General features: G+C 37.5%; 1 protein-coding gene across 8 annotated transcripts; it reads right to left on the bottom strand.

Moving 5' to 3' along the window:
• Window positions 1-46,092: 46,092 nt before the first annotated feature.
• On the bottom strand, window positions 46,093-106,011 carry LOC121317511 (CYFIP-related Rac1 interactor A). 8 transcript variants are annotated; one of them, XM_041253525.1, is made up of 13 exons: window positions 105,858-106,011; window positions 78,421-78,477; window positions 58,083-58,153; window positions 57,400-57,479; window positions 54,035-54,156; window positions 51,964-52,069; window positions 51,621-51,757; window positions 51,178-51,255; window positions 50,972-51,088; window positions 50,804-50,883; window positions 49,976-50,102; window positions 48,816-48,886; window positions 46,093-48,203 (listed from the first exon to the last, which is right to left on the bottom strand). In XM_041253525.1, exons 4-13 carry the CDS (start codon window positions 57,467-57,469, stop codon window positions 48,140-48,142), a joined length of 972 nt encoding a protein of 323 aa, XP_041109459.1. In that variant the 5' UTR covers window positions 57,470-57,479; window positions 58,083-58,153; window positions 78,421-78,477; window positions 105,858-106,011; the 3' UTR covers window positions 46,093-48,139. The 8 variants fall into 8 exon arrangements, with proteins under 8 accessions (XP_041109459.1, XP_041109454.1, XP_041109457.1 ...); XM_041253520.1 differs by lacking the exon at window positions 57,400-57,479 and adding an exon at window positions 57,123-57,202; XM_041253523.1 differs by lacking the exons at window positions 57,400-57,479; window positions 105,858-106,011 and adding exons at window positions 57,123-57,202; window positions 80,288-80,408.
• Window positions 106,012-144,179: the final 38,168 nt, after the last annotated feature.

Genomic DNA, 144,179 nt, shown 5'->3' with positions numbered 1-144,179 from the left:
CGTCTTGGCATGCTCTCTACCAGTCTTTCACATTGACGTTGGGTGACTTTATGCCACTCCTACCGCAAAAATTCAAGCAGCTCGGCTTTGTTTGATGGCTTGTGACCATCCATCTTCCTCTTGATCACGTTCCAGAGGTTTTCAATGGGGTTCAGGTCTGGAGATTGGGCTGGCCATGACAGGGTCTTGATCTGGTGGTCCTCCATCCACACCTTGATTGACCTGGCTGTGTGGCATGGAGCATTGTCCTGCTGGAAAAACCAATCCTCAGAGTTGGGGAACATTGTCAGAGCAGAAGGAAGCAAGTTTTCTTCCAGGACAACCTTGTACTTGGCTTGATTCATGCATCCTTCACAAAGACAAATCTGCCCGATTCCAGCCTTGCTGAAGCACCACCAGATCATCACCGATCCTCCACCACATTTCACAGTGGATGCGAGACATTGTGGCTTGTAGGCCTCTCCAGGTCTCCTTCTAACTATTAGACGACCAGGTGTTGAACAAAGCTGAAAATTGAACTCATCAGAGAAGATGACCTTACTCCAGTCCTCTACAGTCCAATCCTTACGGTCTTTTGCAAACCTCAGCCTGGCTCTTCTTTGCTTCTCATTGATGAAGGGCTTTTTTCTAGCTTTGCACGACTTCAGCCCTGCCCCTAGGAGACTGTTTCGAACCGTCCTCGCCGTGCACTTCACCCCAGCTGCCGTTTGCCATTCTTTTTGTGGGTCACTTGATGTCATCCTACGGTTGCTGAGTGACATTCAAATGAGTTGGCGGTGATCCCGGTCAGTGGAGAGTCATTTACGCCCTCTGCCGGTCTGTAGCTTTGTTGTCCCCAATGTGTGCTGCTTGACCTTGTTCTTATGAATCGCCGTGCTCCTTAGCAAAAAAAAAGAAGAAGAAAAAAAAACATTTTTAAAGACTTTTTCCAGCCTAAAGTTTTAATAAAGAAGTAAATAAATCATCATGTGCACAAGTGTACACTTTGTATAAAAATCTACGTCACTAAGATGGGGGTGGGGGTTTGCAACAGTTCTTAAGATTAAATGAAAATATTATTTTGAGAATGCACTTATATTTTGATCAAAAAACTTACAAAGTTAAAGTACACCCAGATTATAACCGCAACTAAACATCGTTTTCTATAAAAGTGCCTTTTTTCCCACTGTCCACTTTTTTGTGTGGCCTCTACTCTTAAAAGTGTATGTAGGGGGGCATGGCCTCTACTCTTAAAAGTGTGTGGGGGGGGGCATGGCCTCGACTCTTATAAATGTGTGTGTGGGGGAGCATGGCCCTCCTGTGTCTCCCGTCTCCAGCGACCCTGGCCGCTAAAAATACAGTAGTGTAGCAAAGTGGCTGGTGGCGGGGAATAGGTGTAGCGGTGATGCAATGCAGGAGTGACAGGCAGACAACGATATCCAGTGGAAAAGTGCTTTTATTTGTAATCCAGGTCTGGTGACCGTTAAATAATAAATCCCTGCCTATACACAACAATGTGTAAAGCACGGGGATAACAACAACTGGGCACAGTCCCGAACAAAAACCAAACACACGGTCGCCAGTCCTGGGTGAGTGCAGTCGTGCTGGTGCTGAGTGAAAACAACGGTACTTCGTGACGATAGTGCAGTGGTGCTCCGGACAGTGCTGACCCTACTCGACAGCTCCGGAGGTGTGCTTTAATTGTCTACAAGTGAAGAACAGACAATTAACAGGACAAACACAATAACACACAACACGAATTATTTTCTACACAGTGAGAGCTCCTCTCTCAATCCATCTCTCTCTCCGATCGTTTTACCCAAACGAAGGAAAAGATCAGCATTACCCTGCCCCCTATATGTAATCCCGCATGATATCTAGGTAAACGGTTGCAGCTGCCTTATTACTTGCAGCTGCCTCTCGTTTACCTTTCAAATCAATATGGTCTTACAACAGAGTCTCGCTTCTTTCCAGGCTGACCCACTTCCCTGACCCGGAAACGAACTGTCAGGCCAGCCCTTCCAGATACTTCTCCTCTCGTTCTTTAGCGCCCTCACAGGTCGGGAGGAAGATTCATCACCAGAACTCATATCTCCGTCACAAGTAGTCATGGGTAAAGAGACACAGTACAGTAGTTAAGGTTCTGGTTAAGACACAATCATTGTAACACTGACTCCTACAAATCAGCTTCACATACTTTGCTAGATACTTTGTTACATATTACCTTTGCACGTGTTCAATTCAACATCTGGTTTGTAAAACAGTGATCACCATGCCTTGGCACTGACTTCTTGCATGCACCATTCTTGCATGCAGCTACCATCTACAGTCAGCACTCACATATCCAGTCTATAAAATGTTAACTTCAGTGACAGTTAAATGCATGTAATGCATATTTGATTTTTTCATTTTGGCCCTTTCCTACCCTGATTTTTAGGGAACACATAAAAGATACAATATCAAAAATACATAATTGAAAGGACTGTGTTTTAAAATAAGTAGGCTTCCATTTAGATGTACTGTATTGGTTTTGTTGGTACAGTACTATATTTTCAACAGAAGAAGTATTTTAATTCAGAACGATTTGATTCTGAAAATATCACTTGCCAAAAGAGATGACATATGGGCTATAATACAGTACATACTTTTAAATCTGGTATGTATTGTAAAATGTTACCCACGCACAGAACTGTGTGCAATGTAAAAGTTAATGCAATTTAAAAAAAAAAAAAGATTTAAAAAAACAACAACACAGTTTCCAGAATAAAACATTATATTTGTTTATTTAGCAGACACCTTAGTGAGGATGTGTGAACTATGCATCAGTTGCAGGGTCACTTACAACAACATCTCACCCAAAAGACAAGGAGGTTAAGTGATCTCCTCAGGGTCACACAGTGAGTGAGTTGGGATTTGAACTGCAGACCTTCTGGTTACACTCCCTTTTCTTTAACCACTGGACCACGCAGCCTCTTATTATCTGAAGTCAGTATTCAAAACTGCAGAATATAGTGCTCGATAAAGCCCTAATGATTAGCATTACCCTAGCTTGTCCCTTCGCTTTGTTTTGGCTGCATTTTCGTCAGGTGAAACTGGAGGAAGAGCTGTTTTTTGTAACTGCACAATAAAAACAGACTGATTTAGCATGCAGAGAGAAAAAAAAAAAGGTGCTGTGACAGATATTCAAATGAATTGTGACATGAAGAGATGGCTTTGTATCAGAAAACTGGTGACGGAGTTGGAAATTGTGTGCAATGGGTAAGTGCGTTAATTTGTTACATATATATGATGGGGATTGATTTTTTTCGTAATACAAGAGCTGTAAAATGTGACTGATATGTATCTGGGTAACGGATATCTGAGTGTTGACTGTCTAGCTCAGTTAATAACCAAACATGCTGTGAAATGTTGATTTCCTGACAGCCAGCTCTTACACTTGCTGTACATAAGGAAAGACAGGTTATTTGACTGGCTGTGATTTTTGTGTTGTAACTGTAAGGATTTGTTACGGTCATTTAAAGTTTTGTGTTCTTCCAGGTCTCATTCATACAGGCTTTATAAAAAAAAAAAACAGGCAGTCCTCAGATAATGTCAGGTGGCTTTTTAACATCATACACCTGGCTACAAAAAGTAACAATCCTACTGTGGTAGTTTCCCTGGATGCAGAGAAGGCTTTTGGCAGGGTCAATTGGTCTTATTTATTTATTGTTCTAGAAAAATTTAGTTTTGGAAAATACATTCTTGGCTGGATCAGGATTCTAGACAGCTCATCCCATGCCTCAGTTATCACAGATTGAATAATTTCACAACCTTTTAAACTATTTGGTGGTACTAGACAGGGCTGTCCACTTTCTTCCCTGTTATTTGCTAATTTCATTTAACCCTTTGCTATTGCTGTACGTCAAAATACCTTAATTTCAGGTGTATCTTCTCTAAATAAAAAACATAAAATAAGTCTGTATGCTGACGATATCTTACTGTTCATCTAGCATGCTGATACATCTCTACCACCTGTGCTAGAACTTATTAATAATTACGGGTCGATCTCAGGATATAAAATCAATTGGGGTAAATCTGAAGTGCTGCCTTTAAATCGGTTTATGTGGGATGCTTTAGCTTTAAATCTCCCCTTCAGATGGTCAACAAATGGCATTAAATACCTTAGAATTCAAATCTCTGCTACATTTGATTAACTTTTTGAACAAAATTATGTCTCCCTACTTGAAGTTATCATAGAAGATCTTGAAAGATGGAATTCCCTTCCTCTCTCGCTAATAGGGCGGGTAGCTGCAGTTCAGGTGAATATATTGCCCAAACTTAATTATTTATTCTTCATTGTTCCTATCTACCCCAAAACCCAGTGGATTAACACTCTTAACCAGGCTAAATGTTATAGGAAACTTAAATATTTAGCAAAATGGCTAGACATTCAAGAAGCAACCTCCCCATCCTGGATAGACCTAGAGGATTCAGATTTAGAATATTTACATATTAAGGAACTTCCATTTGTAGAGATTCGGAAGCACTCCTGCCTTAGTCATCCATGTATCTCTGTTAAAGTCAAAGCCTAGTTAAGAGCTCACAAACTCACTGGGACCAATCTGCATCCATCTCAATATTCTCCCGTTGCACACAATCCAGACTTCCTCATAGCAGGGAAACCATTTGAGTTTATTTCTTGGAGTCAAAAGGGTATCATCCATTTACACCACCTCTGAGAGACTGAGATTGAGAGATTGAGTGAAAAATGTAACCTCCATAAAAAACACCTACTTTCAGTATCTACAATTACGACATTCCCTAAAAATAAAATTGTCCTCTGAACTAAAACTCTTGCCCCCCTCTAAAACTCTTGCCCCCCTCTAAAAAACATAGAGTAGCGGATCGGCTCATTTCTAATATATGCCATTTCCTGATATCTAATGAAGGGAAGATTATTGCCCCAACTGATAAATGGGTCAGGGATCTTAATCTGCCAAATGACTCGTCTTTTAGGGAAAAATATGTAATACTACCCTTTCAGTTTCTAAGAATGCAAAAATCAACCTCATTCAATATAAAATTCTTCACAGAATGCATCTTTCCAATAGAAGGCTGTTTTTAATGGAACTCTTAACTACCCAATCATGTCAATATTGTCAAGGAGATGAAAGACAATTATATCCATGCACTATGCCACTGCCCAATAATAGAGAACTATTGGAAAAAAGTGAGCTCTCTGTCCTGTATCCTTGGCTATGATATTAATTTCTCTCTTGCTCTGTGCATTGTGAACAGGCTGGCTGTAGGGGTGACGTCAGGCTAGAAAGCAGTACACGGACAGGCAGTACTGGCAGGTGAAAACTGAGACTCTGTGGCACTTTATTAAACAAACAAAAGAGTTTAAACAAAAAACAGCACATGGCACTTTGGGCCAAAATAAATAGACAAACAAAACATACAGCCAAAGCCTGTTCGTCATGGGGAGTCTATTTGTCAGTCGGTTCTCCCACATACTTTTCTATACTTTTCCAATTGCACGGAGCCCAAAGGAAGTTGTGGACTTATATGTATACTATATATATATATATATATATATATATATATATATATATATATATATATATATATATATATATATATGGTGATCTGCAATACTTGTTGGTCAGTTTCATTTTATACCTCTGAGTTAGTTTTTAATTGATAAATTAGTTTAAACAGTGTTCCTTACTAACCAAATGACACCCCACTAATGACATTTAAAAAACAATTTGGGCAAGAGCAGTAAAACACATCATTAAACAACCAGGCACAAGGTATTTTGCTTTATTATGGCAGCTTAGATCCACTTGTGTACCAGTTCTCTGTCCATGGAAACCACATTTCACTAGCAATCTTCAAAAACAGCACAAGTAATTTACACATAGCTAATTTACATATCAAATCCCACCTTTCCTATTTGCATGACGTCGGGTGAAATGCCCGGTTTACTCGAGTAAAATAAACTGAGCGAACAGAAACCCCAAAAACCATTTTACACGAGACATTTCTCGTGGAAATGTCTCGAGTTAAAAATAGAAAACTTGCATGGAAACTCCATGATTGAGTTTTCAAAATAAGGTTTATAAACAGAAATATTAGTGGCCTGAATTGAAGTGAATGCCTACATAAGACACAGATATACTGTTCTACTATATTGCTTCCTTCTAATTGTTTTTAAAAAGCAAAAACAACCATGCCATGCTTCACAATCCAATTTGCTCCACCCCTGTGGTTTTTATTGTGCTGTAGTTGTAGGTGGCTAGGTTGGCAGCAGCCAATACAGTAAACATGTCCAGGTGGTGTTGTTACTTTCATCACACAACAAAGCTAAAGGCTGAGTTTGTTTAAATTTAATAAGTCCATCATAAAAATATATGTATAAAGTAGCCAAAATACACAACAATGTGGTATTGCAACGTAATTCATTACACTGCACATATGTGGCAGATCAATAATACTACTGTCAGTAACACTGTCTTCTGTTTTAAATGAACACACTGTTGCTGTATATAAACACATATTATTATTATCAACAATCTGAATTTCTAAAGCAATGTTTATGCTGAAATTGTAATAGAAACACTTATTTTTCAGTATTTGTGTGACTTTTAGACTTTCCTGCAGAATACTGTGTAATTTGTGAGTCTGGGAACATGTCTACTACAGAGTTGCTGAACTATTCACAGCATGCAAAGGTCTCTGCATATGTAACTTTCTTGAGCTCTATTTTTTCTTTGGTTTTGAAAAATGGCAATGCTGGTTTTCTGAGCATCACTGGCTTTTTGGTGTTTTCGTGATCTCATCTGCTTACCACACAGTTCATCATTCTTGCTCCCATGTCCCAAAAATCAGTCCTGCATAGTTTACAGAAATTATGTTTTTTTTTACCTGACGAGGATGGCTTATTGCATGCACAGCCATTGTGCTGACTGCATCAATCAATATTTATTTTATATAGCACCTTTCGTAGTGGACCACCACCACAAAGCGCTTTACAAGATAGTGAGGAACAATGCATAATACATTAAATACAATGAAATACAGGGCATAGTATATTAAATACAAACAGTAAAAAATATATGCAAATACAGGCCTAGTATATTAGGTACGAGGCTAGGATGCAAATTCGAAATACAGAATCATATGAATAAGATAGCGTGAAAACCCTGAAATAGCAGTTTAGCCAGCAGCTAGTAACAGATATAAGCTAAAGAGCATTGAAAGCAAAAAAGAACAAGTGGGTCTTGAGAGTTGATTTGAAGTGAGTGGCTGTGGGAGCTGCACGCACTGAGCTGGGAGAGAGTTCCTGAGAGTCGGGGCCATGAAGCTAAAAGAGCGCTCCCTGAGTGGGTTGCATTTTTCCTTGGGTATGACAATCAAGCCAGAGTCAGAGGACCTCAGCTTATGTGCAGGGACATAACGGATCAGCAGGTTGGAGAGATACTCTGGACCTGTGTGAAGAAGGGCTTTGGAATTTTGAAAGTAATCCTAAACTTTATAGGTAGCCAGTGCAACTGGGCAAGACAGGGGGTAATGTGATCATATTTTTTTCCATCTGGTAAGGATCCTAGCAGCGGCATTCTGAGCCACTGCAAACTGTTTATGGAGTGTGATGGAAGCACCGTAGAGAGAGTTGCAGTAGTCGAGTCGAGAGGAGATGAATACATGACAATCTCTGCATCTGGGAGGGAAAGATAGGGAAGGACCTTTTAGATGTTTCAGAGGTGGTAGAAAGAGAATTTGACTACAGAGGAGATTTGGACATCAAAGGAGAGGTTACTATCCAGAAGTACACCAAGGCTTCATACAGTAGGGGAAGGTGGCACCAGACAGTTTCTGAGGTTCAAGGCAGCAATAATGAGATTATTGATTTGAGTTTTCGATCCTACTAAAAGAAGTTCACATTTGTTAGTGTTGAGCTGAAGAAAACTGGTCCAGGAATGTGACAAAGTCGGTCACTACAGGGGAAGAAGAAGGCAGGTCTCCACTGGGTCCTAAACCCTAATATATACAGATGGGAATTGCAGTAACTTCAGACCTGCCTTTTGCAGAAATTAAAGGTTTGCTGACAAAGGGGTTTAACTGTAGAGTTTTGAGCAAACTACAAGGTTATATAGATTTGCCTTCTATATACACTAAATGCCTACATTCATGTATAGCATTTAGAGAAAATGTACACACAAATGTATGTAAAAGGTCCATGTTATCTCTACAATATGAATGTAGTAAACTCCTGTATCTTCATTTGGGATATAACATAAAAATATGGCCTATTTTCTTCTTCCTAAAAAATAGAGTAAAAGCACTGTTGGTGTACAAGCACTCATTAAGTTAAAAAGTTGATCTTTCACAGTATGCTAATCACGCATGACATCCTCTTGAATTTACATTCACTACTGATGTGGGGAAAAGGGTTTCTAGTTTTAATTTCCTATTTAATTAGGCAAATTACTGCCTGTGATATCAACCAATTTAATTTAATCAGCGCTCGGGTCATGTTTCAGTTAAAATTAGTTCAGTGGTTATTTGAGTATCAGCTAAACCAGCTGAAAAGGAAAAATGTCATGAATGTTGTTTTTCATCTAAATTATTTAAGAAATTCTAGAATGAGAAAAGGCCATTCAGCCCACCTATGCCAGCTCGCTTTGATGCAGACGTGGTCCGTTGGCACTTGGGAGAGGAAAAACAAACAAAAAAACGCTAATCATTTAGTTAGTTGGGGAAATGAAACCTCTGGGAATCCATGACTAAACAGACCACCCTTCCTCCAGACGGCTAGCTAAAGGTCTTATTATAGTCACAGAGAAGGTTATACAGTATTGTTCTTGACAGCATCCAGTCTATTCTTGAAGGATCCGATAGTCTCTTCTTCAACAACTCTATCCGGCAGCCTGTTCCAATGGTTCACCACCCTTTCTGTGAAAAAGGTCCTTCTTCCCTCGGTTCTGAACATGCCCTTCTTCAGCTTCCACCCGTGGACCCTGGTTCTGTTCTCTGCAACCTGTGAAAAATAATTATAAGCAGTTCCTTTGTTAAACCCCTTGACAATTTAAAATACCTCTATTAAGTCACCTCTGGTTCTCTTTTCTGAGCTATACAGATTCAGCTCTTTCAGTCTGTCTTCATATGACATACCCTTCCATCCTGGAATTAATCGCACATTGCTCTCCTTTGTACTCTCTGTAATGCCTCAATGTCTTTCTTATGATAGGGGAACCAGAACTGGACACAATATTCTAGGTTTAGGCATACCAGTGTATTGTATAATTTCAATATTTAAATTCAGCTGTCTTGGCTATATAATCCAACATTCTATTTGCCTTTTTTTATAGCTTCTCCCCTTCTCTAGTTGGCTTTTCATACATTGCTTTCTCTAATTACTATTCATGCTGTACTTGCCTCTCCTGGTGTGGCTCAAGATTGTGACTCTTGTTCTAACCAGGTCTACTATTTAATTGAATAAATAAGTTAATGGTTTGAACAAGGTCTTTTGGTAGAAGGATACTAAACATATTCCCTAGTATTGGTAATGTAAATAGTAATGTATATATTTATATATAGTAATAATAATGTCTGTACCTACAGGACAGTAGGCCCTTGGTAGGAGTCTATTGTTCCATACATCCTGACACCATTTTTTAAAATCACATTAGCAGAAGACAAATGTGGTGAGCTATTTCTCTGACATGCGTTTTTTTCTTTCTACTTAATAAGGTGTATGTCCAAACCCCAAATCTAATTATCAGATAGAGTTTTTCACATTAGTGTCATTGAAATGAAACTAGTTCCTTCCTGGAGTGTGTACATTCCAGAGGAGCTGTGTCTTACTGATTCCAACGCAGGGTCTTGTGCTCGTCACTCACACACAGAACAATTTTCTTGTAGTCGTCTCGCCCCTTAATTCCAGGGCTCTCCTACATCTGCTATTACTTAAAGCAAAGTAGGGAGATCCAAATTTTAAAATGGCAGATCCAAATTTAAAGATCAACTTTTTTGAAAGAAATGTTCTCAAGAGATAAAGCCCTGGGAGATTTGCTGAAGTGTTTTACTGTTAACGGGTTTGTGTTTTTAATCAGTGCTATTGCCTGAAGCTGCTGTTCCAAGATATAATTAGCACTGAAAATCGTCTAAAGGATTGAGTGTATCTAACTAATAATTACATGTGGGAGTTTGACAAATTCATAATTGTTTCTAATCTGATTATTTGATCTGAATACCTCATTTTAATTTCATTACAAATAAAACCTCATACATCGTTTTAACTAAAGGTCATTATATGTTGTTTTATTATTATTATTATTATTATTATTATTATTATTATTATTATTATTATTATTATTATTATTATTATTATTATTATTATTATTATCATGTAAAAAGTAATTGGTTGTAATGCCATACAGCATATATTGTGGAAAATATAACATTCATGCATCAGGTTTCATTAAAATCATTACAATTAATATGCCTATTGCTTTTTTTTTTTTTTTTTTTTTTTAATTTTTTTATAAATACATTTTTGGTTAACAAAAACATATCAGTCATGAATAAATAAAAAATTTAACGTCAATTTATATAATTTTGTTTATATTATTATTGCATACCGGTATTTAATTCCTAATTTTCTGTTTGTTAATTGTATTGCTCTATGCAAGCTGTATTTCCAGTAGTAAGTTAGATTAGTATCTACAACATGCTTTTTGCAACCTGTTTTTCACTAGTACATAAAGGAATATACTCCACCATAAACACAGTATACATCATAACTATCAACCAGCCTGTCATTGATAAGTACAAATTATTAAACAAACACACCCCACCACCTTCCAAAAATAATTAATCAGAATACTTTGCATATTCCATTATTGTGCAGTTTCAGACCTGCAAAGAAAGGTAAAGTCATTAAAAAAAACTGAAAAACAGCAAAATCAGTGAAATAACTACTAAGCTTTGCTAGTTGGAATGGCTGAAATATACTGTAACACTGTACTCTTCAAAATATATAGCCTGTATTTTTTTTTTTTTTTTGGGGGGGGGGGGGGGGGGTACTGTACCTTGGAACTTTAATATTTGAAAATATTCAAAGCGTTTAACCTTTTGACTTGATTAGAAATCTGGATGCTCTGCTAAATTTATTTTGCAGCTGGACAGAAAGAGCTTTAGTTTCCTGTTCCTGATGATGAGAAAAGTCCTAATTTGTAGTGAATGAACTACTGTATATAGATAAATACTTAAATAAACAAATATGCAAATAAATAAACAAACACAAATAACAGCTGGCCCAGAGTGCATAACAAGGCAACAACTTAATCAAAAGGATTGGATGATGTCATAATGGAGAGAGAGTTTAAGGTCATCTAGAGGCCTAATGGTATTACTGTCATGAGGCTCGCAGTCAAGACAGCTGTCCTTGTTGTTTACATCGTGCACATGGCTTGAGCTTGTGATCAAAAACAATCTCTAAGTAGACAGAGAAGTTTTTAGAAGTAATTAATTAGTGACATTGTTTTAGTTTCACACCAAAAGTGCATTGTTGAGTAAGTGCAAAATGACTACGATTACAGTTTTTCAGTTGTTGTTGAAAAACAGGTATATAATGGTCCCATGCAATAAAAAATGTGATGTCTTGAAAAGCTAAATTGTGATATTAATGGTTACACTTGTTTTTTTTGTTTTTTGTTTTTTTTTTTTTTGGGGGGGGGGGGGGGTTGCTGTTACAAAAACAATTAATAAGAAACTTAAGTCTAACTTCAGCCTCCTGCTTAGATATACTGTACAAACATTGTATATTTGATCAATTTTATCTGTGATTTTACATGTTTCTGCTATATTTGTGCTTACTACACTTTGCTGTGGTTTTACCATGGTATAGTATACTGTACTAAAGTTGTAAACATGTCCCTACAGCTATTATTATCAATTTCTTTTGAACATATTTCATTTGTATTTACTGAATCAGCAGGACAGTTTTTCAGTTTGAATAAAGCATTTAATACAATAATACATTTTTGAGGTTTTTATCAGCAGGTTTTATTATTTAAACTGTCCGCTTCTGTTATTCCCTCCAAAACATGCTTGCAAAACCAATTATTGCAGTCTGATGTAGTGATAATAGTGCCCCGTCATATCTTTCACAAAACACATCCATTCAGTTGCTTTTATTGTTATATTCAAACTGGATTAGGGAATTAATCTTTTGACATTGTAAATACATCTCTGTGAAACAAATTACTGTGTGCTAATTAGCTCAAATCAATGTTGAATTAATGCATTTAGAATGTAAAGTTAATAATTCAGTTTACTAAACAGAAATGAAAAATTATTTGTTTTACATCAAAAACTAATTTTACTAAATGAAAGTTGCAAAATATCCCAGTTTGAATCTAAAATGAAACAAAATATAATAAAGAACAAAACTTTTATATTTTATATATTTATGTATTTATGTATTTCTTCTTCTTCTTCTTCTTCTTCTTCTTCTTCTTCTTCTTCTTCTTCTTCTTCTTCTTCTTCTTCTAGTTGTGTGTATTTATTCATATTATGTATTATTATTATTTAGAATTAGGTATTGTGGCAAGGATGGTGTTAATTCCCCATCCATAAAAACTTTGAGAAGAATGTGGCTGGAGTCTTAATGAGGTACTTGCTTGATTGCTGGGTAGTTAAGGCTCCAGCCACAGTATAAAAGGACCTACTCTGGGCTTATTAAGGGGTTGGTTGGAGAAGGAGAGAGATTTATAGTGCCAAACAGATGATTGCTACTAAGTTTGTGAAGTGGTTACGAAGGTATTCATTTGTTCATTTTGTATTTAGCATTTGTGAACCTTTTGTTTTGGCCTGTGTGCCCTTTTGTTTGTGTTTTTTATAAAGTCTTTTTATTTAATAATATATACAGCTGTGGCCGTTTCAACCCTGGATCCCTGGCTGTTTGTGTGCTCCTTCCTGGATGCTGACATCCCCACCCACGCCACTGAAAGCCATCTTGACCACACGAAGGCTTTATAAATCATAGCACAATATTTGCTGCAGGCACTCCTCCAGTGCACCTTTTTGTTTAGTTTGATATTTCAACTTCACAATGCACTGGCTTTCACTGCAATCCTAACTTTATACCATTAATTACAAGCCCTTGTTCTACAGGATTGATTAACCCTTTTGTCATCTTTAACCTTTTCTTCTTTGAATGCCCCTTTTATAGAACAAATCTGCAACCCTGTGCAATAGCTTCAAACCATGCATTGTCTTTTTTTTTTTTTTTCCAGCTCCACTTGTGTTGCTTTCCATCAATTTTCCAGGAATTAATTGATGCGTTTTTTGTGACAAGCAGATAGTGTCTAATTAAATACAAATAAATGACATTTAAAATGTATTATTACCAACTTGTGTTTAACCACTAATCTTGAAACAAGCACAGGTGTTTGCTTTTTAATGGGGCATTGTAGTTGCAAGCCAGGCTACACCTTTTTCTATTTTGTTTTTGAGTAATGTGTTGGTTAATGTATAATTCTTGATGTCTGTGTATTCAAATGGTTTTGTATCAGGTTAGTTCAAGAATGAAAATGTTGCTGAGTTAAAATATATTGTGCCTGCCATAGTGTGTTTAACACATCCAAACCAGTGGATTACCTCCTATTATTTGTTCACCTGATCCCAGGTTAATTCTTGTTTTGTCAAAAAGATTATTAAACATAATCTGCATGGCTACTGTGGCCTTACTTTACCCAGCTGTCTTTTACTCTTGGGCCTGGGCATATTCAGTGGATTATTTGCACAATCTTAACCAATTCATCAGGCATCTATGTATAATCCTGTTGCCATTTTGTCAGTTTTTACATAAATAAAAAGACAAATTAGCTGTGTAAATATAATGCACAAAACTGGTTAAGATACAGTTGTTGTTTTTTTGCTAAAAAAAAAACAAAACCCTGAAATGTTTCTAAAATGTCCTTCTTACAACGTATTTTATAGGTTTTTCATTCAAAGACATAGACACTTTATCCATAAGCATCTAACACATTTGAGGAAGCAAATTATTTTTCTTTCAAAAAGCTTTGACGTCTTTAACACGTTCCAAGTTCTGCAACACCATCTTACATTTCACAGCGCAATGGTTCAATTAACACATTCATAGAATCAGAAAAATGCGTGCTGTTTTCTTTCCTTCAGAGTTGCAACTGCTTTTATTTCAATAAAAGTGTGTCTGGTTGGTGAAAATCATTGCCTCACATCTCTATTTTCCTGCTTGATCTCCCCCTTCTAATTTTGTTGTGTCTTTATTTTTAGGAATTGTTACAAAAATCACATACTGGAAAAGTGTACAGCACTTATTGAACTTTTGAAGCCTCCACTCACCCTTTCAGTCTTTGCTTAGGTAACACTGTTCTAACAAGGCTTTCACTCACTGTCTATTCACTGTGCTTTTTTTTAGGCCATTTGCTAAGTCTGTGTAACTATATCCTCCTTCACAGTGGACTGGAATCAGCAAATTGTTTCAATAGTAGAAAGTACATGCATGTTGTGTGTGTGTGTGTGTGTGTGTGTGTGTGTGTATATATATATATATATATATATATATATATAACATACAGGGCAAAGGCTTTGCTTGGAATATCTTGACCATCCCACCAATGATAAATGTTCCTGCTGGAGAGCTGAGAGATCAGTTACAGTAATCCACCAGCATTAGAATAGAGCCATATTTGAAAATACACTCCGATTGTAATGGTTAACAGCTTCTACTAGGAAAAATATTACAATCCTGACTGGGACTTAACAGGAAATCAAAAAAGTTATCATGACTCAGGGTTTAAACTGTATGAATAACGTCTCACTTTGTTGCTCTAATTTACATAGGAAATATATGCATTTCTTTGAAAACCACTATTAAAAAAGACATACAAAAATGACCATATTTGTAAACTCGCCCTCACCACCATACTGTATGTAATAATGTATGTGGGGAAACATATCCAGATTTACCAGCAATGTGGGCAACAAGGAACAATGCTACATTTTTTGCAGGAGTCTGCAGGGGCTACCTCCCGACAGGTGCTGACTTAGAGAGAAATACAACTTCTGTCATTCTTCATAGAGTTTTATGTCTTATTTGGACACACAGCAGCCATTATATTCCATCCTCATTTCTAGCTCCCCCTAATCCTACTTTTCTCCTCTTGCTGCTGATGCCTCCTGTCCATTTGTCCCGCCTCCTAAACCCTCCAGAATCCCCCTAATCAGCGTGGAGCCGGCTGCTGTCACAGCAGGAAAATTGATAGGATCTGCAATGCAGATGAATCACTAGAGCCAGATTAGCTGCTGATGCTGATGATGAGCTGTTCCCCCAGGGCGGCTGCTCTCTGCAGTTTCTTTTGTCTGCACTGTCTGTGTTTGTGGCAGTGGCTTCAGCTGGTGCCTGTCAGTTCCATTCAACTCATAGATGTGATACTATAGCACCACCCAGAGGCAGGCTGTGGGATAGCATTGCCTGAGGTGTTAAAACAAGCGGATGGAACAATGGGAACATTGTTGGAAGAAACAACCAACCCACTGGATGGAATACATCATTATGGCACCCATAGCAGGGAGTATAAGAAAACATCCAGTGGTTTGACAAGGGCCACAAATATATGTATTTTGTTCATACTGCATGGGATAATCCTGAGGGTATCAAAAAAAAAAAACAGTATGATGGAAAACAATCTGATTATATTACTGACACTAGTCATATCGCCATTGATAATTACCCACCACTCATCCCCCAAGTAACACGAGCAACCCAACTAACATACATTTTCTAAGATGGACTGGGAGTTTATTTCATTTCTAACAACTAATAAAGCGTGTTCATGGCAGATGAGATTGAGGATTTTAGAGATTTTTTTAGTATACATAATCTGGAATTTAGACCAATGCTGAAGAGTTGACTACAGGAGGATTAGGAGAATATCCTGTCTAGAAAAACTAGGTTTATCTTTGTTTCTGTCTTTGGGAGCAACACAGGTATGAAGATTAAAGACATTACTGTATTTGTAGTCATACTTAGTGCTAACAATCAGTAACAGTGCTTTTAGAAGTTGTTAAAGACCCAGGGCCCATTTCACAGGAGTCCTGCGATTGCGATGTGCTTGCAAGGAGGTTGCGAGGATGCAGAGGTTGGCGCTGCATGCGTTTCATAAAGCATTTCGCAAGTAATGTTGCTTGCGCTCACTCTTTTGCGATCTTCAATGAGTGAAATCACTAACTCGGTAATCCATTTTAAGGCACAGTGACCGATTAGGTAAATACACAATGTTGTATAGGAAAGCGTTTTTTTTTTTTTAAGAAAGTTTGGCAAGTTTTCTGGAAGTTTTAGTCCCGAAAAAAAAAAAAAAGTTGCATATGATCACTGATGCAGTAAACACTGTTGGGGAGGAGCAAAAAACAACTGCCAAACGAGAAATAAATGAATAGATCTAGCGAGCAGAACTAAATTAAAAGGACAAAGAAGGGAGATGAAAAGGCTTTAAAGTTGATTGAGGAAAGCCTAAATACCTCGCTGTCGACAGAGGTTTGGAGCGGCATAGAAGACAGGCTGTACTTCGAAGTATACATGTAGCCAGCACGGGGGAAGGCAGCTACATATGTGTAGAAGTTGTGATGCTCTAGTGTGAAAGGTCCCGGGTTCGCGCCCGCTCTCCACCTGTGTGTGTGTGGATTACCTCGCCCTGTGTGATGTGTCTGTCTGCGGGAACTGAGATCGCTACACATACACAAGGAAAGCCCTTCTTCAAGCTGTGTTGAAAAAAAGTTAAAAAAATCAACGCTATGCAGCAAACGTATTTCTGGAAAAAGTATACTGATCTGTATTTACTTTTCTTTCTCCACTGCTGAAAATTGACTTTTGGGAGACATGTATTGTAACGATCTCGGTTAACACAGGCAGGCGCGCATCACACAAGCAGAGCGGGCAAGAACTCTGGACCTTTCGCACTAAAGTACAGTGCCGATACCGCTGTACAAAAAAGCCGCTTCCTTTGCGAGGAGCAAATATCGGGCTTATGTCTTCGTGTGTGATTACGTCACCTACCAGCCATGCTGCTGCCTTCCCCGTTGCAAGCTACGGTGTAGCGAACTTAGCACACTTGCTAACTTGACACTTTTATTAGTCTTTACTAGGGGGCATGCCTAATAATCAAGCTGCATTTAACCTAATTATTTAAATGCGTGAGACAGGTAAGAACATGCAAGTGACTGCTGCAACAGAGCTTTGTTACTGCTGTGGTGAACTGTAGCTGAGACGATTTAAGGCAAAGGAGGCGCTTGTTGCTATTTTTGTCACTTGTGTTTGGTCCATTTTATTTATTTGTATCACGTTTGTGTGTTATTTAACTTATTTATTGTACACATTTAATTCTGTTTATTATTATTATTATTATTATTATTATTATTATTATTATTATTATTATTATTATTATTATTATTATTTACGTAATTTCTGCACTGGATTGTCACCCGTTAAAACAAGGCAATATGCCCAGTAATGTTATTATCATACTGAATAAATATGTACTTTTAGTATATGCTTATATTTGATAAATACATTTTTGGGTTACATGTCATTAAATTAAAAAAAAAAAAAAAAGTTTTGTAATTATTTAAACCTTTGGTATATATCCAAAAAAAAAAAAGATACAGAGGCGCGTTCATATTGTCATCAGATTGTGAGTTCGTTGTCATCAGAAAGTGAGTTCCACAGCAAGCTAGTACTTAATGTGAGCGCCATGGTATGTCCTAAAACACGAACTGTGATGAAAATTGCTACTTGCGGCTGCTGTCTGGCAGTCGCAGGTTTCTGGTGAAAATCAGCGATGTTTTGAAACCCATTTTTTTTATTTGCGAGGTGCTTGCGATTGCCAATCATCGCTAATCGCATTTATGAAACGGGCCCCAGAACATGGAAAGGTAGTTTCCATTAAGTTTACTGCACATTATGAATTTGTAGAACCTTTGTCTATTTTGAGGGGCTGGAGCCAGGACTCCTCCCCTGACACATCCCGCTAAAATATACCTTTAATTACCTGTCAGTCACACTATTTAAATTTAGCCAGCTTCTTGATTCTCATCTTGCTTTCAGTTTCCTCCTTCACTTTGCTGCCTCACTTCTGCAACATTCCCCTCAGGGGCAAGTGAAGCTAACTTCCCGACCTTTGAGGCTGACTACGTTGTGATGCCCTCCGAGAGAAGGTTCCCGCTGGCCAGAGGGGACCCCCGGCCAAATAACTTTAACTATATTTTGTTTTCTATTCTGCTAATCTATCCAATTGTACCCGTGCCAGTCCCCCTTCGGAGAGCAATCTGCTCCCAACTTTCGAGCTAGTTATTAGACTCAACTTATCGAAGGCGGCTCTTACAGGGGTGACACCCCTGGCCCTCTTTATGTGTTTATTTCTTATTCTCTTTTCTAGCACTTTTGTTCTCCCTAAGTATATCGCAAGGCTCTCCATTCGGATTCGAAGTGTCAGCCGAGTCTGACCTTGGTCTGTTCTCCTATCCTTCCTTAGTTTCCCCTTGGAGGAAGTCCTCGCTTCCGAGCCTTGGAGGTCAATTGGTTCAGCCTCAACTCAGCGAAGGCGGTTCTCCGAGTAGTGAAGGGGAAACCCCTATTCTGTTACTAAGTCACAAGCACTTTGTCCTTATTCAGTAGTCCCTTACACCGGCCAGGCTCCTGCCTCATGAAGTTTTACTCTCTGAATATTGAACATAATGCAATAGAAATGGAGTGCCTTTTGAAGACTCTTTCTTGATTAGTTACCCTGAGAGCTCTTAGCTGTTTTTTTTTTTTTAACGCGTTGGCTTAGTCTTAGTTTGCTGTTTTTTTTTTTTTAATATATATAATATATATATATATATATATATATATATATATATATATATATATATATATATATATATATATATATATATATATATAATATCCCGACGGGTCACTATACTAGTGCACACTACTGTGCATTTAGGATATATAGGGCTGAAAAAATGATGATATGATAAATCTGGAAATATGTTGGGCTAGCTGGAAGGATTAAATTATTTTAATATTTGACAAAACAGCATATATATGCCCATGGAGAATTATTACCTCTACTGACCAATAAACTGTTCCCTTCTTGCATGTGATAATGAGCTGCACTTCCCGACGGGTCTGTACTTTCTTGCATGTGATAATGAGCTGCACTCCTCGACGGGTCTGTACTTTCTTGCATGTGATAATGAGCTGCACTCCTCGACGGGTCTGTACTTTCTTGCATGTGATAATGACTTGCGTTCCTCGACGGGTCTGTACGTTCTTGCATGTGATAATGACTTGCACTCCTCGACGGTTCTGTACTTTCTTGTTTGGGTCAAGTATTTGTAAGTACTATTATGGTACAAATGTTGTAACTTGCATAAGTGCCACACACACACTCCAAACATGTTGTTTCCAATGGGTTTTGTAGCCCTCCAGAAAGATCAACAACAAAATGAGTTCCAATATAAAATACTTGCATGTTTATCTGTTCTAAGTACATTGCAGTTTCTTGTAACATTTTGCATGATATACTGTATTTTCATATTATCATTCATTTAGGTTATTATGGCACATAATGAGTACAAGCCAAACACAATTTAAGTGCAAGGAAAAGGTAAATTTACTGAAAGGAATTCAACTATTGTAACAATATAACAGCAAGAAACAGCTCTGATTCTATCTTCGTTATTCTATCTTCAAATAACGAAGATAGAATAACTAAAACAGAGGTCAGAGAACCACTGGCAAACTCAGACCACAACATGGTCTCATTTGAAGTGTTTTTTAAATCCTCAAAAGTAAAGACTAAAGCTAAGGTTTACAATTTTAGAAAAGCAAACTATGAAGGCATGAAACAGAGACTAACAGAAGTAGATTGGAGTAAAATAGAGAAAACACCCACAGAAGAAGGATGGTTGTTCTTCAAAAACGTAGTACTAGAGGCGCAAAACAATTATATCCCTAAAGTAGACAAATCTAAATGTAAAACTAAATTGCCAAAATGGTTTAATAGATCAATTAAAAAAAATATTCAGCGAAAAAAGGCACTTTACAGAGCATTAAAAAAGGACCAAAAAGAAAGTACACAGAAAGAGTACACAGAACTGCAAATGCAAGTCAAAAAGGAAGTTAGAAAGGCCAAGAGAGAAATAGAAATGAACATTGCTAAGGGAGCTAAAACCAATTCCAAAATGTTTTTCCAATATTACAACAGCAAGAGAACATTCAAAGAGGAGATTAAATGTTTAAGAGATACAAATGGCAAAATCGTAGAGGAAGAAAAAAAAAATAGCAAATATGTTAAATGATTACTTTTCACAAGTTTTTACAAAGGAAGATACTGACAACATGCCCCACATGTCATCCAGTTCCTATCCAGTTTTAAATAACTTTAGCATAACTGAGGCAGAAGTGTTAAAGGGACTAGGAGCTCTTAAAATAAACAAATCCCCTGGGCCGGATGAGATCCTCCCAGTAGTACTCAAAGAAATGAAAGAAGTAATTTACAAACCGCTAACCAAGATCATGCAGCAGTCTCTTGACACAGGGGTGGTACCGACAGACTGGAAAATTGCAAACGTAATACCGATCCACAAAAAGGGAAACAAAACTGAACCAGGTAACTACAGACCAGTAAGCCTGACTTCTATTATATGCAAACTTATGGAAACTATAATAAGATCCAAAATGGAAAATTACCTATATGGTAACAGGGTACTGGGAGACAGTCAACATGGTTTTAGGAAAGGGAGATCGTGCCTAACTAACTTGCTTGATTTTTTTGAGGATGCAACATCGATAATGGATAATTGCAAAGCATATGATATGGTTTATTTAGATTTCCAGAAAGCTTTTGACAAAGTCCCGCACAAAAGATTAATTCTCAAACTGAACGCAGTTGGGATTCAAGGAAACACATGTACATGGATTAGGGAGTGGTTAACATGTAGAAAACAGAAAGTACTGATTAGAGGAAAAACCTCAGAATGGAGTGTGGTAACCAGCGGTGTACCACAGGGATCAGTATTAGGTCCTCTGCTATTCCTAATCTACATTAATGATTTAGATTCTGGTATAGTAAGCAAACTTGTTAAATTTGCAGACGACACAAAAGTAGGAGGAGTGGCAAACACTGTTGCAGCAGCAAAGGTCATTCAAAATGATCTAGACAAGATTCAGAACTGGGCAGACACATGGCAAATGACATTTAATAGAGAAAAGTGTAAGGTACTGCACGCAGGAAATAAAAATGTACATTATAAATATCATATGGGAGATATTGAAATTGGAGAAGGAATCTATGAAAAAGACCTAGGAGTTTTTGTTGACTCAGAAATGTCTTCATCTAGGCAATGTGGGGAAGCTATAAAAAAGGCTAACAAGATACTCGGATACATTGTGAAAAGTGTTGAATTTAAATCAAGGGAAGTAATGTTAAAACTGTACAATGCACTTGTAAGACCTCATCTTGAATATTGTGTTCAGTTCTGGTCACCTCGCTATAAAAAAGATATTGCTGCTCTAGAAAGAGTGCAAAGAAGAGCGACCAGAATTATTCCGGGCTTAAAAGGCATGTCATATGCAGACAGGCTAAAAGAATTGAATCTGTTCAGTCTTGAACAAAGAAGACTACGTGGCGACCTAATTCAAGCATTCAAAATTCTAAAAGGTATTGACAGTGTGGACGCAAGGGACTTTTTCAGCCTGAAAAAAGAAACAAGGACCAGGGGTCACAAATGGAGTTTAGAAAAAGGGGCATTCAGAACAGAAAATAGGAGACACTTTTTTACACAGAGAATTGTGAGGGTCTGGAATCAACTCCCCAGTAATGTTGTTGAAGCTGACACCCTGGGATCCTTCAAGAAGCTGCTTGATGAGATTTTGGGATCAATAAGCTACTAACAACCAAACGAGCAAGATGGGCCGAATGGCCTCCTCTCGTTTGTAAACTTTCTTATGTTCTTATGTTCTTATTTAGTTACAGGTACATTATTGTTATCAGCCATTCCATTCCATACTAATTTGCATTTGTATTTTAGTTATTTAAATGAATTAGTACTTTTAGATTTTCAAATGTAAAGGTTTTCAAATAACTGACAGGGTTGTAATAGAGATATTTTTCTTAAACTGATAATGCTGTTTTGCAGAGGTATCGGGAAACACAAATACAACTTTCCTGTCTAGATTATCTCACTTGCCGGCACTCATCCACCTGTAAGGTTTATTACACACTTACACAATCACCACACCTAATCATGAAAGGATTTCTTAAAAGTATATTATCTCTGTGTCTCAAAAGTAAACACGACATTGTAGACACTAGAGACAGGTGCATTGATTAAAAAAGTAAAACAATCCTTTTCAGCTTTGTAATCGACTGACCTTCATGTTGAGAAATTGTTCTTTTGGGAAAGATTAACCAAAGAAAGGGAAACATGACATAGTGGATGCATATAATAGGTGCAAAGCATGGCATGTCAGGTCTATTACACTGAACAAGGGTTTGTGAAATAGATGGCTGTATAAAGAACATTAAATAGATGGCTGTCTAAAGAACACTATATAAAAAAAGATATGTACCATAAAACTTAAATTAAATTCATCCAGCGTTTATTTACAATATTTGCCAGCAGACTCGGCATGTATTGGAGAGAGGCGATTATTTTAAGTTTTACAGTATCCATATTTGCAGTACAACTTAGAATCTGAAATAACCTTGAACTACGATATTGTACATGGCACAGTTCAGGAGTAAAGCTTCATGTTCTGACTTTTAAATGATTTTATGTAGTTGGGGAAAAAAACTATGAGAGTTAATTAAGTTGATTAAACATATACAATTGAAATACATACACATTATGTAGTACTGAATCTGTTATTTAATAATATAAGCTCTGTTTTTATTAATGTTTTACCAGTGAGGATAAGCAATTCATTCTGCCTCTCAAGGCAAACCACTAACCTATATATAGAACAACAATGTATTTTCAGATTCAGCCTAATATCATCACTGAATATTAGCAAAGTGCCTGTATCCATTCTTATCGTTTTTTTAACATACAAAAACAAATACTAGAAATTGACATTTATTACATATAGTACTATATATTGTGCCCTGGTTGGCAGTTTATTTTAGAGGTATTGATATGTACGTATAAATGTGTTTAAATGTGTCTGTCCTCTTGTTAACAAGAACTGAAATTGACAGACACAGCTTGGTTGCCAAAATAAGCTTGGTTTCTAAAATAGCTGCAAAAGAAATGTATGGGACCTCATAGTACATTTATTAACACATAGGACTAATGGATATTTTTCCCCATGGACAAATCATAGACAAATTTCTCCTTCTATAATAAATGTATTACATGGGAAATTTGCCCACAGCAGTATTCGTGACCCTGGTGCAGCAGCAAATGTCCACTCACATACTTCCAGAGGGAACACCCAAACACAAACCCCCATAACCACAAGAAGGTGGTATGCTGCAATATCAAACCATGTACAAGAGGAACTGCTGATATCTTTTTTATTTATTTTTTTCGCACACACCCACATTACTTTTTAAATACTGATCTCCAAGACTGTAATCTAGCATCATCATCATCATCATCATCATCATCATCATCATCATATCATAATCATAATCATAATAATAATAATAATAATAATAATAATAATAATAATAATAATAATAATAATAAAGAGATAACTGCACACATTGTTATCTGGCATAACATTGTTATCTTCATCACCTTTACAGGAAATTACCTTAAAATGGCTCTACTGTGTTGTTTGTAAATGACTTTATAGCAAAAATGGTGCTGTATATACAATTTTAATCTGTTTCATATGATTTTATTTGGTTTAAACAGTGTGACATCTGGTCTAAAGGTTTAACAAATCACAGACAGCTTAGCTGTTTTAGGAATAAGCAAACCCATACAAACACTGTTAGAATAACATTATTATTATTATTATTATTATTATTATTATTATTATTATTATTATTATATTATTATTATTATTATTATTAGTAGTAGTAGTAGTAGTAGTAGTAGTAGTAGTAGTAGTAGTATTTTACAGGTAAAGATTATCTCTTACATTATTTAGTGTATATTATATTCATGATATGGCTGTAGTGTTGCTTCCTGTACCATCAACATGGTCTATCACTGCAGTGTAAAGACTCAAACTACCATTGTTTATTTGTTTGTTTGTTTGTTTGTTTCTTGAGGGTGGTGACCTGCGGGTTTAAACAGACAAAAACAATTCTATCCACTTACTTATTCATTGTGTTGTTGATTTACATAGCTTTAGACTACTTTCAGCAGCTACCACAACAAACACAATGCATTAGGTGGTCTGTAAGCAGTGGGATTTATATGATTCTTAATGAGGATTTTATTACATGGATCAGACACACAGGATGCAGTGAACAAAATTGGATAAGCTTTTATAAATATTTTTCTTTCCCATTTTTCTGTGTTTCCCTTTTTTGTGTGCTTTCTTGTATCCAACAAAAAATGAAACTATAATTTGGATTCCTCATTACTAGCACAGCTGTTAGTCCTGGCATTACACTGCTTGATGTCAGCTCACTGTTTGGGAAATTTAGAAACTATCTGGATACAATAGGGGTTCTGGCACATTTCTGTTCCCAGGGCAGTAATCCATAGGCTAAATGAGGCTGCAGCTTGGTTCTACTGTATCAGCAGCTGTGGTAGGCCAGCTACTGTCACAACGTATCACGTCTGATCTTCCAGTAGACCGTAGACTTGGTTGACGCTGTCTTCAATTCAAGGTTTTTGCTCTGAATAAATTTATGTTTCACTAACGAGAAGTACTGCATAGTACAAGAAAAAAAGAAAATGATCTTACTCTCTTTACATTATTATGTTATCTACAAAATTAACAAGAGCTTGGTAATTGTTTGAAATTAAGATGTGGACCTGTTCTTATCTGTAGAGATACCAGTCCCAGCAGTATCTTGAATCTAATGTAATAGATTATTTGGGAAAGTGCTTACAGTAGTAGTTTCTTATTAGTTAAGAAGTAACTCTGGTTAGAAAGTGGGCCTCTTCGAGTCGTTATCCAAGGTTTGCTGAGGAAGGGTTTTTAGGAAGGGAGGAGCCAAGTCTTCTGGACACACACTTGAAAATGAAAAGAAACACATTTCCTAAAACACACTGTATGCAATGTTAAGAAGGTAATATATGTTAGAACGAGGTTGGAATAATTAAACAGGGCTGGTGTTCATATTAAAAACATTTCTCTCTCTCTCTCTCTCTCTCTCTCTCTCTCTCTCTCTCTCTCTCTCTCTCTCTCTCTCTCTCTCTCTCTCTCTCTCTCTCTCTCTCTCTCTCTCTCTCTATATATATATATATACCCCTTCAGACCTGAATTATGTTCCAAGGTTGTGAAAAATATAATAATGCCTTTTTCCCATCCTTAATGCAACCAGAAATGAGACCGAATCAATTTAAAAAAAAAAAAAAAAAAATAAAAACTTTTAATTGTTACATTTTTTGTCCATTTGAATGGGTATCAGGTCCAAACAGTTATAAAATACCAATAAAATACCAACATGATATGAGAGCATCATATATATTTTTGGTCTATTAATTGCAACGTTGACATCACATGGAATATGAACTTGAACAATTTAACAGTTTTTTTTTTTTTTTTTCAATTGTAAGGTATAACATCATCGATTTTTTTTTGTATTTGTTTTAAAAAAACTGTTACAATTTACCAACAAAAAAACTTGAGAATCTCACAATTCTGTCACTTTAGCTTAATTTTCTGTGGGCATCTTTGAAGCAGTTTCTCTGTGACGCAAAGCAGAAACGCACCTTGCACTTGTCACAGTAGATATGCGTTTTTCCAGAAAAGCCTGGCAATTTGCACCTTGTTGCTTCTTTTTTTCCATGATAATTTGGCATGTGGTCCAGCATGTCGGTCTGCACCTCTTGGATGGGCCGTCGTTCCATGGCTCCTCTCTTTTTTGCTGGATCATCATGGGTAGTTGGACTCGTACATGGACTGGATGTGTTGGACCTGCTCTACCTCCCTTGTTTTCTTAATGCGTGGGGCTTCCCCATGTTTTTGATTTGCTGTGGCCGAGTGCCCTGGCATTCTTTGTCTCTGCGATACTCAAGCCAGCTGTTCACTACAGCAACATCAAAGGCATTAGTAGTCATGCGCAGTGGCCATTTGTGGGACCGGATGTCAATCCTGTAAAGGCTGATGAGTTGCTCAAGCTTGTCTACCCCTCCTATGGCCTTGTTGTATTTCTTCACCACCTCTGGACGCTTGACCTTCATAAACTGCCTCTCTTTCTGCTCCCACCTCTCAACTTCGTCTTCATCTCCTACAACAAAGTTGGAAGCCAGCACAAAAGAACGGTTATCAAACCACTTCACTAGAACTACCTTTCCATCCCTACTCCTCACTTCATCATGGTTCCCCCGCCCTTTATTTGACATTCCCTTGTCTATCTTCAGTGGGGGCTTCGCAAAGCAGCAAACTCTAGCTGTTCCAGCAGCACAGATTTTCTTTTTTGATAGCACTTTAAGGACATTGTAGGTGGTGAAAAAGTTGTCAAAAAAAAACTTGTGGTTAGGAGTCTGGATTCTCTGGCACAGGTGGGTGACCACAGCTGCTCCATGTCATAAAACCATCTTGCTCTGCTCAGAGAGCTCTGTTGTGGCACCTTGATAGATGAGGAAATCATAAGCAAGTCCACTTTTGCCACAGAGTAAATATACCTTGACTCCCCATGGTTCTGGTTTTCCTTTGACATACTGAAGCACAGAAAGTTTCCCCCTGAAAGGCACAATCTGCTCATCAATAGAGAAATCTTCCTCCAATTGCAGCTCTAGACAGAGTTTCCTTATGGAGTCATAGAGTGGTCTTACCTTGTAGAACACATCAATGTCTGCAGGTTGGAGCGAAGCTGGAAAAATCGGTCATGAGACAGGGTATCCCGGGAAAGGCCGATATTGATACTGGAGGACCAGTACATTGGCACTCTTGGTAAACCCAGTACCCCCATTGCCATATGTAGACCGACAAGGACTTCAATCTCAGAAACTGATGCATGTTTATTCCCATTGATTGCATTTTGTTCTGCATACATGTTATGGAGCGCTTATGTCAACAACTGCAGGTTGACATAGAGTGAGCTACTGCTGTTGAACCCTTACATGTGGCATTTAATATTATTTTATTTATCTTATATGTGATATTATCTGATGTTTATACTAAAACATGACTTATTCAAGGTGACATTTCTTCCTAACTGACTTTCTACACTCACCAAGTCTTACAATTCTAGCAGCATCTCCATCTCCTTCCTCATCGCTCCCCAAAATGTCAACATCAGAGATATTTCCATTCTCGATTAGTTCAAGAAGTTCAAGGGTTGTATATTCTGCATAAGGAATATTTTCAACTTATTATCAACTCATTCTCTTGTTCTGATGTACTGTTTTTATAGTAGTAAGGTCATTCATCAGTACTGGAGTATTGAGTTCAATAACATGGTTTCTGACCCACTGTCCATTGTAATTGACAGCAATATTTGAAAAAATCCTGTGTAAAAACTTGCCCTCAAACATTTGATATTAAACTTTAATTAATAAGTTCCATCTTTCAATATAATATCAAATATATGAAATCTTGACACAAATATCTATAAATGTGAATAAAACTGTTGAGAATGTTGCTTACTTCAGCATGTGGGGTGAAGTCCTGACATGCCTCTTTTCAATGTGGTGGATTTTTTTCAAATGACAACAAGAAGAGCTATACCTCCATTTGTTTGGTTGTTAAACATCCAATCAAATGGATTTGAGGGTTAAAGTGGTGAATTGTTCCATTGTAATGGATGCAGGGTCTGAAGAGGTTAATAAGTAATTAGGATTTTATGGTACTGGAAAATGTGTGAAGGTTATTTAAAAACAGTTGTTGTTTTTTTAACAATGAAAACAAAAATGCTGTTGATAACACTAATAACAATCAGTAAACAGCAATTATAAAGTAAAAACCAAACAACATGAAAACATGTGCCATTATCGACTTGCTCTGTGCCATTTATTGAAATGTTCACTGCCTTCGCAACCACTGCACATTTTTCTTGTGTCTTTTCTTTTGTTTTCATTTTTGTGGCAGACCCTGCACCTTTTTTGCGGTCCCTGCTTCCCTTGTGCTCTAGGGATAGTCACAAATGTGTGTACACAGCTACTTTGCGCAGGCATTGTGATGGATCTGGCTGCCGCAGAGGTCTGCTTTATTGCCTTGTACCCAGTGTTGTGTTTTGATAGTATTTTGTCACAGCACTGCCATTTCAAACCAAACAGCTTCCCATTTGCAGCTGGCTTACCTGTAAAGTAGCTGCATGCTCTTTTGTTTGTGCAGTTTGTACTGTTCTTGGCTCCAGATCCTCTTCATCATCATCGCTGAGTGATAAGTCAGCATCACTGTTGCTGTTATCGAAATCCTCCGATAAACTATATAAACTACAACTAAACAAGTAAAACTAATAATAAAACAAAAAATAATAATTTCAAAACACTATATATATATATACTTGTAAAAGTTGAATGGCTTCCCACAATCTATCTCAGTATTCTATAAGCCCACAGGTAGATTGGAATCGCTACATGACACACAATTGGATACAAATGTCACCTGACCTTCCCCCAACTTTCATTGCACATTTCACAGTACTAGCACTGCTTTAGAGAATGAAACCTGAAACTTTGACTGAGAAACACTTCCATATATTGGAAGGTAATCATAATCTTGAATTTATATCTCACATTGCTATAGGTATAGGAATTATATTTTAGCTTTAGAGAGTGGCATATTAGATGCTTTAGGATTTTTAGCAGTGACCGTTTATTAGCATTTCGCATTTCTAGCCAAAGGGCAAAATATGTTATAACCATAATTGTTTGAAGTATTAACACTTTTAAGCTTGTACAAGGTATAGGACCTCACAGATTATTGATTACCTGGGATCCAACATGGTCTGTAACCATTCAATCCATTTTTAAGCATTTAATAAACCGTAGGAGTATTAATACTGCTCTGATTCATTAACACTAGAATCGCCATGTCGGTCAATTTGACCTATTTTGGATTCAAAATCTTAATTAATGTTCTGTTGTAAATCATATGTGTATGTCCGTATATATTATCCAAAATATATTAATTAAATATCATGACAGTGTTTGATAGCCAGAATCGCAAAAATTATAAAGTTATAAACAATTCTACTTAGAACCGCCACGTGGGTCAATTTGACCCACGCATTACAATAGTTTTTTTTAACCCTTTGCAGTCCATTTATTCAGCGCGTGTCAGGCTCATCAGGTCCAATTTATTTTCATACGCGCTGTTTATTTTACATGCGCTGTTTACATTTTTTTTTTCCAGAGTAAAACAGGTTTAAAAGGTGCTGAATTGCAAAAATATCTAACATACAGACCTATTTGTACTGTATCTCCAGTCAAGACCCACCCCTTGTTCACTGTATTTTTCACATACCTCTTTATAGATGAGCATACTGATAAATCCTCGCCTGATTACTCGTTTTATCACCAAACTCCTCAATAATGCGATCCAAGTCATTATTTTATTACTGTAACATCTCAAAAAGCTCTGCAAACGTCTGTGATATTTTTTAAGCGCTGGATGCAGAAGCAGCTGTCTCCTCTGTTTGTGTCCATGTTATCTCTATGGTGCATGGGGCTATCAGATATGCCCTTTTATGGCTTCATTCAGCCATTGAAAGGTTTTCTCTGCTTTTTTAAAAATAAACAACTAGAGACCTGTGCTTCACATCTTTTTGATGATGTCCGACAGGGTCTAACATCAGACTGGAAAGGAAAAATTGTAATGTGAGACCTGGGCCGACATAGGATCGCAAAGGGTTAGTATAACGTAAGATAATTATTATTATTATTATTTTTTTTTTTTTTTTAATAAATGCAGCAAACAAGACATGCCCCCTCTGCATAATACGTGTTTTTTTTTTTTATTTCAATCTTTTCTTTGTTTGTAGACTGACTTTGAGAGAGATTGCTATGATTTTGGATTTGTAGAATTGCAACAAGATTCCAGCTCGGTGAAAGCCTAGTTGCTTTAATTCTTATTGTACCTGGGAGACATCAAGCCTTTGTTTTATTCCAGAAATGCAACTGGGAACATATCAGAAGGAAATTTAATCTTGAATGTGGCATTTTGGAATAAGTCAAGCTGCAATCAGATGCACACAGCAAACTGAAATGACAGGTAGGATAACAACTTATGTGCCTGTGACAGGGTACTTAAAAGTTGTCTGGATATATTGTAAGTCAGTGCATGAACAATCCACTTACAGGATTCCAAAACATCTCTGTGTCCTCCTTAAACGTCTCCCCTGACTTTGAGTGTCTCAGATCATAAAAGAAGTATGTGGAATCTGACAATGTGATGAGTGAACTGTCTGCAGAGAGAATTCATGAGATTATTAGAGTGAATAATTAACCATTACACATGCAGAGAGAGAGAGAGAGAGAGAGAGAGAGAGAGAGAGAGAGAGAGAGAGAGAGAGAGAGAGAGAGAGAGAATAATTGGAGGTAAGCTGTGCATTACACATCTTGCATTGTTTACTGTGAAAGCTTCACAGTAAACAGCTTTAGGTTCAGACTCTGAATAATTCAGAGAAACTGGATTAGTATAAAACAATGAATTACATGCAGCATTTGTTTTTTATATCTTCATCCATTGCTACTGTATGTGAACTGATAAACAGACTATGTTCAAAATGGCAAGAACAGAGGGAGTAAACTCACTGACAAATAAGTGTTCCAAGCTGTGCAAATATGTCACCATACCAGCAGAGCTGGGAAGCATTGTTCCTGATTTAACAAAACCCTTAGGCTTGAGGATAGGGGACCATCTTTCAACACTCTGTGGTACGTTCTACTGTTCAGACTAATGTACTGACCCAGTTTCAACAACTAAAAATACAACTGTTTAAAAATGTCCAACTGTTTTAAAAGTAATTTTTTGTTTGGTTTGTAATGACACCTTTTATATGCAAAATTCAATGTATTTATTGCCAACTTAAAAGCAATGAGAAGGTAAGCAAAAGACACCACAAAATTACAGATGCAGACCTAAGTAAATGAAGATGCATTGAACCCAAACACAGCTGTAGGCTTGGTAAACAAAGAGTGGTTTGATTGTTTGACACGCCTATGGTGTCATGTCACATAACACCCACACTTCTTGCAATATTTCAGCATGTCACAACACCCCGTCATACCATAACTTCTAACTATAATATGGTTTTCTATGACATTCTGTAAATTTTAGAGTATATTTGTTTAGAGTATACTTAAAATCTTTAAAATCTCTGCACTTCATGCATGATGACACGTGAAGACAATAAACAGCTGAGAGGGTCTCATAGAAACAAAAAAAACAGGTCTGTATGTTAGGTATTCAGTTAACCCTCATTCTGTCATGAACAGCTTTTTTTGCAGCACAGGTGTGTGTGTGTGTGGGGGGGGGGGCGTTGTTAATGGTCTTAAAATCACAATTTCCCTTCAGACTGGAATTCCCCTCAATTCAATTCGATGTACATAAGCGGTGGCTTACTGTTAGTCTGTGTCAGACTCTCACTTTGTTAAAAACCATGTGGTCTTCCATTTGGTGCTCTGTTGAACTTGCAAATATTCTACAATGTCATAATGCAGTGATCTTGCTTGAACAATTCAGGTTTTAATAATAAGAGACACAAAGGGTGATCAAATAAATGATCTAATCAGACTTAGGACTGAGACATAATTAAAAAAAAAAATCATCTAAATAATATTTAGAAATTTTATTTAATATAATGTATTCAAAGAAAATACAAGATGATATTACACAAGTACCAGAAGCCATAACAGTACACTGAACAAAAATATTAGTGCAACATGCAACAATTTCAAAAATTTTACTGAGTTACAGTTCATATAAGGAAATAAGACAATTGAAATAAATTAATTAGGCCCTAATCTATGGATTTCACATGACTGGGAATACAGATATGCATCTGTTGGTCACAGATACCTTAAAAAAAAAAGGTAGGGGCGTGGATCAGAAAATCAGTCAGTGTCTGGTGTGACCACCATTTGCCTCATGCAGTGCGACACATCTCCTTCGCATAGAGTTGATCAGGCTGTTGATTGTGGCCTGTGGAATGTTGTCCCGCTCCTCTTCAGTGACTGTGAGAAGTTGCTGGATATTGGCAGGAACTGGAACACGCTGTCGTACACGTCGATCCAGAGCATCCCAAACATGCTCAATGGGTGACATGTCTGGTGAGTATGCAGGCTATGGAAGAACTGGGACATTTTCAGCTTCCAGGAATTGTGTACAGATCGTTGCGCCATGCTTATCATGCTGATTTGGTGATAGTGGTGGATAATGGCATGACAATGGATCTCGTCACAGTATCTCTGTGCATTCAAATTGCCATCGATAAAATGCAGTTGTGTTCATTGTCCGTAGCTTAGAGAAATGAACATTCAGTTCTCTGGCAACAGCTCTAGCGGACATTCCTGCAGTCAGCATGCCAATTGTATGCTCCCTCAAAGGTTGAGACATCTGTGCCATTGTGTTGTGTGACAAAACTGCACATTTTAGAGTGGCCTTTTATTGTCCCCAGCACAAGGTGCACCATTACACAGATCATGCTGTTTAATCAGCTTCTTGATATTCCTGTCAGGTGGATGGATTATCTTGGCAAAGGAGAAATGCTCACTAACAGGGATGTAAACAAATTTGTGCACAAAATTTGAGAGAAATAAGCTTTTTGTGTGTATGGAAAATTTCTGGGATCTTTTATTTCAGCTCATGAAATATGGGATCAACACTTTATATGTTGTGTTTATATTTTTGTTCAGTGTAGTATAGTATTTAATGTTAGATTTTGAAATGTCACATTTTTTAAAATTATCAGTTTTACATTAAGTACAGCAGATGGAAAACTACAAAGCGATATTTGATTCAATATGTTAACGTAACATTATTCAGCAGGTTTCATTTGACTTTATGAAGTACAATTTTATAGGGTAATGCAAAGCGTGTCCATAGCTGTAGAGGAAGCTATTCATGAAGCAGGTGTTCATGTCATAGACTGGAGATAGTTTTAATGATATGTATTTTGGACAATGTCACATACGCTTAAGCACCTATGTTACTACCGTTTATAAACACAAGAACTTAAGAAATTCCAGAATGAGGAAAGGCCATTCGGCCCACCTATGCTCACACAATTTGGTGCCAGCGTGGTCAGTTAGGATCGGGAGAGGAAGAACAAAAAACCCTAACCAGATTAGTAAGTGAAATGAAACCTCTGGGTAACCATAGCTAGACGGACCGTCCTTCTTAAAGGCAGCTAGCTAAAGTTTTTGTTATGGTCACATGAGGGTTATAAAATATTGTTCATGACAGCATCTAGTCTATTCTGGAAGGATCCGATAGTCTCTGCTTCTGCGTCTGGCAGCCTGCTCCAATCGTTCAGCACCCTTTCTGTGAAGCTCCTCCTCCCCTCGGTTCTGAATATGCCCTTCTTCAGCTTCCATCCGTGGACCCTGGTTCTGTTCTCTGTGACCTGTGAAAAATACTCATAGCAGTTCCTTTGTTAAACCACTTGACCATTTTAAATAGCTCTATTAAGTCACCTCTGACTCTCCTTCTTCAGTGTAGTCTATCTTCATATGGCATGCTTTTTGTCCTGGAATTGATCGTGTTACTCGCCCCTGTATTCTTTCCAATGCAACTATGTTTTTCTTATGATATGGGGACCAGAACAATCTGTATAATTAACATGATGTTTACACTTAGCTAAAACATACTACTACTTGTGTTTGATAGCACTACAGTCTATTATTTTGTTATGAATGTAGTGGAACTCATTTGTATTTCCACATTGCATATATCATGTGGCCCGCACAGCAACATGTGTTTTTCATGTTCTTTTAAATCTTTATTCTAGTGGGAGTAAAGATGTACCTAATTATCTTGAGGTTTTATTAATGGCCACCATGCAGCTGAGGCAGCAGCTAAGGGGAGAATAGTATGTTCTTAATACAACCCAATATCCATATTCATATTCACCCCATAACAAGCATCTTTAACTGTCTTCGTTATGAAGTCACAACAATAGCACCTTCCCATGGTGGCTCAGGCAATTACACAAGTATAGTTTATTTAGTTGTGTAAAATTTTTTAATGAAGATTACATCTGTGGCCTAATCTGTTGCTATAATGTCAGCAAACAAAGGGAAATGCTGATCAAGTAAACAGATGAAATGTCTGGTTCTTCTACTTTAAAGAAGGGCACCTTATGATAGCAAAGCATTTTTCCACATTTAAATTGGTTGAAAAGAATTGAATAAAAAGCCAACATTTTGTAAATTATTTTAAATATGATTTTTAATTCATAATAATACTTGCATCAATATACCTCACTGTAGTGAAAAGAATACCTCACTATAATACTGGGCACTCCTGCTTCAGCTCGATCTGGTCATAAATGTTTTATCTGGAGGAGAATGGTGATATCTTTGCTTCTTCTCTTTGTTATTCTGTGCCATTGATTGTAGTTTGTCACCTTTACCTACAACAATATATCTTCAATAGTTGCAGTTTATTGATTGTACTCTTCTATTTCTGTGGAAACACGTGTTTTCTTTAGCTAAATGTGGGTCTAAATTTGAAATACAAATAATGAGAACCAGAGCATCTGTGGAAGGGCATTTCATTAACATTAATGTAAAGGAACGGAATTAAAATATGCATTCCACTTAGCAGTTTCAGTGCTCCACATTTAGGAAATGTATTTCAACAACAACCTTAAGCTTGCTAACTGGAGAGAAAAATCATTAGGCTATTGTCATAACCCTGGTTCCCTGAAATTGAAATGTAACCATTACTGAATGGGTATTTACTTCCTAAAGACCTGAATCCTGAAAATTGTGTAACAGCCTGTTATGCTGTCATGAAGGACTGCGCTCACAGATCTCAGCGACATTTTTTCTTCAAGCCTGCTGCAATCATTGACGGTTAACACCATACGGACCAGAGATATACTCATACCTAGAAGCCCCGCAGCAGTCTTTCTGACAGTGACATTTTTCTCAAATGAGTTGTAAAGAGTGTCAACAAAAAAGTGACAGTTATTTTTTTTTTTTTTTTTTGAGTATGCCCACACACTCTAACAACCGTATTATGCTATATATATATATATATATATATATATATATATATATATATATATATATATATATATATATATATATATACATACACACACACACACACACAGTGCCTTGCAAAAGTATTCAGACCCCTGATCAATTTTCTCATATTATTGAATTACAAATGGTACATTGAAATTTCGTTCTGTTCGATATTTTATTTTAAAACACTTAAACTCAAAATCAATTATTGTAAGGTGACATTGGTTTTATGTCGGGAAATATTTTTAAGAAAAATAAAAAACTGAAATATCTTGCTTGCATAAGTATTCAACCCCCCCACACATTAATATTTGGTAGAGCTACCTTTCGCTGCAATAACAGCTTTAAGTCTTTTGGGGTAATTATGTACCAGCTTTGAACACAGTGTCTTCTTGGCAGATTTGCTCCAGGTTGCTCAGGTTGGTTGGACGACGCTTGTGGACTGCAGTTTTCAAATAGTGCCACAGATTCTCAATGGGATTGAGATCAGGACTTTAACTGGGCCACTGTAGGAAATTCAACTTTTTGTTCTTGAGCCACTCCAATGTTGCTTTGGCCTTGTGCTTGGGATCATTGTCCTGCTGAAAGGTGAATTTCCTCCCAAGCTTCAGCTTTTTAGCGGACTGAAGCAGATTCTCTTGCAGATTTTTCCTGTATTTTGCTCCATCCATTCTTCCTTCAATTGTAACAAGATGCCCAGTCCCTGCTGATGAGATGCATCCCCACAGCATGATGCTGCCACCACCATACTTCATTGTAGGGATGGTGTGTCTTGAGGCATGGGCAGTGTTAGGTTTGCGCCACACATAGCTCTATCTTGGTCTCATCTGACCACAAAACCTTTTCCCACATCGCAGCTGGGTCACTCTCATGCTTTCTGGCAAACTTCAGACGTGCTTTCAGATGGTACTTTTTGAGTAACGGCTTCTTTCTTGCCACCCTCCCATACAGGCCAGTGTTATGCAGAGCTCTTGATATGGTTGACTGGTGCACCATTATTCCACTCCCAGCCACTGAACTCTGCAGCTCCTTCAAAGTGATTGTTGGCCTCTCTGTGGCTTCTCTCACAAGTCTCCTTCTTGTTTGAGTGCTGAGTTTTGAGGGACAGCCTTTTCTTGGCAGTGCCTGGGTGGTGTGATGCAGCTTCCACTTCCTGATTATTGATCCAACTGTGCTCACTGGGATTTCCAAACACTTGGATATTATTTTGTACCCTTTCCCTAATCTATGCATTTGTATTACTTAATCTCTAACTTCTGTAGAATGCTCTTCGGTCTTTATTAAAAGACAAGACCAAAATTGTGGTATTTTCTGGGATACTGCCAGCACCTTGCAAAGGACCATATGGACAGCTGGAAATAATTAATCTAAACTCATGGCTGAAGACGTGGTGCACACAGGAAGGCTTCATCTATCTTGATCATTGGACCACATTCTACAAAAAGGACTATCTGTATAGATGGGACGGACTGCACTTAAATAAAAAGGGAACCAATCTACTTGGAGAAAAGATCATTGAGCAGGTTCAGAAGCATTTAAACTAGAAAGGAAGGGGGGAGAAATCAACAAAAAAACAGAATGGAAACCGCATCAAAACAAGGACAACAACTCAGGTAAGACAACCATAAAATGTATTCATCTAAATGCTAGAAGTATTAGAAACAACATTTTAGAACTTGAAGCTACTGCACTAATAAGTAACTATGATGTGATAGGTGTTACAGAAACTGGGTTGTCTGAGAGTAATGGGGAATATAATATTTGTGGGTATACACTGTATAGGAAAGACAGGCAGGACAGAAAAAGTGGAGGGGTAGCGCTATACATAAGAAACAGTCTTGAAGCCCAGGTGTTAAACCTGGACAAAGAAAATAAAGCCAAATATGGGTCAGAATAACAGACAAAAATTCAAAGGGCATAACAATAGGAGCATGCTATAGACCGCCAGGTTCAGACGGCAAGCAAAATAATCTGTTATACAATGATATTAGAAATGCTTGTAGCAAAGGATGCCATACTAATGGGGGAGTTCATTTTCTCCCATATAAAATGGGAAACCCGGTGGGGAGCACGACGGATAAAATTGAAATGGTGGAAATGACAAATGACTGCTTCTTAACACAATTTGTCAAGGTACCGACTAGAGGGGAGGTATGCCTTGATTTAGTCTTTTCAAATAACAAAGACAGAATAACTAAAACAGAGGTCAGAGAACCACTGGCAAACTCAGACCACAACATGGTCTCATTTGAAGTGTTTTTTAAAACCCCAAAAGTAATGACTAAAGCTAAGGTTTAAAATTTTAGAAAATCAAACTATGAAGGTATGAAACAGAGACTAACAGAAGCAGATTGGAGTAAAATAAAGAAAACACCCACAGAAAAAGAATGGCTGCTCTTCAAAAATGTAGTATTAGAGGCACAAAACAATTACATCCCTAAAGTAAACAAATCTAAATATAAAACAAAATTCCCAAAATGGTTTAATAGATCAATTAAAAAAATATTCAGCCAATTCCAAAATGTTTTCCAATATTACAACAGCAAGAGAATATTCAAAGAGGAGGTTAAATGTCTAAGAGATACAAATGGCAAAATCATAGATGAAGAAATAAAAATAGCAAATATATTAAATGATTACTTTTCACAAGTTTTTACAAAGGAGGATACGGACAACAAGCTCCACATGTCAACCTGTTCCTATCCATTTTTAAATAACTTTAGCATAACCAAGGCATAAGTGTTGAAGGGACTAGCTCTTAAAATAAACAAATCCCCTGGGCCGGATGAGATCCTCCCAATAGTACTCAAAGAAATGAAAGAAGTTATTTACAAACTGCTAACCAAGATCATGCAACAGTCTCTTGACACAGGGGTTGTACCGACAGACTGGAAAATTGCAAATGTAATACCGATCCACAAAAAGGGAAACAAAACTGAACCGGATAACTACAGACCAATAAGCCTGACTTATATGCAAACTTATGGACTCTATAATAAGATCCAAAATAGAAAAGGACCTTGTGGCAGAGCAAACCTCTGCCCTTTTTAAATTGGCAGGGATGGGGTTAATTTCCCCTACCTGCCTGGGTTTATTATGTTCAGGTGGCTGGGGTTGATTAGTTGGTTAGGTTAATTAACGATCAATCAGCGCCCAGCCACCTGACATAAAAGGAGGCCTCTGCTTCTCATTTGGAAAGAGGGAGCTGAGGAAGCAGGTTGGTGTTTGTGGTTTTTTGTATTTGTGAATCCAGTGAAGGCATTGCCCAGCCTGGAAACCTTAATTTTGCAAGTTTTGTTTTTGTATTGCTTTATTTGTGTTTAAATCCCTTTATTTTGTGTTTATTTATAATAAAAGTATATTTGTTTGAACTGCAGTCTGTCTCTGGGCCTCTATCCACTCACCAGCCTGCCGCAGACCTATATGGGAACAGTATCCTGGGAGACAGTCAACATGGTTTTAGGAAAGGGAGATCATGTCTAACTAATATGCTCGATTTTTTTTGAGGATGCCACATCGATAACGCTATGTAACACAATTTTTGTTCCTGGGTAGTAAGTGTTATTTCCTAATTGCTTATGCCTGTATAGAAAATGGCTATTCCCCACAAACTTTGCTTTTGTGACCAGGACAAAAGATTTAGAAGTGAGTAGTTTTTCAGAGATTTACGATTATACTGTATTTACGGTATAATCATAAATCTCGAAAAACTACTCTCTTCTAAATCTTTTGTAGTCATGTTGGTATTACTTTAGTATAAATACATGTTAATTTGGATTCATATGTTTTTTTTTTCTGACTTTATGTGAACGAAAAGACACACATTTGCCCGTTTTCCCATTGGAAATAGTGATATTTTGAAATATCACTGTCCTGGTCACAAAAGCAAAGTTTGTGGGGAATAATAGCCATTTTCTATACTTTTGAGGCATAAGCAATTAGGAAATAACACTTACTACCCAGGAACAAAAAAAAAAAAAATTTGTTACACGGTGTAATGGTAATGGCAAAGCATATGACATGGCTTATTTAGATTTCCAGAAAGCTTTTGACAAAGTCCTGCATAAAAGATTAATTCTCAAACTGAACGCAATTGGGATTCAAGGAAACACATGTACATGGATTAGGGAGTGGTTAACATGTAAAAAACAGAAAGTACTGATTAGAAGAGAAACCTCGAAATTGAGTGAGGTAACCAGTGGAGTACTGCAGGGATCAGTATTAGGTCCTCTGCTATTCCTAATCTACATTAATGATTTAGATTCTGGTATAGTAAGCAAACTTGTTAAATTTGCAGATGACACAAAAATAGGAGTGGCAAACACTGCTGCTGCAGCAGCAAAGGTCATTCAAAATCATCTAGACAAGATTCAGAACTGGCCAGACACATGGCAAATGACATTTACTAGAGAAAAGTGTAAGGTACTGCACACAGGAAATAAAAATGTGCATTAAATATCATATGGGAAATACTGAAATTGAAGAAGGAATCTATGAAAAAGACCTAGGAGTTTTTGTTGACTCAGAATTGTCTTCATCTAGACAATGTGGGGAAGCTATAAAAAAAGGTCAACAAGTTGCTCGGATATATTGTGAAAAGTGTTGAATTTTAATCAAGGGAAGTAATGTTAAAACAGTAGAATGCATTAGTAAGACCTCATCTTGAATATTGTGTTCAGTTCTGGTCACCTCACTACAAAAAGGATATTGCTGCTCTAGAAAGAGTGCAAAGAAGAGCGACCAGAATTATTCCGAGTTTAAAAGGCATGTCATATGCAGACAGGCTAAAACAACTGAATCTATTCAGTCTTGAACAAAGAAGACTACGCGGCGACCTAATTCAAGCATTCAAAATTCTAAAAGGTATTGACAATTGGCACTTTTCTACACAGAGAATTGTGAGGATCTGGAACCAACTCCCTAGTAATGTTGTTGAAGCTGACACCCTGGGATCCTTCAAGAAGCTACTTGATGAGATTCTGGGATCAATAAGATTCTAACAACCAAACAAGCAAGATGGGCCGAATGGCCTCTTCTTCTTTGTAAACTTTATTATGTTCTTATGTTACCATTTGGAACCAAATAACAAGTAGCTATACTGAACAAATTGAGGAAATTTCATGTCTATGCCTGTGTTGATAGGACAGACTGGGAAGCTGCTCTTAACATTCTAGTTCCAAAACTAGAGTTCTGAGGAGCCAGGACATTCAGTCTGTAGAACCTAATTAAGTTATGGGGAGTAGCCCACAATGCTGCATTGCATATGTTTTTGACAGATGCACCCTGGAATAAAGCCCACAAAGTTGCAAGGCCCCTGGTGGAATGGGCAGTGAGCTTTTCTGGAGCAAGTTGGCCAGCTCATAGACAGTCCTGACCCTGTCTGTTATCCCCTTGGGCATCCACTGGTTATACAGGGCTTGGCCATGGGACTTCGCCCCATAGTAGACAAAAAATTGTTTGGACTGCCCCCAACTTTTCTTCCTATCAACATAGTATGCCAGGGCCCGAACTGGGCAGAGCACATAGACCTGTCACTCCCTGGCAGACTGGAAATTAGGTGGATGGAAAGTCTCCAATTTGACAGACTGGTTGACATGGAACGCTGAGATAGTCTTCTGCAAGGCGACAGGACAAGTGTAGAGTATAGAATAGAGTATGTCTGTATCTCACTCACCCGATTTATGGAGATTGATAGCAAGCAAGAAAGCAGTTTTAAATGATACACATTTCAGCTGAGCTGAATGCAGGAATTCAAATGGAGGCTTCATGAGTGCATTAAGCACCAAATTTAACCTCCAGTGAGGAACAATGCCCTTCATATACTGCCAAGCCACCGAAACCCTTTCAAAAATTGACCCACCAGTAAGTGAGCTCCTGGGGAGACAGAGTCAATTGTGACATGGCAAGCTAAAATAGCTCCCAGATAGACCTTTAATGTGGAGGGGGCTTTCCCCTCATTAATTAGGTGCTGCAAAAATTGCAGTATTTCTGCTGTGGGACAAGTCGTGGGGTCGAACCTACAAGGCAGAGTCCCATGCCTGGAAGACACCCCACTTCTTCCTGTCCTGGGAATGCATTGATGCTGCCCTGGCATTCTGCAGGGTGTCAATAACCCTGTTGGAAAGTCCCAGACGGCTCAAACGTAGCAGTTCAGGGGCCAGACCGAGAGCTGCTGTAAGGTTACTGTACCTTATAAATCCAAATTTAAGTCAATCATATTAAAATGATAATAAACAAAAAGGAACACTTCCTGAAGGTCACAAGAGAAATTAGTTTTACATGGATTTATTTACCCTTCATTATTATTATTATTATTATTAGATCATCAATGTGTGTCATGGCGTCAGATACATTATTTTTTTAAAGTCTCGTCTACAACCCTGTGATTGATTCGGGGCTATTAGGATTCTGTAACCTAGAGGAAAGTGATGCCATTGATCTGAAAAGTGAGAAGGGTCATCTTTCTCGTGATCAGCATTTGGTATGAAAGGTAATGAATCTGAGAAAGCACTGCCTACTGGAAGTGAATCAATGGCAGAGCACTTTTGTTACCATTAGAAATTAGTCAATGCTTTTTAGCTTTAACAAAGTAATTTTTTTATCATCAAAATATGGTTGAAAGATTGGGACAATGAATGTACAGTTTGCACTGAATAATAGTAGCTATATTTAACTATTTATTCTAACACTAGAAACATTATTGTCTTATATTTGAGATGCTGTTTTATCAATGAACATTAAGTATGTTTTAAATATGACACTAATTTGCTCATGCACTGTTAGTCTTGGTGGACACCATATTGGTTTAGATATGTTATATCTAGTTCATAAAGTCATACCCATGAAGTTTTCTGATAATTTGTAATAGTCAATTATATGTATTTGATATAAAAATTGGACTGTTACCAAGCAAACTAAAAAATAAACCTCCAATAAACACTATGCTCACAGTACATAAGTGGAATAATATCTAATAATGCCAGGCTTTTTCAAATTACAGACTACACTGACTCAGCCAAACAGATGCCAGTAGCTTAAAGAAGGCTGCCTTCACTAACATTAACAGTACGTTGTTATAAAACATTTTGTAACACATATCTTTGCAAATGTTCTAATTTTGGTATTAAATTCCTCAAAAGTAGTATGTTTACCGAGGATTTTCATACTCTCAAGCACTATTTAATGTTAATACCAAGTTTAATCAAACATACAGGAAGATGTTAAAACCTTACAACACCTTTAAGGTTCAGTATGCATTTAGAATACAACTTTTGGAATGTTTTTCAAATCGGATAGATACAGATAACGATAGATACACATACATACATACACATATATACCTACATACAATAAAGTGAACAAAATGCACAATTGCCCACGTGAAATACTAACGTTTCAAAGCATTCTGAAACGTATATGTGTCAAATTATACCAAAGATGTGGATATTCCAATAACCGTTGGCCAGAAAGTCATATCTAGCTATCAATATCATTCGCTGGCCTTGTGATCTCACTGCCTGGCAGTAAATATAGCAGCCGCCCCCAGAGGCCTCTGAGTGCGTGGACCATTTATTTCCGAAAGGTCACATGGGCGACAGTCATTCTCTGCTGCTGTTGGTCTTTTCATAAAACAGGCCGGGTTGGAAGAACAGCTCAACACTTTTTGTGATGTACAGTATGCAGGAAAAAAAAAAAAAAAACAACTAAGCCTCGTGAAAGGACAGCACACCCTTGAAGGTGACCTTCTGGTTATTTAGTGAAAAAGATGACTTAGACAGTATTCTACAGAGGATATAAATGACTGCTTCCACATGTCCAATGCCTACCGATGTTTCCATGAAGGTGCATTAAATAGAAAATCAAAAATTATCTCATAAAGAAATCTACAGCACTTCAGATTATGAGAAAACTACTAGCACGCATAATAGTTAAAGTTAACTGCATTTTGCACTAATTTCACCTTGGTGCCAGTTCAGTACAAATGCTTGTGTGCAGTATAATAAAAGAAGACAGACAACGTAATTGATACACTCAGTGCCAAGACACATTGTTATAATTTACCATTGCTCCACTGGCTAAATACAGTAGCAGCAGAACAGCAAAAAGTAATTTAACAGTACACACAAGTACTGCAAATATGAATGGACTTCAAAAGAACATCACAGAATCAAAGTTGAGCAACAATTACATATTCAAATACAGAGTCCAATCATTTACAGCCAAGTACATGCTCTAAAAATCCTAAGAGATATCACGATTTCCTGAGAAACATCTGTGACACTGTACTTCAATTTACATTTTTAAATAATGACTTATTTTATTTGACAAACATTTTACTCACGATCAAATTAAATTGCATCACCTATAATAATGGCATGCTGTTTTCTGAAAAAAAGTCCAATACATATTAAATGTTAAAGAAAAAATTAATAGTTTATACAAATAAGAAAATATATTATATTTTATATATATATATAATTTTATATATATATATATATATATATATATATATATATATATATATATATATATATACATATATACACACACACACACACATTAAGCAACTACTGTGAGTACCATGAGATGCTCTTTAATTGTAAATAAAATAATAAAAACATTGCGACAGCTATGTTTATCTTTAAATACACTGACGTTAGAACTAATTTCTGGTTGATTTCTGTTTAGTTTAATAATGTACGCTGCACAGGAGATGAAGAGGATTATTGTGCTGAATAATTTCCTTGAAAACGTTCATGACTTGAATACCAGAGCCATTTGCTACATGTCTCCTTTAATTAGGGTTTGAAAAGTCCCCATTTGCACAAAACTATGCTTTTTAACATTGGTACTCAATAGTACTACAGTGCATACACCAGAAAGGCTCATGCATATTTATAGGGAGCTGTTTAGCTTTAATGAGCTGTTGTTTGATGAGAATATATGGCACAGCCAGCCCCAAATTAGCCTTAAAACACTGAGTGAACCCTTCAGTTCTACTCAGATCATCACTGTTTACCATGCACACTGTGCAGTTTTCAATCTGCTGGGGGTTGGGACTACACAGAAAAATATTTCATTTTTGCATAACACTTCTAACCCTTACCCTAATATGAACACCCACGTATTTCAGCATCCTATTAATTACTGTAGCTCTGCCACTGTTCTACATAACGTGTTTTAAATGAAAAAAAACAAGGAGTATGTTTCTAAATCGCTGTTACTTTGACACGAATATACACACACAGACACACACACACACACACATATATAGCTTTCTGTTCTGCTTTGATTGAAAAAAATATATATTTAGAAAACATTTGGCATTCGGGGTGGTCTCATCATTTGGGTGTTTAAACAATGTGAATTCAGTTGCTTTTGTTTTTTGTTTATTATTCTTGTTTTCAGGATTGTATTGTTTTAATTCACTGCTTCTGCTGTCAACAAAGACTTTTTTAAGTGCATTGCTTAATGTAAATGAGACATTCGTTACAACTCAAAGGGGGGTGGGGGTTATTCTGCATGTTTCTCATCTCTGTTATATACAAGATTCAGATCAGCAATATATAGTGCTGCTATCATTTCCATCACACTGCTTTAGCAAACTTTCATTATACTTTCACAATGCATTGCTACAGTATGTTTTTACCATGTTACATAACCTATTGTACTTTCTGTTGATCTTAAAAATGCAGCACATCAATGGATTCATTTAAAAGCTCATACACAGGATCTATGCCACCCCATAGAAAATCTTCCAAATGAAAACAATTTCTAGTGCCTTCATCAGTGATTAATAACAAGAATTACTGGTCACCACTTAAAATCATGTTTAACAATCTGAAAAAAACCCCAAACAAACCCAACTGTCATAGACTGAAGATCTGAGATACTCAAGCCAAAAACCCTCTGAGAGAAAGCAAGCACGAGCTGTCTTCATACAGTTTAAAATCCTACTCTAAAAATGGGTTATAAACATGTAGTATACCCTTTCCAATGACTTCTTTATTCACTCTGAAAGCTGGTCTATTCACATTAGAAAAGGCTGGTAGTAGAAGCAATTAGGCCACATTGCCCAGCACTGTGCTCATTGATTAACATGAATAGTTCCACCAGCTGTGGGACAAAGACTTGTGTTCAAGTACAGTACAAATCTGTACTTAAAAGGGGAAATTATACACAACATCAACTATGTATAACACTTGAAAAATGTACAAACACTCACCAAGGTAGACAAATCTACCTGCACAGCAGGGAATGGCAGTGGTTCCTTTTTATATTTTCCAAAAAAGCAGTGTATTATGAATAGTTTACACAACTTAAGACTGTGATCAAGACAGATCAATCAGATGCATTTAAACGCATAATTCAACCATACATATTCATTAGCGAATAAAACCACCTCTTGAGTAACATCTCCATTAAACTGCATCTCGGAGAACCTTAGATCCATGTCTGATTTAGCAAAACAGCTCCATGCCTGCCTCATACAGTACTTCCATGCCTCCTAAATACGTGCCTAGTTAGAACAGCAGATTCTGTCATGTTTCTCAGTATACCTGTACTTGATGTGCTTCATTTAATGTGCTGTACTTGATTCTACTTTCCACTAAGTATTTAATATTAAGGGAATCACAAAAGGCAATGACACTTCATCACGACTTTCTGTTGCTTATGTGCTTAATTTTGCTTGGTTAGATTTTCTTATACATGTAACAACTCAATGGTTACTGCATACCAAACAGATCCAAATCTTCATCAAGGAAATGTACCAGTTTTTATTTTCACTTCAAACATACATATAAATGTACAATACAAAGCAGATCCAGTAAAGCAGCCAGTAACAGCTTTTTCCAAACTATACAAGACACATTTAAAACAATCCTGTCAGTTAAAAATATTTTTATGAATGTTTATTAGAGCTGGCAGTTAGCATTTGTTTTGCACACTAGGCTTTTAAAAGGCATCACTCAGATATTTAAGACTCATGGAATACTGACATTGGAAGAACATTTCGTTTTTGCTTCAATTTTGCACTTTATTTTCATGCTCATCAAAACGGACTTACTCTTAAAAATAGGTAATCTTAAGAAATCAAACATTGAACTTCAAGGATGTATTTTAGCCTTTACAATCACTATATAATATGCCAGAAAACTGTTCAGTTTAAACACTTAAAAAAAAAAATGTTGATTTCTGAAGCTTAAAAAAGGAAAATGCTTGAAAACATTTGCTGAAAATGCTTATCACAATTTTGTGAATGTGTAATACTGATGTTACTAACTGTACCATGCAACAGTCTTTTGCGCTTACACACACACAAGTAAAATCAACTCACAATAAAAATCTCTAATGCCCCTTTGGTCAAACATTATCAACAGTAACAATGTTGCAAGAAAACATAATGCATAAAATGAACAGAATCAGGCTGAAATCATTACCAGAAAAAGTCTCGTTTGAAAGTAAATTCAACAGACTTTATTCACATTTTAATGTGTGCTCTAACCACCAAATGTATTAACTCAGTATAAGTGAATACTATTTTATTTATTAATACAATTGGAAACAACAACAAGAAGGAAGGACATTTAATGTGTTTTGTAATTTGTTGGTGCAAGGTTTCATTGGCAATAATGAGAGGCTTAACCTTTAACAGTATTTCCATCTGAACATGTAAGAAATGCGTTCCTCTCGTCATGTCTCCAGATAATAATTTGTCTTAATTTATGCAGCCATATATTTAAAGTCTTTGTATAAAGTTTGTTGAGCATTTATTAAATAAAGTGATTTTAATAATTTCCACTCATTTAAAGTGATAGCGGGTTTTTTTGTTTGTTTATCTACTGGTATTTATTTATTTATTTTACTGCTACTTCATTGTACAGTCTATTTTATTTTTGAAGTTTTGTTTTACCATAAAACAATAGATGTACGTGTTGCTGTCCTGGAGTAAAAGCCAGGGCTGTTGGCTTAGGATGTCTTCAGGCTGCTGATAATAGCACAGGGCACACATTAATGCATCTTAGCCTGCACTTTTGAAAGTGTACACCTTGATCTGAAAGTCCTGGCTTCTATGAGTTGTGCTCTTGGCTGTTGCCACTTAAGCACCACAACATACATAATTCATCAATTGCAATTTATTTTAAAAAGGTACGACAAAGATAAAATACATCACAAAAGAAAGTACTTTTTTAAAGGCCACTCTTCACATTGCCAATTTAAAGCTACCAACATCTGTATTACGAATGCATTTGAAGTGCCTTTCAGTCACAACAAAAGATAGTGAGTTCTAGAATCACTTTTGGTTAAGATTTTGAGAGTTATAAAATTATTATATTTTCATATCAGTTTAAGCCTACTGCTCCCTCAGGGTAACCATTCAGACATCCAAACTTACCATCAAAACACCAACATACAAAACATTACAAATCTGTGCTACCTTTACCATGCTTCCCCCGAGCAGGGGCACACGAGGCAGGCCTGCCTAAGTCTAAACCTAGGAGATCAGTGGCCTTCTGGTTTAAACTGTAATAAAATGGTTACGATAAAACAAACAAAAAATATATACTGTGCCAAACAGTTTTGCTTGTCTCAATTTATAAGGCTGTAAGGTATAATTAAGTTGTGCTTTATGAAAGAATAGCATTGGCAATTACATTTAGAATAAGGATAGTTTTATATAAGTTTCAATAACCGGGTGGGAATGGCTATGTAAATACACACAAGTATGAACATCAAGTTGTATTAAATTATGTAAACATATACATCTTCTGAGGTCAGAACATAGATCCTCTTCTTATAAAAATATTTACTGGAGCATAGCCCGGACAGCTTTTGGAGTGGTCTCATCATTCAGGTGTTTTGTGGTGAACCTGGAAAAAAATGAATGAGTAACAATTATTTTATTGCATACAATAATAATAATAATAATAATAATAATAATAATAATAATATCTTCCTAGAATATGAAAACACCCATTACATTTCAGCCATTTGGAGGTAACTAGACTTTATTGAATTTCAACAATGCTTTTGGCAGAGGATTCCGATTCAATGAAAGCATGTATTTTGGTAAATTTCCTAGTGTTAACATGCAGAATACATGTACATGTGTGTAAAGTGGCTGTTCAACATGTGAATGTAAAGTATACAAACTCATAGCAGTGGCTTGGTTTTCATGTGCACTATACAAGACTGCACATATTATACATGTTTTATGTAAAAGAGTCACAAAATGTATTGATCTGAAGGAATTCAAATAGCTAATGATTGAGCAATGGTACCTTTTTTCTACTGAACAACTGAAACACCTTTTCAGTCACAATACAGTCAACGATGTCCTGTCTGCCTTTAGTGTTCATACACGTTATTGACCATGTTAATATAGTATTACCTACTAAATCATATTTATTTATTAACCTCTTATGTGTTCATGTTCCAAAGTAATATTTATATGTCAGCTGGCATAACATAATAAAACCTACTTGAGGGCATTCACAAGACCTTCCACGTTGTCTGCAGGTTGTTCTTTCAGAACTTTAATGCATCCCTTCATCTGTAAGAAAAATATTCAACTATCAAGCAAAGAATATCACAATATCAATATCGTGTCACCTGAAAGACTGACTTGGTACAACGGTAACGCTTTATTGTCAAGGTTATTTTCTTTTACATACGTCTGAAAATAGAAACAAGTTTCTAAAAATGTCTGTCAATTCACAGGTCTAAAGGGGGCACCACTACTGCAAGATGAATTTAAAAAAAAAAGTACAGCATATTAAAAACAAAACATGAAAATGGTATCAAGCTACAAATCACAATTCACTGTTAGCGTATTAATAGTTACACAAACCTGACTGGTAAAATAATTTTTTACATTTAATTAACTGCCAAATGTGTGTTCTATCGGTTAAAATAGAAAATCAAAAGCCCTAATCTAAGTTATGTCAGTATTTTTTGTGATCACACAACCCTCTTTTAGTTGGGACCCCCAGTTTGAGAAACTCTGACATAGAGTGAGAAAGCAAAATAGCACTCCAATTATAGTAGTAATACAAAGTATGTGTCAAAATTAACGGTACAGAAGTGGTAGGGAAGAGCTTACACGTGACACTGTAGAATATAATGGGAACATAACTTGCATGAATAACACCCAGTCCACTGAAGGATAAGGACAGCATGAAAGTGACCGACACATTTAAAAAGACAGGGATGTAGACAAATGTAAATCAACTTTTCCCGACTCTAAACAGTTGATAAAAGTTCCTTTAAATGATTCTTAAAGTTTTCTGAAGAGGGCCTACTGTATCATCTCTAGTCTATTCCGATGATGAGATTCACTACTATAGTGGGTACTTTAGTAATTTACTTTAGTAATTTTTTTTTTTTTCCTAGAATAGGCAATGCAAAATCCAAGTGACTTCCAACTCCAATCATTCTACAACCTAATGTAACCACTGCTCCACAACAGTAGATAGCTTTCCTATGTGTTCTGGATTTAAGTTATGTTAGCATCTGTTAAATAATAATACAGTGCACTCTGTTTATAAGAATTACCGATATAAGAATCAAAGAATCAAAATTCTAAAGTAGCATACCTACTTTACCCGGTCACCCTATTTTACAAACCAAAAGTTGTTCTTACGTCAATTTTCGATGCTTTTGTGAAGGCACCAGCAGGATGCACGTGATCATACAGGATAATGACTCCCACCATGACCCTCATACAGAACAGCTGGGTGTCTTCACTATTGAATCTACTTGTGTAATCCCTAAGCAAAGAAAGGGAAAATATGCCATTATTCTATATCTTTTCTATACTGTATATATGCTTTCGTAGAATCACTGTTAAACTATCAAAGCTCTTTGATCAAAATTATCATTCTCATTTGTTTTTCTGCAAAGGGAAACGTAAATAAAGTAACATTTAATTTAAAAGCTTACAAACACACATTCAGGTTCTTTCTTATTTATTTTTTATTGTAATTTCCTTTCAGAAAAAAAAAAAAAAAATCTATTAATTTGGAGTAAATAGCTTAGGGAATATATCCCTAAGTGTTCAAATAGCACACCAATTATACTAGTATTACAATATACATGCCAAAATTGTCAACAGTACAGAAGTAGTAGGGAAGAGCTTACACATTACACTGTATAATATAACAGGGCAACATAAAGCAAACCCAAAAACTTGAGGGACAAAGTAGCTCATGGCTCCATACTTAAGTATTGTGGGTTCAAGTGTCACCATTAAATCCGATATTTCCAGACTGCCCCGTGTTACAGACTAAATACATTGAAAAATAAAACCATCTTGCTAATACTGATCTTGCTAATATTGAGGAAGTGGTTTTAACAGTGCTTTTTTGGCACTGGCTGGAGCTAATTTAGAATACTCTGGTAATTACTGTCAGCGTTTAATTGAATGCGTTGTGTATTACTGCTATCTATTAGTCTTGGACTCAATACTTACGGTGTTTCCAACATAACTTTACAGACACTGGCCATAGTGCTCAAGCAATCTGTTGTGTTCTCCAAAGGCAATGTTTTGTTCTAAAAAATATAATACGTGTATTATTTATTTTTTTCTTTAACTTTTAACAAATGCTGAAAACAAAAAACACAAGGAAGAGGGAATTACCTCATAGACAAAATTTGTTGTGGCGTTGCTCAGAGTCTTTAGCATTGGTGTGGCTTCAGCGTAGAATAGGGACATTCTGTTGGCCATTTCATTGTTCACTTCACTTTCAATTTCTATCTGTGAAAACAAAACCCAGTCTCATTACGATTATGGAACTGGACCACAACAATAACTTTGCTCTATTTTGAACGTATTTAAAAACTTACATTCATGTTGTTTATCCTGTTGCGACTTATTGTCCGCCTGTAATAACTGAAATCATTTTGAATGGCTGGATTTCTCATCTGTGAAAACAAAAAGAAGAATACGAATTACTTTATGAATTGATAGAAATGACTCAGCATTTTGAGAAAAGGAAGAGGAGATAGGTAGTTTAGTAGATTAAAACTGGAGAATACTCATCTTACTACAACTTCCAGTCCAGTTGCTAAGTGATGCGCTGAAAGTTGAAATTTCCAGACATAACTTTTCAAATGGAGTGGATGGGGGCACATTTGAAAGCCAGTGTGAACAGAGGCAGCCTGTGCCATATGTGACAAAACGCAATACAATACATTCAACAAGCATGTTAAAGACATCACAAAATAACAACAACAACAACAATAATAATAATAATAATCATAATAATAATAATAGCAGAATTATTAACCTTGAGCTCATCAAATCGAAGTGTGAAGTGGAGAATCTCTGCAAACTGCTTGGCCAGGGCTTGCTCTCTCTCCAAGTGCTGGGTTGGAGTGTAGGGTGGACATGTCAGGGACTCCAAGAGACTCTGCAAGGCCTTCTCTGTATGACAGACACATTGAATAGCACACAGATACATCTCTTACATTTTTAAATGATAGAAATATTAGAATAGGTTATACGAGTTGACTTACATTTATCATCCAGACACACATTCTTTAATTCAAACAAACATTTCAAAAGCATTCTCTTTACAATCTGTTGCAAAGTCCTTAACCTTCCCGTACTTTAACCCAATTAAAGCTTACCCAGTCTTAACGAGAATTCATAGAAACTCTTCAGTTTGATGACTAATGGACAAACAGCATTCCATGCTCGTTCTTGGAGTTGGAAGTCACTTGGATTTTGTATTCCCTATAATAGAAAGAAGAAAAAAAAAAAGAGATTAATTCTTGATGACTAAAAAATATCCACTACAGTAGTGAACCTTGGGATCGGAATAGACTCGAGATATTATAGTAGGCCCTCTGAAGAAATCTTTAAGAACGGCATAAAATGAACTTTTATCAATTGTTTAGAGTCGGAAAAGTTGATTCACATTTGTCTACATCCCTTAAAAACATGAATTAAAAAAATGATTTCCAGTTTCATAAATAGAGCCACTATCATAACTGCAGAACCATTTGATATTTGCTTTTACAATAAAATATTGCTGGAAATGATTTTATTTTTTGTCTTTTGTTGTCATAACCTAACCATAGGCCTAACCCCCAGAATAACCAGAGGAGAAGGAGGTAGGGCTCGGATCAAAATTAAAAGGACACACATAATCAATCTTTAAGTCAAAGGGGGCAAATTGTTTACTTACTGCTAGCCAATGACATTTTTTAATTAAAAAAATTATCATCTTTGAAGCGACAGACTGCAAGACTGCTGTGATGTTCCTCTGCTGCACACTTCACTCACATCTGTAACTTATCTGCATATTTACTAATGCACAGAAACAACCTGCAAACTGTTGACAGTTAGTTTCAGGCCCACTTAAATGTTCTCCTGGCAGGTGGAAGTTACAGACGGATGCTTTTGCAACTTAAGTACTAAGAGTTGGGCTACCCTTTAAAAGGAAAATATAACCTACATCTTGGCTACCTGCCCTACCAAATGTTCAGAAGCCTTTTTTTTTTTTTTTTTTTTTTTTTTAATTTAGTCGTTGCCAATTTTTTTTCTTTTTTTTTCTCCCAATTTGAAATGTCCAATTATTATTTAGGCTCAGCTCACCGCTACCACCCCTGCGCTGACTCGGGAGCAGCGAAGACGGACACACACTGTCCTCCGAAGCGTGTGCCGTCAGCCGACCGCTTCGTTACACACTGCGGATTCACCATGCGCCACCCAGGAGCTACAGCGTGGGAGGACAACGCAGCTCTCGGGCAGCTAACAGGCAAGCCCGCAGGCGCCCGGCCAGACTACAAGGGTCGCTGGTGCCACCGGCGACGCAGAAGCAATTGAGCGCTGCCTCCCGGGAACTCCCGCCCACGGTCGGCGGTGGAATAGTCCAGACTCAAACCAGCGACGTCCAGGCTATAGGGCGCATCCTGCACGCACACAGAGCGCTTTTACTGGATATGCCACTCAGGAGCCCCTAAAATGTTCAGAAGCTTTTGATAGCATCACAGCCACATGAATGATAACCCATTGCAACCAAGTGACTGACATGACAACTGTTAAACAAAATACTAAATGCACTTTACTGAAAACGGTAAACCTTAAAAGTATACATTCTGATGGGTGTTACAGGCCAGACTGGAACTGGCACGCAACACATTGTCACCAGGGTGTAAAAGTGATTTATAAAAAGCTCTACTAAATATAGTGCTGCTAAGTTTATACCCATAAACAGTGTGACTCTAGTGCCATGTGAGTCCAGCAGCAACAGTGTCAGCATAATATTCCATTAACAGAATCATAAAAGCACTTCTTTCTACCACTAACACATATGTAATTTCTATTGATTAAAATGTACTTTTTAGAATAAACACCTGACAATACAGTTACTATATTTAACAAGAAGGGACGGAATTCTACAACACAAACCAACACACGATGTAGCTCAGCATGAGAGGACTGACCAGCAGGGGATGGGGGGGGTTCACGTCAGGATTAGTGTGAGCTCTCAAATCTGTGAGGGGATGCTACTAGAAACAACTAGTCCAGGAAATGACAGTTTATCCAGCCTAAGGCTTCCATTACATATCTCAGCAGCTGGGCTGTCTGTATATGCAAGGTTATGCAAAGAATGCCCGTGACTGAGATTCCTCTACTGAACAATACTCCAGTGATAAAGAGGATTGGCTAGTATTGGAACAGTAGGTGACATACTTCTCTTATCTCCTGACCGGCTCCCTTGTAAGCCTGAAGACCTAAAAGAATGCTTTCCGAATCCTGCAGCACTGCATTGACCTGGTTCCACACATCTCTCTCACAATCTGTAGGCTGTGCATCTAAGAGACAAATGAGATTTAAGGGTCTGCTTAACCTGTAAAATGAAATGGTTAGATTGCTTCATGGTAAACTGTACAATCAAATGGATGTGCTCCTGTTTAAAAACCCTGTCCTCATGAGCCACAGTTAAGAGACTGTGCTATTAATAATGAGATTACAAGTGGTGATGGAATGGCATGGCCTAAATCAAAGCCATGCCCTTATAAAGGCAGCATTTTATTGACAGAAACAGTAACCCTTTATTTGAATTACGCAAGACCGTAATACTGTACAGCAATTCTTTTTTATAGTACATATTCACAGTATAGTACTATGTTCCTGTCATAATACATTTATGCCTTAACACCAGGTGTTAATAACACTCATGTGTATGCTTAAATCAAGTGTATTAATAACACTCATGTGTATGTATTCTTTATTGTCTATTTTGTTGACCACCTGACTATTTGAAACACAGTGTGTGTCTGTTTTTTTTTTGTTTTTTTTAAATCCATAACAGAATAAATCTATACAGCTTTCGACCTCACTGATTTATTTAAAGATTTTACTGCAGGCCCACAAAACGTGATGTGCTGACATGTCTGGAATAAAAAAAGAGCACCCTGTAATACAGAAGGCTCTGTTTAAACCCTAACCAGCTATCCCCCCTTCAATCCACTAATATTTTAACAGCACATGGTAGATATTTAACAAAACACACAACCTACATGTTCACAATACTAGTATTTATTGAAAAGTGATATCTTTAAGAGCTTATTCATTCAACTTCTCAATGTTGTAAATTTAATAATGCAAGTCATTGGCGGCTGGATTTTTTTTGGCTCCAGGATTTTTTTTAATAGACCTAGGAGGAACTTAAACAGTGTTGGCTTGTTTTTAGTTGACATTTTTGTTCTGGATTCAGTTCAGCAGCAGTTTAAAGTTTTTTGATTCCTAACACAGTAGATTCCGACATACCGACATTTATTTCAGGGTCTGCGATTATACAGCAGACCTATTAGACTTGATGTATGTATATTTATTCAAGGGGGTAGAACTGTTTTAGGCAGCCAGCACAGCAAGGTCACGGAAGCATATACTTTTTGGTTTATTAAACTTTAAGTTCTATACAGAAACATTTCAAGCTCAATTACAGTCTATGCTTGTCATTCTGAAAAAAAAAAAAGTTGCCAATTAGGTAGAATGAAACTTCACAAAAAATAACCAATATCTATATCTATTTGTTTAACTTAACAGGGACTACTCAAGACCAATAAAATGGATTATGTTGTGAGTATGTAGTTGGAGCTGGAACCTGTTAAGCAATATAGCCATTAAAAACACATAATACACTTTGAATGTACAATATAGACTCAGACAACAGCACGATACACAATGCATGCAACAATTCATAGGCAGAAATACAACACAGAGACATTTTCCTCAAACCAGAAAAAAATCAAGTAAAAAAACCACACTGATCAGATGATTACATTTAAAAGACCAAGTAGCTTCAAATTTGTTTATCTTTTCTCTTTTTCTAATGTTTGCATTCTTTCTGAGAGGTTCTTGTTGCAGCTGCTCAAACATTTTGTTTAACACAGTGATGTATTCGCAGAAAAACTAAAGGAAAGTTTGATTCTAAGTGGCAGATCACTTGATGGTGTGGACTTCTATAGACACTTTGGATCAATCTAGTTTATGTAATTTATAACCATGGAAAGCAACTAGAACCAAGGACCAGCTCATGAACTCAGATGAAACCCGAACACAGACTGATCAAAAAACAAACCGGAATGGAGTAAATGCAAGACAATGATTTTAAACAAGGTTTGATTTAAATACTTTGATTTAAATACTTACTTTAAGAAATTAAACTTTTAGCCATAGTGCTACAATACCTACAATACATATTAATAATAAAACATTGGTATTTGACACTGACTATGGTATGAGGCTCTACCATGGCAATGCCAGTTAAAGTTAATTACCAATTTTTTGAAATTACACTTTTTGTTGGGATTAAACATTGACCAGTTTGTTACAATACAGAGCAAACCTTTGTGTTTGTGTTCTGGTCAGGCCTTCCTTTCTTTTTGGAACCGTTAGTCAAAAATGTTATAATAAGTTGCAGTAAAAGAAAGTTGTATTTATATATACTGTAATGCATTTGAGAGTCATTTAGTCCAGATTAGGCTGAGCCAAAGCTGCATAATTAATTGGGCTACTCTATAACAGCTAGCAATATTTACTGTATTAGTAACATACACAGTGAACAGCGGTACCAGAAAATAATGTTTACACATGGAAAAGAACATGAAGCTGCAGTATGTTAACAAAAAGGCATGCAAATTAAGAAAGTGGGGTATGCAAACAGCAAAAAAGATTACATTATAATGTCTTGGGGAAAAAATCTTTCTTCAAGAACAAGCATCTTTACTGAACCCTGTAATAACCCTTCGGTTCCTCTGAATTGCAACAGACAAGGTACCCTGAACATATGATATATCTTGTTTATTAAATGAAATCCTGTTTCTTTTTTCTTTTTTAATGTTATGCTTTAGAATGACTTGCATACCATTTGCTGACTAATACCGGGCAATATACTGCTGTTTTTTTGTTTTTGTTTGTTTGTTTGTTTTCTTGCCTCCTCTTAATACGATAACGCTTTGGCAAATAAACCTCTCCAATACAATGCTCTTCATGTTTAAAGCCTAAGCCTTACTCTGCTGGGGTAGAGGACATTGCTCTGTGATCAAATGTACCTGTTTCAAATAATATATTAACATTATATGGAGAAAAAAGCAACATAAAAATAGTGTGGTGTAATAAATTTAAAGTAGGCTACAGTCAGAATCTGTCTTTTATAAAATTTGTACTGTAATGAAAATTTGTAAAGCTGTTTGCAACCCCCATTCATCTTCTGACACAGACACATGCACTTGGTTAGTAAAAGCAATCCAAGCCAGGCAAAAGCTCTGCTCACTTTCAAAGTCAAGGAAAAAGTTTGGCCCCTGATCAAGCTCAGTGCAAGTGAGAACTTTTAACAGATTCCCCATTTGGTTCCTGAAAGAGAAAAAGCAAGAAGAAAGGTGTCTTGTGTTGTGAACAATAAATCAAAAGCTTCCACTGATCTCTGCAACCACTGGTGTACTAGGAAGGAGAGGAGGAGCGTGCCCAGCATTCAGTTGTTTAAACCAGGTGTCAAGTTTATTAAACTAATTCAGTGACCACCCCACCCCCAATCCTTCCTTAAAACTTACTTTCAAAGTCGAGGAAAAAATGTGGATAGTTTTCTATATCCCTTGTAAGGACTTTAAGAAGATTACCCATCCCAGCAAACCTAATTAAAAATATAACAAAAAAAATGAAATAAAAGAATGAGTAAAAAAATAAATGGTCACACATTATAAAAATAAAAAAAAGTGCTACCTTTTACCTGGAAATACGCACCTTTCCCTAACCCACTTGCCCAATGTGATTTATGAGCTCATTAGGGTGGGTAACAATACACAGGCCTTTACTGGACTAATTTCTAATGAACTCACTCCTGCTATCTGATCTTTAATTGGGGACCAATCAGATATTTCAAGATTTACATTATAGTAGTTAACATTTTAGATAAAAATGAACACTGCTGAAATAATTTCATAACTAAATAATGTTCTTGGAATATTTTACATTATTATAAATGAAGCACTGTTTTTACACTGCAAAGCAGTATTACACCACTGACATAAATCCATAAATTACAAACCACAAGTTTTCATAGTAATTTAATACATGTCTTTCAGATACATGGAGCAAAGTAATTTTAGGTGGTTGAACCATTTTCTTTCATTCTTCTATTAAAGCTTTTGCATCTTTTTTGGAACTCAGCCATTTAATGAATCACCTTGTGGTAGCAATGGAAAATGCCTGAAAGTATAGACTATGATCCACTTACCTTTGTATGGAACCAACAAATCAGAGTGCAGGTTTTCACTCCCCTTGCTCTACTTATTTGTGTATATCACCCTGAGAAGAAGTGGTTTTAAAAGATTACTTTATAGAATTAGTCATGTTTACACTGCAACATACCAGGAATATTCATCACTTTATAAATTAATACCACATGCATCTGTGTATAAGACTATGTGTATAGCATTTATTTGTACAGTATATGTAAGGCCCTTTGTTTTCAGTTTTTATTTTTCTTTACATTTCCCAGGAATTTATCAGTGTTTATTACAAAAAATAAAAAAAAATTAAAAACCGATGCAAAAATGTAAACCACATTTTTCTGGGTAAATATCGGGGTTAATTCTGGCAGATGGGAGGACAGCAAAAAAAATAACAAAATTGTGAAAAGCTTTGAAAGTAAAAGCAGAAAAATCCACTTGCCCTTCTTAAATCTACTTACCCCCTCACTGTCCCACAAAACACACACACAAACTGAATAACTTTAGAAATGTTGCTTTTATTAAACAAAAAACAATCAATTGGTGGTTAATAGTAATTTAATAACCACCCAATTAATTAGCTTCTTAAATAAATAAATCGTTACATATAAAATAGTTTATACATTTTTATAATTTCACTGGGTCAAATATTCTTCTAGAGCTGGTGGTCAAACTTTACTGGGGTCCTACTGGAGACAGAAACGTATGCAACAGTACTGTTGCATTAATTTAAATGTTTCTTGCTGTGTGTGAATTAAAAGGATATGTGTATTTGTGTACTCTGTATATAATTTTGCTTTGAGGTTTAGAGTTATGCATTTTCTTTTCATTTGTGTGTGAGACTTGTGCAGGACCTCGTGTGACTCCCTAGAAATCTGCGGGAGTTTTTCTAGCAACAGAAAGTGACAAAAGAAGAAAAAAAGCACTTGTAAGTAAGTAAGACTCGTTGACCCTCACACAGATCCTGTTGTCCCGGCATCGGGTTATATGAAATGCAGACCCCTGACATAAACACATATCTAATGTAATGTATTGTATTTTCTTAATATAATCATCTATTTTTATGCACTTGAGTGGTCCAAAATTCAGGTGAAAAATCGGTTTAAAAAAAAAAAAAAAAAAAAAAAAAAAAAGAAAAAAAGGTTTTGTAAAACCCGGGAATTTTTCAGTAAAAATCAGTATAAACCGAAAACGAAGGGGCCTAAGTACACATAAAATCTATTCTGAATATGAAACTCATTTGCCTACACAGTACACTAAGGCTACCAACTATCTGTTGCATCCCTATTAATAACCATATTAGGATTCCCTATTGGTTTGCTGCATTCCTAAAGATGGGTGCTAAATTATTTCCTGTTTACACAGCTTTTAAAATGCCTTGTACTACAGCATGAATCTGTTTCACAATTGCTGTTCCGATTCAGGACAAGCGATTTGATCCAAAATACAACTTTGCCAAAGAATACACAACCACACTGGCTATGCTTACACACTAACTACCTCCTACTGTGCACTGTGCATACTCTCTGTGTGATGGGGAGCATTGGGTTGTGAAGCTAAAAGATTAGCCTTATAGTTTACAGTATACATTGTATGGCAATATTTTTGTATAATTAATTGTATTGGGTAACAGGTGTCCTAATCAACACTTAACTTCTAAACAAAGATTTTTCAAAGCCTCCTGTTTTGTGACTGAGGTGAAAAAAAGATTTCTACACAATTTCAGACACAACTCAATTTGCTTCATTTTACCACACACAAATATTTTCTGGAAAATTAAAGAGAAGAACAAAACTAAAACATGTGGTAGATAACGCAGCTTTCTGTTTTGGCTCACATTTCCCCAATCAATAAAATTTCACTTGTGGTCATCATTCAAAGGTGAAGGTAAGTTTCCAAATGTTAAGTAAAAAATACACCAAACATTTTACACAACAGGAAGCCCCAGCTGTAAACAGTAAAAATAAATAAATAAATCATAATTTGTAACATACGGCTAAAAGATGTTAAGCCAGCAACATTGAAAGCTGACTGCCAACACTGCTTCCTTGCAATATCAGAGGAGTTAAGCAGATAATTTCAATGAGTCATTGGGCCATACAGTAAATCTGTCTCCATTGTGTCAGCTGGCACAATTCCAGGAGCACAAAAAGGGTCTGGGCTACAGTCAATCTATTCAAAGAGCAATGCACATACACTTACTTGCATTAACTGTCTCAAATCAAGATGAAACAGGATCTGGCTCTTTACCCAAAAGCCTACCCAGAGCCGTACTGATCACTGATGGCGCCCTGTGCGAGATGGAAATCCCCCCCACACACCTTTGTAAAGGTCTCATGCAATGCACCAATAGAAACGAAACCTAGAGCCTACAAATGTACTTGTCTTGCCTTTAGTGATGCAAAGTCAGTGATAACATGGTCATAGTTCAGAGAGTTGGTCAGTGAAAATTCAATGGATATAATGACTAGATTGGGCAAGCGTTCTTGGACCACGAAGGTTCGGAGATAACTTTGAATCAATTTCAGCTTTCTGATAATACGTTGGACTGTAGGGAGCTTTCAAATAAATTATCTACCTGCTTGAAAAAATCATAGTGTTGTGATTAAGGAACTTAAGTTTTCGGTACCAATAATCAGTATAATAATTACAATTAATAGTAGAAGATGCTGAACTGGAAAATGCTGCCAATCTTTTTGCTGGGTAGATTGTCTATGGAAGGTTCCCAGCCCAGAATAAAGAAGACTCTCACTCTCTAAACTAAGAGGGCTATCCTTGCCTGTTCTTCAGAAATATTATCTGGCTGCAAGCCTATATTCGGTGCAATACTAGATTTTCAAAAATGTTAAATACTGGATGTACCCACATTAAACCATTTGGAAAAACAATCTGACTATTCACTCCTAACTGCCCCCCCCCTCCAAAAAAAAGTTTAAGCATTTCAAAAAAAAAAAAAGCTACTTTACATACACTAAAACTGTCTGGTTTAAAAATGGTTTAGGATTAGACAATGATTATTTAAAACTGGAGGACATTCCGCCCACAAAATAGAAAAAGCTTGATATCAGCACTACAGGAGAGCTCTCAAAATGACACACGATCCTTCCACACAGCACAGTCAGTCATAATGCAATATAGCAAAGAAACTCTTTCAGTTCTTTCAAGACAGACAAGTCCTCAAAATGACCACAAAATAGACTACACATGTCCAATCAGGCAAATATAATTGCTGCATGTTAAGACGTGAAAAAAAAAAAAAAAAAAGACCATGAAACTGCAGGGCGCAAATAAAAAAACAAATGCATGAAAAAGGACAATATTAGCTTAACATTTGTGCCCTTTTTATATACAATATAGTATCCCAAAGCTTGTTTCCAATAAAACATATAAATACCATATAGACATCAGAGATCACAGAAATAAGAAACAAGCAATAAAAATCATATAATTAAAAAAGAACGACAAAGACAACACTAAAATCAGACATAGCAGGTCACAAATAAAAAACTTAACATGACAAAACGTATGCAATAAAATAAAGAACATAAGGCTTTATATTATAGCCTAATAAAAGCAGGTGTGGTTGTATTTGTAAACACTGACATGATACCAAACAACTTTCGCTTTGTACTATAAGCTTTCACAATTATTTTCAGCAAAGCGAGAAGTCTTGCTAGGAACGCTGGATCATGAGGGAGGCAGTGCCTGTTGTGTGCTGTTTTTCATCGAGTTGTGGGATTGTGTTTAGTTTGTCAGTTTGGGAAGGACAGCTATTGTACTAATGTTTACTTAGTTTATTTTACAAATGTCATAACCGAATCAACACATGTTATGTGATAACATTCTTTAAAAAATTTAAATGCAACTGCCCTTTAAAAAGCAGTTGCCCTGTCAAATTCAGCTCCCAATGCAGTTTGGATAAACAGTAGCCTACTGAAACTGACAGAGAGCACACGTAGACACAGTACAAGGAAAACATGCAAAGGGAACATTAAACATTAAAAGTATTGGTGAGAAATAAAATTCAAGAAAAATAACAATGAAGACAGAGTGTGAAAAATGGTGTTTGACCCTGAGTCTGACCCTAATTTTTACTGGTATGTGGTCGCATTTTTCAAACAATAGTGCCAAACAACTACTTGGTGATATGCTGCAGCCGTGATGGTCAGACTCCAACATTTTATATGAAGTGAAGATCTTGTTTGCTATGCATTTTCCAGAAAATCGCATGAGCGAAAATCGCATGAGCGAAAATCGCATGAGCGAAAACGTGGCCGCGCACAGTGGTCAGTTTTTCAGACTGATAGCGAAAAGTGTAGCCCGTTATCAGTAAAAAAATATTTAGGGTCGGTGGAAAAATAGGGTCGGTCGAGTAACCCAAACCACACGTGTTTTTTTTTTGGCCTTATTGTTCTTCAGTCAATTGGTTGATGAATAATAAAGTGCTTTCCTTTCTTTCATCGTGTTATTTTGGTTTTGAATCATTATTGCATGCATTTGTTTTATTTATTATTCGTCAGCCAATCGACGCCCAGATCAGGTCAGCGCCCTGTACAGCCACACTGCTTGCACACCCCTTGGTACGGCCCTGGGCCTACCTACATAGGTTTTCAATGGGATCTGTTTGTTTAATGACATGACCAAACATGTTTAGTATTCTGGTCTCTCTCAAAACATTTTTTAGCATGAAGAAACTTGGGTCTCTTTTAATGACCGCAGATTTGAATACTGGTTTACAGGGATATATATTAAATATTGACTGTATGACGACAACTGTATGCTCATTAAATGGACCCCACAAAATGCTGCATGATATAACCTAATATAAAGAAATTCTGCTTCAATATTAACCATATTATGAGGTGTAAAGCATGTCATTCTAGTTCACAGAAATACCCACTCTGACAATTGTTTGCACTGTACAGTATATTACATAAAAACTGAAGCAGGTACAGAATCACAAACCCACCTAAAATTCGATGCTCCTAAGCGCCACAGGAAGTGAATCAGTGTGAAACTTCTGAGAGTCCCAAAGAAAAAAAAAAAAAAAAAAAAAAATGTTAAGGGACAAACCGTAACCCTAAAAATGTTTTGCTTTCAACTTAAATTCCTCTCATCAATTGTGGTACATTTCTTTTACGCAAACTCTATACCAGGTTGTTACGGTTATTTTGATTTTTTTTTTTTAAACACTATTTTTAGTGTGGACCTATACCATGTTTTCTTCTGTGTGGGTTGGCCAATGCCTTTAGCATCCCCTATTACTGCAAGTGCTTACTATGCACATCTCAGAAGAAAATTAAAGACCTTGTTTTAATATTTAATAGCCCGCATGACGCAGAAAAACCAAAAAAAAAAAAATTGCTGTAGACTTCTTCAGTAGTTTAATTCTAAACACATGGCAACTGCCTCTTTTCCAGTCTTTCATTAGCAAGAAAAACAATTCACTGCATCACAGCACCAGGACTCAGGTTAGCAGTAGCACAAAAAGTTTTAATTGGAACCACACCAGCCCTTTCCACATTGCACATATTAAATCTACATGGTAATTAATCATACAAGAAATCATACAAGGAGCACACTGTGTTAAACACATGCCATTGCCTTTATATGCAAGAAGCACCTCGCCACAAAAGATGCATTGTGCAAAGAACACAGGTTATTGTCCAGTAATACGACGGAGGCCAAATACCTACATGAAAGTGGACATTGTGCAGTTGTTTTGACAACCTCACATGGCAACTTGTGGATTTCCTGTGCTGTGGACATTTTACACCAGCCTTGGGCATGATCTTTTGCAGTACACTGATACCACAGAGAATAGAAAGCTGATTTAACAGTGATACAAAGTCAAACACTGCCCTCTGGAGGGTCTTTGCTGGTATGACATGTGGTGAATTTATAGGCTGGCACTCAAATGCTACGTCCCTGCAATATAACTACTGTGCCTGAAACACGACAAAAAATTGAAACTTAGGGCCCTTTCATACCTGGTTCATTTGGGGAGGATAATTTGCACTGGAGTTCAGTTCTCCCCAAGTTCAGCTTGGCAGTTTTTCTGTGTTTTTTTTAATTCACTGTATTGAACAGCTGTCTGGGAATCAATAGCCATACAGCATTTTGTTCAGCTGCACATATCCAGATGATCAGGTTTGAACCGATAAAGATTTTCTTGGCCGATACCGACAGTCAATGGTTATCTACCCATATCGCCCGATACAGATAATAACAGACAGTGCAGGTAAGCTATTGTACACTACTAGAACAAGGCATTGGGCCTTCATTTAAACTGTTTTATAATGACAAGTGTTAAAAAATGAACAGATATCATTGACTTGTTGTACAATATTTATGACAAACATTAACAGGTATTGTTTACTTGTTGCATTTACTTCAGAAAATGAATACAAAAGAATAACGTAGTATTATATTGTGCGCTCGACAGCAATTTATACATTCGTTTTACAACCGTCACACAAACATAACATTTTGCACACTTATGTAGAAAAAAATGTGACACTTTTATAGCCTCTTGCTGTCAAACTTTATAAGTTCTACCTATACTGTACAGTAGAAAATAAACTTAGCATATGTAATGTCAACTACAACAAAGTTAGCTAAATTCTTATTTTAAGCATACGAGGATTAAAAATGCAACTTAAATTGTTCAATTAAATATATATATATATATATATATATATATATATATATATATATATATATATATATATATATATATATATATATATATATATATATATATATATATATTTTTTTTTTTTTTTTAAGTTAAAAAATAAAAATAAAAATTTCCAGTTACAAAATTCAGTCAAACTTGAATTTGTTACTTAACTAATGGTGACAAGTACTCCATTTCTGCTTCAACATGCTGCTGAATACACACACAACCAATGCAGATTAAGCAAGATAAACACAAATTACAAAAGGCCATTCTGAAGTACATTGTGCAATAATAACAATAACAATAATAATAACAATAATAATATAACGACCCGACAGTCTGCTCTAACTAAGAGGACTTGTTTTGCTGTTCGGATGCGGAGAGAGAATGTTGAGCGGCACGGGACAGGCAAACATTCCAGAGTCTTAAATATTAAAAGAAGAGAGCCTTATTAATAAAGCACCAGAATTTCATTCTACGCACAGTTCATCATCAGATTTAATGTGGCATTAAGTCTGTTTTCTGCACACAAGCCGGTAACCCTACTGGTCTTCAGATATTTAAAAAGAAAAATTCAAACACCGCTCTTTTGAAAGATGTATTTACTGCAGGTTAATTGTACATTACACAGCACTGGGAAAATGACTGGTCTCAATGTTCAAGAGTCACAGTAAGTGTGCCTGACCACATTTTACATTCTGTGCTGGAAGAAACTCAAGCATGAATATTGGTGTACATTATCAGCTAAAATAACAAAAACTGCTGATAGCTGATTGTGTTTTCTTTGCTTACATTGGAGCCCTGCTGTCGATTATCGTTGCATCCCTAGTGCAATTACAGTGGTGAAGGAAGGACTCAGTGAAGCGAACTGGAATGAACTTGACAGGAAAACTGCAATTTGTTTGAAATGTTCTGCTGTGAAATCAATCAAAGCAAATTGGCAACATTTTAGTTTGTTCTTAAGTGAATTTGAAAATCAGATTTTCGTGGATTAACTAATTTTGAAAGGGCCCTTAGTGTTGCAGAGAAGTAACATCTGTCCTGCACACATAGCTTTAACATTTGCAAGATCATACCAATACGAAATGGTAAAGGATTGAGCTACAGTACTGCTCCAAAACACAGCCAGCAGGGTCATTTACAATAGGATGAGTGATTTCAAGTACAGACCGTTCTCACTCTCATTAGATAAATTTCCTGATACTATGAATAGTCTACATGGTTCCGGACAAATTTTGCAGTTGCTTATTGTAAATTACTTCTTATAATACCAATGAACTTAAAACACATTTTCTGTTGGGGGGGCTGGGGGGAGCTCTCCCAGGGAAGAAAGATTTTAATAAAATTAGAATCGCCCCAGTTCAACCAGATGATTGTACATGATATTGGGAATGTATTAACTTCCATCCAGATTAGCACTTCTCTCCTGTATTTTAGTGCGGTTATGGGACTACTGATCCTATGACGCATTTTGAATTGTCATAGGGCTCCAGCACCAATGCCATTTCCACAAAGCAGAGCAAAAATGGGCATTATCTTTCCCAACAAAAGTGGAGGTTTTGAAAGCGGTGGAGATTTCATCATTCACGCAAACAATTTGTCAACTATTCTGAAAAAAAAAAAAACAATAATACAGGCCTATAAAAGTTTGTCAGCATTTCCAGTGTGCTAAATACCCTTGCATCACCTTGCTGCAGCGGTTTAAAAATGCCTGTGATCATAATGGGCCTACAGGTTTCAAGTGCAGTTAATTTGCAATGTATAATTTTTAAAAGTTCACTTACAACTGTATTTTCAATAGAACGCCACAGGACATTTATAATACTTTTCATTGTTTTGTAATTGAAATTTCAATTCAGTGTTACTGTAACTCCTGATGACACAATACTAATAAAACGCATTTGTTTGCTGGTCAGACAGCCTCCATATACTCTCGATTATGACATACTCAATAAGTCAACCTGTTAAAGAAGGCCCTTAGCAATTTTCATCACTTGAGAACAAGCAGTCTTGCTTGGGAGAAGACCAGGGTGAATGACTAGGGGTGGTTGTAAGACTAAGTGCTCACAGAGTTATCTTCCAGAACCTGCCTGAAGCTTTGCTGTCGCTCAAGATTGGAAGTACTTTCAGTTATTCTTCTATGGCTGTAAAGGCTGTATACTGAAGGATGAAGCAATGACAGATTTTAGCAGCCTTGTGGCTGGAGGTAAACGTAAGTTCACATTATTAATATTTTTAGCAGTCGTAGTAGTAATGTGACTGATAACCTACTTGGAACAGTGACTGTTAAATAAAGCTTTATTTTGCCTAAGTCCACTGCAATTGTTGCTGCTGCAGTGCAACCTTTCTATATATCGCAAGCAGGCTCAACTACGCGTAAATAAACAATGTGCATTTTTAGTTAAATTATAAAAACAGGATTACCGTTCTATATAAAACATATTTTTAAACTACATGTGACTTTTTTATTCCATTTACAGAGATTACCTCTAAAACAAGTAGCTACGCTGATGTCACCAGTAAATTAAGCAAATTAGTACCAGTCAAGATGTAGCCTTCGTTGCAGCCCAATTTTAAATGTAGTATTCTATACTTAATTTTCTGAACCTGAGGGAAGAAAATAAATGGGAGGGATGTGCAACTTAAGTTTACACTAAAAATGCTGCCTCTGGAGGTCTGGTCCAGAAGAATGGTCTGGGTTATTCAGTTTTAAAATTGTTTAGCAGCGCACTGGAAGTCAAACAGGAGTTTGATTCTGCGTCATTAAAATTACAACTTAATATAAACCATGGTCAGCACCTGAAAGTTAATTTTGTTATTTTTTTTCTTTGCCAAAATCAAATACTGTATATGTATTTAGCTGTTCTACACTGTGGAAACTGAGAATTTAGTTTCTTCAATCCTGCGCTTTCGTGACCAGATCTTGTTTGTTATGACTGAAAACGCCATGCACATTAATTAATATTGTACATGTACATAAGAACATAAGAAAGTTTACAAACGAGAGGAGGCCATTCAGCCCATCTTGCTCGTTTGGTTGTTAGTAGCTTATTGATCCCAAAATCTCATCAAGCAGCTTCTTGAAGGATCCCAGGGTGTCAGCTTCAACAACATTACTGGGGAGTTGATTCCAGACTCTCACAATTCTCTGTGTAAAAAAGTGCCTCCTATTTTCTGTTCTGAATGCCCCTTTGTCTAATCTCCATTTGTGACCCCTGGTCCTTGTTTCTTTTTTCAGGCTGAAAAAGTCCCTTGGGTCGACACTGTCAATACCTTTTAGAATTTTGAATGCTTGAATTAGGTCGCCACGTAGTCTTCTTTGTTCAAGACTGAACAGATTCAATTCTTTTAGCCTGTCTGCATATGACATGCCTTTTAAGCCCGGGATAATTCTGATCCCTCTTCTTTGCACTTTTTCTAAAGCAGCAATATCTTTTTTATAGCGAGGTGACCAGAACTGCACACAATATTCAAGATGAGGTCTTACTAGTGCATTGTACAGTTTTAACATTACTTCCCTTGATTTAAATTCAACACTTTTCACAATGTATCCGAGCATCTTGTTAGCCTTTTTTATAGCTTCCCCACATTGTCTAGATGAAGACATTTCTGAGTCAACAAAAACTCCTAGGTCTTTTTCATAGATTCCTTCTTCAATTTCAGTATCTCCCATATGATATTTATAATGTACATTTTTATTTCCTGCGTGCAGTACCTTACACTTTTCTCTATTAAATGTCATTTGCCATGTGTCTGCCCAGTTCTGAATCTTGTCTAGATCATTTTGAATGACCTTTGCTGCTGCAACAGTGTTTGCCACTCCTCCTACTTTTGTGTCGTCTGCAAATTTAACAAGTTTGCTTACTATACCAGAATCTAAATCATTAATGTAGATTAGGAATAGCAGAGGACCTAATACTGATCCCTGTGGTACACCACTGGTTACCACACTCCATTCTGAGGTTTTTCCTCTAATCAGTACTTTCTGTTTTCTACATGTTAACCACTCCCTAATCCATGTACATGTGTTTCCTTGAATCCCTACTGCGTTCAGTTTGAGAATTAATCTTTTGTGCGGGACTTTGTCAAAAGCTTTCTGGAAATCCAAATAAACCATGTCATATGCTTTGCAATTATCCATTATCGATGTTGCATCCTCAAAAAAATCAAGCAAGTTAGTTAGACACGATCTCCCTTTCCTAAAACCATGTTGACTGTCTCCCAGGACCCTGTTACCATATAGGTAATTTTCCATTTTGGATCTTATTATAGTTTCCATAAGTTTGCATATAATAGAAGTCAGGCTTACTGGTCTGTAGTTACCTGGTTCAGTTTTGTTTCCCTTTTTGTGGATCGGTATTACGTTTGCAATTTTCCAGTCTGTCGGTACCACCCCTGTGTCAAGAGACTGCTGCATGATCTTGGTTAGCGGTTTGTAAATTACTTCTTTCATTTCTTTGAGTACTATTGGGAGGATCTCATCCGGCCCAGGGGATTTGTTTATTTTAAGAGCTCCTAGTCCCTTTAACACTTCTGCCTCAGTTATGCTAAAGTTATTTAAAACTGGATAGGAACTGGATGACATGTGGGGCATGTTGTCAGTATCTTCCTTTGTAAAAACTTGTGAAAAGTAATCATTTAATATATTTGCTATTTTTTTTTTCTTCATCTACGATTTTGCCATTTGTATCTCTTAAACATTTAATCTCCTCTTTGAATGTTCTCTTGCTGTTGTAATATTGGAAAAACATTTTGGAATTGGTTTTAGCTCCCTTAGCAATGTTCATTTCTATTTCTCTCTTGGCCTTTCTAACTTCCTTTTTGACTTGCGTTTGCAGTTCTGTGTACTCTTTCTGCATACTTTCTTTTTGGTCCTTTTTTAATGCTCTGTAAAGTGCCTTTTTTCGCTGAATATTTTTTTTAATTGATCTATTAAACCATTTTGGCAATTTAGTTTTACATTTAGATTTGTCTACTTTAGGGATGTAATTGTTTTGCGCCTCTAGTACTACATTTTTGAAGAACAACCATCCTTCTTCTGTGGGTGTTTTCTCTATTTTACTCCAATCTACTTCTGTTAGTCTCTGTTTCATACCTTCATAGTTTGCTTTTCTAAAATTGTAAACCTTAGCTTTAGTCATTACTTTTGGGGTTTTAAAAAACACTTCAAATGAGACCATGTTGTGGTCTGAGTTTGCCAGTGGTTCTCTGACCTCTGTTTTAGTTATTCTATCTTCGTTATTTGAAAAGACTAAATCAAGGCATGCCTCCCCTCTAGTCGGTGCCTTGACAAATTGTGTTAGGAAGCAGTCATTTGTCATTTCCACCATTTCTATTTCATCCTTCGTGCTACCCACCGGGTTTTCCCATTTTATTTGGGGGAAGTTGAAATCCCCCATTAGTATGGCTTCTCCTTTGCTACACGCATTTCTAATGTCATTGTATAACAGATTATTTTGCTCACCGTCTGAATCTGGCGGTCTATAGCATGCTCCTATTATTATGCCCTTTGAATTTTTGTCCGTTATTCTGACCCATATTGATTCGGTTTTATTTTCTTTGTCCAGGTTTAACACCTGGGCTTCAAGACTGTTTCTTATGTATAGCGCTACCCCTCCTCCTCTTCTGTCCTGCCTGTCTTTCCTATACAGTGTATACCCACAAATATTATATTCGTCCCCATCACTCTCAGACAACCACGTTTCAGTAACACCTATCACATCATAGTTACCTGTTAGTGCAGTAGCTTCAAGTTCTAGAATTTTGTTTCTGATACTTCTAGCATTTAGATAAATACATTTAATGGTTGTCTTACCTGAGTTGTTGTTCTTGTTTTGATGCGGTCTCCCTTCTGTTTTTTTGTTGATTTCTCCCCCCTTCCTTTCTAGTTTAAATGCTTCTGAACCTGCTCGAGGATCTTTTCTCCAAGTAGACTGGTTCCCTTGTTATTTAAGTGCAGTCCATCCCGTCTATACAGATAGTCCTCGTTGTAGAATGTGGTCCAATGATCAAGATAGGTGAAGCCTTCCCGTGTGCACCACATCTTCAGCCATGCGTTTTGATTAATTATTTCCAGCTGTCCATATGGTCCTTTGCAAGGTGCCGGAAGTATACCAGAAAATACCACAGTTTTGGTTTTCTCTTTTAATTTCCTTCTTAGCTCTCTGAATTTGTTTTGCAGGGATTTTGGTCTGTCTCTTCCAATGTTGTTTGTACCGATGTGGACGACTACTACCGGGTCGTCTCCTGTTCGTTCTAGGAGCCTGTCCACGTTCTCAGTGATGCGCTTGACCGAGGCTCCCGGAAGGCAGCACACTGTTGTAGTAAGGGGGTCCAAACTGCGAATTGAACTTGCTGTGTTTCTCAATATGGAGTCCCCAACAATCATGACCTCCCTTCTTTTTGCTGTCTGGTCACCACTGTCAATAGGGTCCTGGATGTTGTTCCTTTCATTCTCTTGTTGTTGGTTCTGCTCATCAAAATTCTGAAGTGACTCAAATTTGTTGGTTGTTTTGATTTCTGGTGTTTCTTTTTTTGTGTTTGACGAAGTTTCTTTTTTTCCTGGTGGCTTTGCTTCTGCCTACCTGAACCCAGCTGTTCTGACCTTCTATCTCCCTGGTGGCTTTCAGTCTGTTAGGGGTGATGCAGACTTCCATGACTTGTGGGTGTGCCAGTTCCTCAAGATCCTGTTGCTGTCTGGCTTGAAGACCATGTTGAGGGTTTTTTTTTTAAGTTTAGTTTCTTCTGCAGCCGTCAACCTGCTTTCAAACTGCTTCTAAACTGCTCTGTACTTTTCCACCCCTGTACTTCTCCCACTCGCTGTCGCTTCCACTCGCTGACGCTGGAAAGACTGCCTCGTTTACTGCGTTGTTCTGCTGTGCTGTTGGCTCCTCCCCTCGCCCGTGTCTCAGAACGGCGCTGAATTTGAATCAGCTGCTCCGAGTTTCAGCTTGTTTGTTATCAGAAAAACACACGTGGCTGTTTGACTTTGCGCTGCTGCTGTGTTTCCCCAATGTCCTCTGTTTTCTGATTAAAGCAATTCAAGATGCAATTTCTCCTTACTGCTTCTAAACGGCTCTGTACTTTTCCACGCCTGTACTTCTCCCACTCGCTGTCGCTTCCACTCGCTGTCGCTGGGAAGACTGCCTCGTTTAACTGCGTTGTTCTGCTGTGGTATGTAGCTTTGAAATGATTATTGGAATGATGTGTGGGCTTAATCACAACTGTTTTGTGATTTTGGTTTTACAGATTTTATTTTTCAAGTGAAGTTAATCCTACCACCTTCCTCTGTGGGAGGGCGTTAACTTAACCCTTCCGGACTGTGTTTACAAAGCACTTTCCCCTAAATTAGTACAAATATTAAATTAAATTAAAAAAAAAAAAAATCACTCAAAACGCGACATATATAACTTTTTTCCAATAAACAAATAAAGGAAAGACATTTTTGTTTTAAAACAGTGCTGATATGACCCCTCCCAGAGCCAATGTGACACTCCCTTTGGTGTACCCACCGAAGATCGGCCTACTTCACACAGCCAGGAAATGAACCTGCACTGTATGACCATCTCTGCGTACCTTATGGCTGTGCTTCTACCAGGTGAGCCAATAAGGGAATAATAATAATAATAATAATAATAATAATAATAATAATAATAATAATAATAATAATAATAATAATCTATTAAAAAGCCTAGTTGTCCCCTCCTTATTCGGTCAAGCACACTAAACTCTAAATGTCAAATCTATCTGTCAGCATTGTAGTCAAAAGGTAAAGTTGGGTCAAAACACTTCAGTGGTAGAGTCCTAAAACATTAGCATACAGTAAATGGCTTTTAACCTGACATTGGATAGAATAGGGTAGTTAGAACCACAATTCACATTATTTAAAAGCAGGCACATTTTAGGAGAGGAATATATTATTCTAATAGTTTTAAAAAAGGAAACAATAAATGAATTATTTGTAGTTACATGTTAGTATGAAGTAGTTTCTTCCACGTTTTACACCAATAAAATGCTGTTTTCTACTAAAAAAAATGCCTTTGCACTCTCTTCTCCTAGGAAGTACCCAACATACAATAGTGAGGCAGCAAGAAAAATAAAGTACAATGACAAGTACAGAGGTAAACAGGATGCAATAGACTGAACCCAACAGGAAACTGAATCATAGACAGGAAGCTTTACATAGACTTCCTGTGGAGCGGAGTCCCACTGCCCCAGACACCTCCCTCTTAGTTAATGCAAAAACAAACCACTACGCTTGCTGCCTGGCTTTTACATGGTATCCCTACAACTATTTCAAACCATTCTCAAGACTTGTGCCTGATGTCAAGTTGATTCCACTTCCCTGTATATAAACATCACGGTGAAAATCTGCAAAGTCAGTTCTTCAATTCAATTTTGGCCCATTCCCTCTAATATTCTCCCAATACAAAAGCCTTTGCTTCATTGAAATCAACCATGACCATGCTATTAAAATGAAGGTATACTGTACAAACACTATCACATTAAGAGGTTTATACTTTAATTACTGTAATATTTTAATATCCCACCAGAGGGTGCTACTGGTTTGCAAAAATAAATGCACAGTCAATTCCGTCCACTGCAGTTTTTTTTTTTTTTTTTTTTTTTTTTTTTTTTTTTTTTAACAAGGTATTGAAGCATACATAAACAAATAAACCGACTACAGTGCATTCCCCCAAATTCTGTCATGTGGAACGCCATTCGCTTTCACTGGAATTCCAAATCCTGCTTTCCTGTGATAACAAAATACAGTGCAGTTTGGGTTTATAGAAGTCACAGTGGATCCAAAGATCTATTGAGTTTAGACTCAAAGTGGAAGCAGCACATAACTGCCTTTTTTCCTAAAAGCCAGGACCTTAACATAGCCATATGTGACAGCTAAAACTACACTGTATTAGTGTTCTGCGATATCTCATTGAGGGAGTATCTATACGACACCATGCACAGTATCATGACATTCTACACTATTGCGATACTTTTGGATCTTATGTCCATTACATGTTAAATGGCTGCCAATTTTTTTTTTTTTTTTTTGCAAGTGTAAAGGAGGCTAATACACAATTAATAATGCTACATCATGATGGAATGCATGCTGTTATATTTCAATATATTCAAAAGGTCATTGCCATCGACTATAAAATTCAAATTGTCACAACCAATCACAACTGGTAAGAAAGAGTAACACTTTTTTCTTTATTTTGTACATATAAAAACAAAATATTAAGCAATCTCTTAATTCTTACATATATATATATATATATAACAAAACACAGATATTTTTCCTTGAAACAGACATTTTATAACCGGGCCAGATGTTTTACATACAGGGTATCTTAGAAGTGCCCTAAAAATGTGAGCAAGGAATGAAATAATGAAGCACTGTACAACACTGAAATAACCAAATTAGCAAGATGGGCCAAATGGACCTCCTTGTTTGTAACATTTCTTGTGTTCTTAAAGTTGCATACAAAATAATACCTCCATGAATCTATACTGTTCAAATACTTTTGAAAGTAAAACAAGTACACAGAGTATAATGCTAAACTAGACTAGCCTGATTGATTCATATACCCTGTAAAACATGTATTTTTAAACATTGTAGTAATGTGTTACATTAGGGAATACACAAATGTTGTATTCCTTACTTTTACACAGTATGCATTCATTTTACAATTTTATTAGTGTTAGATTATTTTGAAAATCATCACTTCGAAAATAATTTAATTAGTTCAGCAGATAAAATAAATAAATAAATACAATTAAAAAAGTATTTCTGGCAAAGAACTGCTTACTAAAAATGCTGTAGGCAATTCAATAGTGAAAAATTCAGAAGTTAAGCATTATATGTAATGCTACATTTCTAAAACAAAACAGGCCACTACTGTAGATACCTTCCCCATATGTGCTATTAGAACAGAATTCTGTTTAAGCGTATTCAGGCCAAATGTTTGTCAAAATTTTACTAGCGAGAGAAGTCCATTCGCCTATCATGCTCGTTTTGTTGTTAAAAATCTTGCAAAGAAAGTAAAATTACACAAAAAAAGACAACCACTCTAGCTACTATAATAAACTGTAGGGGTGCAACAATTAACCGATGCATCGATTATTGATCGTCTGTCCCTAAATATCCTGAGCTTCAATTACATATTGGTTAATTGATGCATCAAATTAGAACCCAGCTTGAAGTCTCCTGTTGTCGGTTTGCATTAAAACTTGAGTATGTGCGTTTCTTTTAGTGCTAGTACGGTAGATTAGCGCGTTGCAGTCATCCTCCAAGCAAAAGTGCACCACACTTGGACAATGCTTTAGCTTCATGGCTCCGACACTTTGGAACTCTCTCCCAGCTTTAGTGCGAGATCCTCCCACTGTCGCTCGCTTTAAATCAACTCTCAAGACCCACTTGTTCTCTCTTGCTTTCCCTGCTCTTTAAGCCTGATACCTACTATTTCACGTATTATGTTACTATCATGTATTATGCACTTTCCACTGTATTTAATGTACTAGTTCATGTATTATGCTACTATCATGTATTATGTACTTTCAACTGTATTTAATGTATTATGGATTTTGGTGTTACTGCATCTTGTAAAGCGCTTTGTGATGGTGGTCCACTATGAAAGGCGCTATATAAAATAAAGATTGATTGATTGATTGATTGGTTGCTAGGATACACACTTTAGGCCTCTAAATTCATGTTGGACAAAGTCAAATTGGAAGCAGGCCTATTATATTCACGTTTTCTTGATTTAAAAATTAAGGCAATATTACTTACTTTTGTTTCAAAGTATGCAGATTATTGCATTATTAGTGATAAATGCCAATACGATAATCAAACACGAAATTGCCGATTGCACCACTAATAAACTAAAGTACTTCGTACTGTGTTCATGCTGAACCTGTAGCTGTCTGCATTGGCAGACTTCTGCAGTGTGACTTGGAAGCTTTATAGGTCCTGTGCTTTCCACTGCAGGTGAAGCGTCACATTTACCCTGTTGGGGAAACTGATCCCCAACAGGTTAAATGAAACATGCTGGCAATGAAGTCTGTATTAATTCTGGTCTACCCACCACTCATGCATGCAATTCAAAACACAGGAGTTTCACAACTAACACAAATACAGAGTTGGTTTTACTCAACATTAGGTATTAATATACCACGGAACACTACACAGCATATCTAGTGTACTTTGAGAAATCAGTCTCCCTCGCTATATTGCTGTACTGTACATAGGATTACTCTCACATGACATTGCTGTACTGTAAACAGAATTACTCTCAAATGACACTGCTGTACTGTATATATGATTACTCTCAAATGACACTGCTGTACTGTATATATGATTACTCTCACATGACATTGCTGTTACTAAACTGTTTCATATTTTGTTATTGTAATTGTAATGCCAGCAATAAGCTAAACAAGTCTTTTAAAACCATCTTTATTTGTAGACTGAACTACACTGTTAGTGGAACACTGTAACTATGATTCTCTCATAACAGTGCAGGACATTTGTTTTCTGAACTGTGGTAACCTAATTAATTACAGTGCCTATAGGAAGTCTACACCCCCTTGAACTTTTCTGACATTTTGTTGTGTCAGTGCCTCAGGAGTTTCATGCATTTGAATGAGGATTTGTTTTCCACTTATCTACACAACATACTCCATACTGTTAAAGGGAAAAAAAAAAGTTTGTTATTGAGAAAAAATTAAATATATATATATATATATATAATATATATATATATATATATATATATATATATATATATATATATATATATATATATATATATTATATATTAAAAATACAAAACTGAAAGAGCACACTTGGATAAGTCTCCACCCCCCTGAGTTAATACTTGGTGGAAGCACCTTTGGCAGCAATTACAGCTGTGAGTCTGTTGGGATAGGTCTCTACTAAGTTTGCACACCTAGATTTGTCAATATTTGACCATTCTTCTTTATAAAACTGTTAAAGCTCTGTCAAGTTCCTTGGGGAGCATTGATGGACAGTATCAAAAAGTCATATCACAAATTTTCGACTGGATTTAGTTCAGGGCTGTGACTGGGCCACTCAAGGACATGTACCTTTTTGTTCCTTAGACACCCCAGTGTAGCTTTGGCTGTGTGCTTTGGGTCATTTTCATGCTGAAAGGTGAACTTCCAGGGCAGCAGGTTTTCCTCAAGGACTACTCTATACTTTGCTCCATTCATTTTCCCTTCTATGCTGAGTGCCCCAATCCCTGCTGATGAGAAACATCCCCATAACATGACACTGCCACCACCACGCTTAAAAGTAGGGATGGTGTTCTTTGGATGATGCGCTGTGCTGGGTTTGTGCCAAACATAATGCTTTGCATTTAGGCCAAAAAGTTCCAGTTTAGTTTCGTCACACCACAAAAAATTTTGCCACATGGCTACAGAATCCCCCAAGTGTTTTTTTTTGCATACTTCTAACAGGATTCAAGGTGGGCTTTCTTGAGTAAGGGCTTCCTTCTTGCCACTCTACCATACAGGCCAGATTTGTGGAGTCTTGGGATATTGTTGTCACATGCACAGTTTGACCAATCTTGGCCATAAAAACCTGTAACTCTTGCAAAGATGCCACTGGCCTCTTGATAGCCTCTTTGATCAGTCTCCTTCTTGTTCGGTCTTCCAGTTTGGAGGGACGGCCAGATCTAGGTGCCATACATCTTTCACTTCTTAATAATTGTCTTGACTGTGCTCCAAGGGATATTTTTTTATGCACTACCCAGCAGAGGGAACCTATAGGAACTGCTGAATTTATCCTGAAATCATGTGAATCACTACAATTTAACGCAGGTGGAGGCCACTTAACTTGGTTTGTGATTTTGAAGGCGACTGGTTACACCTGAGCTAATTTAGGATTGCTATTACAAGGGGGGTGGACACTTATCCAACCAAGCTATTTCAGTTTTTATTTTTAAATAATTTTCTACAAATTTCTAGAATATTTCTTTCACTTGAAAGTTGTGGGGTAGGACGTGTATATGATAAAAAAAAAAAACAACAAACATTAATTCCAGGCTATAAGGCAACAAAAGGTGAACATTTTGAAAGGGGGTGTAGACTTTCTATAAGCACTATAAGTTTCCCCGCTTATTTTAATGCCAGCAATGGGCCGAATTATGTTCATAAACATTATGACATGCAATGGTGTCAAGGTTATTTACTTACTATTACAGCAATAAGAGTCTGACTGAAAATCTTTGCTTTAATAATAAAAATAAATAATTGTGGAAATATTTATTAAATTTACTTATTTTAACTATCAACATTCTTATCAGTTATCAATAAATTGGTCCTTTTTAAAAAACAGAATTTGCTATTCCCAGAATAGAAAATCTGTAGCCATAGTAATGTGAGACTGTATTTGCATACGCACTCTAATGCAAATGGGACCTATATGGCGTTACATTACTTTGACCTTTCAAAAGGCAGCAGTATTGCTAGGTTTGGTATAAAAGCTGAAACGTGTCCTACTGATAAATTACTAGTGTATTTTACTACAGGCATATTGCTACCACAGGTGTTTTCATTTGTTTATGGCTGAGGTGTTACTGACATTTATAAAAAGGTACATGAAAAAACTACACCATAAAGAGAGTGGAAAGGGTTACCTTTTTTACTTGCTGGAGAAGGACTTGCTTTTTATATCATCAGCGTATCCTTGTTTTCTACAAGAAACAAACAAGACAAGAATTCAGCTGATTTTTTTCTGTGTTATTATTATTATTAGTTTTTAACATCAGTTAGGGGTGTTGTCCTGCAACAATGGAGCAGACAACAACAATCCTGACAACATTCTGTTCTGTTAAAAAAAAAAAAAAAAAAAAAACAATAATAAATTGATCATTCTTCATTAACAAACATTCACCAACTGTAATTAAGTGTAGTCAGGTGCTGCCAAAAAAAAAGGGGGGGGGGCTGAATAACTATGGCTGATTTTTGTAACTTATCTGCAGATGACGAGACACAAGCAGGCCAAATGGTTTCTTAATTTAATAAACAGCACTTGGGAATATCCAAAAGACAGTCAGGAAATAAACCAGACCTTGTTTATAAACCAATAACCACAGCAAAAAAAAATAAAAAATGGCCAGACTTGGTTTGATGAACATCTCAGCCAACAGATTGCACTTTGCTGTCCTTGTAATGCTTTCTTTTCTGATGCCACATCTATGCTCTACTGTATCTTGCAACTACATCTAAAAACTAAACAATATACGAACAGCTAAGATATTCAGTTCAGAATACAATCTTACCAAAACAAAAGATAGCAACGGTACTGTAGTTTAAAAAAAAACAAAACAAAACAAAAAAAAAAAAAACTCCATTTACAGTACATTCCTAGCATATACAAAAAACAAGCCACAATGTGTGTGTCAGCAGCTTTGCTGCGTTATAGTTTCTGATGCAATGGTGCTTGTTATCACTCACTTCTGGCCCAGCAATTGCATACAGCACATGCATTCTACATTACCCAAGAATTTCCCCTCCATTCTGCATTGTTCAGCACTAACTCTGATTACACTGAAAATAAAAAAAAAAAAAAAAACAAAAAAAAAACAAAACCTGCTCCGACCAAATATCAACCCATTTGTTTCCTTCTGCCAAAATAAATACACCCAACTGATCCCCCCACCCACCCATACAACATGCATTAAAAACCCTGCTATAGGGTTAGCAACAAAAGATGGTCTGGTGACAAGAATACTGCCCCCCCTGGAACGCCCACAATGAATGGACTTGCCTTATATGGACATTAACTCTCTCCAATAAGCAATGTGGATGGCCTTTCCTTGTGTTGTCAGCGGACCAATTATATCTTTTCACTAAGGCATCCTGGAGAGGTTTGCACAGTAACCTCCAGTTTCTGAAGCGCTGGAAATATGACACTCCCCATATACATTCAAATGTTGCCCTGGAGATGAACCCACAAATAGGTATAAATTCCAAATAAAACTAATTGTGAATTAGGTTCAGTAGCATAGCCTGTGTGGGTTTACGGTGTATTCAGAATAGAACAGTGACTGAATAATATTTTGAGCGCTCTTCCAATTTAAGATCAATTCACATGAATGTACTATAACACTAAACATTTCTTGCTACACAGTAAAACCCCTTTAAACAAAATGGTAAAATTGCCACTTTTTGCACAGAACAAAAGGGGTTGACCATGCCTTTCTCAACTGAAAATCATAGAGCATCAACACCATGTTCATTACACACATTACAAGAAAATGCTTTCAACAGTGTCACAAGAAACAGCTCTAGATTCAAATCCTTGTGAGATCGAGGACATAGAAATCCAAGGATCAATTTGTAGCTAAATAATGTAACAGTTCAATTACTAGAGCAAACAATACTACACTGCTGGCACAGAACTGACACACAATTGTGACCATTAAGTCTGAATGTAACCCTCCTTGTGGACTGCCTTGGCCCCAGGATTATCCACGCTTTCCTGATTCAGTAGTACAGTACCTTGGGATTGTCCACCTTCTGCTCACTTCTCCTTGCTTACTGTAGTTTGCCCAGTACTCCTCCCCCACCTAAACCTTTTATATTGTGTCCTTTTCAGTTTCTCATTCCTCTGCTCATGCCGATAGCTCTCTCGTCTGCCTGCAATTCTCTTGTCAGCCCCACTCACACACACACACTCCAGCAGCCAATAGGACAAGGGGAGCTGCTTCAGCCAGCCACCGAGCCGCTGTCGTGGTTTCTGTGGTAACTAAAAAGCTAGGTCCCTGCAGACATTGTAAAATGTGATTGTACAGTATACAAGGTTGGTCAATAATTATACAACCATTTCTGTTATATTAACAGACACCAAAGCTTTACACTGCTTCCTATAAGAAAACAAACAAATCAGTTGGTGATAGAGAGACAGACAGACAGATAAATAGATAGTCTTAGATAGATATGTGGTAAACCTTCAATCAAATCTTACTACCATATTAAAATGGATACCAACAGTAAAGCATGTTAAAAGAACACTGTTCACAGAGGTTTCCTGCAATACCGTAAAGCATGTCTCTAGTCTTCAGAGCTCAAATTGCTCAGCACAGCCACCATTTACATTGTGACAAAGCAGCTATGGAAGCACTGACACAATAGAAATTAAGGGATAACCAAGACTTTAAATGAATTATATTTATGTCCTCCTGCTATCATTACAGTAGCAATAGTAGTACGCCTGGCCCGATAGTGAAGAATTTTTTTATTTTATTTTGTTTTTATTTTTTTTAATTACTGTACGCTATAGCTTTAAACAGCTGCTTTGGTACTGTGACTTATTTCCTGCCAACGAGCATGTACGGAATGAAAACACTTTTGAAAACAATAATTAAAAACTGAAATTGGCATGAACAAAAACGGTAATTTGAGACACTTTTCTGAATCTTCTGGTTTTGAACAATAATGTGAAAACTGCTGTAATTTTTTTTTTTTTTTTTTAAACCTACAAAATAACCTATAAAAAAAAAAGACCATTCTCTGGAGGCCAAACATTATAGATCCTTTCACTGTCTCCTTGTCTTACGGTGTTTGCAATTAAGGGTGGGTGGGGGTTGTGCATCTGTGTGAAGAAACTTCCACCGGAGTTTTACAGCTGCTCTTTGTTCTACAACACGTCATGGCATGACACACATGAATAACATGGACAAGGCTTTAATGATAATATGCTTAGTTACACCTTTACAGCATACAAGAGAGAACATGTTCATCATCCTTTGGTCTGCTGCAGAAATTCAATTTACTAGACATACATTCTTTATATCAGTGCTGTTGGAACGAAGGACTAACATGAGCCAGCACCACCAAATCAAGACACCCCTCTTACACCAAGGCAAAAGAGCTTAGTTCTTCCACCAGGGGGCAGCAATCTCCCTGCTAGTGTTGGTTGGTGGACAAGACAGCCTAAACTCAAGTGTTCCCTTAAGTGTGTAAAATAAACCAAAACAGATTTACACTTCTTGCTTTTTTGTCAGATTTGTGTGGGATTGCATATGTATTCTAATAAGAAAAAGACTGTCAAGAGAATGTTACAAGTTCCATTTAAGGAATGTTCGTAGGCAAAATACACATTTCAAATCTGCGCAGCAACTTAGTAATTCAACACAAACAGATGTCAGCATTAAGAAAAAAATTTCCTTAAAATTATCTGTTTAAAACGCATCACTATAACACCAAACATTTGTGTTTAGTACTGTAGGCCTAAATCTTAACAACACAAAGGGGTAGGAGGATCTGTTTTTAGTGCCAGAGGACATTTTACAACTACAGTACAGCAGATGTGATCCACCATAAAGCATTCTTCAGTCACAAAGCTCTTTGAAAAGGTACTAACATTCCGACAACAAAAACCTGCTCAGTATGATCCACACCGTACCCCAGCATGTGCTGCAGCTTTCTTGCTTAATTGATCGAAAGGCAATCTCACCATTACATTTTCTCACTGTGGTCTTTCCAACCAAAACGCCTGCTAGTTCAAGTTTCCTTTATAAATCAGCTGCAAACAAGCACACCCATTTGGATAAATTATTCTGCTGCTTATTATCCAACATCAAGACTCTCCATGTGCTGCATTCCCCTCAACCTATTCCCAGGATAGTAACAGCAGGGTAAACACAGTCTCCAGGTTGTTTGCCAACATGTACTGTAGGCTTATTAACTACCATGCTGTTTTTAAACCTGCAAGGTCATAAACAGTTTAAAATATGTAAGTGTCACCCTGCCCACCACCTGCCACACACTCACTTTAATTGCACAGATCTGCCTGATTACTGCAGGCTTGCAGACCACACAGTTAATGCACATTATATACAGTAATACCCTCTAAGCCATTTCCATTAGGAGTTAATTTGGCTTTCATGAGCTACTGTAACATCTGCCAGATGCTCAGATACCATCAACAAAGTGAGTAGTTTAATGAGGTGAAAGTCCTTTAAAATCCTGTAGTCAGCACACCACTTTGTAATACAAATGATCGCAACAGAAAGCCTGCCAAGGGAAAAGTGTGTTTTTTTCCCCACAGGGATCTTTTATCTCATCTTCCACCTCCACCTTGCACGGAGCAATAAAGTTTTATGAGTTAACCAAGTCATTAACTTATTTATTATTAATGCATTATCTGTATGGTTTAACATTGAAGTATTAACATGTTCAACAAGTTCAAGAATTTAATGTTAAAATTATAAAACGTTATAAATACGTTATAAATACGTTATAAGTAACAATTATTTTGCAGAGTCAGTGTGATACCTTTAAAAAAATTGCTGAGCCACTAAAGAACCTTGTAGCACAGACGCATGGTTGTACAGTAGTTCAAAATGGAAGGCTCTTTCTTTAATGCCTACCCCACTACCATTAAATACTGTAGTATTTATCGAGATTACTCATGACTTCAAGGTAATGTTGCATCTTACCCACTGAAAATATATTTTACTCTCTCAGTTTTAAAAGTAGACGGTAACGTTACTCCCAGACAGAAAACTATCTGGTGCGCTGGTTACACCTCAGTCCTGACCAGAACCCAGTTCTGTGCCACACTTATGCAGACTGAAAAATGCTGGTACTGTTAGACAACCTTAACTGTGATATCCTGTGCACACACACACACACAGCCTTTTGAGGGTACAGTACTTTACAGACTGAAATGATTAGCAGTAGCAAAATCAAACTATAATTCTGAAGTGGTGATAATTCTGGGATGACGACACATACTGATTTTCATAAGACTTTTGGTTTTCTGCATCCATCTACAGTATAATTGATTGCTAAACTTGCACATTTTTAAATACTTTCCATTGATTACTTATAGTAGTATTGGGTGGGGTGTAGAAGTACCATAGTTTCTGTATTGATTACAATAGTGTAATCAAACTCAGAGTATTGTTGTACACCAAATGTCATTGCAAAGATGAAACTGATCAGATATGATCAGCAGACGTAATGTACTGCCAGTCATATTTGATCACAGCACCATCTTTTTGTTATGTCGAAACCTCAACCAAGCTAGGTACAGTACATTAACATACTGTAGGCTAATTTTGTCCGACTCTTAAGGTTACAGTGTGCAAGATGAAGATGACTATTTCTAACACTCCAATGATACCTTTTTATTAAATCAATCAATAAATCAATAAATAAAATAGTTACATAGTAACTGTTATACAAATATATGTTTCACAAACTGGCAGCTGCAATCACACAGAGGATTGCCTGATTTTCTCTGTCTTTGGAAACACTGAAGTCCTGAAGTTCAATGAAAGGCAGGGTAAGTAGGAAGTTTAATGAACTGTGCAAATGATATTGTCCCGTGAGAATATGAGGCAGGAAGACACCAGTAAACTTAAACTTTCTTACGTTTCTGTCTTACTGCATGTGAAAGCCATATCAATGATTAATACATTTACTTTAGAAAACAAATTCTTACCTACTGTATACTGTAGTTTTACAGTATGGTTTTACAGTATACTGTAGTTACAGTATGGATTAATTACAACTACACTGCTGCTGTATCCTTCTGTTTAACTGAATATTTCTGCATTCAGTAGACTTATTTTAAACAAGTTGTTACTGTATGTACTGTAAATCATGCTTTTTAAAAAAAAAATAATAATTTACAGCAGCCTTGGCATACTATTTTAGGTGTAATATATTTCACTTAAGTTTAAAACACAAAACTGACTTGGTGCATATTTGATTTGCAGAATATTTAACTTTGAATGCCAGTCTCACAACAGGATATTTCATTGCATCAGTTTACACCACAGCACATAGTGATCAATTCATGTGGTTCAAAATATTTCCTGTGAAAGCCATGTACCTTCTGTGCTAAGAAGTGTGCAATACAGTACTTTTTAAACTAGTGAAATTACAAAAAAAACCATTTCAAATCTCATACCCTACTTCCCCAAAATGTAATGAAAACAGTGCCCAAGATAGAATTACAGTATTACAAAAGAGGGCAGATAATACTATTTCTAATAACAAACTTTAGACTGAAAAAAAAGTTATTAGTAATTCATGTGCAACTTAAATGTTGAAACCTTTCTGTTTAGGTTACAACTTCTAATTTAGAAACTCTCCAAGCTGCAGCATATACTAGCACTGACTGATTTACATTTTTTGTGTGTTTTTGTTTTCTGGAATTGCACTGCAATTGTATACTGAATCAAATGCAATCCAGTACATTGTTACCCTATGAGCAGGCACATGCACTGCATATAGAGACAACCTTGCACATCTGTCACGATGCACTGTAGGCATCCAGTATCAATGTCAGTAGTACAAAAGTGAAATTCAGATTAGTCTACACTGCAGTACAGTACTGTATCTGTTGTGGCAAACCGGTTTCGCTTGTGTTTTGAAATCACTTTAGGTAAATACCACCACAACTGGACGTGCTCACATTTTAGAACATATATGGCCTTCTGGTGTTTGTTCCTGAAGGACAGGAAGTCCTTGTTTCACTCTTAGCCACACAACACATTGCAATAAGGGTGTAGATAAATAATTCGTAAAGCACTGAGGTGGGATGTGCATACCCAGTCCATACTGCAGGGCTGCTTACAGCACTATATTACTCCACACTTACTCCCATTGCAAAACAATTGTCCCACCTGATACATTCACTTGAAAATACTGCACTACTAAATTGCACCAGTAGTGGAAAACAACAACAAAAAACAAAAAAACAAAAAAAAAAAAAAACAAACAAAAAAAAAACTAAATGCCTTGAAATACTGTACAATATGGTTGAAAAAGAAGGATTGCGTTCCACTGCTACCCAGATTTTTGCCTCTTAGATTTGTAAGGGATTCTAGGGAATGTTTAACTGAATTGAGCAAAGGGAAGTTACATTAACTGTGACAGAGAGCACACATAGTCCTCACACTACCAATTTTCTCACATCCATTTGAATTAATGTTAATATCAGAAACATAATATCAACATGTTTCAGAACAGTTAATGTCAGTTAAATAGTAAATGTTACATTTGTGAAACTGACTGGAAACATAAAATACCCTCTGTTTGTGCAAGCACTATACCCCCCCCCCCCCCCCCCCCCCCCCCCTCACAGTAGTAAAACTGTACCCTGATCTTTTTCCTGGATGAGCCAATAGTCAGACAAATGGATTTACAGTAAAGCCTAATACCGTCTATACTAGCAACCTGGGGAAATCCCTGACACTGGCCTTAAGGCGTGCACAATCAATCAGTAATAACAACGGGAATGAATCAACAAGCAGCCTGCAAATTAAACATCTCTATTTGGTATAGTATTACTACAGTGATCGTTTTGTTTTCATTTTCATTTTCAAAATACTGCAAATAAATGAAGAAAAAACTAAAATAAAAAACACATCAATAAAGTTCAGCCATCTTTGAATGTCTAACTGCCAAGTTAGACATTAGTTCCACAGAATTATCCCATATTTCTATTTCCACTGCACTGAACTTACACCTTTGTCTGTGTGGGTTAGTGTCCCCATCAGAAAGCGATTCACTGCACAAGAAATAAATCACTTCTCAGAAGGACAGGCTATGAACACAATGTGCCCTACAAACACATGGCAGGTGTTTGCAATGTTTTGTGCAAGTCCTGCAACTTGTGTACCCCATTATTCTACAGATGGAGAACAGGATTGTTTTGTTTGTTGTTGACAAAAACTTATTGGAATTAATTAACAAAGATTTTTTTTGCCCCCTCTCAGACTTAAGCTAATGAGACTATCAGCTCAATTCAGCACTAAATGAGGCAGTTTGAGTTTTTGCCTTATATGGGCAGAGGCACTAGGAAGTAACCGACCACAAGTACAATGGCTGCATGCTTCTTCATTTGCTTTTCACAGTCAGCCCAGTCCAGGACAACAGCACAGGCCTCCACCCACCCCCTCCCCCAACCAGCAAGAAACAAATACAATATTGTATATCTACAGTAGGTTCAAAGCAGTTCATACAATTCTAGAAAGCTAGTGATATACTCTGTAAAAAAAACCATACAAAATAAATAAACCTACACAGTACACTGACACAAACGTGCTTACTTTTAATTCTGCAAAACACCCACACAATGGTTGATAAAATGTACCATACACAATACGGATGAAAACACAGGAAGCAGTCATTTGTCATTCTGTTCCATTTGTTTTTCAGTGTCCTTTCCCACTGTTTCTGTTTTCTATAGAACACATAGTAGATTGAGTAGTGAAAGCTATGAATTGCATACATTTGTGTGTTTTAATATGCATGCCATTGCTGGCATTTAATGGACAGCCCAGAAGTACAGATGCTATGTCCTATCAGTGTGCCTCCCACATGCTAACATTGTGAATGGTACTTCTGTTTAAAAAATCTCTGCATCTCAAAGGAACTATAGTGCAACCAAGAGTCAAGTTTTCATGTCCAATAAATGGTTAATTTACAATTGTTTCAAGCGGTCTGTGACCCTGTGTGATGTATCACCCTTGCTTAGCATGTTCCCTCAATGTGCAATTTAATATGGTTTCTAGCAACAGTGTGTGTATATAGTAGAGTGTTAACCAGAGAGTGTGCATACAGTATCTTTTAATATGTATGGGGGAATTATTCCCTGCAGGATTTGCAGTAAGGCTGTATCCCATGTTTCTATTGAAAGATAATTAATTTAATTTAATTGCAAGAACACTCTGATGCCCTAGTTTTTTGTGCCATACTGTTCATGGTACAGCAGGGAACATCATGTTTACTTCCAGCTTAAGCATCAAACATAATGTATGCAGCTTCTCTGAGCATTTGCTTTTAATAGCCTGAAAGTGCAAGCAGCTGAGAGTGGTGATAAAATCATGACATAACTGAAGCTGGCACATTCTCAGGTCTATAGCTACAGTGCAGTATAATTTACAGTATCATTTATTATGAGTGTAATATTGTGAGGAAGAGCCAAAAAGCAATTTCAATAAAAGTGCAAAGGTAAGAAAATGAAAGACTGAATGAACTGGTTCAAAACATTTGTATAGTATAGAGAATTTATCAGATTATATCCAAATGCAGCTGTCGATTGGAGGAGAAGACTGTATGACAACATTTTGAAGATGGGCGTAAAATCAAGGAAGCTATTGGGTTCACCGTGCAGAGTGTGACAGACAGACAGAATCAGCACATAAGGGTTTCTATTTTCTACGAATATCAGATTAGCGTCCTTGTATAAACCATTCGTTAACAGAAGGCAGATAACAACATCACAGAATGAATGAGGATTATCTTGTGGAAATAACATGTCCTATGCCAACAGGGAGTTCAAATGTGCATTACAGAGCTACAGCATAGGATTACCGGGCAGGATAATGCCTACACCAGTCTATTACAACAGAAGCATATTTATTTCTGTTTAGTTGTAATACCGCGGCTGTAAATGATACCCCCTCACTGCCACATAATCTTTAAACTGCAGTGTATTTAGACCAATGCCACATACTGTAATCAGGCATACCATGGCACAGTTACAGTATTCAGACCACAGCTGTATGAAACCAATATAAAAGACCAAGCAGATGTTGACAGGATACAGAAATGGGTCGATTCCAGCTTTGTCACTACTGCTGGAGGGAATTCTGTGGTTAAATATTAAGAAAGCCTGTAGTACAGTAACCAACAGGTAAAACTCAATTAGCTCTGCAGTAATTTCAAACTGGAGCTCAAGATCAACAATCCAATATGTGGACATTACACAAATGGCATTTTTTTTTTTTTTTTTAAGAGAGAGGGAGATTGAAATCACACAGAGTAAATTAAATCATACTGAAAATGCAGCCAATCTTTTGAATTGCAAATCCGCCTCTTGAACAGAAGCACGAGTGTGCCAACAGGAGGAGTGTTCACTACAGCAGCTGATATAGTAAGTATATAAACAGTAAGAAGTGCTCTGCAGGCCAAGTGTTTCTGAAGAAAACCTTAAGTGAACAATGTACGTCTTAAAGGGGCTTAGGTGATGTGCCTACAGCTAACACTGAAGATTGTAAACAAACCAGACTGTAAACAAGGTTTTCAATAAGTACAGTACGAAGACGCTAAACTATTTCTATTTGACTTCCCTTATTGCCAATATTGAAAGATTTATGTGGTGAATGTTTTGATTTTGAGGGTGTATAGTATGAGCATGTTGAATAATTTCTGTCAAACATAAACAATTATTTGCATTTAAGTGTCATGTTCATTAATATGTTTTTGCCGGTAATGAAGATTAAAATAATCTTTTCATAAACAGATTGATTAAGAATGGCATGTTTTGCAGTTAGTAACTTTTGCATATAAACAAAGCAATGCTGATATCATTACTGGATTATACTGTTGTATACTGTGGAAATGTTTCATGCTAGCATATACTCAAGCTATTCCTTACACAGTAGGTCTTTTGCTAAGAGAACACCCCTCAGAAAGCAAGCAAAGCATTCTCTTAGCCGAAGAGTGTTCTCCAAGACGCACCGGACACAACATGCCGAGGACAATTACTGACGCGCAACAGGAGATGCGTTGCCAAGCAACTGATTGAGCACGGAGACTCGGTCAGAAGCTTGGCGGATCGAAAGTCCCCCGATTGGCTGAGGGGCGGACTCTGAAGTGCACCAAGCCATTCATAAGAAAATGCTACACTAGAGGGAAAATCTGTGCCATGCTGGGAGATGCGTGCTGCGAGACGAGCCAGTGAAGTCACGGCGCAGCCTGAACCATTGGAGAAAAAGGCAACCCGTTGGCAGGCAGCAAAACAGGAAGTGAACCCTGACATTGTGCAATAAATCAATCAATCAATCTTTATTTTATATAGCGCCTTTCATAGTGCACCATCATCACAAAGCGCTTTACAAGACACACTAAAAAACAATGCATAATACATTAAATACAGTGAAAGACCAGAAGTAGCAGAGACACAACAGTTAATAACATATATCAGGCTTAAAAAGCATGGAAAGAAAAGCAGTGGTTGTGTGGGTAACCACGACTTTTTAATGTTCGAGATTAGGGTTAGTTTAGATGATTTTCGAAATCCTCCCAAATTATAGCAAGGGAATAGCTCACAGACTGTAGCGGGACTCTCCTTGTAGCGGAGGTAGCGCTAGCCATATTGACAGCACCTTTTATTTATTAGCTGTGTTTTCATTGTGTTTGTTTTGAATGTTTTTGTACCTGCCTCACCCCGCACTTGGTTACCATTGTTGGTATCCTAGTGACTGCACAGTGAAACTGCAATCACTAATTCACAAACTGTAATTGTGTTTGAATAATACCTGCACGCCTGTGAGGCATGTCAAACGCAATGCTCTGTGTACTGACTTTTAACCCAGAGATTACCCACACACATAACACCTTCCCCTGTTACAATGAATTATCAGGTTTTAAAACAGTACTGTATTAGTTTTGAATCACTATCTGTGCCAAAAAGGTGTTCTTTTAAGCAAAGTTATTGTTCCTTTAGGTGGAGCATTTACAATGGAACAATTCTGTTTTCACTACAAGATGGTTCCCAGCACCAAAGTGTTCTCTTAGGAGGTGTTCCTTTCCCCAGAGACTACTGTATAAGTTTACCATTGTGAAAGCATAGCTAAGTGTAATAAGGCATAATGAAAGCATGGAGAAGCATAGGTAAGCATTGTAAAGAATAGCAAGGTATGGTAAAGCATATTAATAAACATGGCAAACCAGGCTGAACTACAGTATGCATGGGAAAAGCATAGCAAAACTGAAAAAATACCATGGTAAACCTTTATAAAAGGGAAAAGAAGAAAAACAGGAAATACAAATTTGAAAGTTCACAATAACAAAGACAAACAATTTGCCATGTTTTATTAGTTGTATTGCGATACGCATAGGTTTGATACATGTAACCCATGTATCAAAGTATGTATTGTATCGTTGGGAACCCAAAGATACACAGCCCTAACTCCAAGGTTTTTTTTTTAAAGAAGCACACAGTAAACAGAATTATATTTTATACACGATAATAAGTTGAAATACGATGTGCTTCATGCACACCAACACAGCCTACTACCTCATTTTTATTTTAAAATCTGACAAGGAAAGAACAAAAACATGTAGTTATTGTCAATGTCAGTTGACTTCTCTAACCAGTGTTTCGAAAAATTGCACACGAGAAAAAAAAAAGCTGGCATTCTGTACCGTTGCTCTACATGTGTACATGACAGATGCAACATTAAGCTGCGCTCACAGGAGTCACTTTGTGGTCAGTGTGTTTTTCAAACCTCAAAAGTTACAGCAGTAAATTTCAAATTTATGACCCAAAAATTGACAAATGTTTGAAGAAAAGAGATTTTGCCGTGATGAAGCTGAACATGAAACTAAGAACATGAAAGTGGCTTGGCTCTCAGAGTTGGAGTTTGTGAATGGAAGTGTTGCTCACTTCCAAATCCATACGAAAGAAGACGTACCTCTAAGATGAAGAGGACAAACTCCAAATTAATTCTTCTATATCAAAAATTAGCTTCAAAGCAGGATTTAAATAGCTCCGATAATGAAGAAATGTTACTGAATTCTCTCAAAGTTCTACTCACGCTACACAGAAAGTATGACTTTAATACCACATAGGTTTTAACAAAGTCTTGATACATAGTATCGCTAGTTGATGTTTCTTGAGTTGGTACAACTTTTGTATTATGTATTGTTCATCATATAAAACACATTTCTATTTGGCATCTTGTTGGTGCGAGTGTGTGAGTCGACTGAAAATACTGGTCTGCACAGCTAAGTGAACGATGTTAGAGGAATGGCATGGGTGGCAAACAGCTTAAACCGAGACGATTAGAGGGCAAATTCATTTGGAGACAATATGGTGGTGTGCCTCAAACAATAATCAAAGGTATCAAGGTGTGCAGCGGCAGAGAAAAGGTTGGGAACCACTGCTCTGAACTATTGCACAGGATTACAGTAAAAATTCTTCATTTACTTTTCTCCCCCCCTTATTGATAATGTAAATAATTGTTCCTATCATATGGCATTATTAGGTATTAATCAATCAATCAATGTATAGTGAAGCAAAAGTAAAAACAGTCTAAACTAGTGTAAACTTAAACACAACTACTGCACCAAGGAACTTATAATGGCCAAGAAATTGATGGAATAAAAGACAGCTGCACACCCAATGATGAACTCTGCAGTTCCAGGCCATCAAAAACTTCCACCCATTTTTACTACTGTAGATACTTAAAGGGAAACTTGGGGGAACACTGTGCTCTTGTTATTGAAGCCTTACCTGTTCTTAAAGTAAATGCTTAAATTGTAGAACTCTTATTGTGATGAGCCATCTTTGTAAATTCCTCTCAACATACTGCAAGCCCAGCTTAGCGGAAAACAAATATCTCTGAGTACTTAATTCTGTACTCCAAGTGATACCATTCAGCTACCCAAAGCATGGCACACAGTAAGGAAGTTTGCCTTCTCTGCAATTTTTAACCATCTACTATTGCAGTCCACTTTTTTTTTTTTACCCGTGATTTGTTAGACTGCAATTATATACGACTTACCTTGAAGAATGTGTCTTGTCACTTGATGTTGGCAAAGAAGAGCTTTCCCTTGAAGAAAATACTCATATTGCTACAAACTACTCTCCACATCAGATAACTTTTAATGTGCAACATATATTGAAACACACTGTGCATATGAGGTTAATGATCCATTATTTAGAGTATACAGTATCTTAGAAATGTTCAGCTCTAGTAATACCACAGTCAACTCTTTGTCCAATACAGGGTGACAATGGGCCAGGGATCACACAGTATGCAAGTGGTTAAGATTAGAATAACTGTTTTCAATATCAGACATGTCAAACCGAAAGTGTTCATACCATCGAGACCCCTGCTGAAACACTTGAGTGGAGGTGTGAGTGACGGCTCAAGATTTTTTCACATGGTTGACTGCTACGCCACTGACTTAGACTTAAGGGCTATGCACACCTGGAGCGAAGTAAGCAACACAAATACAGTACGAGTACATACAATAAAAAAAAAAAAAAAAAAAAAACCATACAACTGTAGCTAGGTCATGAAAAGAAAATACTGTCTGCTATTGCTCCTTTTGTAGAGTTGAAATAAAAATACATAAAACAAAGAAACAGTCTGGGTACACCACACACTACAAAAATGACAAAAAAAATGTGTGTTTATATGCGATCTGGTTCAACATGTAGTATTTTTGAATAATTTACATCTACACATTTCTCTGTAAATACTAAGAAAATTAGTTTAAGATACTTTTTTATTGCTTTTCAGGATAAAATCTGCAGTTTCTGTGTTGATGTGATTATTATTATTATTGGTCAACATTATTAAAACAAAGAAGTGTCATTTTCCAGAAAAAAAATCAGTGTGTGGCGCTCCCCATCACTTTGACAAAAATTAAGGTGAAATAATTTTCACCAATAATCCACCAATTTCCAATTGTTCAGCTGTTTCTTACCATATGGAGTCTATTTTTATTGTCTTTATAACCACTGACACTAGCATCATAAACAACATTATATTTTTCGACTTTAATAATTACATTCTCAGTGATGTCCATTTCTCTTATTTTTGTGGTAATTTCCGCGGAACGAGACAGTGACAGTATGACAGCCTCTCCTTCGTCTCTGTCCGAGTAATGACGTGCTGTGTACAGAAACACAGAAGGCTTGCGCAGACAAGCCATCAGTAACAAGGCGATTGTATCTTTGGAGTAAGGGGGGAGTTTGCGTAGCAGCTACAGAATATACAATGGTAATGCACCTCTTCATGGTGACACCCACCTCCCAGTCCCCCAAAATGAAATAATACGCTTGGACAGTTCTATTGGATTTACTGTTGTATCATGTAGGCTATAAAGAGTTTCGCAGCCTCGCAAACAATAACAAACTTATGCGCAAACTTGAAAATCCACTGCACGGCTGCGAGACTCAACTGTGAAAAACTGAGTTTCACAGGTAAACCTTGAGACTTGACATCCAGGCAACATGAGCACTTTAAGTAATGACTTTAGACAAAACAATGATTCATATCAAAACGAGCAGAGAAAGACTGATAGAAACAGCAACATTTAATCTGTCTTGTAGTCCAGCTACATTTTATTTTATCTATTTTTTTGTTTTGTTTTTACTGTCCATATTAATGTTTGATTCATAATAAACAGCTGCATTATTAAGCAATTGTTCCATGGCTCAAAAGGGTTCCAGTGCCAGACTGGACTTCAGTGCTGTACTGCACATGACAAACCAAGGGGCCAGCATTATTACTACTGTATCCGTAACAGGAAAGCTGTGTCTGAGAAGGTGTTTCAAGCTGCTTGATAATGTTGTTCTGTGAGCGAATCCTTTAAGACTACTTATAGAATGTTCTTTACAGGAAACAACCTTAATACATATAAAACCATAACATGCACTAGTTACTATAAATTAGTAGTGCTTGAGGGAAAAGAGTTTTGTTTGTAACTAATATGCAGTACAACTGGAAACAAGAGTTTCAGCTAATGCTGCCTTCAGTGTAATGGCACACTAATGAAAGCACTACTGTATATTTGTCTAGTTTAATTAGATTATATGTGTGAAGTTACGGATGAACATATAATAGGAACGAGTCCTGCACACTGGTGAAGACAACTACTGTTCTGCTTTGTGAGGAAGGCATGCCTTTACTCAAACTGCACCACAATTTTCACAAACACATATTTGCAAATAAAAAGCAGTCTGTAAAATGATTTACTAACAGTTGAAAATACAGTAAAGGAAGTAATGTATACAAGCCCGCAACAGTAGTTCCTTTGTTGATAAAATGACTCGCTTGCTTTTGATTTCAATGCAGTCTCATTCCCTCATTTCTGTCCTCTCTGTTGCCTTGCCTTGTGTAAACAGACATCATTACTGTTTGTCATAACAACACAATGAATCCACTTTCCCTACTGAAGTGCACAACATCAAGGAAAAAAAACGTTTTAGTATTTGTGGGTTTCTTCGGGGGGGAGGGGGGGGGGACTGGTTGATGTGGTCAGACAAGGTATACTCTTAAATGCAAAGCAATTATTATGCCAACAATGTGAGCTGTTCCGCTGACGCAGGGGAAGAATACTGGAAAATTAGCACTTTGATTTCCTGCCAACCAACTGCGCGCAGCATGCAGATCAATACACTGTACCAGGTATTGCTTGGCAATAGCTGTAGGCTATATATCAGTCTGCTGTTCTTGCCTCCCTGCAGAAATCATTGCAATGTTTTAACCAAGAGTTTCTGACTGATCAGCAGACATGCCATATTTACACATTCTCTCAAGGTTAATAAATGTCAAGACAGTAAAAAAGAAAGCCTAAAAATCTAAAAAATGTTGCCATAAGACATTTTGCCCAGATCTATAGTATACTGGTAAGAGATGCTTATTAATTAAAATAAATAAATAAATAAATAAATGATGAAAACAGGTATATATTTTACAGAAAGTTAAAGTTGTACGTCAGAAACCTCGGCACAAAATGAAGCAGCCTGTTTTGATACAAAAGACTTACGAAGGCAGCCTTTAAATGAATAAGCCTGTGGGGATAAAGCATAGTTTTTGTTGACTCGATTTAACTAATTTACCAGCATAACCCCCTTATTTTCAGTAGCCTCCCTAGGGCAAAGGCAGCATTAAGTTCCATTAATCACATACATTCAATGGTAATAGTAAGCAGTTTAAAATTACAAATGATCAATCATGGGAAGGAGATCCCATAATCCAATTAAAGTTCTGTAAAGGATCAACTGGTTCGGTAATCCTCATATGATTACAGATCTTCATGCAAACCAAGATGCTAATACAATGATTGCTTGCCTACATTCCCTCTGATCTTGTTCTGAATCAGGATAATCCCTCTGTTAAAACCATGAGTTTCCTGTATGCAAAACGCAGTACTCCATGTGGCGTCAAAATCATTCTATTATATATGTGCCTGAAATGTGATATAGTACAGTATAGTAAATGAAATACACAAATCACAGTAAGTCCATAATTATTAGCCTTCTCAACACAGACTGCAGTAAATGCTTAACACACTCCACACTTACTGTAAAAATAGTTGTATAGGTCGCACTGGCATAAAGGTCGACCGCACCCCACCTTTTTAGTGTTTAAATAAATTTATATATATATATATATATATATATATATATATATATATATATATATATATATATATATATATATATATATATATATATATATATACACATACACACACACACAATACAAGTTTTCTTCCAGGACAACCTTGTATTTGGCTTGATTCATGCGTCCTTCACAAAGACAGATCTGCCCGATTTCAGCCTTGCTGAAGCACCCCCAGATCATCACCGATCCTCCACCATATTTCACAGCGAGTGCGAGACACTGTGGCTTGTAGGCCTCTCCAGGTCTCCGTCTAACCATTAGACGACCAGGTGTTGGGCAAAGCTGAAAACTGGACTCATCTGGGGGTGCTTCAGCAAGGCTGGAATCGGGCAGATTTGTCTTTGTGAAGGGCGCATGAATCAAGCCAAGTACAAGGTTGTCCTGGAAGAAAACTTGCTTCCTTCTGCTCTGACAATGTTCCCCAACTCTGAGGATTGGTTTTTCCAGCAGGACAATGCTCCATGCCACACAGCCAGGTCAATCAAGGTGTGGATGGAGGACCACCAGATCAAGACCCTGTCATGGCCAGCCCAATCTCCAGACCTGAACCCCATTGAATACCTCTGGAATGTGATCTAGAGGAAGATAGATGGTCATCAGCCATCAAACAAAGCCGAGCTGCTTGAATTTTTGCAGTAGGAGTGGCATAAAGTCACCCAACATCAATGTGAAAGACTGGTAGAGAGCATGCTAAGATGCATGAAAGCTGTGCTTGAAAATCAGGGTTATTCCACCAAATACTGATTTCTGAACTCTTCCTAAGTTAAAACATTAGTATTGTGTTGTTTAAAAATGCATCTGAACTTATTTTCTTTGCATTATTCGAGGTCTGACAACACTGCATCTTTTTTGTTATTTTGACCAGTTGTCATTTTCTGCAAATAAATGCTCTAAATGACAATATTTTTATTTGGAATTTGGGAGAAATGTTGCCAGTCGTTTATAGAATAAAACAAAAATGTTCATTTTACCCAAACACATACCTATAAATAGTAAAACCAGAGAAGCTGATAAGAGACCACTGCAAATTTTTTTTTTTTTTTTTTTTTTTTTTTTTTCCCACTTGCAGCTGTATTTGAATCAGCATTTTTTTTTTTTTTTTTAAGTCCCTGTTAATATCAAACAAGATATATGAGCTCACAACCAGACACGTTTGTTTACAACTGGCAGATTTTTCTTTCAATGAAAAAAAAACGAGCACAGGCTGATGTAAACAGGCATGCACGTGCCATGATGGCAGCCGTCTATGGGTGCGTTAAGGAAGTGAGCCACTGTGAGCGAGAATTTTTTTAACTGCCTCTCACACCTTTTGCTGCCAGTCCAACTGACTTGAGGCTTCTGTCTCTGCCCATCAACAAGCTTTTGAAACGGTCTCTGACCGGTATTTACCGGTTAATGGAAACGCTGCATGCTCTACACCAATAAATAAAATAAGATAAACAGATCTAGTTTCACAATAACCCTTGTTTGCAACATTTTATTCCATTAATCATTTTACAGTGTTGTTTTTTGTTTTTGGTTAAACTGCTAAAACTATTCCACTTTTCTAAATAATTTGTTCAAGTAAATACAAGTGTAATATCAATTCCAGAAGTGTAAACCCCTGACTAATGGTAGCTGAATGGATTGAAAAAAAAATAATAATAAATTAACAGAGCGTTAAATCAAGTTATACACCCTACAACACATCTGTACCTATTTTATTTCATTTAATCTTATCATGTCCCCAGACAAGTTCAAGAACATATCTTCTTTGCTTTACTGAACATTTCTTTCCAAATTTCTTAGACAATAGTTCCAGCTGCATTGGCTTTTACACATTTGTTGTATTAATTCAAATTTAAAAGTATTAAACAGTGCTGCTTGCATCAATTAAAAAAGCAAAGAAAAACAATAAACTAAACAGTGCAGTAAACAAAACACCTTTGTGTTGCATACGGTGCATTACATTTCCAGCTGTACAAACACATTTATTTTGTTAATCAGAACCATAACCATGCTTTACAAGTGTACCAGTGCATTTTTTTTTTTTTTTTTTTTTTTTTGTGGTATTTAAAGTTGTCATTGTTTCGTCTCCAGTCATGTACTGTTTTTTCCGCATTGCAATTGCCATGCCTTTCAGCAAATTCAAACCTCTTGTGTAGCATTTTCGTTTTTTGGCTACTTTATCAAGTTTCAAAGACAGAACCCTGCATTATTATAGTACTGCAGTTACAACGAATGGAAGACTTGATAAGTTTACTCTGTTTTCTAACCACTAGCTGTTTGCTACGGATCCCGGAGGCGGGTTCAATCTGAATGTTGACAAATTAATGGCACGAGAGGTAGAGGAAAAAAGAAATTCATAGGAGACTGACAGCTAATGTGTTAACAGTGAAGCAGTATAGCTGTGACACTTTCATATTCCGAAGACTGGTAACTTGAACCGCTATTTTTTTTCTCCCCGTACACGTGTCTGGGTCGAGAGGAGGTTAGTTAATAATCCGAAAGCTTGCGTTTAACACTCAAAATGATGAAGGGTATTGAGAGTATCAAATTAAAACTTTTAAATAGAAGAGTGCTTTTGTGTTTCTACCTAGCAACATGACGTAAATAACTGAACAAATAATCAGGTTGTTGACAGTTAAGTTTGCGTGAGCCACAATAACCATGGCTGTAGTAATCCCACTGTGACACCGGTAATAATATTAATATTAGACACAGCGGTTTTTATGGTAGTAGTAAGTTTGACCAAAACTCTGCAGTTTAGAAAAACCTGTTTGCAGATGTGCTTATGTGGAGGAGTAAGAAGCATTTGTAAAAGCACATGGTTAATTCGAACAGAAGATATTTTGAAGCACAGACAAAGGCCCACTTTTGCATGCAGTTTGGGCAAAATTATATTTTTCATTAATGTCTCAAAATGTCGCAGAGTCAGTATGTGAAAAGAAACAAAACTAAGGTAATGATCAAATCCTCAGGTTTATAGGTTACACGGTAGATTTTCCTAATCATTACTGGTAGCAAATTATCGGGAAAGCCACATGTTAGACAGACCATATAGTGAGTTCAGAGAAAGAAAGACAAGCAGCATTTGCAACATAATATAATACAGCAAAGATATTTCAGGTCTACAGTCATTCAGTCTCCCTTACAAATATTCCAATACCAAATAAAGAGAAAAGCACAAAGTAGGGCCTTAATAAAAATGATTTAGTTGTGGGCTCTAGATTTCTTTTTAAAATAGAGTACATTTGCTGTAACCTCCAAGCAGCTCTGTTATTGTATAATAACCCTTGCATATGTATGAAATTGTACAAGAGTCCTCAACAGATTAACAAAAGACTTTATACACTTGCAGTATGCCAGCTTCATGACTAGAGTACAACAGTCTCTTGGGCAACACACAATATACTAAACGCTGCCAGCAGCTTCACAGCCACTACAGCATTCCACGCTCTTCTTGTCCTTTCACATAGCCTGGAAAGATTTACACCACAGCAGGATTTCTGGAGTTAGGAAATTCAGGACAAAGCTAAAACAACCATTCATTAATCGATTACAGTCATTACTTAAAACTTTTAGGTCACGAATATGAAGCTTCACTTTAAAAAGTCATTAAAGCCAGGGTCCTCCCCAGGAATTCTGTATAGCTGGCTGGCAGAGCATTATAGCCGGGAGCACTTTTAACAGAAAAATGAAATTTAATATACAGTATAAGACAAACAAATGGAATAATAATAATCATAATAATAATAATAATAATCTTTATTTTTATATAGCCCCTTTCATAGTGGACCACCATCACAAAGCGCTTTACAAGATATAAAACTAGGGTGTGTGAACTATGCATCAGCTGCAGTGTCACTTACAAGAACATCTCACCCAAAAGACGGCGCACAAGGAGGTTAAGTCACACAGCGAGTCAGTGGCTGAGCTGGGATTTGAACCAGGTACCTCCTAAGCCTGTATCTTTAACCACTGGACCACACAGCCTCCTCTAATAAATAATAACCCACCTTAATTCATACCCAGGCTACACTGTTCCATTCATCCCCTGATCCTCTGCATTCTTTTAGTGTTTCTGGCAGAGCTTGCACATCATACCACACAATTCATTGGTGTAATAAAAGCCATTTCCCCACTATGTGACAGGTATGGCTGAGTGGTGACGTCAGGCCGGACACAGGAAGAAAAACTAAGGAAAACTACTGCGGGTACAGTGCAATGGCGCTTGTGCCGTTTGATTTTTTTAAAATATAAATAAAATATGCTTAACAAAAAAAAAACAACACTGGTTGACAAAGCAAATAAACAAAAACATGAACACAAAAACTAAACACACAGGTCAGGCTGGGCTATGTGTGATAGCAGACTGGAAATGAGAAGCAGCTCATAACTGTAATGGTCTGTGTGACAGCAGACTGGAAATGAGAAGCATCTCATAACTGTAATGGTCTGTGTGACAGCAGACTGGAAATGAGAAGCAGCTCATAACTGTAATGGTGTGTGTGACAGCAGACTGGAAATGAGAAGCAGCTCATAACTGTAATGGTGTGTGTGACAGCAGACTGGAAATGAGAAGCAGCTCATAACTGTAATGGTGCGTGTGACAGCAGACTGAAAATGAGAAGCAGCTCATAACTGTAATGGTCTGTGTGACAGCAGACTGGAAATGAGAAGCAGCTCATAACTGTAATGGTCTGTGTGACAGCAGACTGGAAATGAGAAGCAGCTCATAACTCATAACATACGGCCACAAATTGCCACCATATGCGCAGGGAGTGGAATTAACACCCGCCAAACTTGGGTTAATTTGGTCTGTGGTGGGTAAATTTCACATACTTAAACGCCTCAGTGGCAGGTATGTTTTTGTACACTTAACATTTGGTTTTGTATCAGTGGTGCGAATTTGCGACAGGCTATAAGATTGTTACCTTTATTAAAAAATGTGCAAGGATGAATCTACCGGTTAATCAACTAATGCCCATAAATTAACCAAGCAAAAATTTGAATCTAGCGACAGCCCTAATTTCAATACATACTTTGATGTGTACCTGTTTTTACATTCACTTTGTGATGTTCAAACGTTATTGGCTTATGTAGGGTTTCTTTGCTTTGAAAATATTAACCAGGGCTGTAGGTAAACCTCAGAATGTAATATAGAGAGTGTGTGTAATGTAGCTATGGTTTAAAATGTTTAAATGCCAACACCTGCATTTAATTGTTCAAAAAAAATTACCAAAAGCACTACCTTGTATGCTCAAGGAACAATTGTTGTTTTGCAACTCTACAGCCAGCCACAAAGAGAAAATACACAAGGAGATTCCCGGCTTCTTGCTCAACTGAGAGCAGAGTATAATGCATTCGAAGCTGGAGCATTTTGATAAATTGTAAAGTTAGACAAAAGGGACAGTACATCAATATACCTTATCAAGCAATCTTACCAAAAAGTAAAATAAGTACAACACTGTAAGCTTCATGCCATATAAAAATCAGAATCATGATGGCATTCAATATGTAAGCATCCAGTCAGTGCTTCCAAAAGTGATGTCCTTTAACCCCTGAGGTGCTCCGGAAGCTTTGTGCCTGTGTGCAACTGTCTGTTTCTTGTGATTGATCAGCCTACAAACCTGAAGTCACTGGAAGACAGGTGGTCTCAAAAATGGATATCACAGATAAGAATGTTAATATTTATAAACCTCTGAAAATAATAATTACTGTATGAAGAAAATGAACACTAATGCAACACTATGCTACGACAGACACATTAAGTTTGCAGCAATACAAAACGTAATGCAAAAATGTCCTAATGGATTGTTTGTTTCTTTCTTTCTTTTTTGCATTATATAAGATGTATATTTACTTCATAAAAATGTAAGGGCAGCTTTAAGTTATATACCTAGACTGAATGCTATATAACTTGGTGTGACTTTTAGCAGAGCGATCACCTAATGCATTCTGTAATACAGGAAATATTTATTTAATGTATGGGCAATAGCTGCTGAAATGTGTATTTTATATTGGGCGGTGTACCATCAACACCTTTTCAAAACATACAAAACACCAGCTTCATAGAAGTGTGCTTGACAGCTGCTGCTGCTGGGTCTCTTGGCAGAACCCTTTCACTGAGCTCTAGCAAGCAATCTGCCGACCAAAAACAGCTCCTTTTGTGCTTTCGGTTCAAGTAAAACTGTAGGAAACGCATGTTTCGGCTAGTGTGGTAATGACATGAGATGAAATTTGGTTTATGTGCTACTTTAATCATTTAACGTTTGCCTTTGAACAAAACAGACCATCATTATTCTAACTTTTATTGTATTAAACAACATACAAAAGTAGCTTGTCGCATGTATATATTGTGATGCATATCGTGTAATTACAAATAAACCTGTGCACTCCACAAATCTGTCAGTAAATGATATGAGAGAGCTGCAGTACTGCATACAACAGGTGTAATTGATTTGAAATGCCTTTGATTACCAGCAGATTGAAAGGTACTGTAGAACAGTCTTACTGTAGATTCAGCCAGCTAATAACTTCAACATATAAAGCAATGAGATGGTGCACTGTACATAGAAACATTGTGTTTGGGAATTTTAAAAGCAGTATTGTAGTTTAAAGCAGGAACTCTTTTGCTATATGAAGAGAAGGGGAACTTGGTTCTTGGTTGTATCTAACGGTCTCAGATATGTTTGACACCTGGCAATACTTTAAGACATGATCTACTATAGTTTGATTGTTTATAATCTGTAGACACTGTACCTTTGACCCTACTGTAATAATGGGAAACAGGAACTTCCCATAATAACTTCTAAAGAATAACTTTTTCATGCAAAAGGGGTGAGTAAACCAACATTTAGCACTTAAGAAATGTGACAAAATGGCAGAAACACACTCTCTGCATATACATAAAAAGGAAGTACAGTAACTCAAGAATGTCTGCATAACTGTTCTATTTAAAATAAGAGAAGTCTAATCAATGTTTGCTGTGGAGTTTATTATAGAAAAAACGCTACAGAATCAAGAACTACTGTACAACAGGGAGTGTCTGTATTTTTTGTTCCTCTTCAATTGGAATACAACAAAAAGAAAGGCAAAGTGTTGAATTTGACTTTGTATTAGTGTCACAATGAGGTATATAGGAACCACAGGGACAAAAGAACTTCAAAACACTGATTATAAATTCTGCCTTTACAACTAAACGAATTTGGTGAATTTTTTAAAGCAGTAAGCGCTGCACCTTTAAATGAAATAAAACTGGTGACTGTGATATTAACCAACCAGTAAGTGAAGTTTGATGGAAAGACCCAATCATTTAACACCAAGCTACGTGTTTTTGGCTACATACTAAAAACACAGCTCAACCCCTCCCTCCCGATGGGTAACAAAAGAACATGGAAACCACACTAACTGACAGCTGTATTGTAGTGTAACGCCAAGGCAGGGCAGGTTTCTGTTTTAAGCACTTTACAGGCTAAAATGTTAACATGACTACTAAAAAGAAAAATAATTATCTTGGTAGCAAAAACAGTGAAAATGACCATGAAAGTAACCAAACTGAAAAGAAGAGAAAATATATATATATATATATATGATATTTTATTTAATTTTTTAATAGTGCATTTACACAGATATGCTTTTCATGTGCTTACTGATATACGAAGTAAGAGTAAAAAAATATTTGAAAGCCTAAAAGTTCTATGCTCAATATCACATTTGTATTCAAATTCATTGTCTTCTTAATTATTTTGAGGTAACTCCTGGTACTGTAGACAGGAGTGCAAACTTTTTTTTTTTTTCTCTCTATTAAGTCTTTCAGGCTACAGTGCTCTTCCACCCAACTGTAGAAAATTCCTGGAGAGAGCCCTACTATGAAACAGCCCTGCTATTTATTCCTATGCTAAAAATCAACTTTACCCGTAGCAAATGTCCCACACCTCTTGTCCATAAAAACACCCATTTAGATTTCTGACTGAAGAATACAGTCCTCTGCAGAACTACACCCAGAATGTTTTAAATCACCCAAAGACTTCAACTGCGACAAAAGCTGGACTACTGTACATACATCCATACCAAAACATAAATGTAGGCAATTATGCAACAGGCAGTTATTTTACACCACCTGGAATGGGGCTAAGTGCAATACCCCACCGCTGCGATGCCAAATTCATTAATAAGGATTACAATAGAAAGACTACATATGATGACAGACTTCACAAAATGTATCCTTCACAATTTCAATCAAGGAGTAGAGTGCAACACAAAACAGCAGTTTGTTAAAATTTAATTAGAGACTATTAAATTTTCTTTCAAAATATTTACAGTGTATATTTAGGCAATTCACAATAATGTATAGCAGATCTCTCCCCTATGACTCATCAGCTGACTCTCTAATGTGAAGCACATGCACAGTAATAATGGAGTAAGTTAGATTTGCATTGCAAATACTTTTTAAAAAATGTATAGTATCCAATCCCAGGCGTCCACATTTGACTCTGAATGATAGGTTGTTTTAGATCATAGAGATGGCACTGAAAACAGCATACTAATTAAGGTTGCAAGAAGACATGACTTGTGTTTTTGAACAGTGGAAGCAGATCTGGCCTATTATGTTGGCCTACTATGTAGTGTGTCTGCTGGTTTTCATTCCAACTGAGCTCTCAATTACTTAACTATACCCTTAATTGAGCTAATAATTGACTTTGACCTTTTTATTTGTTTTCAGCTCTTAAACATTTGCAGATTTTAAGTTAGCTATAACATTTTATAAGTAACTTGAACTTTTTGCAACTGTTTAAGAGCTGAAAACAAGTAAAAAGTTTTAATTAAGCAAATTATTATTTTTATTTATTTTTTAATTAAGGGTATAGTTAAGTAACAGAGCTCGGCTGGAATGAAAACCAGATACAGAGGTTGCTCAGGACCGGTTTGGGCACCACTGTCCTAATGCAATACTGATGCTGTGTTCATTTTAAAATGAGCTTTACTAGGACTGCATGGAAAACCAACTAATGTTGTTATTTTATTAAGCTGTGGGACCTATAGGGGACACGAGTAAGTGTTTATTTGTGATTGGTTTCATGTGTTTTACTGAGGTGCAGTTCACTCTATTAGGATTAGAAAACATAATGTGAATTAGTTTGGCAGGTCTCCAAGCACTCGCCGAATGTTCTTTGACTTGCACTGCACTGAAAAGCCTCTGCTTGTCACAAGCGCTCAGCCTGGGTCGTTTACAATTGCAAAACTGGAAGGAACTCTGCTGCCCTGTTTTCAATAACATCTGAATCGCAAGACATTGATGCAAACATAGCAGATACGTTTCTGCTGTGATTAAGCTACTTGTAACAGTCGGCATTTTTTCAACTTAATGAACTTCACAAAATAAGTCACAATTATTGAAATGAAGCACAATATTAATACTACTTGGATTAAACCAAATACGTACTGTATGACATGGGCACCCAATCTATGAATGTGTTATTTTTTATGTAAAAAAACAAAACAAAAAAACAAAAAAAAAACAAAAGCAAGGCTACAGAAACTAACCCAGTTCCTCATCATGTCAATGAAACTGAATAACAAGCCCTGCGATACAGTACAGCAGATAGCACTCCCAACCAGTTTTTGCAAGTACTTAAATATTAAAATAATAACGATAATACATTGTTTCATTAATATGTCCCATTTACAGCGTGAAAGAGAGATTAACAACAGATTGCAAGATAGAAAACTAAAGCGTTAACCTACACAAAAGGTATTGTTGCTTACAGTTACAAGCTAACCACTTCCTGCAGCATCCATGTGAACAACTATCTACGTCGCTGCCACCATACCAATGCAAGCTGCATGTTGGTGTGTCTATCCGACGAGATCTTGTTTTAGACTAAATCAGCGGCCTTGAAATTGTAACTTACCGGGATGGTGTCAAATTCTAGAATCTGTTTCTGTCAAATAAACAATCAATCCGCAGTTTCAAAGCTCCCTTTGTTTAAAACTGCAGAACTTTCTCTTTTGTATCGCAGTTTAACGGTACACAGCACAAGCCCGTGCAGATCTTTTTATTTTTTTATTTTTTGCACCCCTCCCCAGCAGCAGCGAGGCTTGTTAGTCCCGCCTTTGTTACGACATCATTGGACAGCAAGAGACAAAGCATGTCCAATCTACCAATAACAATAAGTATTTTTTTCTCAACTTTTTTTTTTTTTTCTCCTATAGCCGTCCGGATTTGTTTTTTTAGTCAGTGATGGAGGACGGTGTTTAGTTAGTTGTTCGACAGAGTTGACTCAACAGCCCATGAGATTTGACCCAGTATGGCGCGAGATGGAGCCATGAATGAACTTTCTGTACAACTGCAATAATCGAGCATTTAATTGAAGAGATAATTAATACTTCTAAAAGTTTATTGTGGTTACATAGTAAAAGCGTAGCAACGGTCTGTAAAACGCAGTGAACGCAACTGCTTATACTTACACACTACAAATAGCTTCTACGTCCTTTATAGTAAGTGAAAGTAAACCGGTACGACCCGGTACTGAGTACTGAGAAAACATTTTATCAATGCAAATTTGTATTTTGAATTGTCAAAACGATTGTTCTTAATTGTTTTTAAGCAAAAGAACTACATCTAGTTGACGTGACAGCCAGATGGTGTGATCGTCGTGGTAACAGGGTAGATCGGTGATAGTAGCTACATTTGGTGCAGGAAAAAGCATTCCTGAAAAACAAACAAACAACTACTCTTTAGTGGAAACTTTTGCAGCTTTTGTAAACTGAAATCTTAGTGGCCTGAAATGAAGTGAATACATACATAAGAAGACAGAAGCATACATACAACTATTACACTTTATTACTTAGCATGGCAGAATGATAGATTTATATGCTGCTCCTTGCTTTGAAAAAGGAAAAAATATCAAACAGAAAAACAACCATGTGAGGTTTGCAATCAAAATGAACTATTCAATATATTACCACTTGGAAGTAAACATATTCTGATGACTGGGCAAAAACAGCCTTCGTTTTTTGTACCGGTTTGGTGTTAGCAAGTGGCAAATCGTCAGAACGTGGTACATGTACCAAAACTTGACCTATGTAATGTCAGAAAGTGATACGCTATCAGATTGTGGTTCCGGTGCAGTCAATTGCGATTACATTTACTGTTAATTATACAGAATTTTCTTCGCAAACTTAAACTGGAAACAGACAACTAATTTCTCTTAAAAGAAAACAAGTCACAACAGACAAGATAAAATGAGAAGTCACCACAAAGTTGCACAAGTTAAAAAAAAAAAAAAAAAAAAAAAAAAAAAATCACGTCAATGGTAAATACTAATAGCTGATCTCTTTTTTTTTTTTAAATCAGGAGTTTTCTACATTTAAAATGTTTTGAGGTGACAATATAAAGAAAATAATAGTTATCATCTGCAATAAATACACCCGATATTTAATGTTTAAACTATCATTGTGTTATATTGTTATTTTAACGGATTTGGGGTTGGTTCGGCGTCAGTTACAAAAAATAAAAACGTCCCAGATTTTCACTCTCAAATCTGGTACCCAAAATTAGAGTGCGAGAATTAAAGCTCTGATATACATTTCGTCAAAAACACCAAAATGCAAATTGAACAGACAAAACCAAAAACTAAATAGTAAAATATATTCAGCCGTTTCTCAAATTACCTATAGTAGACAGCATAGTGACTATTCTTCTCTGAACCGTTTAGTGTCTAAAATATTCTAACACATTCATTAACTATACCAAGCACATCTGTACGCAAGAGCCCTGGGGAAAAGAAAATAAACTTTAAGTACATTTTGATACCGTTAAATAAATACAGGTAAATTCCACAATATACGGATCTTTTTGGAAAGGACCAAATAACTTCGGCATTCTTTTGCTTTCCAGATCCACTGCTGGCTGCTTCAAGACGGCACATTAAAACGCAATAAGGTCAATATGGCACTGCTGTTTAATGCACTTCTATTAATTAAGTGAAGACTACCCATTGTTCTAAAATCGCACTGTCTTTTTGCAACTGCCTGAAAATGTGTCCAGTGCCAGCTGTACCACATATATGAATATGTTGATCCAATCCCCCTGTAAAGGCTGGTTTTACCCCAGGCCCACAATTTGGTGATTTTATTAAATTAGCATTTTTTCAGGTTCTCTGTATTTAATTTGTAATATTAAATAACATCAGTAAATGTGCACAACAAAAGCGAAGTTGCTAATTTGTATACATTTTATTCTTTCTGACATTTTGCTAATGTTTCATTGGGATATGGGATGCCAGAGGCATTGTGTGCACATACTGTACAAAGCAAAGCAAATGACACATATGCCCCCTAATTTGCTTCATAAATGAGAAGTTTAGAAAATGTTTAATTAATAAATCAACCACAAAGGCCAAATTTAGACCTGTACTGAGCGTTTTTGGTTGGTTCTGTTTAAGGTTTGAAAGAGTGCCATCTTGTGGTATGTATGCACATACCACATTTTCCTCAGTCTCAACGCTTGTATTACTCAAAGGAAGGTTAGCACGTGACATGAACATCAGGTTTCTAATGATGAGAGAAAAGTTACTTGGTGGATCTAGCTATGGCAGTAAATCACAAATGTATAAATGAAATTTGAAGATGCTTACTCTGTAATGCTAGGACAGGTATAGTAAAGATCCCTAGTATTACAGTTTTTTTTTTTTTTTTTCTATATAGTTGACAGTCTGACTGTGTTTGGGAAAACATAGCTCTATACAGTTAAATATGTCTGTAACATGCAATAATAAGATTGAGTCGACTGTGATGGGATATGCATTTATCCAAAAGCTAAAGGAATAGTGCTATTAGATTATAGCACTGGAAGTTCACAATCATTCAAGTTAAAAATGTATGCATTGAATAATGTATGGTTCTTATTAGTTGGTTATCCTGTCTTACACTGATATGGTTCTTGCTGTGTATTGTATGTAAGAGATATGCTCCCAAACAGTAGCTTCCCAGGGCACATTGGGGTAGCTAGCATACATCAAATAATTTTCAAAAGAGAAAATATTACAATGATACAATATGTCCTCTTTACATTATAAAAGTAATAATACAGGTAAATCTTTTGCATTAAGAGCACTGTGTGTTTTTATTTATTTATTTATTTTTTTTATTTTAGACATCCTTATTATGTTTGTTGTGTCTTTTATGATTGTTATAAATGTAGATTTACTTAACAAAACTGTTGTTTCATTAATAATAATAATTACAATGTTTTTTTTTGTTTGTTTTTTTTTAATGTTTTGGAGTCAACTGATTACCTTATGCAGAAACACAAACCTTTTTGTAATCACAATCTCCTTATCAAAAATGATGAATTCCTCTCAAGCATTGCTTAGTATCCCTTAAACAATTGCACACTGATAAGTGTTGTTTACACAATTCACTACTTTTCCAGCAGTTTGTGTTAGGCAGCTTTTACAGTGAGAGTTTCAAGATTTTAAAGCTCTGAAGCCATCTGCTGGAGGATCACTCTACTCAGAACAATGTTTGAGGTTTATAACAGTAAAATACTTCTAACATCCTCATCATTTAAATTTTAATTCAACAGCTTTTTCTAAAGATAGTAAAAAAAAAAAAAAAAAAAAAAAAAGAAATCTGTAGGAAATGACTGTGGATGTCACCTTTAAAAACTACATTTGTAGACATATACTGATATGCACCAGACATAACGAACTGGCTTGGCAATGCATCCCAGTTTTACAAATGGAATTAGAATCCTGGCTAGCAACAGTCTCTTTGAATAAAAGTCATGCAAGTAAGTGGCTTTAACAGTTGGCATAGAACTAAAGGTTCATGTGCCAAGGTATCAAACCCCATAACACATTTTTTGTATGTTAAAGCAAGATTTTTATCCCTGTGTGTCACACTTCACATTTTTCCATACAGTATATCTGGAGAACCACTTATTTAATTGTCATAAAACATGGTGCTGTTTTAACATTATTTTGCATAAGTTATTGAGCATGTAAGATTCTGGAGCTATTGGAAGGTGACTGTTGTTAAATCTGTCCATCATGTACTTCGTACTTACAATTGTGTACATATCTGGAGAGTCCCTTATCAAATTGTGATTAAACATTTTGTTTCTAATTAGACCATAAGTACATAAAAAAGTTTACAAATGGAAGGAGGCTATTCGGCCCATCTTGCTTGCTTGGTTGTTAATAGCTTATTGATCCCAGAATCTCATCAAGCAGCTTCTTGAAGGATCCCAGGGTGTCAGCTTCAATAACATTACTGGGGAGTTGGTTCCAGACCCCCACACTTCTCTTTGTTAAAAAGTGCCTCCTATGTTCTGTTTGAAAGCCCTTTTATCTAATTTCCATTTCTGACTCTTGGTCCTTGATAATTTTTTCAGGTCGAAAAATTTCTTGGGTCGACATTGTCAATACCTTTTAGAATTTTGAATGCTTGAATCAGGTCATCGCGTAGTTTTCTTTGTTCAAGACTGAATAGATTCAATTCTTTAAGCATGTCTGCATATGACATGCCTTTTAAACCAGGGATAATTTTGGTTGTTGTTCTTTGCACTCTTTCTAGAGCAGCACTATCCTTTTTGTAGCAAGGTGAGCTGAGCACAATATTCTAGACGAGTTCTTGCTAATGCATTGTAAATTTTTAACATTACTTCATTATACTGTATATCCGAGCATTTTGTTTGCCTTTTTTATAGCTTCTCCACATTGTCTAGACTCTAGATGAAGACATTTCTGAGTCAACATAAACTCCTAGATCTTTTTCATAGATTTCTTCTTCAATTTCAGTATCTTCCATATGGTATTTATAATGCACATTTGTATTGCCTGTGTGCAGTACCTTAAAATTTTCTATATAAAATGTAATTTGCCATGTGTCTGCCCAGTTCTGAATGCTGTCTAGATCATTTTGAAAGACCGTTGCTGCTGCAACAGTATTTGCCACTCCTCCTATTTTTGTGTTGTCTGCAAATTTAACAAGTATGCTTACTATACCAGAATCTAAGTCATTAATGTAGATTAGGAAGAGCAGAGGACCTCGTACTCCGCTGGTTACCTCGCTCCATTTTGAGGTTTCTCCTGTAATCAGTACTTTCTATTTTCTACGTGTTAACCACTCCCTAATCCATGTGCATGCATTTCCTTGAATCCTACTGCGTTCAGTTTGAGAATTCATCTTTTATGTGGGACTTTGTCAAAAGCTTTTTGGAACTCTAAATAAACCATGTCCTATGCTTGCATCCTCAAAAAAATCAAGCAGGATAGTTAGACACGATCTCCCATTTCTAAAACCAAGATGACTGTCTCCCAGGATACTGCTACTATATAGATAATCAGTATTACATTTGCAATTTTCCAGTCTGTTGGTACAACCCCTGTCTCAAGAGACTGCTGCATGATCTTGGTTAGCGGTTTGTAGAAAACTTCTTTCATTTCTTTGAGTACTATTGGGAGGATCTCATCCGGCCCAGGGGATTTGTTTATTTTAAGAGCTTCTAGTGCCTTTAACACTTCTGCCTCGGTTATGCTAAAGTTATTAGATGCTTCGTTATTTGAAAAGACTAAATCATGGCATGCCTCCCCTCTAGTCGGTGAATTGACAAATTGTGTTAGGAAGCAGTCATTTCTCATTTCTACCATTTTAATTTCATCTGTTGTGCTCCCCACCAGGTTTTCACATTTTATATGGGGGAAGTTGAAATCCACCATTAGTATGGCTTCTCCATTGCTAAACACATTTCCAGTGTCATTGTAGAACAGATTATTTTGCTTGGTGTCTAAATTTGGTGGTCTATAGCATGCTCCTATTATTATGCCCTTTGAATTTGTGTCCATTATTGTGACCCATATTGATTCTAGATTGTTTTCTTCTTCCAGATTTAACACCTGGGCTTCAAGACTATTTTCTGCCTCTTCTGTCCTGCCTGTCTTTCCTATACAGTGTATACCCACTAATATTATATTCGTCTCCATCAGTCTCAGATAACCAAGTTTCTGTAACACCTATCACACCATAGTTACTTGTTAATACAGAAGCTTCATGTTCTAACATTTTGTTTCTGATACTTCTAGCATTTAGATAAATACATTTAATGGTTGTCTTACCTGAGTTGTTGTTCTTGTTTTGATGCGGTCTCCCTTCTGTTTTTGTTGATTTCTCCCTCCTTCCTTTCTAGTTTTAAATGCTTCTGAACCTCTGTGTATCTTTTTTTCCCCGAGTAGATTGGTTCCCCTTTTATTTAAGAGAAATCTCATTTTATACTAATCTGTATGTATTGTTCATATAGAGTATAGTCATCAGCCATCCACAACAACAATACTGATTATTCCATGTAAGGAAGACTGCTAACTGATAGGGGAATACAATAACTGAGGGGACATTGTACCATAAATCAGTGCACTTAATAACTCAAACACTGAATGGAAGTATTGCGCAGGATGGATTTTCACCAAGTTCATTAAGTTTATTAAGTACCACCTACCTAATAAAATGTCCGCATCCTATCAATTGGCTAATATCATAATGCATTAGAATGATCAAAGATACACTGTCAAAGGTATCAATGGTCCCTTTGATGAAAATGTGACTGGTGAGGAGACCTCGAATTGCTGTAAAACAAAGGTTTCAAATCCAATATCATCTCAAATTCAGACTTTATAATTAAACAGCATTCACCACCAGCAAGTAGGAATAAGACCAGAAAAAAAAAAAAAAAGTTTACAAAAGAGAGGAGGCCATTTGGCTCATCTTGCTCGTTTGGTTGTTAGTAACTTATTGATCCCAAAATCTCATCAAGCAGCTTCTTAAATGTGCCAGCTTCCACAACATTACTGGGGAATTGGTTCCAGATTCCCATGATTCTCTGTGAATAATAGCCTAACAGTCAAGGGAGACTCCTAAACCAGTCTTAATTTGAAATTTTAATCTGCAGGAAACATAAAGCAGAAGAATCCCTTTGTAGCTCAGCGACCAGCAGGTGGAGCCCCTTGCCTATAAAGCAAGAGCAGTTTCACTTGCAGAGACATCTTCTCTTGTTTGTAACCTGGGAATCCGAGATGGTGATAGTTCTTTAGTGTCTTTATTGCTTAGAAACTGTGGTAACCATAGAAACAGTGGTGCTTAGTACAATTATTTTCTGAAGAGGTGCACTTTACCAGAAATATCTATTTAGATAATCACTGTTTTTTAAAGCTTTTTTTTTTTTTAACATGCATATTAGTAGGTCAATTTTTTGTAATTGCACAGATTGTTCAGAGCAGAGGTTTAAGACTCATAGTCCTAAAAGTCCAGTTTTATCTACATATCTACTATTCAAACAGTTCTGAAGACCTTTTAGAGTGTCGTAGAGAACTCATACTCAACATTGACACATTATACATTATGTTGTGTAATACTATAGTTAACCCTTTTTAGGGTTACATAACTGTTCTCTTAAGATTACCAGTAACTAAGAAATAAAAAGGGAGAATTATAATTTATAAGATAAAAAGGGTAGCTTGCTTATTTAACATTAAATTGCCCTTTAAAGTAAATATACAATTATAGAGAAAAATAACCCAGTTGCATACCCCTAGTGGTCATTTCTAAAACAACTTTGTTGTATTTTGCTGTTCCAGCAGTGGTTATTGAAACAATCTTTTACACATTTTGTGACATTTGTGATGTCTTGTGATGCTTTAATTTTTCCATGCATCCTTTTTTTGTCTCAACTCTTTATAACATGGCAATTTGTGATATTTACACTGCACATTTGCAGTGTATGATACTGATGTTAATACAGTCCCAGTTTTAGGCTAATTGTGTCATTGCTATTTAAAAGACAATGCTGATGTTACACTTCAGCAAAAACAATGGTAATTACATACCCCAAATCTTGAATACATGAATACAATATTGTCCAGCATGCACACAATATAGCACTATGTTCAATATAACAAAAAAAAAATTTTGGTCATTATTTTTTTTTTTTTTACCAGCTTTTATTCAGATGTTTAGCAAGAGCTACCTGAGACAATCTAGCACAGTGCTGGTTAAAGCTCTGACAGTTGCCTGCAGTGAAGGGCTCTGAAAAGAAAAGGATCATCATGCAGATCACGTTTCACTTTCATACCAGCCAAAGCTGGCTGTGTCACGTAGGCATAATTGCCATGTAAAGAAAATATTCTTTTCAGCATTACATTATTTGGTGTCAGAAGAACTGCATAAGATTTAACAAAAGCAATATCTTTATTTGTTGATGGACCGCAGCAGGTTTTTTTTAAGAGCACAACAACAAGGAGGAGTGAAACTTGGCAGGCATTATCAGTACCGTAGATTATGATGAATACCTATAGACATGACTGAACAATGCCTCCAGTGAAACCATACTTAGTATGCTGATTAGCAGCTCTAATAGGTGTACACAATAACCAGGATAAAAATGTGTGTTTGGTTATTTTATTTTCTGTTGTTATTTGCATTAGAAGATCAGAGACACTTAATTCAGGTCAATAAGACACCTGGTTGTTCTTTATCAGCGCAAATTAGAGATAATTACTCAATAAAGTACATAGCAACTTCTGAATTGTACAAATGTCACTTAAATATGCCTGTGTCCACTATATCCCTGTAGTCACCCACCAGAGGATAATAACACATCAGCAGCTTGTTTACAAATCAAGTACCACTGACAATCCTAAAAATACCAAATACAGCAAATCTGAAAACAGCTCGGCAACCACCAACATCTGTAATACAAGAATTTTGACAGGATTTGTCAGGGTTGGTTATTAAGGTCTAACATAAACATATGCACTCCAGAGATAAATGTACTGAAACAGAGAAAATGACCTAATGGCATTACCATTGATTGTTCTGAACAAATCATTCAATTTCCTGCATTTGCTGTTGTTTAGAGCTTTTACAGCAAAAAAGATGTATCCTACTGTTTAAAATAAAACATTGCTGTGCACATAAAGTAGCACTGCTTGCTCTTCCGTGCATGGTAAAAGTAGTCTATTTCAGGGTTCATTTTAGGCTGCACTGCAGCCCTGACGCACTATAAATTGTTGCAGTGTGTGATGGATTTCTCACAACTTACAAATCAGTAAAATGGCAAAGAGTATATGTTTCCAGTAAATTAAACCATTTCTGTGAAAACTGAAAATCAACCCAATACACAGCATATGATTTTAATGTATCTGATGTTTATTGTGAAAGATATCTTCATATAAGTTTATAGAGCATGGAAAGAGCCTAACAAGCCCATTGGGAATTTGACTGCATTCATAATGGCTTTTGCTCTTAAAAGGCAGATTTTGGTTTTTGTAGCCTCTTTTTACATGTTATACGAATACAAAGGGTGGATGAAAAACAAATGAATGTGTTCCCAGCTTCAGTGAACAAATAAAACCCATGTTAGGTCCATGGCAGGAAATGGTTCCAGGCATATTGACAGCAATATAATCTCCCTTAGCTACTGGATTGATCGGGTCTGCAGAGGGGTGTTATAGACAGTGAATACTGATGAAGCAGTAAACCGTTGGTGCTCAGGACTTCAGATGTTTTTAAAAACACATCATGCCTTTCAGCCTGAGAAGCTGTGCATTCAAGGTATGCTTCAGAAAAAGAGCAATCAGCATTTAAAAAGTTGGCTGCACACATAAATTAATAACTTAGCAGGGAGAAGTAAAGCCTTCTGTCTACCATTCAAACAGAAAAGTTGAGGCAAAAACAAGAGGTTGATAAATGTTTATTCTGCCCTTTATCCTGACATTGCCATAAATAATTCAATGACATTAATAAAACACTGTTACCCAACATAACATTAATTGCCAGAGATTATGTTTGGTCAATAATGGGCCTAAAACAATCTAAAAACAGAAGTGAACGTATTTCTATATCGGGGGAGTAAGTACAAAATGCACCCTAATAATAGTACTCTAGTTGGGCTGGTGCTTAACAGCATGGTCATTAATAATACTCTAGCCAGCCCAGAATCATATAATATAGTACTTAAACTGGTGACTTTACCATATCAATACAACATATTGACTATAAGTGAGGGTTAAGGAAATTAAGTTACTTGAAAATTGTTGAATATTTTTTATTGGTTTGCCAAATGCATTGAACAGACGAGATTTATTACTACTTAATTTCCCTTTCCAATCACTTCACGCGTTTTAAATGTTGGATATTAATTTTATTTTGACAGTATTATATTGTCAATATACTTAGGAAACCCATTATTATAGTGATTTAAAATGTATTCCATCTTAATCCTTGGGAAGATATCTATTATTTTAATGGTCCTTCCAAATTATACAATATAGCCAATTTTGGTTCTAAGAAAAGATAATAAATCTTCAGTACACCTCTCAATTTATAATATGTTTTCCAGTTTGAATTGAAAATGTTGTTTATTTATTTACTTTACATTGTAAACTGTAAGTAGGTAAATTCTTCAATATCAGATATCAAAATAAGTGTATCAAAATAAATGTCTTTACCTCTTGTGACATCTGTTAAAAAATGTCTCAGATAATCACACAAGGTTTCCATGGCTATATATTTGATGTTTTCATTGTATTTCTAACACATTAAGGCTGTTTTGTATTGAGATTTTAGTTTTTCAAATCATAGGCAACAACGTGTTTGCTCAGTGTTTGTACTATGTAATAAATAACATCTCTAATTCCTATAGTGAAGCCTGGTCTTCATAATGGCCCACATCAGTCATCATTGTTCCTTGTGAAATATCATGAATTTGTACAGTCCTGGAAAAGGAAGAACCTGTCAATTTAATGTAGAAAAAACAGAATGCAGGTGTTTCAAAAGTTCTGTCGAATTACGTACAAATAATATGAACAAACAGATATGTATTTTTTTATATTATTCAAGCTTCTGCCTCATGACACATTTTCCCCCTTTTTTTGATTAATAATGAATTGATTTTGTTTTCATAAATTCTAATATGTTTAATCTTTACATGTGTAAAGTTATATTTTTTTACAGCAGCACTGTATAATTTCTGCTATAGGGCCAGTGCAGTTGAATTGTAGGCTATTAAAAATCACCTTTTTTAAAGCAATGTGAAAACAGGAGAAATGTAAAAAAAAAATAAATAAATAAATAAAAAAATCTCTATGCAAATTAATTCAACTGTTTCAAAAGTATTTTTAATGTTCTTTTTGAAGATGAAATAATGGTATATTGTTATTTTAAAATGAATTTCCCTGTGTGAAGTTCCAGCGTTGGTTGGATCTGTGAAGCAGCAGCCTATATGGTCAAAGCACATATCTTAAAACATTATTTGCAAATGTTTATAACAAACAGGATTTAAGAAACTATACTGTTACTAGCTATTTTAGATTGAAAAACAAGAACCTACGTGCCATTCTCCTCTACTGACAAGATGGTATCATTTGAATGATAGATTCTTCTGTTGTGGCAAGCAGGTAAATCGTGAGTCCTGCAGTCTTTTGAAAACAAGTTTGTGTTAGAAGAGTCAAAATAATAATTCTGCTAAGAAGGAATTCAAAGTTAGAAGGTTGTAGTCCAACAGTGTATGCGTATTTGCCTGTGTGAGTAGGGAAGGTGAAATGGGGAAATAACTCTGTCAAAATTAGATACAATAAATGTAAATTCACTACATTAAGTATAAACTAAACTACTCCTTTTCATTTAAATCAAGTAGGTTTTGTGAAAAATTGATTCTCTATATCCCCTGGGTGTTTTGTTAACTGATCTGAATATGCATAAGGCCTTCACATACTTAAAGACATGAAGTGGGTGTGAAAATGTATTTGCATGTGCAGTTTGCATACTAAATAGAGAATCTGAAGGCAATGCAACTTCATGTTAAAACAAGCATTGTTCAAGAAATACAGTAAATTCCGCAATTAAGCTCAGAACTCAGAAATCAAACAACTGCTAAAAAAACCAAAACAACAACCAATAAATGACCTTAGATCTCTGCAACAAGATCGCAAGAAGTTTTTTTTTTGGCAGATTTGATGCCAATCATTATTAAACCAATGGGTTCGTCCTGTAGGGGCGGGGTTGTATGTTTTGTACACGCTGTGACACCCTCCCTCTCCTAGCGCCAGTATGTCATTTTTAGCAAGAAAGAAAGAAAAACTGACATTAAGTAGTTTATTACTATGAAATGTTTAATGTTAATTTATTGCACCGATTCAATCATATTTTAAACCACTGAAACAATATGACAGAATGAGTAAATTAATCTGAAATATGTGTAATAAAATCCATAAGTAAAGAAGAGTATCATTGCCCATATAGGGAAAAAAATAGCTAGGCTTTTAAAAATTGTTTTAGTACACCTCCATGAATTTAAAAACAAAGTCATTAAAAGCTTTGTCAACAATTAGGAAAATTTAAAAATAGCATTGTGGCAAAGTGGTTGGTAAGGGGAACAGATGTCACGGTGATGCGGTGCAGGAGTGATGAATAGACAACAGTGATTCAGTGAATAAGTGCTTTATTGCTCTTTTCCAGGTCTGGCGACCGTCAAAAATCATAAATCCCCGGCAATACACAACAATGTGTAAAGCACGGGGATAATGAAAACATGGGCACAGTCCCGAACAAAAACAACGGTACGGTCACCAGTCCTGGGTGATCGAAAACGTGCAGGTGCTCAGTGCAGTGGTGCTCCGGATAGTGCTCTCCTTTCGACAGCTCCGGAGATGTGCGTTAACTGTCTATTAGTGCGACAAAGACAGACAATTACAGACAGACAGAAAATAACACACAGCACGTAAAACACTCTTCACAAATACTCTGAGAAATCCTCTCTCAGTCCTTCTCTCCTAACGTTAACCCAAACGAAGGAGAAGATCAGCATTACCCTGGCCCCTATATGTAATCCCGCATGATATCGAGATAAACGGTTACAGCTGCCTTATTACTTGCAGCTGCCTCTCGTTTACCTTTCAAATCAATAAGGTCTTACAACAGAGTCGCGCTCCTCTCCAGGCTGACCCCCTTCCCTGACCCGGAAACGAACTGTCAGGCCAGCCCTTCCAGATACTTCTCCTCCCGTTCTTTAGCGCCCTCACAGGTCGGGAGGAAGATTCATCACCAGAACTCATCTTTCCGTCACATATCCCACCGCTCAGAGTGGAGCCGAACGAACACTCGGCTAAATCTACCTTCCCCATTACTCCCCCCTCCCGGGAAAAATAATCTGCATTTTGGTGGTCTTTCCCCGCACGGTGTATCATGTGGTACATGAAGGGCTGCAATGCCAGATACCACCGAGTTATCCGGGCATTGCTGTCCTTCATTGTGCTTAACCACTTGAGTGGGGCGTGGTCTGTGACCAGATCAAATGAGTGTCCCAGCAGGTAGTATCGTAAAGAGTGAGTAGCCCATTTAATGGCCAAACACTCTTTTTCGACTACGGAGTAGTTGCGTTCCCGAGGTAACATTTTTTTACTGAGGTATAATATCGGGTGTTCTACTCCAGCTACTTTTTGGGACAAGACTGCACCCAAACCTACATTCGATGCGTCGGTGTGGAGGATGAATCTCTTGGTGAAATCCGGTGTGATAAGAGTGGGGGCCTGGCAAAGTGTACGCTTAATAGTATCAAACGCTCCCTGACACTCAGCTGACCATTTAATTAAATTTGGAGCACTCTTTTTGGTGAGGTCGACGAACGGGTTAACCACTGTGGCGTACTCGGGAATGAAGCGGCGGTAATAACCGGCTAAGCCCAGTAGTGACCTCACCTGAGTCTTGGTTTTGGGGATCGCTGCATCAACCAAAGCCTGGATTTTGGTGACTACAGGTCTCACCCTTCCATTCCCCATTAAAAATCCCAAATATTGAGTCTCTGTTTTGGCAAACGCACATTTCCTCAAGTTAGCTGTCAGCCGGGCTGCCCTTAGAGACTGAAGAACGGCTGCAACCCTAGCCAAATGCTCTCGCCAGGTGGAGCTGTAAATCACCACGTCATCAATATACGCTGCTGCATATTCATGATGTGGGCGTAAAACCTGGTCCATCAGTCTCTGAAAGGCAGCGGGCGCACCATGTAGCCCAAACGGCATGGTTTTAAAGTGGAACAGCCCTTCTGGTGTTGAAAATGCAGTTTTCTCTCTGGAGCTGCGGGTTAAAGGGATTTGCCAGTATCCCTTCGTCAGGTCCAGAGTGGAAATAAACCTCGCTTTTCCCAGTCTGTCTAAAAGTTCGTCGACCCGAGGCATGGGATATGCATCGAACTTAGCAATAGCGTTCACCTTTCTGAAATCCACACAGAAGCGGTTGGTGCCGTCTTTCTTAGCCACTATGACGATCGGACTGCACCACTTGCTCCTGGAAGGCTCAATCACCCCAAGCTCGAGCATATCCCATACCTCTTTGCGAACGCCACTTCGTCGACTTTCCGGGATCCGGTACGGTCTCTCTCGCACTGTGACACCTGGTGGAGAGATAATGTCATATTCAACTAAGTTTGTCCTGCCGGGCACGTCAGAAAAAACATTGCTGAACTCCTCAATAAGCTTACGCAGCTCTCTTTGCTGATCCGGAACCAGTTGTTCCCCCATAGAAATCGCTCTTGTGCTGAACAGGGACCTAAATCATCCTCCATATTGCCTGGGGCTATAAATAAGACCTCCCTTGCCTGCCAGGGCTTTAATAAATTGACATGATAAATTTCACGTTCATTTCGACTATCGGGCTGTCTAATTTCATAATTTACTTTCCCTATAGCCCGAATCACCTCATACGGCCCCTGCCATTTAGCACACAGTTTCGATTCAGATGAGGGAAGTAGCAGCATTACCTTGTCCCCTGGTCGAAAGGTTCGAATCCGTGCATTTTTGTTGTAATGCTGCTGTTGTCGGTGCTGAGCCGATCTGAGGTTGTCTTGGGCCAAACGACCGACCAAATCTAGCCGATCTCGTAGTAGGAGCACATACTTCACTACATTTTTAGACGAGCCTTTGTGCTCCTCCCACCCCTCCCTCAGCAGGTCGAGAATGCCGCGAGGCTGCCGGCCGTACAGGAGCTCAAAGGGGGAGAACCCCGTTGAACTCTGCGGCACTTCTCTCACCGCAAAAAGGAGGTAGGGAAGAAGCGATGCCCAATGTTTCTGCTCCTGTGTTACAAATCGCCTCAGCATCGACTTTAAGGTCTGATTAAAACGTTCAACCAAACCGTCCGATTGTGGATGATAAACGGACGTCCTGATGGGACGTATTTTTAATATTTTGTACACCTGCTGTAACGTATTGGACAAAAAATTGGTTCCGTGATCTGTCAAAATCTCCTTGGGGATCCCTACTCTAGCCATAATCTGCGCTAACTCGGTGGCTATTGCAGCTGCACTAGTGGACCTCAATGGAACTGCCTCTGGGTATCGCGTTGCATAATCCACCACTACTAATATATGCGTATACCCAGAGTCAGAAGGTAGCAACGGGCCCATTATGTCCATTGCAATGCGCTCGAACGGAGTGGAAATAATCGGCAGTGGGACCAAAGGAGCGGGGCGCACTCGACCTGGCGCTACTCGCTGGCAGTCTGGGCATGTGGCTACATATTTCGACACATCAGTATGAAGACCGAGCCAATAGAATCGAGCCAATATTCGCTCCCTCGTCTTCTCGGCTCCGAGGTGCCCCGCAAAAGGGATATCATGCGCCAGCCTCATGACCTCGGTCCGACAAGACGGGGGAACCAATAATTGTGTTACAGGCTGTCCTGTGCCCGCGGCTAGGTTTACCCTATATAGTAATTGCCCCTTTATACTGAAATGTGGATATACTAGCGGCCCAGCACCATCAACATCCTTACCTTCAATGTACCGGACCTGCCCCCAAGCGTGCACCAGTGACGGGTCGTTCTTTTGGCCCCACACTAGGTCCGCGCTTGAGTACCACGGGTCCGGTATATTGAGAGGGGCTGGAATAACCTCTGCCCTAGTCGGCCCAGTAACCTCGCTCTCTCGGTCACATTGCGTTCCCACTCCCTTCGACTGGCATTTGTTACCATTACAGCACTCTCCCACCAGACCCCAGCCTTGTCTCAAAGACGCTCCCTCCCATTTCGCGGTCTGTCTCTCCTTATTTGTTTTTCTAGGACGGAACAGAGGGGAAAACATTTCAGGATGAAAAGGAAACACATCACCAATCCGTTCCTTTTTCCCTTTTTCTGCCACGTTTACGTGTGTGGCTGAGACTGCCATTATTTGCACCAATTCTTTGAATTTTGGCCAGTCTCGGCCCAGAATAACTGGGTGCGGCAACCTTTCCGCCACCCCGACTACAAGGTGACGTTTTATCGGTCCTACCGATAAATATACTTTTAGGGTGGGGTATGCCGCCGTGTCTCCATGGATACAGGAGATGGCCACCTGACCTTGTGGCCGCCACGACATACCGCCCAAGAGAGCTGTCCTGATCAAGGTTTGCTCACACCCTGTGTCCACTAACGCGTGGGTTTTCACATTCCCTAAAACCAAGTCAATCAGACAGGGCCCCTCTCAACCATTTTCCCCCTGCTTACCCGTTCCAGGTGTCCAGTTGCATGCAGCCACGTCACACTCCATAGCAGCGGGGCATGACCTGACCCTATGTCCTGGCTGGTTACACCTAAAACAGAGTGGAGGGACAGAGGGGGCAACGGGGCAGGGGCAACACCTCTACCCCAGCTGGGGGCCATCCTCGGTCTCCATAGGGGGGAGGCAAGGGGGCCCAACGGGGTCGGCGGTCTGGGAGGTCTGGGTGCCGGGACCGAGGGTGATGGTGGTGGTGTTGGAGGAGAGGGAGGGAGAGGTTGGTTCCTGAGCAGGGCAGGGGCTGACAGGATCCCGACCCGGGCTGACGTCAAAGAGTCCTCAAAATCTTCGGCCAATTTGACCGCCTCCTCCAGGGTGTCAGGGTTGTGGCGCCGTACCCACGCCTGAGTTTCGGCGCCGACCACATGGCAGAATTGTTCCACCACAATGGCTTCCCCCATTTGTTGAGCGGTCTTCTTCTCTGGGGTCAGCCAATGGACCATGTGGTCGCACAACCGCTGTGCCACCACCCTGGGGCGTGTCTCCGGGGCTCTCCGGTACTCGCGGAACCGCGTCCGGTGGGTCTCCGCAGTGATGTTGAGACGACGGAGGATAGCCTGCTTGACTAGGTCATAGTCAGTGGCGTACTGGTCGCTCAGGGCTTGGTATGCTGCCTGCGTTTCCCCGATCAGGCAAGGTCCCAGCTGGCTTGCCCAGAACTCCCGAGGCCATCCCGCCGCGGTTGCCAGCCGCTCGAACGCCACCAAAAATGCCTCCGGATCATCCTCCGCTGTCATTTTCATGGCCCGTGCCTTCGGGGCCGACATCAATGATGTTCCGGTAGGGGTCGCTCCTGCAGCAACGATCAGCCCTACCCGTTCAATGAGCGCCTTATAGCGCTCCTCCCTCCGTCTCTCCTCTGCATCCCGTCTGATCTCCAGTGCCTGCAGCAGCTCCGCCAGTGCGTTGCGGTCCATCCCGGATCTGACACCACGTGTGGCAAAGTGGTTGGTAAGGGGAACAGATGTCGCGGTGATGCGGTGCTGGAGTGATGAACAGATAACAGTAATTCAGTGAATAAGTGCTTTATTGCTCTTTTCCAGGTCTGGCGACCGTCAAAAATCATAAATCCCCGGCAATACACAACAATGTGTAAAGCACGGGGATAATGAAAACAAGGGCACAGTCCCGAACAAAAACAACGGTACGGTCACCAGTCCTGGGTGATCGAAAACGTGCAGGTGCTCAGTGCAGTGGTGCTCCGGATAGTGCTCTCCTTTCGACAGCTCCGGAGATGTGCGTTAACTGTCTATTAGTGCGACAAAGACAGACAATTACAGACAGACAGAAAATAACACACAGCACGTAAAACACTCTTCACAAATACTCTGAGAAATCCTCTCTCAGTCCTTCTCTCCTAACGTTAACCCAAACGAAGGAGAAGATCAGCATTACCCTGGCCCCTATATGTAATCCCGCATGATATCGAGATAAACGGTTACAGCTGCCTTATTACTTGCAGCTGCCTCTCGTTTACCTTTCAAATCAATAAGGTCTTACAACAGAGTCGCGCTCCTCTCCAGGCTGACCCACTTCCCTGACCCGGAAACGAACTGTCAGGCCAGCCCTTCCAGATACTTCTCCTCCCGTTCTTTAGCGCCCTCACAGGTCGGGAGGAAGATTCATCACCAGGACTCATCTTTCCGTCACAAGCATTAAAAAAAAAAAAAACACTTTTCAAAGCAGCTGAGAGAGAATAAAAAATCAGGAGTCAGGTACTGTATCAATTGAATCAGGTGACAATATCCATACAGGATCCATTATGTCTTTTATAGTACGTGAAAGAAATATAGTTTCATTACACTTCAGCTTTGAGAAGCCTTTTCATAAAATACAGATTTTTCTGGATCAGTTCATGGTAATTAACCCTCCTGCAGCAACTCCCACGATTTTAAGCGTGCAGCCTGCAAAGGTTGGTCACAGTTTGCTGATCCCTTATCTATAGCATGCACTGCTCTGGTGTCTTTTTCGTGACAAAATGTTTAAGTTTTCAGGGCAGAAATAATGATAAAAAAGCACAACTGTCTCTTGGCTGTTTCGGTAGTACAATGTCATTATGGATTAATTCATTTATTATACAGTACATGGGATTTTATACAGCTCTGTGTATGTCTACATCTTGCATTGAGAAAGCACCATGTTTGGAATTGGAATAAAGGACATTTCTATGTAGGGCTACAGTTCACGTGTTGTCATTGTTTTGGTAAGTAGCATTTTCAGAATCATATTCTTATGTTCATTATTACAGTAGCGTATGTTAAAATATAGCACTTAATCCACAAACCCAACGGCTGCAGGAAGGTTAATCTAAACAGAAACACAACAGAATGTATGTAAGTACAAAGTAAACTGAAAAATGAAATACCAGGTATAGCACATAAGATGAAGTTGAAGTTATTTTTATTTTAACTATATTATAAATTAAACATGTGCAAAAAACCAGCCTAGAATACATTTTTATTATATATTTTTGGCCCTGACAGGTGAGGACAAGATATATCTTAAAAGAGCAAAGTTAATTTAATAAGATGTGAGGAAAACAGAAAAACAAGCAGAATAAAAGAATAATGGCTTCTCAAATCAAACTCGCTTGTTTTTTGTTAAAAAGCGAGCTGCTAGTGACAGTGGTGAGGACAGTGAAAATGACACTATAAAGCGTACCAGAAGCAGTGCCACGTTAGCTGATTGTGAGTGACAGCATACAAACAGAACAAGAGATTGAGCCTGAATCAACAGGTATTGATGAAACCAAAGATGACAGCCTTCCAGAGTGCTGGACAGTGGCTCAGAAGGTACAGTTCATAGAAAAAAACCCTTGGTTGATAGTGCAGAATAAAAAAAATACAGGTTGTAAGACATGGAGGGAGGTTAGAAGTCTAGGTGCCTCGAAAACACAAAGGATGAAAATATCACTTGAGTAGTCAAATTCCAGTATAACAAATGTCACTTCTGAAGAAGATTGGCGAACATAAAAATTCTGGAGGCACACAAGGCTGCTTTGAGATTTATAGAACATGCTAACAAATCCAATCTTAAAAACATGATAGCTAGAGTCACATGGAGCAATTTACAAGTACAGCTCGAGTGTTTCGTGGAGCTTATAAAATTGCTAAACTCAGCAGGCCATTTACTGATTTTGAAACAGATATTCAACTACAAATACAGAATGGATCTGCACTCCAGAATTTCTAGTGCAAATATTGTATTTCTGGAGAAATGCACAAAAAGCTGGTGTCTGCAATAGTTCTATCCAACCCTAAACTACCACATCCTTAAGCAAGAAAGCAACACTAATTATTTATTTGAGATTGTGACATGTATCCCTTTGTTTGATTGAGCTTTCTGACACTTCAGCTAAAGGTGTTTTCACATCTCTACTAAACAGCCTTAACAAATGTGGAATATCTAAGGAAATTCTCAGTGAGTGTCTTGTAGCTTTGTGCTGTGGTGGGGCTGCAGGCATGTTAGGACAGAAATCAGGTGTAGCTCAGTTATTGCTTGATGTTTTTCCAGGGGTTGTCATTTGGCATTGTGCGGCACATTGCTTGGAGCTCAGTGTTAATGACACAATCAAAAAAGTAGCTGGCTTAAAACGCTTTAAAATATTCATGGACAAACTATATGCACTTTATTATGATTCTCACAAAAATCAGAGAGAACTTACAGTAATGCATGTGCAGAAAGACTAGAGGCAGATTTTTTTTAAGTTGGGAAAGCACTTGACACTAGATAGGTGGCCTCAAGTCGAAGAGCTGTGAAGGCTGGGAATCCTATCCAGCGTTATATACACACTGTAAGAAGAGTTCAGAGAATGTGGAAAGGGATAACAAAGAAAAAGCTATGTATTTTGGACTTGCAGAGAGGCTTTTATCAGAGGCATTTGTAATAAACTTAGGCATCATGTATGATGCACTGAAAGAACCGAGTGAGTTATCTTTAGAGTTTCAGAAAAGGGACTTCATCATTATAGATGCTCACAGGCTAATTTGCAGACAGATTCATGTTTTTGAGTGTATGACTTATAGATGTGGTGTGTTAGCATCAGAGCCAATAAAAAAAAAGGAAAACTTTAAAACTGTTGCACTGCTCAAAGGGAGAAAATGTGATGTAGCCATCAGGGTCGTTCTAACTTAAAAAGCAGGTTACTTCCATGCGCTCTTCAAAAATCAGAAGTCAAAGAATATTGCCCAGACAGGGGAAGATGATTACAAGGAAATAATAGAGGAATTAAAGCCTTGTTCCCAATGCACTTTCCTGTTGAAATGGATATGATGCATGGGGACAATGAAGAAAAGAACCTTTGCAAACGTTTTCACATTGAGTGACAGTCAGTGAGATGTGTTTACAGGGAATTCAAGGAAACTGCAGGGAAAGTTATGCCAGAAGAAATTAGACCTTTGATGGCTGCTGTAAATTCAGTGCCAAGTCAGCTAAATCTCATTGTGACACCAATAGATACTGCACTTTCAATAGAAAGAACCTCAGCTCTGTTGTTCGTAAAACTTGCCAGTCCCCCTCTTCAGAAGTTTGGCCCAGATTCGTATGTCCAGTCTTGGATAGCAAAAGGCAAATATTCAGCTGAAGACAAATGTAAAAACAACAAGACACTCAGAATATGACCGCCAGATGGAGAAGATTTGGATGCTGTTCTAATCAAATGTGACATGGGCAGGGTCTGTTGTAGGTGAGTACCCAGGGTCTGTAAAGTAAGGATGATTTCAAAGAATTATGGTAAATTGTGTACTGATATATGTACATTTTAGAAGTATTTATTCATTGACACTCAAATTGTTGTTTTTTTATGCTTATGCTTAGATTATTATATTTTTTGAAACAGGTCCAGTTCACCCAGCTGAGTACCTGCACTACTGTAGTGACTGTGATAAAACTGCCATCATCCCTGAGTGTGACATTGCTGATTGCCTGAAGAGCTGGCAAGAGGAACAGAAAATGGTCTGCAGATTTCTATCAAATTCAGTACTAGAACATCAAATACAAAATATACTGTAGAAAAATAGTAAAAAATAGAAAAAAATACTAATGAGAACTATTATCATAAATTCAGTACTCTTAGACAAGCATAAACTAGGGTTGCCACCTGTCCATGTTTAACACTTACAGTCTGGGAATTGGCGTCTGTGTACGAGTGACAGGAATCAACAAGCCTGAATGCTTTAATGTCCGTTTTTTAAGTGAAATGCATAAAAAACACCAACCTTCCTATAATATCTTCTTTGACACACATTTGAATAAGGCTGAGGACAATGAACATATCCACGTGATGTAAACAATCCAAGTGAGGGGTTCAGTCACGTGACCCCAGCAGGCTACATACTGGTGGTCAAAACAACCATGGCGACTAAGGGCAAAAATGGTGTCTTCCCCAGTCAGGGGAATTAGAAAGATATAATTTGTGATGTGCCAGATGCTTGGAATTTGTGACGCCTACTGTGCACCTGGCAGTGCACGAGAAAAAGCAGACTGGGAAATGTCAGCAACAACTGTGACTGTTTAAAACAATTGCCGGCAGCTTTGTACATCTCATTATAATATTTGAGAACCCTATCTCCGCTTCCTTTTTGCAAATTTATGCAGGAACACCCATAAGTACATATTCATCTCAGCATGAACTACTAAGGAAAACTGCTGCTGCAAAGCATTCCCTAAAAAGTCGCTAACAGCAGTGTGCATGTGTCAAAAAGACGGCTGGAGTGGGGGACATCAGACCAGAAACAGGAACCAGGAAATAAACAACAGAGAGGTGGAGTTTGGTGGAGCTGAGCGAATGGTCTTGCTCAGCATTTAATAAATGAACAGAAAATAAATGGTTGTAAGACAAACAAAAACCCACAAGACACGGCACTGGTAACCAAAATAAACAGACAAACAAAACAGACTAACACTAAACAAACACGGTAAGCTGATCCTTTACTTATTATTGCTGTTATTAATATTATTACCGAACACACAACCCCGAGTGAGTGAAAACATGCTGCTTTTATGCAGCTGTACCGAGACTCGATTGCTAATCAATCATTCAATTTGAGTCTTGGTACAACTGCACGTGAATTAATATAGTGCAATTCCCCGTGCTCATATATTATTACTTTTTACTTGCACGTGAAGTGATGTGCAATCCTCGTGCCTAAATACAAATATACATTTTAAACACTTGTGTTACACAGACCCGTTTATATCCAATGTACCAATGACTATACACCAACATTAATACACAACATACAACACAAAATACACACAGGGCTGGAACTTTGCCACATATACCCCCCCTTGTGCAAAGCACACATGGCCTCAATGGCCACCTCCCCCCTTAAAATCCCAAAAGTCTCACTCAAAGTCCTGGGCCAATAACATGGACTTTTAGGGGTTGATGGCAGCAATGTTGCCAGTAGTCAGGCTGCTACTGGCCATGCTGTCAGCAGACATGCTGACAGTGGAATGAATCTCTTCTCCCGCTGTACCACTGGCAGCAGAAATGCTGTCAATGGTGCGGCTGTCAGCAGACGTGCTGACAGCTCCCAGACTGACTCCTTCAGCCGGGGTAAGTCCAGCAGCGGAAAAGCTGCTGGGGTAGGTGGTCTCCAGACCTCCCCCAAGATCTCCGGCAGCAAAACTGCTGCGGGAGAAGGTGGTCTCCTGACCTCTCCCCACTTTTTCATAGCCAGCAGCTCCCTCTGGTGGGGCTCCAGCCACACTGACCCCTGTGGCCAAGAAGAGCTGACTGCAACCCCTGGCGAAGCAGTTCCAGTGACCCCAGGCGATGCAAAGCAGCTGGCAACCCCAGGCGATGCGGAGCTGCTGGCAAGCCTGGGCGATGCGGAACGGCTGGGAACCCCAGGCGATGTGGAGCAACTGGCAACCCTAGGTGATGAGGAGCGGCAGGCAACCCCAGGCGATGCGGAGCAACAGGCAACCCCAGGCGATGCTGAGCGGCTGGCAACCTGCGGCTCTCCCTCACTTGCAGGGGACTGGTGCGGCTCTCCCTCACTTGCAAGGGACTGGTGTGGCTCTCCCTCATTTGCAGGGGACTGGTGTGGCTCCTTCTCCTGCTCTGGAGACAGCAGTGGGACCTCTCCCTCTGGCGCTGGAGACGGCAGTAACGGCTCCTCTCCCTCTGGCGCTGGAGATGGCTCCTCTCCCTCTGGCTCTGGAGGAAAAACCAGAAGGCATTCTTCCTCTGCTGGTGGAGATGGGAGCTGCAAGTCGTTTCCCTTCAGCCCAATTGAGGATGCAAGTAGTTGTGGCTCCTCCCACTTGGAATTAAAATTCAAAATACACACAGGGTGGGCACTTTGCCACAACATGCTTAGTACATTTCACCCACTTCCAACTTGTTTGCAACTGGTTTGCGGCTACTGTGACCGGTGCAACACTTTAGTACATCTACCCCTAAAAGTTTCAAAGTTTCATTATTACTGTACTATTGTTTATTCTATCAGTGTTAGCATAGGCACAGAGGCAGCATACACTTTGGGGATGCATTCACAGCACAGAAGCACTACATATGAACACATTGCAAATTGCAGTCTGCTTGTCACCTTAGCAGTCAGATCAATACAAAGGAAGTGCAAGGGAAGCAAGTTGTGTGAGGCATGCTATCTGCAGAAAGAAGTACCGGTAGCCAGTGAAGATCCTGCAGTGCACTCCTAAACTGACAGGCTGCCAATCAGAGGAAGTGTGATACAATGGATGGGATTAACAGCCATTGGGCCATATTTTAACATAAGCCACGTCAATACTTACTTGCAATTAATGAATTTCATTTGAAGTGGTCCTCAGTGGTTCACCTACTAAAGGCACTGCTGCATGTAGTGAGTGGTAAGTCATGCATTTGGGAGATTGTAGATTCAAATTCTGGTCCTGTTCTGCTGCTGATCTTGGCTGGAGATCAATAGGGAATACTGCATTGGCCTTTGCGATCCCCAGGCTAGGGAGTACAATTTGCTGGGGTTGGTTGTAACCATGCACAAGCTGGACAGATATCAGAATTGGCTACATAGACCAATATAATGAAAACAGTATATTTATTTATTAGGAATCTTAGTGATATTACAATACTGAGAATAACTGTGAAGTCGTTGCCTACAGCAATTGTATTAATCTACTAGTAGTTTTAATAACAGTCTTCTTCTTCTTCTTCTTCTTCTTCTTCTTCTTCTTCTTCTTCTTCTTCTTCTTCTTCTGTCCTAAATATATATGCAGAAAGGTGTATAAGTCAGATGTGGGCTGCTAATGTCAGGGATGAATTTGTTTTGCACATCCTGACGCAAGCAGTGTCAACATTATCCATGCATGGTAAAATGCTCTGGGGTGCCTGTAACTTTCACTGGGTGTCATTGTTTGGCCATGCTGCTCTATTGCTGAGATCTGGCAGCAAAAGCTTTTGTCAAAGCCACAGCGCTCTGGAGGATGGCAATCATGAACAATATGACTGTGTGATCCGCATAGCTCTGATCCAATACAGAGCAGCAGGAATGGTGACACAAGCATGTAAGCCATCTGATCTGATATCTCATGATATTTCTACACATTACTTAGACATAATATTTAACCATCTGTGAGACATGTGAGTAAAATAATGGAATTTCCACTCAGAAAATATGTGAAACAATATTTTTATTTTTGTTACACGAAAAAACACAAATTACTGGCATGAGGGAGGGAGTGCTGGATCAAAAAAATCAATATTCTTTTGTGTACATCTCTGTGCACCTTCTACCTTCTCAGCCCTCTGTGGAATGACCACCTTGCATAAAAAATGAAAAACAAATGTTAACACACACACTTTCTTACTACCACTACTCCCTCTGGACTCATAACCCTGTCTGTATTTCAAAGACTCCCCAGAACACAGTAGCAGAAGTCAGTAAAACACCAATCCTGTTCTAACAAGTGTTGTTATAATTCACTTGACTCGAGTCACTGTGATCTACATACTTCGGCCCCTCACCAAGGTGACTTCTGTCACGGTCAAGTGATCTTGGAAAGGGAAGTCCCGAGTTAGCTTGGTGCCTTCTACTGCCGGGAGGCTGAATTAACCGAAACCCCTTTGACTCATCACATATCCCATCTCTCAGAGATGAACCGAAAGAACACTCTGAAATCTCTAACACACCCTTTTTCCCTCCCTCCGGGGAAAAATAATCTGCATTTTGGTTCAACTTACCTGCACAATACCTTATTTGAGAGGCGAAGGGTTGGCGAGCCAGGTTCCACCACGCAATCCTGCCGTTTAAATCCTTCATTGTGTTTAACCACTTTAAAGGGGCATGATCTGTGATTTTACTGCCAGGCATTCTTTTTCAATTACCAAATATTTTTGTTGTCTAGACAGTAGTTTTCTGCTGATGTATAATATCCATCCCCAGACCAACTTGGGATGCATCAGTCTGAAGGATGAACTCTCGGCTGAAGTCTGGACTTACTAATGCTGGGTGCCCAATTCAAGTTGTTTTTGATAGATTGTAGGGCCATCTGACACTCTGTACTCCACTTTGTTTTATTTGAAGCGTTCTTTTTAGTGAGATCAGTAAGAGGTGCGGCTATAGTGGAAAACTGGAATAAAGCGGCGGTGATAACCAGCCAACCCTAACAATTATCTCACCTGGGCTTTCGTGGTAGGTACCGGTACATCTAACAAAGCCTGGATTTTGGAAAAAAGCAGTTTCACTCTACCTTTACCCATTATCAACACCAAATATTTAGTTTCTTCTTTTCCAATAACACACTTTGCCATGTTTGCTTTGAGCCCCAACTTCCTCAGAGACTGTAGGATGGCCGATAATCTATCAAGGTGTTCTTTTTCAGGAGGAACTGTAAATGACTACATCGTCGATATATGCAGCTGCATAATTTGGATGAGGTTGTACTACCCTGTCCATCAGTCTCTGAAAAGTAGCACAGGCTCCATGAAGTTTTTTTTCAAAATTGAAAAAGGCCATCTGGGGTTGAAAATGCCATTTTCTCACAAGATGCTTTTGTTAATGAAATCTGCCAGTATCCTTTCATCAGATCCAGAGTCGAAATAAACCTAGCTCGCCCCAGTTTGTCTAAAAGTTAATCTACTCAAAGCATGGGATATGTGTCGAACTTAAAGGGTACCTGTACCCAAAAATAACAAAGCTCTCTTTGTGCTCTGCATATCCAGTAAATGTTTCTTGCTGCACCAATTTGGTCAACAAGTCACACATTTAGTAATGTTTTAAATTTCTTTGTCTATTTTCTGGGTCAAGTAACACTTGAAGAAGCTGACATATTGGAGCCTTTCAGACAGCAATGTGACTTCAAGTCTTTGATTTCCCTTGTAGGCCAAAAGTTGCGCGAGTGGGTTTATGGAATACATTGGTGAAAACCCATAGCCTGAGACATGGGGAGTGCAAAGCTTTCGAGTGCTTGTATAGCAAGTGTAAAAACAAGACAAATAAGTTATTTTGTGTGCCAAAGCCTATTATTTCAGAACAGGCAAACATAGCGAAAAAAATGACGACATCATTTGAGAACCAGGCATACACTGAAAACCTTTCCATTCAGTAAACATTCTTCCATGTGTGAGGAACCTGCTAGGAAAGGAACATGCAGGCAGAGCACCTGGGGTATGAATGCAAGACTAGGCTAAAACCCGATGCAATGCCAACAATATTTGTCCACAACAAGAAGAAATGTCACACAGCAAAGGCTGACATCATCATTTAGCATCGACGAAATCATCAAAAGGTAGGTCATTCCATACAACTCAATTATATTTATTAACAATAAGGAATAAACCGCATCAAAGTTGGCAAGATGAATGATGAGACTGAAGTTCAATGTCACCCAGAAGCCCGAGACCCTAGTATCACAGGATGTATTTTATTATCAGGTGTAGTCGTTTACAAAAGCTTGAAAAAGTAGAATACATGTAAGAATTATAAAAAAAAGAGAAGCATTCTGTTTTCTCTTTATTATTGTTTTCCAGTTTGGAAATTGTTACACTTCAGTTTTTCATTCTTTTCTCATATGTGTGTACTGCTCCATGTTGTTTTCTTGTATGTGTGTAGTGGCTCCATGCTGTTTTCTCGTATGTGTTGTAGGCTCCATGCTGTTTTCTTGTATGTGTGTAGTGCTCCATGCTGTTTTCTTGTATGTGTGTAGTGGCTCGCATGCTGTTTTCTTGTATGTGTGTAGTGCTCCATGCTGTTTTCTCGTATGTGTGTAGTGCTCCATGATGTTTTCTTGTATGTGTGTAGTGCTCCATGCTGTTTTCTTGTATGTGTGTAGTGGCTCCATGCTGTTTTCCCGTATGTGTGTAGTGGCTCGCATATTGTTTTCTCATATGTGTGTAGCGGCTCCATGCTGTTTTCTCGTATGTGTGTAGTGGCTCCATGCTGTTTTCTCATATGTGTGTAGTGCACCATGCTGTTTTCTTGTATGTGTGTAGTGGCTCCATGCTGTTTTCTCGTATGTGTAGTGGCTCCATGCTGTTTTCTCGTATGTGTGTAGTGCACCATGCTGTTTTCTCATATGTGTGTAGCGGCTCCATGCTGTTTTCTCGTATGTGTGTAGTGGCTCCATGCTGTTTTCTCATATGTGTGTAGTGCACCATGCTGTTTTCTTGTATGTGTGTAGTGGCTCCATGCTGTTTTCTCGTATGTGTAGTGGCTCCATGCTGTTTTCTTGTATGTGTGTAGTGGCTCCATGCTGTTTTCTCGTATGTGTAGTGGCTCCATGCTGTTTTCTCGTATGTGTGTAGCGGCTCAATGCTGTTTTCTCGTATGTGTGTAGTGGCTCCATGCTGTTTTCTTGTATGTGTGTAGTGCTCCATGCTGTTTTCTCGTATGTGTGTAGTGGCTCCGTGCTGTTTTCTTGTATGTGTGTAGTGCTCCATGCTGTTTTCTCATATGTGTGTAGTGGCTCGACGCTGTTTTCTTGTATGTGTGTAGTGGCTCGCATGCTGTTTTCTCGTATGTGTGTAGTGCTCCATGCTGTTTTCTCGTATATGTGTAGTGCTCCATGATGTTTTCTTGTATGTGTGTAGTGGCTCCATGCTGTTTTCTCGTATGTGTGTAGTGGCTCCATGCTGTTTTCTTGTATGTGTGTAGTGCTCCATGCTGTTTTCTTGTATGTGTGTAGTGGCTCCACGCTGTTTTCTTGTATGTGTGTAGTGGCTCGCATGCTGTTTTCTTGTATGTGTGTAGTGCTCCATGCTGTTTTCTCATATGTGTGTAGTGCTCCATGATGTTTTCTTGTATGTGTGTAGTGACTCCATGCTGTTTTCTCCTTCTGTTTTTTTGTTGATTTCTCCCCCCTTCCTCGGAAGCATTTAAACTAGAAAGGAAGGGGGGAGAAATCAACAAAAAAACAGAAGGGAGACCGCATCAAAACAAGAACAACAACTCAGGTAAGACAACCATTAAATGTATTTATCTAAATGCTAGAAGTATCAGAAACAAAATTCTAGAACTTGAAGCTACTGCACTAACAGGTAACTATGATGTGATAGGTGTTACAGAAACGTGGTTATCTGAGAGTGATGGGGACGAATATAATATTTGTGGGTATACACTGTATAGGAAAGACAGGCAGGACAGAAGAGGAGGAGGGGTAGCGCTATACATAAGAAACAGTCTTGAAGCCCAGGTGTTAAACCTGGACAAAGAAAATAAAACCGAATCAATATGGGTCAGAATAACAGACAAAAATTCAAAAGGCATAATAATAGGAGCATGCTATAGACCGCCAGATTCAGACGGTGAGCACAATAATCTGTTATACAATGACATTAGAAATGTGTGTAGCAAAGGAGAAGCCATACTAATGGGGGATTTCAACTTCCCCCAAATAAAATGGGAAAACCCGGTGGGTAGCGCGAAGGATGAAATAGAAATGGTGGAAATGACAAATGACTGCTTCCTAACACAATTTGTGAAGGCACCCACTAGAGGGGAGGCATGCCTTGATTTAGTCTTTTCAAATAACGAAGATAGAATAACTAAAACAGAGGTCAGAGAACCACTGGCAAACTCAGACCACAACATGGTCTCATTTGAAGTGTTTTTTAAATCCCCAAAAGTAAAGACTAAAGCTAAGGTTTACAATTTTAGAAAAGCAAACTATGAAGGTATGAAACAGAGACTAACAGAAGTAGATTGGAGTAAAATAGAGAAAACACCCACAGAAGGATGGTTGTTCTTCAAAAATGTAGTACTAGAGGCGCAAAACAATTATATCCCTAAAGTAGACAAATCTAAATGTAAAACTAAATTGCCAAAATGGTTTAATAGATCAATTAAAAAAAATATTCAGCGAAAAAAGGCACTTTACAGAGCATTAAAAAAGGACCAAAAAGAAAGTACGCAGAAAGAGTACACAGAACTGCAAACGCAAGTCAAAAAGGAAGTTAGAAAGGCCAAGAGAGAAATAGAAATAAACATTGCTAAGGGAGCTAAAACCAATTCCAAAATGTTTTTCCAATATTACAACAGCAAGAGAACATTCAAAGAGGAGATTAAATGTTTAAGAGATACAAATGGCAAAATTGTAGAGGAAGAAAAAAAAATAGCAAATATGTTAAATGATTACTTTTCACAAGTTTTTACAAAGGAAGATACTGACAACATGCCCCACATGTCATCCAGTTCCTATCCAGTTTTAAATAACTTTAGCATAACTGAGGCAGAAGTGTTAAAGGGACTAGGAGCTCTTAAAATAAACAAATCCCCTGGGCCGGATGAGATCCTCCCAGTAGTACTCAAAGAAATGAAATAAGTAATTTACAAACCGCTAACCAAGATCATGCAGCAGTCTCTTGACACAGGGGTGGTACCGACAGACTGGAAAATTGCAAACGTAATACCGATCCACAAAAAGGGAAACAAAACTGAACCAGGTAACTACAGACCAGTAAGCCTGACTTCTATTATATGCAAACTTATGGAAACTATAATAAGATCCAAAATGGAAAATTACCTATATGGTAACAGGGTACTGGGAGACAGTCAACATGGTTTTAGGAAAGGGAGATCGTGCCTAACTAACTTGCTTGATTTTTTTGAGGATGCAACATCGATAATGGATAATTGCAAAGCATATGACATGGTTTATTTAGATTTCCAGAAAGCTTTTGACAAAGTCCCGCACAAAAGATTAATTCTCAAACTGAACGCAGTTGGGATTCAAGGAAACACATGTACATGGATTAGGGAGTGGTTAACATGTAGAAAACAGAAAGTACTGATTAGAGGAAAAACCTCAGAATGGAGTGTGGTAACCAGCGGTGTACCACAGGGATCAGTATTAGGTCCTCTGCTATTCCTAATCTACATTAATGATTTAGATTCTGGTATAGTAAGCAAACTTGTTAAATTTGCAGATGACACAAAAGTAGGAGGAGTGGCAAACACTGTTGCAGCAGCAAAGGTCATTCAAAATGATCTAGACAAGATTCAGAACTGGGCAGACACATGGCAAATGACATTTAATAGAGAAAAGTGTAAGGTACTGCACGCAGGAAATAAAAATGTACATTATAAATATCATATGGGAGATATTGAAATTGGAGAAGGAATCTATGAAAAAGACCTAGGAGTTTTTGTTGACTCAGAAATGTCTTCATCTAGACAATGTGGGGAAGCTATAAAAAAGGCTAACAAGATGCTCGGATACATTGTGAAAAGTGTTGAATTTAAATCAAGGGAAGTAATGTTAAAACTGTACAATGCACTAGTAAGACCTCATCTTGAATATTGTGTTCAGTTCTGGTCACCTCGCTATAAAAAAGATATTGCTGCTCTAGAAAGAGTGCAAAGAAGAGCGACCAGAATTATTCCAGGCTTAAAAGGTATGTCATATGCAGACAGGCTAAAAGAATTGAATCTGTTCAGTCTTGAACAAAGAAGACTACGTGGCGACCCAATTCAAGCATTCAAAATTCTAAAAGGTATTGACAGTGTCGACCCAAGGGACTTTTTCAGCCTGAAAAAAGAAACAAGGACCAGGGGTCACAAATGGAGTTTAGAAAAAGGGGCATTCAGAACAGAAAATAGGAGACACTTTTTTACACAGAGAATTGTGAGGGTCTGGAATCAACTCCCCAGTAATGTTGTTGAAGCTGACACCCTGGGATCCTTCAAGAAGCTGCTTGATGAGATTTTGGGATCAATAAGCTACTAACAACCAAACGAGCAAGATGGGCCGAATGGCCTCCTCTTGTTTGTAAACTTTCTTATGTTCTTATGTTCTTATGTGTGTAGTGGCTCCATGCTGTTTTCTCGTATGTGTGTAGTGGCTCTATGCTGTTTTCTCGTATGTGTGTAGTGGCTCCATGCTGTTTTCTTGTATGTGTCTTACCTTGTTATTTATGAGGTTGGTTTACCTTTGAGTCAGACCCCTCCTCTTGTCTTTTTAGAGTTCCCTCTTATTTCTCCACCCTGCACTCTCTTTTCATTTTTCTCTAGCAGATTTTAGGGTTAGGCAGGTCAGATTGCAATGAGCAATTGTTTTCTCCTTTTGTTTAGTTTGTCCCCAGGTAGGAACTAAGATAATTTCCCGACCTAAAATATGGTAAAAAAAAAAAAGGCCAATCTCTTCCCAGGAGAACAAGGTATAGTAAACATTTGGCTATAGCTACTTTAACGTATGCTGCATAATCACCCACGGTGAGTCTAATTTTAGTGGGTGGGTAAGCCTGGGTTTCTCCATGGATACAGGAGATAGCCACTTCACCCTGTGGCTCTCAGGATACCCCTTCCAAGAGAGAGTGTTGAATTAATGATTGTGCTCACCCACAAATGCCTCAGTTCTCTTTTCTCCCTGCACTCTTAGTTGATAAGGGCCTTCCCTGCATTCCCTGGTGTTCTTACCTGTGAGTGCTGACCAGGATAGTCAGGCCATGTCTACCTCCATTACCGGGCAGTTCCAGACAATACGTCCTGGCTTATGGCTTCTAAAATACTCTGGGGTAGGAGGCAACAATGGGATTTTCTTGTCCCATGAGTCCATGACCAGCAGATTAGAGGGGTTTTCTCTTGCCGAGAATGGAGCTAACCTCGGCCTGAGCTTCCCCTTGGACAGAAACCCCTTTGACTCATCACACCATCCCTCAGATTTACTGTTTTTAAATCACAGTGTGGTCTTTTCAATTAACCGAGATGGTGTCAGATCTAAATAAACCCGTCATTTAATTTAAAGGGACCCTCCCTGTCATTTTACATATTTTGACTAACAAAAGATGTCTACTTTTCAGAATCTTGACAGACAAAGGGATTTATATTTACCCTTCTAAAAGTGTAACTAAGTATAGTGAAAGCATGGTAAAGGATAATGATTTATTCTGATTTATAAACTGTTTAAGATTTATAAAGTACTTTTAAAAAGTATTTTTAAAGACAGGTATTATCTTTACTGTAGGCAAGCAAATTCACCATATTAAAATGACTGATGGTGGATTGGATTTAATCAATTTGACAGGTGTAAGTTTAATTATCATTTTCCTTCATGTGCAACTTCATGTCAAAAGGAATGAGTTTTCATTTTGATTTGTCATGCCAGCTGTACTTATTTCTAGGGTAAGCATGTGATGCCACTATATTAAGATTACATTTGAATTTCAGAATAGTGAATAATGGTTTCCAGGGTTTCTTTTTTTTATATGCATATGCAGATAAGCTATCTTCTAGCTTAGCAGACCAAATATGTTACAAGGCCAGCAATAAGTGAACACTAACAGATACCATGTTGTGCACTTCTTCTAGTTTGATTATCTTAGAGTTTGGAAGGATGCCTAGAGGAAGACAAGCTGAATCAAGTATAGACTTCTCAACACATCCTTTCAGAACATATGTTAAGTACATTAACTTCAACAGACTCACAAACAAGCACTGTTAATACTAAATAATTTGTGAAAGGTATTATTTTTATATATTGTTGGTACATGATCCCAAGATCCCACTGAGAGTAGTTTTCAGATCTTAGCATTTAGGTTTTAACATCAAAACATAAATCAGCCATCAGCTGTTTCTTAATAAAATATCACATGCCATATAATTGCAAAAAGAAAGGCTCTAAATATATGTGTACCTATTATTGCTGACACATGGAGATAAAAGTTATTCAGACATTTCAAGATCATAATAATTGATTATTATAATTGATTGATTATTGTCCCAATACTATATATTGTACATTCATACTGGTTCGACAAATAGTTTTAGAACTCCAGTAATCCAATGTTGTGTGTGACCTCTTGTTAGGTTTGTAGATCTAATATAATTGCATTCATTCAAAATGCCGCTTTCTCACATTTACAGGTGTTTTCTTATTTCCGAAGCTTGTATAGTATAGACTATTTCATATACAATCGACTGTGATCTATTTCAGAATTGAAAAGCAGAATTGTCTGGAGGAAATGCTCATCTTGTTGTCACTTCATGGACACTTATTAAAGAAACGAAAGACACTTTTAGTTTTCTGGTATTACTTAAAACAGTGGACCTACAGGATTGGGATAAAAACACTGACAGTTGAAAAGTTTACCGCAAACACTGACACCCAAATGCAGGAATGGAACAAAGTCAAGAAAAAGACATGTACAGAATGTTTTCTTTTAAATAGTCTAGACATAGTGAAATAATTAAGCTTACAAATTACTGCACATTCACTTTAATATGTTAATGTTTCTGACTTTTTGAAAAAAAAAAGTATGAAGTATAGAAATAAGTAGAATGATTCTCTGTTGCATAGATGATTATATAACCAGTGACAATTTAAAGACCTACTGAATTCGCAGTAAATGCATAACCCAGTGCTGTCAACTGATCAAGACATAAAATCCTAATTTGTGTCTGTTGATTTACAAAGCATGAAAGAAAATCCTTGTACAGATACCTAGAATTTCAGTACTGTTTTGGAGACAGCTGTGAATTTGAGAGATGCCTTGGTAATATTAGAATTTAGGTTACAAAATGGCCCATAATATGGAACCTGTGCAATAAAGTATTTGTTGGCAGAAAAAAAGGTCAATATGTTGGTGAGCTGTGGAGCTTGTGCCAAAGACAGGAAGTTGGAAGTCCACAGAAGGACCCCGCGTGCAGACAGACAGAGGAGAAAATTACTTCTCAGTCACAAGGGCTGGTTGTGCAAGAGCACCAGAAATATTAACAGAGGGGCTGAAGTTTTAATAATGAACTGATTATTTGAATAATATTTATGAAACAGTAAAATCACAGAATTGGATTCCACTCTTCGTGATTGGCTTTGTCAGCTGGTATTTTAGGTAATTTGTTGTGGGGTTTTTAAGTTAAAACAGTAAAATTAACAGTTGTAACTTGATAATGCTGTAAATAATCAGATGTCGTCACACAGTGTAATCTCGTGACTGCGCAAAACCAGCCTGCTCATAACATAAGCACACTGCCCTTTTCATGCTCATGACATTCGGCATTTTCATTCTCAAATTAGACCAGTTCAGTTGTAAAGTGGACAGGAAAGTTCTGGTAGAAAGATCATTGCCTGCAGTTTTACCTTAAGTGTAACGATACAGGAAAAATACAGTCAGTGTTTTAGCAGGCACTTATTTGCCTGCATTAGAAATGCATATTTGAATTGTGTGGTGTATATATTTCAACCATCTATCTGAACAATTAATTTGATTAGATTTATTATGATGGATGGCTGGGTGGATAGAGACTCTGAGACAGTAACGGCAGGTTTCAATTGCTGGGGCAGATGTTTATTAAACAAAAATAAAACAAAAACAGAAAACAAATAGGCACAGGGCCAAACAAAAAGCTTACACAAAAATCAAAATCAAATATAAAGTCAGGCTGAGCATTACTTTCACTGACTTAAAAAACAAATAACAACAACAAAGCCATCAAACAAACCTTCCATGTGGCCTCCCCTCTCCCAGGCAATTCCTCCCAATGGAGCTGTGTAGCTCCCTTATATATCATGTGACCAGGGTTGATTGACAATTAATCATTCAATCAACACCTGTCCACATTCTCACATGTATCTGGCAGGGATAGGAATTAACCCCCTCCCTGCCAGCCACCACCTCAACCACGCCCAAAACAAGAAGGACTGGAATCTTAACTTCCAGCATTGCCATATCTAACACAAACTGTTCTATATAATATTTACACATAATTACAAATTATACATTTATTTACACGTGTAGGGCTTGTGCCCTGCCACATGGATGTTAAACAGGAGCCTGCATGAATTGAACAAGAAAAGCAATTAGCATTCCAGGGGACAGAATATGGCATCTCTCATTAAATGTGTTTGTGAACACGAAGAAAGTTACATATGTGAAAAAGCATGTGGTCTAAATCATTTGTTTGATCAAATATTGAAACATGAAGGTGCACAGTTGTAATTACTATGGTACTAGTTTCCTTACTGAATTGTATGGACTGGAATATTTATATATTTAAAACATTGCATTGAGAATCAATGAAAGTTTTACCTGCACCAATTATTAAAAATTACTGTTCTACGTAAGTAATTTAGGGTACAGTTGGAACAAAAACCAAAAGGGACACCAGCCCTCCAGGACCAGGGTTGGACACCCCTGTTTTAGCACAACCATGTTTTTTTTTTTTTTTTTTTTTTTTTGTAATATCTTTTAATAGGATCAGGATAAATAATATAAAGTACTCTTTCACTTTTGAGATAATGAAGGTCTCTTCTTCAGATGAAAAGTAGATAAACGAGCTTGTGATCACTGTATGGACCTGGGGTGTGTTGCTCCTTGTAGTCGGATACAGTGACTGTAAAAAATAAATAAATAATTTTAAAAAAGCAAGATCATTGCCTTGATGATTCAAAACAATGGCTCAGCTGAACTTACAAAATCAACAGCAGGAAAATCTGAAAAAGAAAAATGACTAAAGTAGTGGCTGCCAATCGAAGTTTTTGGAAACTCATTTGAATCACGTTTGTTATGAACATTAATTATTATGTATTAATGTTTATTAAATTATTTATTATCTCAGGTGCGTTTTCATGACCTGTAGTCATTTTCTAAACACATTCTACAGTCTAGTAACAAATTCAGCATATGCACTGCCTGGCCACTTTATTACATCCTGTACAAGCTATTTTTTTTGTTTTTTGTCGTTTTATCATATTATTCTAGTTCTGTATGGAGAAAAGGCCCACTATACTGTAAATTTCGAAATAAATGCCACTTTACAGGTTGTCTTTGATAAGCACCAGTATTCATAAAGCTGCACTGCAGTATAGTGCAGTCGTGTCCTGAATACTAATAAGGGAACCCCAGGATGAGATGGAAATGCTAGCGGAATACTGTGAGGTTATTATTGTAACTAGCAACAGTACAAATGTGTACATCAAAAAGGTCTGCAGATTAACCATCAAAGCTTTGCTTGAATGCATGCTGCAACACACTATTAAAACTCACACATCGGTTGGTCTTTTTATCCAGCTGAAGGAGAAATGAATGACCCATAGTTATTATTGTTTCCACTATGTGCTGTATTGGACTACATTTCACTTCAGGCAATTAATTCATTCATTGATAAGTCACCATCCCTCAGTGTGTATAAAAGCATTTAGTGGAAACATTTGTACCTGCAGAGATAAACTAAAATGTACCCACCACCACCCCCAGTCCACTATTAAATCATGCATGCAGTACCATGCACATATCAATTGTTATACAACAACAAAATGGTTTTGTGTCTCTGTGGACGTGCAATTAACAGATTTCTTTAAGTTAATAAGAGATGTGTCAAAATGTATTAAAGGGGTGATGTACTGTAGTACAGCTGAATAATTAGCACACACTTTTTACAACCATTTATTTCAAGAAGTTATTCCACAAAATATACATTTTGCACACCATATCCTACTTTTTAATAATATGGCACCCTATTGACTGAGCAGTTGAAGTCTGAAAACCTATTGTCCAAATTTGAATAGTTTATCTACAGAATGATTTAATGCAACATCATTTTTTTTTTCAAAAACTTGTTTTCAGACTCCCAGTGCTTTTTAATAATCAGATGGAAAATGTATATAAAACAAATGTCTGCATTAGGTTGCTATCTCATGTACCAGATTGTAAAGTTCTACTTTACTACATACAGATTGTTTACTGCATATATATTGTTTGCTGCAGGTTCCAGTGAGTTATTAATTTCAAAAAGTTTTGAGACTCAGTTTTTATTAGGGAGCTCCCCTAAATCCCTTATTTTGAAAGGTACAGAGTATTATTGCTTGTGACAGGGTAGCCATCTGCCATGTGGGTTCGTACATTCACTGCTGAGCAATGGGCAGGAGAGCGAGACAGATGCTGAAGCTAATACACCCCACAGTGTTCAGTGTGTTTACATATCAACACACTGAACAACTCATGTGACACTGCCAGCAATGGCAACACACGGAACACATACAACACAGTGTACAAAAACTTTGGTAGGATCTGCAATATCTGAACTAAAGCTAGTAGAGACCTATCCAAAAAGACTCATAGCAGTAATTGCTGCAAAAGGTGCTTCTGCCAAGTACTGAGTTAAGGGGCTGAATACTTATACAACCAATAAATTTGATTTTGTACATTTTCTTTGCAAGTTTTGCTGACATTTAACCTCCTCCTCCTCATATAACAGTGTTCAGTTTAACCACTATA

This window comes from Polyodon spathula, chromosome 6, assembly GCF_017654505.1.
Source record: "Polyodon spathula isolate WHYD16114869_AA chromosome 6, ASM1765450v1, whole genome shotgun sequence".
In the NCBI taxonomy this organism is placed as follows: Eukaryota; Metazoa; Chordata; class Actinopteri; order Acipenseriformes; family Polyodontidae; genus Polyodon; species Polyodon spathula.
The sequence above is the reverse complement of the archived record's forward strand: the minus strand, read 5'-3'. Positions and strand labels throughout refer to the sequence as shown.

What these genes read in the sequence shown, in the direction of transcription:
- LOC121317511 (XM_041253520.1), bottom strand. Translation starts at nt 57,195, where the DNA reads ATGGGGAATCTGTTAAAAGTTCTCACTTGCACTGAGCTTGATCAGGGG. An exon ending in ACAGGATAAACAACATGAAT is followed by an intron (nt 51,089 to 51,177) that starts GTAAGTTTTTAA and finishes TTGTTTTCACAG; the next exon opens with ATAGAAATTGAAAGTGAAGT. An exon ending in GGTCTTGTGAATGCCCTCAA is followed by an intron (nt 48,204 to 48,815) that starts GTAGGTTTTATT and finishes ATTTTTTTCCAG; the next exon opens with GTTCACCACAAAACACCTGA.